General features: G+C 41.7%; 4 protein-coding genes across 9 annotated transcripts in view; 1 reads left to right on the plus strand and 3 right to left on the minus strand.

The window, feature by feature from the left end:
- Positions 1 to 5,542: 5,542 nt before the first annotated feature.
- Positions 5,543 to 107,378, minus strand: gpr158a (G protein-coupled receptor 158a). The gene is made up of 11 exons (XM_021562794.2): positions 106,040 to 107,378; positions 86,252 to 86,357; positions 66,191 to 66,293; positions 62,888 to 63,114; positions 56,161 to 56,229; positions 32,584 to 32,693; positions 30,310 to 30,554; positions 15,388 to 15,526; positions 11,830 to 11,935; positions 11,590 to 11,736; positions 5,543 to 10,607 (listed from the first exon to the last, which is right to left on the minus strand). The coding sequence occupies exons 1-11, from the start codon at positions 106,930 to 106,932 to the stop codon at positions 8,730 to 8,732; spliced, it is 4,023 nt and encodes a 1,340-aa protein (XP_021418469.1). The 5' UTR covers positions 106,933 to 107,378; the 3' UTR covers positions 5,543 to 8,729.
- A 2,399-nt stretch (positions 107,379 to 109,777) lies between these two features.
- On the minus strand, positions 109,778 to 120,118 carry LOC118938948 (patched domain-containing protein 3-like). The gene is made up of 5 exons (XM_036945612.1): positions 119,396 to 120,118; positions 114,534 to 114,655; positions 114,260 to 114,405; positions 112,553 to 114,146; positions 109,778 to 109,907 (listed from the first exon to the last, which is right to left on the minus strand). The coding sequence occupies exons 1-5, from the start codon at positions 120,116 to 120,118 to the stop codon at positions 109,778 to 109,780; spliced, it is 2,715 nt and encodes a 904-aa protein (XP_036801507.1).
- A 17,577-nt stretch (positions 120,119 to 137,695) lies between these two features.
- On the minus strand, positions 137,696 to 143,029 carry LOC110489852 (threonine synthase-like 1). Of its 3 annotated transcripts, none has more exons than XM_021562796.2 (3): positions 142,903 to 143,029; positions 139,491 to 140,936; positions 137,696 to 139,208 (listed from the first exon to the last, which is right to left on the minus strand). In XM_021562796.2, exons 2-3 carry the CDS (start codon positions 140,910 to 140,912, stop codon positions 138,396 to 138,398), a joined length of 2,235 nt encoding a protein of 744 aa, XP_021418471.2. In that variant the 5' UTR covers positions 140,913 to 140,936; positions 142,903 to 143,029; the 3' UTR covers positions 137,696 to 138,395. The 3 variants fall into 3 exon arrangements, with proteins under 3 accessions (XP_021418471.2, XP_036800013.1, XP_021418470.2); XM_036944118.1 differs by lacking the exon at positions 142,903 to 143,029 and adding an exon at positions 142,684 to 142,821; XM_021562795.2 differs by lacking the exon at positions 142,903 to 143,029 and adding an exon at positions 142,271 to 142,409.
- The window catches only part of prtfdc1a (phosphoribosyl transferase domain containing 1a), a 13,689-nt gene continuing 12,439 nt past the window's right edge, over positions 142,930 to 144,179 (plus strand). For 3 of the 4 annotated variants that reach the window (XM_021562797.2, XM_021562799.2, XM_036944119.1), the window contains exons 1-2: positions 142,930 to 143,030; positions 143,215 to 143,268. The gene's annotated coding sequence lies outside the window, so the exon portion shown is untranslated. The other variant, XM_021562798.2, reaches the window with a different exon arrangement.

The raw sequence follows: 144,179 nt of genomic DNA on the forward strand, positions 1-144,179 counted from the left end.
GGTGGAGGCACTTAGAAGAGCAGAGGCAGCCGGAGAGAGGAGCTGGCGATACGAGGGAACACGGTTGGCAAGGAAGCCCGAGAGTCAGCCCCCAAAATTTCTTGGGGGGGTGCACACAGGGAGTATGGCAAAGCCAGGTAGGAGACCTGCACCAACTTCCTGTGCTTACCCGGGGGGCTGTAGAGACCGGTTAGGCACTGTGTTATGCTGTGGAGCGCACGGTGTCTCCAGTGCGGGTGCATATCCCGTTGCGGTACATACCAGCTCCTCGTATCGGTCGGGCTAGAGTGGGCATCGAGCCAAGTGTCATGAAGCCGGCGCTACGCACCTGGTCTCCAGTGCGTCTCCTTGGGCCGGCTTACATGGCAACAGCCTTGCGCACGGTGTCCCCGGTTTGCCTGCATAGCCTGCCAGTGCGGCGAGGTGGAATAACCCACACTGGCAGGGCGACCGGGAGCATTCAACCAGGTAAGGTTGGGCAGGCTCGGTGCTCAAGAGCTCCAGTGCGCCTGCACGGTCCGGTCTATCCATTACCACCTCCACGCACCAGCCCTCCGGTGGCAGCTCCCCGCACCAGGCTTCCCGTGCGTGTCCTCGGCCCAGTACCACCAGTGCCAGCACCACGCACCAGGCCTACAGTGCGCTTCGCCTGTCCAGCGCTGCCAGAGCCTTCCTCCTCTCCAGCGCTGCCGGAGTCTCCCGCTTGTCCAGCGCTGCCGGAGTCTCCCGCCTGTCCGGCGCTGCCAGAGTCTCCCACCTGCCCGGCGCTGCCAGAGTCTCCCGCCTGTCATGAGTCGCCAGAGTCTCCCGCCTGTCATGAGCCGCCAGAGTCTCCCGCCTGTCATGTGCCGCCAGAGTCTCCCGTCTGTCATGTGCCGCCAGAGTCTCCCGTCTGTCATGAGCCGCCAGAGTCTCCCGTCTGTCATGAGCCGCCAGAGTCTCCCGTCTGTCATGAGCCGCCAGAGTCTCCCGTCTGTCATGAGCCGCCAGAGTCTCCCGTCTGTCATGAGCCGCCAGAGTCTCCCGTCTGTCATGAGCCGCCAGAGTCGCCAGTCAGCATGGAGCAGCCAGAGTCGCCAGTCAGCATGGAGCAGCCAGAGTCGCCAGTCAGCAAGGAGCAGCCAGAGTCGCCAGTCAGCATGGAGCAGCCAGAGCAGCCAGTCTGCCAGGACCCGCCAGTGCCGCCAGTCTGCCAGGATCCGCCAGAGCCGCCAGTCTGCCAGGATCCGCCAGAGCAGCCAGTCAGCCAGGATCCGCCATTCAGCCAGGATCCGCCATTCAGCCAGGATCCGCCAGTCAGCCAGGATCTGCCAGAGCCGCCAGTCAACCAGGATCAGCCAGAGCCACCAGTCAACCAGGATCAGCCAGAGCCGTCAACCTGCCTAAGCTTCCTCTCAGTCCTGAGCTTCCTCTCAGTCCTGAGCTACCCCTCAGTCTTGAGCTACCCCTCAGTCTTTAGCTACCCCTCAGTCCCGAGCTACCCCTCAGTCCCGAGCTACCCCTCAGTCCCGAGCTATCCCTCAGTCCCGAGCTACCTCAGTCCCGAGCTGTCCCTCAGTCCAGAGCTGCCCCTCAGTCCAGTGGGGCCCTTTGTTAGGGTTACTAGGCCAAGGTCGGCGGCGAGGGTCGCCAATCTAAGGACGCGGCGTAAGCGGTCTAAGACTATGTTGGAGTGGGGTCCACGTCCCGCGCCAGAGCCGCCCACCCAGACCCTCCCCCATGGGTTTAGGTGTGCGGCCGGGAGTCCGCACCTTTGGGGGGGGGGGGGGGGGGGGTACTGTCACGCCCTGGCCTTAGTATTTTGTGTTTTCTTTATTATTTTGGTCAGGCCAGGGTGTGACATGGGTATTTATGTGGTGTGTTTTTTCTAGGGTTTTTTTGTAGGTTATGGGCTTGTGGTTTAGTGAAGTAGTCTAGGTAAGTCTATGGTTGCCTAGAGTGGTTCTCAATCAGAGGCAGGTGTTTATCGTTGTCTCTGATTGGGAACCATATTTAGGCAGCCATATTCTTTGAGTGTTTCGTGGGTCTCTGGGTCTCTTGAGTGTTCCTGTCTCTGTGTTTGTTGCACCAGATAGGGCTGTTTCGGTTTTTCACGGTTCTTGTTTTTTTTTTATATTGTTCATTTATCATCTTCATTAAAGATGTATAAAGATAACCACGCTGCGTTTTGGTCCTCCTCTCCTTCGACAGAAGAAAACCGTAACAACCACACCGGTTTGCACTCCTATCAGCTAAAAACAAGAATGAGCTGCTCCAGTGGGCACGAGATCACCAAAACTGGAGGACTGGAAAAACATAGCCTGGTCCGACGAATCCCACTTCCTGTTGCGTCATGCTGATGGCAGAGTCAGGATTTGATGTAAGCAGCATGAGTCAATGGCCCCATCAGGCTAGGTGTCAACGGTACAGGCTGGTGGTGTAATGGTGTAGGGATTTTTTTCCTGGCACACGTTAGGTCCCTTGATACCAATTGAGCAATGTTCCAATGCCCCAAAGAATTACGACTGTTCTGGAGGCAAAGAGGTCCGACCCAGTACTGGATGGGTGTACCTAATAAACTGTCCACTGAGTGTATGTATGTATAGTCAATCTGCATTATGTCCACATAACTGGTGGCGCAGCAGGCACTTCAGCTACCTAGCAACCAAGAGATTGTGAGTTTAAATCCCAAGAAAGGTTCAGTCCCAAGTTATCATGGGGATATTGACACAATGTTCTGAAAACATTCTAGGGGATTAACTGGGAATTTGATAAAAACTTGCAAGGAACCATCTGTTTAAGCTGAAGTAATATCAATGATGCATTTTAAAGTAAAATATTCTCAATGACATTAGACATTTGGGTTTTCACGTGGTCAAATGTTGTCACGTGTAGTTTCATCGTACCATGTTAACATTTTACACACGCAAACACGCACACACATACTAGACAGGTATAATCACGTCACAAACAGTTGCCTAAGAACTGTTGTCGTGCAGTAGAAGGTTTACTGTAGTAAGCAATAGTGATGAATTTCATTGGGAAAAGATTCAACATAATATCATAAGTATAATATACAAACCTGCTTATATACAGATTATGATGCATCTCAGATTAATCCAGCAGATTGATTCAACCTACTCAAACAGTATAATTTAATGCTGTTGAATTGAATGTGAATTCCATGACATTTACCTCTATTGACCTTTTTTGGATCATTCTTTATAGGCCTAATCAATTGCAATAACACTTTGCCATTCCGTCACAGAAACACAACACTGAACATTCATTTTTTTCACAACATACAGTAGAATGAATAACCTCGAAGACGACCTATAAGATATTGATAAGAGAAAACCAATAACGTCTACTAGTCACAGGTCATTTCTCATAGTTTACTATTTCTTCAACCAATATTTCAACATTTGAGATCCCTGTAGTCAAGTAGTAAAACCCCTTCATTGGACAGGCAGGCACACATAGTGCTCTTGAAAACAGAAAATCAATCCTAAAATGGTTTCTTTATATTCTTTCAGGGTGCGTTTAGGTTACATTATAGCTCATCATATTTTCAGATTGACAGGGAGGGGAAGCGCAACTAGGTCTTTAGTCTCTTAATACTCTGGCACTAAAACTCCAGCCTACTGATTGATGCTATGAACCTACGGTGAATGGTTCTCAGGAACCTGGACATTTAAATCGAGGCCTTGGGATTCTGAGCTCTAGTCAATCTATTGTTGGGTTTGACTTTATATATATATATATATATATATATATATATATATATATTTTTTTTTTTAAGGGGTTTGACTTGATGGGTTTGCATTGATCGGCTCTAGACAATCCATTGAGGGGGTTTTGACTGATGTTTGGCTATTTTTCTCCTTAATTGTTAAAAGAGAAAAGCATAGTGGCTTGACAGTGAAGCGATTGCTTTCATTTCGGTCAGTACAAAGTAATTTGAAATACACACATTCGAGACTGGAAATTCAAATTGCTGTTAGCCTGGGCATTGGGCAGTAGTACACTTGATAGATTTCAAGCTACTGTAAGAGGTATAATCCAGCCAGAATGTGATGTCATCTTATCCTGCTCTCTCTTTCTGCAGGGGAACTATTGATCTCGGTATAAAGCCCTGTTTATACATGGTCCTAACATGTGTCGTTTGTCCTGATCTTGCATACATTTATATTGTGCCCACATTTTTAGACAGGTGTAGGTATTCAAAAGACATATTTTGATTTGATTTTGATCAGATCTTCCTGCCCACAACTAAAGGTAGTCAGGCACACAAGTGTGGACGGATCTGGACAGTGAAACCATTTAAATCATCATTATTCCACCCTGTAAAATCCTTGACAGTTTGCACTATTGTTCATTAATTATGTGTGAAATAATTGACTTGCGGCATCAATATGTGTGATAATAAATATTATTTTGAAAGAATATATGTCAAATAACTTGCATACAGGGAGGGACCAGCAAATCTGGTCACATTGAGGACACATCAGACATATAAGAAACACATTTTAATACAATGTGTAGACATGTCTGAAAATGTGTGCACAATCAGAATCTGGACAAGATCAGGACACAGGACACATAATAGAACCAGGTATAAATAAGGCCCTAAAAGACCACAACATCCTATAAAAGCATTGCAGGAAAGCAGCCAGGACATGCATACGAATATCCTAAAGTGGTTATGGTGCACAATGCTTTTAAAGGGATGCATTTCTCAAAGTCAGGATTCAGAGACAGTAAAGTAACCTGAGACAGGGAGGGAAAATTACTGGCCCGGCACAATGCGCCCTGGGAGTGTCCGGTGTCCATCTTAGACTGGAGCCACTGCTAGTGTATTGTATGCACACAATGGTGGTGGGAGGAAAAAGGCTGAGATACTGTAATTATCAAATCCCAGTGTGGCTTCATCATCATACTGTGTGGGGATTTAGCTGAAATAGGTTCTGTGGATGCTTTGAAGATGGAGCACCTGTTGAAATATTTTGAGAGCTATTGAGAATGTGCGTATAAACTCAAGAATTTGCTTATATTCATCTCTAACACATTTAAATTATGGCAGCCACCTGTTCAGTCTTAAGAATTAAGCATGCTTCACTCACATTATACAGTTGACAAGTAGGCTATGCCTAATTAGGATCTCCACTCAATTTCTCTAACACAAGTTAAATGCATAATTACATTAACTCAGTATAAAATGGCAGGACATAAGGAACTCTTGGTATGTTTGTTTTCCTCTGGTTTCTTTTCACCCCAGAGACTCCCAATTGGAGATTTTGAATGTCAGTTATTTCACTTCTACACCTTGTTATCTTTGACAAGATTTTGTCATTCAAGATAGGTAAAGGACACACTGAGGGCAAAACAAATTGTTTGAAAAATGTCCTTGTTTAGTTGAGAAATACCTTGACGTTTTCTTTTCAGTCTCCTATTATTCCATCAGAAAATATGGCTTTAGCCTAAGTAAGCTATCAACAGATACACGTATAGCCTACGATATCCGACGATTCTTACCTGTGAAACACCAATCACACAGTTGAGTTTCATATAAATATTTATTGCAGAGGAGGTATTTTTTATGTACATGCTATCACAATATAACACAATATAAATCTACCAAATATTCCCATATACGGATGCTATACGCTTGTCATAGAGCAATAAGTATAACAAGCACATAATACAGTGGGTAATGGTACAGTATCACTCACTAAACAACTTGTAACAGTCCATAAAAGATACCGTTTTTTTTTTTTGTTCTATCAAGGGCAGTGAAACATTGGTCCTACGAATTTATTGATATCATGCAGAAGCCACGAGAGCAATAGTTACAACGTTACAGCACTGAGTAGTAGTAGTAGTAGTGTTTCCCAATCAGTGACTTGGTTTGGTCACAAGAGAAGTCAGGTTAAATCAAACAAGCTTGCGAATGGAAATCGCCCATGGTTAAAAAGTAAAATCATGAGATCGAAGAATAGTAACAGGACACAATATTCATGTTGAAAAGGTTACAGGTAACAATGGGTCTTTAGTCATCATTATGTTCAAGAAGCGAAGTATGTAGGACGTACTATACATACAATGACCATTTCCAGAGAGACTGACAAAATAGACACAGATTGATACACTTTTGTTACAAATCCATGAGCTGATTCGACTGCCACAAGGTACTGATACACATATCATTGAAGGTTCTGTGTATCTAATGTGACTGTTAAGACCTGTGTGATGTTAATTTTTGTTATTGGTACTTAACAGCACTTTCACGCCATTTGAGAGGTATGAAGACACCCAATTATGAATGGTATAAAACATATATTTTTTAGCTTCGAGAGTTGTTTGTAGTGATCTTACAGTGGCTGAAATGACCAGGTATCATATGCTCAAGAGCCAATGGGTTCATCTTATCAGTGTTTGAGGGGATACTGTTGGCTAGGGGCAGGCTAGGTCCCTGGGATTGTCTGAAGTTGACATTTAAGAGCAGATATCACAATGTATGTGATGGTTGATACGTCTAGTTCATAAATATCATCGAGGTCCATCAAACCATTACAATCAAACTAGGCAGGGTGACATTTCCTTTCAGACACTATTCCAGCTGCCCATTAAGCAAAGCCTGTGACAAATCTCAATCTCATGCTCTAAGGCTGATAGTCTGGGTTTGACATATTTCAGACATGGCCCCATGAGGTCAGTGGTAGATATAATTCTCTGTAGAGGGAGACAGAAAGAAGACGTAACATCTAAATCATGTTTTATAGAGTCTGGATGTGGAGTGGATATATTATGATATACTGTACCTGTTTGGTTGTTAAACAAAATCAAGTGAAATATTATAAAGAGATCATAAAAGCATAAAAAATATTGTTTGAGAATTATTTTGTTTTGAAAACAAGTTAAATCTAATTGTTTGAGTGTTAAGTTACTAAGCAAAAATAAGATAATGTAATAATTTGAATGAAGCCGAAATTTGATTACCTAATCACATGATCACATGTACAGGCATCATACCCTACAGTAATCCATGCCAACTGTAACAAACAACTATGATAGCTGTACAGGAATCATTACCAATGACAACATTCAACTCAGTCCAAAATTCCATCTAATTTATGAGTACACTGTTACATTATTGTTATATTGATGTATTATTCCCATTACATTACCTTTCATCAGATGTCGCTAAGAACCAGAATGGTTAATAAACTACAATAAATTATTATTGTGATGTAGCTATTTTGTAACTCAGATATTCTTCTAAACGTTCATCTTTAATTGATGCTTGAAAGCAAAATTTTTTTTTTGCTTGCTCAAAGAATTGAAGCTTTTGGAAACGTTAGACATAAAGTGTGAATAAGGAATAATACTTTTGAATATGAATAATGAAAACCTGGTGTGAATTTATTCTGCCAAGAATTTGTAGAGACAGTGTTAAGCAAAAGTCCTAAGACAATAAAACGAGCATTATACTTTAAACACTAGAAATATACTGTATGTATAAAAATGCTAAAACGATCACAAACACAGGTATATGTTCTATCCAGAAAGAGGAACAATTCGACACACATTAATGCCATAATGCCTCTCCCCATTGTATCATTTCAACTCTCAATGTGCTTTTGGGAATGCAAAAGCTTAAAAGGATGAGCTAATGCTTTTCTAAAAGTGGAAAAAAAAACATGCTGAAGTATTAATAACATAAATTCATTATTATTTGCTTCAGTTGACAAACCGTTTGGATCCCACCCCTCTCGTTACCTCACTGTGCATGCTGTTCATATAATACACCTTCACAGAACAATCCCTGTTCCACTCAGGACTTTACACAGACTGAAAGAAGACAGTTCTATTTAGTTAGGCACATACAGTAAAACATTTCTGCAGACTTGGAAGCATTAGACATTGCTGAGAACTAAAGGAAATCTAAAAACTCAGCAATTTAAACATGGATGTACATGTGGTGGCTTGTAGAACCGTGAGGCTGAATAAAGTATGTGATGAAAAACATTTTCCCTAAGGTTTTCGCCTAAAGTGCTATAACCTGATTTCCTCACTAGCAGCGCCTTGTTCTGGGCACACAAAAGTTATTAAGTTGTTTGTCATGACACGATTCTTGTGAGTTCTTCCACTATTTTGTTAAAGATGTTCCCTATATCTTTGGCATTCTATTATTTGTTCAACAAGCCACTCTGACTTTAAACATAGACATGGTAGTTCATGCTCAACAACTAGTACATTTCAGTTAATAAAACCTGCAGGAGAACATCTATTTACATAATATCGATTAACCTTGTTTTCTAAGTGTGCCATGTTAGTGTGTGGAGGGCTTTTTATGACCGATTAAAAGAAGACACGTGTTTTTTTTAAATGCAAATGTCCACTGAAATGTCCACTCATAAAGAATATGAGAAATGTCTATTCAACATTGCCCATAAAGGGAATTGGAAGTTGCATAATTGTACGACTAAGATTTATCATTCAGAATACTCTGTAAGAATCTGGAATGCTTAATATGATTTTGTTGCTTTGTTTTCGTAAGTTTATACATTTTCACACAAGAAAAGACAAAACAGGGGAAAATATTGGAAAGGAAGGCAACTTGTGCAACTTGATATTTTCGTCGAAGTCACCATATTCATAGTAAAAGTCTATATTTGAGGAATCTAAAGTGGAAAACAATGTATACAACAACAACTACATTTCCAGTTGTCCATAAATGTTGATTTATGTCAGGCCTTTTTCCCTGCAGTACTGTCGTCAAAGTCCCAAGGACATACATCAGCCTTTTTCCCGCCACTTACAACCCCCCCTTTGGGATTTGGATTACTCTGTTTCGCTGCAGAAGTACCCTTGTCTGTTCCTTTTTTCTCTGATGCATCCTCATAATCCCACGGACAGACTTCAACCGGCTTCCCTTTAACTGCTCCAACATTTGCACTTTTCCGTTTTTCTACCATTGGCACTTCCTGACTACTCTCTACGTCCCAAGGGCACACCTCCGTCATTTTGGATTGGCTCATATGTTTCTCTGTGGATTTACTTTTGTCCTTGGCTTTCGCTCTAAAGTTGTCATCGTCAGTGTATTGTGCCTTCTCTTTCTCCTTCTCAAAAGTTCTTGTGAAAGGTGTGCCCTTCTTTTTGAAGGGGAATTCCTTTGTTTTGGAAACTGTAGTAGGACTAGGAGTTTTCTCAGAATTCGCTGGGGTGTCATAATCCCAGGGACAGACGTCAACCTTTGTAACCGGCTGGAGGAGAGAGCTGCCTGGTAATTTGCAGAGTGGTTCTGACAGAGCACCTTTCCCTTTGCTCTCCACTAGAGTAGTGCACTTGTTGTGCCGAGTCTTGTCAGGTGAACAAGCTACCTCAGCTATCTTGACAGGCTCCTCTTCAAAGACCCAAGGGCATACGTCAACCTTCTTTTTAGAGCTCTCTGCTGCAGGTGGAGGCTGGCTAGACTGGATATTCTTAGCAGGTTGAGGAACCTGACTGGATGATTGCGGCTTGGATCCCTCCACTGGGGCTTTGCTCTCAACTCCATCCTCCCAAGGGCATATGTCTGCTCGCTGGATGTCTTTAGAATGCCGGGAGCTTGTGGAGGACTGGTCACTACCTTTCTGCTTTTGCTGTTGGGGCTTGACCCCCTTGGTTCCATTTCCATGGACTGTGGTCGTTTCCTCGGGTGCTATGGAGACATGCTTCTGGACCTTGTTCTCAGAAGGTGTTGGCAGGTCCTCTACTTCCCAAGGACACACCTCTGTGAGGTCTTGTATTTCCTTGGCCTTCGATGGGTCGGAGCAGATGGATGGCTGGCTGCCACTCACCTGCTGCTTCATGATCCCAGTTTTCGCTGCAGTCTGCTTGTACTCCACCGACTGGCTACCTATCATGTGAGGATAGCAATCGTCTTCTGATTCTGGACTTCCCTTGGTTTCTTTAGTGTTCTGTTGGAACTTCTTGCTGCTGTCTTCAACAGTCTGTGTCTTCCCTCCTGTCAAGCCCAAGGTCTTCTCTTTGGCGCTGGCGATGACGCTCAGTGACTTCTGTAGCATGGACGTTCTTGGGTGGATGGGCTTCTTGTCTTGTGTCAGGTTATGAGCACTGGCCGACTTGCAGACCAAGGGAACGTTCTCAGTCAATTCGCTCACAGCATCTATCTTCTCATTAGACTTCTTCTTGACCAGCTTTTTGCCCATCAGGGTGTCCATAAGGGATCCTTCAGTGGTCATAACCTCCATCTTGTCAGTAGCAGAGCTGCTGGAGTCCTCGCTCTGGTCGCGGACATGGTCGTAGCTACTGTGCGACTTCTTCAGGGTGAAGACCTTGCTCTTCAAGGACTCCTCTTTGGCAGGCTTCCCCGGATGAGAGGGGTCGAAGGGGTTCTTCCTCAAGACGCAGATGCTGTTGCGATTGCTCCCATGATCGACCCCTTCCTTGTCTTCACGGCTGCACTGCCGGTGTACTGTCTCTGGGATCTCCGTAATGCGTCTCATCAAGGAACGACCCAGTCCCTTCTTGGAGCTGCGCTTCTTCTGTAGGTGAGGGTTGTTGGCCAACATCTTCTTCCTCTTGTAGATCTCCAACTGGGAGTACAGTTTCTTCAACTCCTCCTGGACATTTATGGAAAACACAAAATGACAAGAATAAGACAAAAAAATAGAGCTATTAAAATGAATTAATATGACTAAAAGTGATCTGGGCCCGGTTTCCCGATAGCGTTGCAGTGTTTTAAGTGTTTTAACGATGCATCAATTGAATACAGAACATGCACATTTGAATTTGAAACATGAACAGTGCTTAAACTACGGACAGTGCTTCAACGATGTACTACAGGGTATAACATGCTCTTTGACATAAATAAAAAAACTGGTTTTGGACAGTATTAAAGATGCAATAGGCAGAAATCGCTCCGCCATTTCCTGGTTGCTAAAATTGTAATAGTTAATCTAATTTCAGTGTGAAAAAAACAAGCAGTCATTGTATGGAGAATCATTATACCATCTAAACGGCTGTGAAACATATTTTCCATAACCATTTTTTCCCCAGCTGTTTAAAGTTGGTGTACAAAACCGAAAGATGCAAAAATTCAACCTAAGCATGGGTAGCATAGAAATGGCGCGCATATAATAGATATACCGCTTCTTAGACTTGGTTTCAATGCGAATGACAGATCTATAACTCAACTTCTATGTGCATTTGGTCGGGCCGCCAAAAAAGGTTACATATTGCCGCTTTAAATAAGGAAACTGGAGTGTGCTTTATTGTTAGGTCTTTGAGCATTGGTCTTGAATTTAATGTATTGACTGCTCTCTCAAGCAGGATTTTAGGAGATCTTATCTCTCACTCTGATAAATAGACTTGGACAATGTGCTCAAGTCTTTGGCAAGAAAATTCTTCAACTCTAATAAACAAACGGAAACCTCTGCTCCCGCTGATACGTTTTCCCCAAAGACTGTTGCTAGACATTACATCTGCAAAATCTTTATTTTTGCCACAGTCAAAGGACAAGGATTCAAAACGTACTGTATCAACAAGGTTATGCAATTGAATGAGAGAATTTATTTAAAAAAATGGAAAGGGAAAGTTGCTCACCCGGATGTCCTCCGGATCCAGACTGTGTTCGCTCCAGGCTGATGTTATGCTGCTGTTGAGGTAAGATCCAGAGCGACCCATGTCCAATTCATCCTCATAGGCCTCAGAGGCAATATCATCTCTCATGTGAGTACCATGAAGCAGAAACTGTAGTCGACAAAAGAGAGTGCAATGACTTAGTTTGATTTGGTTTCGATGTATAATAGCAAAGCAATGCTATGCTCAGAATGAGAGGTTTACCTTGGGGACAATCATTAGCCCCAGAGTGACAGTTACAGTCAGGTGGGTGTGAGCAAACCATAGTAGCAGCATCCAGTCTGGGTGGAGCTCAGGTGCAAGAGTAAACCTGTACAGAGAGAAAGAGAGAAAGAGAGAGAGAGAAAGAGAACAAGAAAGACAGAAACAGAGAGAGAAATAGAGAGAAAGAGAGAGAAATGTAGAAATAGAGAGCAAGAGAAAGAGAGAAAGAGAGAAAGAGAACAAGAGCGAAACAGAGAGAGAAAGAGAGAGAAAGAGAGAGAAGTGTAGAAATAGAGAGCAAGAGAAAGAGAGCGAGAGAAAGTGAAATAGCAAGAGAGAACGAGAGAAAGAATGAGAGAGAGAGAAAGATAACGAAAAAGAAGGAGAAAGAGAAAAAGAGTGCGAGAAAGAGAAATAGCGAGAGAGAATGATAGACAGGGAGAGAGAATGAGAGAGAGAGAAAGATAAAGAGAGGGTGAATTAGTAAGTGAGAGAGAGAGAACGACACAGAGAGAGAGAGAGAGAGAGAGAGAGAGAGAGAGAGAGGAAAAGAGAGAGATGGCAAGCAAAAAAAAGTTTTTTTAATTTAGTGTGAAAATGTAGAAAAACACAACTGTAATAAAAAACACATTACAAGACATACAGTAGGACCCGGTTCTATATTTAGCAGAGGTTGTGTTGGGTTACAGATGAGATTCCCATTTGAATAATGCTATGCAGAGTCATTAATCATAGAGCTCATTGAGAAATCCACAGAGGGCTGGCATCTGCCTCACTGACAGTTTGCAGAGAAGAAATTGGGCCTGTTAGCTACAGTACACAATGTCACCGTTAGCATGTTTTTATTCAATAGCTGATCTATACATGTAATATTTAATAGATTGTGGCAGGCAGTGTTATTTCTTTCTAACTGTAAACCTAACACGTAACCAAAAATTAATTGGCAGGAACATTATAGCGTGACAGACAAAACTGCTGATTCTAAGCATCACACTAAACACATAATGCATGTTGCAGAATTTAAGTGAATGACAGTGGTTTTTGTGTACTGTATCAATAAGAAATGTATTTTTGCGCTGCAGCAAACCTCTCAGACGCAGGCAGTGTGAGAGACATAGACAGGATAGAAGATGTTCATTTTAAACCAAACTCTGTCTGGGCGTGAACATATTTCATTTCACTGCTTGGAGTGGTTTATCCATGCTGATTACTGCCTCAGTAATCCATTTCCCATCAGGGAGATTGTCTTCACCTTGGATTGTTACAGTATAGGACACTGATTCGCTCTGATTTAGAAGAAGCAGCTTGATAACTTCCCACTGGGCACACACTGGTTGAATCAACGTTGTTTCCATGAAATTTCAATGAAACGACGTGGAACCAACATTGAATAGAGCTTGAGTTTATGTCTGTGCCCAGTGGGTTCCTTGCTGAACTGTATTAAAAAAGTCACTTTGAGGCAGCAACAACATTGATTATACATCCACTGCACATCTATTTTCGACTGACGATCAAGGAGAAAACATACTAACAGTTTCCAGAGTGAACAAAATGTAATTGTGGAATAGTGCTTTAATTACAGTAGCTACAGTGTTGTAATTCAGCTTGGTCTCATTAGTACATAGTACATGTAAATCCGGGATACTGAAATGAGTATGATACTGTATGTTAAATTTGGTATGGTTACATAAGACAGAAGGTTACTACTTAAGGCAAAAACTAAAACTAAAACTTTTAAACTACTTAGCATGTTAGAAAATCCTTCCATTTCCCCTAACCTTAACCCTTTTAGCTAACCTTCACCTACCCCTAGTCTTAAACATTTAACCAAACTCCTAACCTGAACCCTAATCCCTAACCTAGCTAGCCCGCTAGCTAACATTAGCATTAGCCGCCTAGCTAACGTTAGCGTTAGCCACCTAGCTAACATTAGCCACAACAAATTTGAATTCGTAACGTTTTTCAAATTTGTAACATATGGTACATTTAGCAAAGTAGTAATGTATTGTACATTTAGCAAATTCGTAACATATCATACGAATGGATGAATGGATATCCACAAGTTAATACAAATCATACAAATCATACCAAATGTAACATATCATACTAAATGGAGTGTCTCGGAATAATAGAATAATACCAAATGCTCTGAGACCAGGTAGAGTGATTAGGAGGCATGTCCTGTCACACAGTAATTTAACCACTTGAAAGCCTACATCCCAGTAAATGGCATCCAGCAGGCTCATTAATTGGCAGGAGTTAGTGAATGGTTATTTCATGTACAGTTAAAGTAGTGGTAGCTAAAAACCATGAGGGGAGGCTAAGGCTAAGGTCTAGAGAGAATGGGTGGTACATTTTGGTGGTACATTTTCAAGAGTGTTTCCCAAAACACCTCATTAAGAAAACATTCAATAAAATCATCGGTAGAGCTTAGAGTAAATTTGTGGATTATGAAATAATCACAAATAATGATCTGAACACTTAGAACAGAGAGTTCGCTAATTGCCCCTACAGATGCTACAGGACGTCTCCTTGACTTAACTGGTCACAGTGGGACCACATGCAGGTTCTATGAGTAACAGCCATAGATTGTGTTAGCTCTAACAAGCGCATGCGATACTCCCTGGTGACAAGCTCTCGGCATTTCCCAAACAGACAAGACACATTTTTGCATTTACGTTGGGCCTCGTCTTGCTTTTAGCTGCTGAAACCATCCCAACGCCATAACAGAAGTCGAACGCCGCCATAAACATTCAAATTTCCAGCTAATACAGGTAGCCTAGCTCTTAGAGTGTTGGGCCAGCAACTGAAAGGTCACTAGTTTAAATCCTTGAGCTGACAAGGTGAAAAATATGTTGATGTGCCCTTGAGCAATGCACTTAACCCTAATTGTTTCAGGGTTGCCGTTGATAATGGCTGACATTGACCCCACTCTCCAAGGGTGTCTCAGGGGGAGTTTGGATATGCAAAAAACACATTTCCACAGGACAACTATAACAGACCGATTAAAAGGTAAAACGTCCATGCCTTCCCATCCTATCTGTAATTTCTGTTAACGTCTAACTGAAATGATGCTGCCAATAGCTCTGATTATCTATGGTGTGTCAAAACATAAATCATGTTGACGTGCCTAATGACTGAATAATCTGATGTAGCTGAGCTCTCAATAAGTAGGATTCCAACTGGGAATGGGTTTGGTGGTGTCAGCTGAAACGGTGCAACATCTAATTTAGGATGTCTAGTACTTGATACATAGGCTACACGGAAAGCAGAGGGCATATTCATAGTCTTGGATACAATAACAAAACTCCCCCTTGAAACGCATCGAGATACTAAACTTGTGGCGCATTGAATATCGTGGCAAATTGGTGGAAAGCAATAGGCAAGCCAACAGTGAGTGACAAGAAAGTGTCGGATTATTTACATATAAAACATATTAAAGTCCATGATGTGTAATATTCAATGCATATACTTATCTCTAAATATAGCTAAATATTACAAAAATATATACACATCCATACTGTCATATCTCTCCCCTCCACAGGTTGGGATCTTTACCTAATAACATGGAAGATGGCAGACAGGACGAGCTCGTTGTGGAGGGCGATGGCCATGTAACGGGGCTCGTGGAAGGCTGACGGCACCGTCCTCACAGTGTAACACAGATACACTCCCCACAGCAGGAACAGGAACTCCGCTGTGTGACAAACATGAAGAAGGACATAGAGAACTTCAACCCAATGGGAGCTACATAGCTACTGTAGGAAAGGCATTAAAGTGTAAATCGGCAGTAGCAATAATAACAAAGCCCGCTCCCCGCTCCTGTTTCGGTAAAAAGCGGAGTTATGGAGCTGGAGAAATGTAACCACAGTCAAATTCATAGATAGAGCTGTGGATGTGAGGACTGACATCCATGATATGAAAATTAAAGTTTTTGCATTTTTGGACTTTTTTTATATAGTGTTTGTTTATATGTACTTTGTTTACAGACATTGGAGCGAAACAAGCTTATAATTTGAGCTCTGATGGGATACGACAGTTAACTAAACTCATGAGACATTGATAAGGTATATTCTTCAAAATGTAGCAACTGCTGATTGTCCCTTTAAAAACAGATAGATTGAATACTTGATATATACCCAGGGGGAAAGACATTAGAGTAACAACAAGCAATACATACAAAGCCTGTGCATCATGCTTGGAATGCAAAGGAATGGGAGGTTTCACCCTTAAATGCTCCCCTCCTCACCTTAGCAGTATAACTATCAACATCGACCACCCATGCACTCCACAGATGACTGATTTCATGGACTCAGGGCAACATAGATTGTCTAACACTGGCATGTTGAAAAATGACATGTTCAATAAATGTAATGAAAATGCAAACCTGCTCCTACTGGCTGTATTCTCTAGACACTCCATGACTTGTCCAAGGTTTTATAAATCTTCCCCAACCCCCCTTGTTTTCTGGGTGTAGCTTAGCCGGCTTGACAGCAATAAACGTCTGCCGTTTCCATGAATAGTTGTCACGATTATTTTAACATTCACGTTGCTTGTCTGCATGAATGGAAGTGCTCCAAGGTCTGACAGAGGCCTACAGTATGTGCCTTACACAGCAGGATAAACACTATTGAGTGCCATAGCTCACTCAAAATGCCATTTGTTATGTTTATCTAAGGACTAAGATCCATCAAGAGCTCTGACAGGCTGTAATCTACCATTGCCCTGAGTAGATATTTAGGTCTACATCAATAAACAACAACACAAAATGGCCGCCCTGTGTGTCCTACTGTATAGTTGAGTCGTTCCGCGGAAATGGGTAGCGTAACTCACCTTATTTGAACATTCTGTCATAACGAGCACATGTTCAACTTAATAAGTCAAATAAAACAATGACTATAGTAAGTGTCTAATAAGTGCCAAATAAAGTCACAGGGTTGACCGTAACAGGGTTGATGATTTAATCTTAAATCTGCCGTGAATCCCCTTGTTATAGAGGGAATGCAAGCTTGTTGTGTGCAACAGGGAGGGGCAATTGAATGTACAGCTTCACAAACAAATGTATGTGTTAAAACATTTCTAGTCTGTCGATCTATGGGTAACAGGGTTGATGTGTTATGCTCGGCCCACTCAGTTTTTCACCACAAAAGACAAGAAAATGTCCATAAAAGAGTTGAATCAGCTCACCTGCTTTTAGATTATGCTTTGACTATTACAGTGTCTTCATAAAGCATTCCCACCCCTTAACTTTTTCCACATTTTGTTATGTTACAAGGTGAGATTAAAATGGATTGAATTGTCTTATTTTTTTGTCTACAATATACATAAAGTACTCTCTAATGTCAAAGTGGAAGAACATTTTGAACATTTGTAAAAAAAATATATATATATATATATATATATACATATACACTACCGTTCAAAAGTTTGGGGTCACTTAGAAATGTCCTTGTTTTTGAAAGAAAAGCTTATTTTTTTGTCCATTAAAAAAACATAAAATTGATCAGAAATACAGTGTAGACATTGTTAAAGCTGTAAATGACTATTGTAGCTGGAAACGGCTGATTTTTAATGGAATATCTACATCTGCGTACAGAGGCCCATTATCAGCAACCATCACTCCTGTGTTCCAATGGCACGTTGTGTTAGCTAATCCAAGTTTATCATTTAAAAAGGCTAATTGATCATTAGAAAACTATTTTGCAATTATGTTAGCACAGCTGAAAACTGTTGCTCTGATTAAAGAAGCAATACAACTGGCCTTCTTTCGACTAGTTGAGTATCTAGAGCATCAGCATTTGTGGGTTCGATTACAGGCTCAAAATGGCCAGAAACAAAGAACTTTCTTTTGAAACTCGTCAGTCTATTCTTGTTCTGAGAAATTAAGGCTATTCCATGCGAGAAATTACCAAGAAACGGAAGAGCTCATACAACTCTGTGTACTACTCCCTTCACAGAACAAACTGGCTCTAACTAGAATAGAAAGAGGAGTGGGAGGCCCCGGTGCACAACTGTGCAAGAGGACAAGTACATTAGAGTGTCTAGTTTGAGAAACAGATGCCTCACAAGTCCTCAACTGGCAGCTTCATTAAATATTACCAGCAAACACCAGTCTCAACGTCAACAGTAAAGAGGCGACTCCGGGATGCTGGCCTTCTAGGCAGAGTTGCAAAGAAAAAGCCATATCTCAGACTGGCCAATAAAAAAAAAGATTAAGATGGACAAAAGAACAAGGCCACTGGACAGAGGAACTCTGCCTAGAAGGCCAGCATCCCGGAGTCGCCTGTTCACTGTTGTCGTTGAGACTATAAAATAACACACTAATATATCTTGAATACATAAGTATTCAACCCACTGAGTTAATACATGTTAGAATCACCTTTGGCAGTGATTACAGCTATGAGTCTTTCTGCGTAAGTCTAAGGGCTTTGCACACCTGGATTGTGCAATATTTGCACATTATTTTTTTAAACATTCTTCAAGCTCTGTCAAGTTCCTCTGGTCAAAAATAATATCCCATATGCCCCAGGGCAGTCATTGGGGACATTGCCTTGTGTAGGGCGCTGTCTTTCAGATGGGATATTAAACGGGTGTTCTGACTCTGTGGTCACTAAAGATCCCATGGCACTTATCGTAAGAGGGGGTGTTAACCCCGGTGACCTGGCTAAATTCCCCACTCTGGCCCTCATTCCATCGGGGCCAACTTATCGTCCCCAGCTTCCAATTGGCTCATTCATCCCCCTCCTCTCCCCTGTAACTATTCCCCTCTTCGTTGCTGTAAAGGAGAATATGTTCACAGTCAATTTACCTGGTAAAATAAGAGTAAAATAAAAAAAATAGTTGGTTGTTGATCATTTCTAGACACCGTTTTCATGTCCTGCCAAGCCGATTTAAGTCAAAACTTTAACTAGGCCACCCAGGAACATCCAATGTCGTCTTGGTAAGGAACTGCAGTGTATATTTGGCCTTTTGTTTAAGGTTATTGTCATGCTGAAATGTGAATTTGTCTCCCAATGTCTGTTGGAAAGCAGACTGAACCAGGTTTTTCTTTAGGATTTTGCTGTATTTAGCTCTATTCTGTTTTCTCCCCCAGACAAACTCCCTAGTTCTTGCCATTGACAAGCATACTCATAAAAGCATACCCATAACATGATGCAGCCACCACCATGCTTGAAAATATGAAGAGGGGTACTTACTCAGTGATATGTTGTGTTGGATTTGCCCAAAACATAATGCTTTGTATTCGAGATGTAAAGTACATTTCTTTGCCAAGTTTTTTGCAGTTTTACTTCAGTGCCTTATTGCACACAGAACATATGTTTTGCAATATTTTATTCCATACAAGCTATTTTTATTTTCACTCTTTTGTTTATGGTTAGTATCGTGGAGTAACTTCAATGTTGTTGATCCATCCTCAGCTTTCTCTTATCACAGCCATTAAACTCTGTCACTGTTTTAAAGTCACCATTTGGATCATGGTGAAATCCCTGAGATGTTTCCTTCCTCTCCGGCAACTGAGGAAGGATGCCTGTATCTTTGTAGTGACTGGGTGTATTCATAAACCACCCAAAGTGTAATTAATAACTTCACCATGCTCAAAGGGATATTCAATGTCAGTATTTTTTTTTACCCATCTACTACTAGGTGCCCATCTTTGTAAGGTATTGGAAAAACTCCCTGGTCATTGAATTTGTGTTTGAAATTCACTGCTTGACTGAGGGACCTTACAGCTAATTGTATGTTGGAAATTAAGCCTTTAACACAACAAAATGTGGGAAAAGTCAAGGGGTGGGAATACTTTCTGAAGGCAATGTAGATGTAAATCAAATTGTATTTGTCACATGCGCCGAATACAACACCTCACTGTGAAATGCTTACAAGACCAACAATGCAGTTCGAGAAAGAGTGTTATTAATAAAACATTAACTAAATAAACTAAGGTAAAAAAAATAATAATTGAATCAATCAAAAAAGAACACAAGAAATGTACATAACAATAACGAGGCTTTATTCAGGGGGTACAGGTAGGGAGGCAATGTGCGGGGGTACAGGTTAGTCTAGGTCATTTGTAAAGTGACTATGCGCGCGGGGGGGGGGGGGGGGGGGGGGGTGTTCAAGGTAAATAGTGTGGTTGGCAATTTGATTAGATGTTCAGCAGTCTTATAGCTTGGAGGTAGAAGCTGCTAAGGAGTCTTTTGGTCCAAGACTTGACAATCCAGTACCACTTGCTGTGCGGTAGCAGAGAGACCATTTTTGGGCCTTCCTATGACACCACCTAGTATATATGGCCTAGATGTCAGGAAGCTTGGCCCCAATGATGTACTGGGCTGTACGCACTACCCTCTGTAGTACCTTCAAGTCAAAGGCCAATGTAATCAATGGCTAATGTCAAATCAAATAACATTTCATTAGTCACATGCGCCGAATACAACAGTGAAATGCTTACTTATGAGCCCCTAACCAACAATGCAGTTTCAAAAAAATATGAATAAGAGTAAGAAATAAAAGTAACAAGTAATAAAAGAGATTAAAGATGCCAAGCTTATAGAGCTTATAGAGACAGGTGAGTGTACCAGATATAAGTCATCAGACATGTCATCAGAGAGCGCAACAGAACATTGTACTGTCTACACTCGGTTTGTTGTTTATATTAAAACGTTTTCGTTAAATCGATTTGAATCCAAACAACATTTTTGTTGCTAAGGATTCCACGACGCGGTTAGCCTTTACGGCTGGGACTGCAAGTTTGTCTTCTTTTTTTTGCGTGGATTCTGCAAGTGCTAGCTGGCTGTACTACAGACACCTGTCATCGCTGTGGGAAAGACTCATTGTTATCTTTTAGTAAAACAACTGGTTGCAGTAAAGAGCCAACCTGGATACTAAGGAGATCCTGAGGGAAACAGCTTTACGCTATGGAGGAACAACATACTCCATCATGGAAAGATCCGACCACCTCACAAAATAACTTTAACCCAACAAAAAAAAGAAAAACAGATTAATCTACAGACACAGACAATTTACTTACCATTGAGGTAGAGGCTAGAGCTCTGGCTGGAATCCATGCAACACTGGAAAAGTTGTGTGAGGAGGTAGCGGGGTTGAGGGGGAGTTTGGAGTTCAGCCAAAGTGAAATTCTCATCCTCCAAAGAGAAAACAAGACACTCAAGCCAAGGTAAAAATCCACGATCCCAACATGGATTGTCTACTCAGGGTAAACAGGGACACTCACAAGTCGTAGCATTCGTGAAAATCTAATTTATTCTGAGATTCCTGAGGACGCATCCAATAATCCAGAGGGCGAGATCAAGAGAATTCATGCAATCCGCCTTGAAACTCCCTATCGAGCCTGTAAACAAGGTGGCTTTCCACCGAGTACACAGACTTGGAGCTCGGAGCGACAAGACCAAGGGTCCCAGACCGATCATCACAAAATCTGAACACTACCAACAAAAGGAGCTGATCAAAAGCAGGGGAAGGGAGCTTAAAGGGACCAAATTCGGTCCCAATGATCAATTTCCAAGGGAGATAAACAAACATCGTAAGAGACTGTATCTGGTACAAAGATAACAAAGGGAGAATGGTAGGCATGCCTTTATCATTATGGACAAACTCTTTATAGATGGACAGCTATTCCGAGACAGCTCCATGACACCGTGGCTGTACTAAATTCTATAGGGACTTCAGGTTACAAAAAAAAGAAGGCATGGGAACTGTAAAAATATCTGAGAATTATGAAGTGGATATGAGCACACACATACTCAATTACATGCTTGCTTACACATGCGCATTTATACATACACACACACACCTGACTCCACTCTCTTCTCTCACTCTCTCTTTCTCTCTTTTCTTTTCTCTTCTCTCCCTCTCTATTGTCGAGAACTGTTTTATAGTTTAATGTGTTTATTGTTTGTCTGTATTTTTGATGTACTTGTCTACAAGTTTATATATGTTTACAACAAGCAAGGGGAAGATATCAGAATAGGGGCATTGGGGAATAATAACATATTGTACGGAATACATTTGTACTGTAGTGAAGCCATCTGTAGAGCAATGCAAGGTCTCTTTCATGATCATGTGAAACGTCAATTGCTATGGAAATGCTGGGATGTGTTTTTCAATTATGTTAAAGGTAATTATGATGCAACTATGATGGTGATACGGTATGGATTACAATTATCATCATGAATATTAAGGCTATATGCACTACATGTTACACACATAGACACTCAACCATGCAGAGTTATTATTTATTTGGACATCACACATTATAGTCTTACTCTTAAACAGACATCGTACACACTCACTATATCACATCCAATATCATACACATCAACCTACTCAGATTTGCTACACACATAATATCTTTAAATTTTCCAACATCTGTGGCATTGGCTCACAGGCAAACAGGCAAGGGAATAAAACAAATATTGCTAGAACCTATTTCTTGAATTCTAAATATCATACATTTGAAAGCTCTAGTTTTGACCTTCATAATACCTCTTATGGCAGTAACTTTACAAGCAGTAATTGTGGTAAATAAGACTGGATTTTATTTCTAAATACCTGGGGTTTTTTTTAAATTCCGTTAGTTGTCTTATAAAATGGGTAAAAAAATTATGTATAGCAACCCCAGGAGTTAAATAGTAAATAACGGCTACTTCTCAGAGAGTTTTGTATTGTCAAGAGGAGTTAAACAAGGGTGTCTGCTGTCACCATATCTATTCTTTATGGCCACTGAAATGCTAGGTATTATAATCAGATCCAATAACAACATTAGAGAATTAGAAATCCAAGGCTTAAAAACAAAGGTGTCAATGTATGCCGATGACTCAAGTTTTATATTAAGCCCACAAGCTAGATCCCTGCAATGTCTCATTGAAGATCTAGATAACTTTTCTGTATTCTCTGGACGAAAACCTAATTATGATAAGTGTACAATTTTACGTATTGGATCCTTAAAAAATACAACTTTTACATTACCCTGCAGTTTACCTATAAAATGGGCTGATGGTGAAGTAGACATACTCAGTATTCATGTCACAAAATATATAAATAAGCTCTCAACAATGAATTTTAATAGAAAACTTGTAAAAATAGACTAGATCCTGAAATCATGGAGAGGTAAATACCTGTCTATTTATGGAAAAATTGGCATGATTAACTACTTAGTCACATCTCAGTTTACTCACTTACTTAAGGCGCTGCTTACTCCTGATGATTCGCTTATCAAATCATATGAGACAAAATAAAACGTGCCTATCTATATAATGAATATGAATTGGGTGGGTTGAGATTATTAAATATAAAAGCACTAAACCTCTCTCTAAAAGCTTCACTCATACAAATGTTTTATTTGAACCCTAAATGGTTCTCAAGTAGATTACTAAGAAAAGCTCATCCATTGTTTAAAATGTGCCTTTTTGCCTTTGTGCAGATTGCCATGTCTCATTTTAGATTAATTGAAAATTATACTTTTTTTAAAGTATCTCTCTTTTTCAAACAAGCATTGCAAAGCTGGCTACAATTTCAATTTCATCCCCCTGAAAAGGTAGAACAAATATTACAACAAATATTATGGCTGAACTCAAATGTGCTGGTTGATAAAATACCTGTATTTAAGGGAAAGATGCTTGAAAAGGCTATTTTGTTCATATATTGTAAATTGGAATGGTAGAGTTATGTCTTTCATGGAGTTATCAGAATTGTACGGAAAGGTCTGCTCAACCCAAGAGTACAACCAATTGATTACAGCATTACCCCAAAAATGGAGGAGGCAGGTGGCAGCGTGAGGAGGTAGGGAACTGGTCTGTCTGCCCAATATAAAGGATCAAAACTGGCAGAGGGATAAAAATAGCATAAATAGGAAAGTATTCCAGTTTCATTTGAGGACCAGGATGTTGACAACTGTGCCATACAGATTGCAAAATAGTTGGGAAGATATTTGTGATGAACTGATTCCATGGTAGAGGGTGTATGAGTTGATATATAAAACAACGCAAGATTCAACACTTTACTATATATATATATAATTCTTGCCACCAACAAAATGTTGAATATTTGGGCCATAAAATCATCAAAGCTCTGCAGATTTCGTTGTGAGGATACAGAATCAATAGACCATTTATTTTGGTATTGCCCTCAGGTAGCCTGTTTCTGGTCTCAGGTTCAGGAATGGCTGAAAATGCATTTCATTGATCTAAAATTGACCCTAGAAATAGTACTGTTAGGAGATCTGGAGAGACAATTACTAATATACTAATACTCTTAGTAAAAGTATTTATCTTCGAATTGATTATATTTGATTAGATAGATTGAAATTGTACGTTAAACATCACAGCATAGTTGAAAGATTTGTGTTGCGTAGAAACCCGAAGTGGGTGGTCAGGAGAGATAGATGAGATGGGCTGAGGGAAGCTGAGGGTTGGTATGTGGAATTTGAGACAAGTGGGAGTGGAGTTGCTGTGAGGGAGATGATGGTCAAAGGTAAAAGTCAAAAGTAAGTCAAAATTAAACATTATAAAAAGTACATTTGAATGACACTAAGTGGCATTGTTTTTACAACTAATGCCGATTTGACTGAGGTTGACTCCGTGCAGATGCGTATACACACACTCTCATTCAAATAAACACATACAAGAACACACACATACATGTAATAGTGCCAGACATGCACACACACATATACAGTTGGCATTGCTTTTATGATTTTAGTTGTCCTTGATGTCCTTTGTTTAAATGTTTTTCTTTCTTTTCTGCATTGTTGTTTGCTGTTTTCTTCTGTCATTCTCTTGGTTGTTGGTGCATTGGGGGGTTCTTGGGGGTGGGGAATGGAATTCATTGTATTTGATATTTTTCTTCCTGGGGGGGACTGTGGGAGGGGTCTCGGATGGTTGAGGGACAGCTATTGGAAAACTGTGGGGGAGGATCTTGGAGCGTTCGGGTTCACGTTTTTTGGCCTGGTGGTAGATAGGTCAACAGCACATTGACCCTGAATGTTTCTTTGTGTCGCTGTGAATGGGAATCTGTTGGATGACTGGTATGATGTAGTTTTTGAGCGGCTTCACTGCAAGTATATTGTATGTTTCGAATACTCAATAAATATATATTATTTTTTTAATAAAAAAAAACTAATAAAAGAGCAGCAGTAAAATAACAATAGCGAGTCTATATACAAGGGGGTACCGGTACAGAGTCAATGTGCAGAGGCACCGGATAGTCAAAGTAATTGAAGTAATATGTACATGTAGGTAGAGTTACTAAAGTGACTATGCATAGATGATAACAACAGAGAGTAGCAGCGGTGTGAAAAGAGAGGTGGGGGGGACAATGCAAATAGTCTGGGTAGCCATTTGATTAAATGCTCAGGAGTCTTATGGCTTGGGGGTAGAAGCTGTACCTCTTGGACCAAGACTGCGCTCTGGTACCGCTTGCAGAATAGTCTATGCTTAAAGTGGCTGGAGTCTTTGACAATTTTTAGGGCCTTCCTCTGACACCGCCTAGTATAGAGGTCCTGGATGGTAGGAAGCTTTGCCCCAGTAATGTACTGGAATGTACGCACTGCCCTCTGTTGTGCCTTGCGGTCGGAGACCGGACAGTTGAAATACCAGGCAGTGATGCAACCAGTCAGGATGCTCTCGATGGTGGAGCTGTAGAACCTTTTGAGGATCTGAGGACCCATGCCAAATCTTTTCAGTTTCCTGAATGACTCTCTTGGTGTGCTTGGACCATGTTAGTTTGTTGGTGATGTGGACACCATGGAACTTGAAGATCTCAACCTGCTCCACTCCAGCCCCGTCGATGAGAATGGGCGTGTGCCCGATCCTCATTTTCCTGTAGTCCACAATCATCTTGTCTTGATCACGTTGAGGGAGAGGTTGTAGTCATGGCACCAGACAGCCAGGTCTCTGACCTCCTCCCTATAGGCTGTCTCGTCATTGTCGGTGATCAGGCCTACCACTGTTGTGTCATTGGCAAACTTAATGATGGTGTTGGAGTCGTGCCTGGCCGTGCAGTCATGAGTGAACAGGGAATACAGGAGGGGACTGAGCACACACCCCTGAGGGGCCCCTGTGTTGAGGATCAGCGTGGCGGATGTGTTGTTCCCTTACCACCTGTGGACGGCCCGTCAGGGAGTCCAGGATCCAGTTGCAGAGGGAGGTGTTTAGTCACAGGGTCCTTAGCTTATTGATAAGCTTTGATTGCACTATGGTGTTGAATGCTGAGATGTAGTTAATGAATAGCATTCTCACATAGGTGTCACTTTTGTCCAGGTGGAAAAGGGCAGTGTGGTGTGCAATAGAGATTGCACCATCTGTGGATCTGTTAGGGCGGTATGCAAATTGTAGTGTGTCAAGTGTTTCTGGGATAATGGTGTTGATGTGGGCCATGACCAGCCTTTCAAAGCACTTCATTGCTACAGACAAGAGTGCTACTGTTCAGTAGTCGTTTAGGTACATTACCTTAGTGTTCTTGGGCACAGGGACTATGATGGCCTGCTCAAAACATGTTGGTATTACAGACTCGGTCAGGGAGAGGTTGAAAATGTCAGTGAAGACACTTGCCAGTAGGTCAGCGCATGCTCGCAGTACACGTCCTGGTAATCCATCTGGCCCTGCAGCCTTGTGAATGTTGACCTGTTTAAAGGTCTTACTCACATCGGTTGCAGAGAGCGTGATCACACAGTCTTCCGGAACAGCTGGTGCTCTTATGCATGTTTTGGTGTTTTTTTGCCTCGAAGCAAGCATAGAAGTAGTTTAGCTCGTCTGGTAGGCTCGTGTCACTGGGCAACTCTCGGGTGTGCTTCCCCTTGTAGTCTGTAATGGCTTGCAAGCCCTGCCACAGCCGATGAGCGTCAGAGCCGGTGTAGTACAATTCGATCTTAGTCCTGTATTCATGCTTTGCCTGTTTGATGGTTCGTCTGATGGAGTATCGGGATTTCTTATAGGCTTCGGGTTAGAGTCTCACACCTTGAAAGCGGCAGCTCTAGCCTTTAGCTCAGTGTGGATGTTATCTGTAATCCATGGTTTCTGGTTGGGGTATGTACTTGTGGTCACTGTGGGGATGATGTCATCAATGCACTTATTGATGAAGCCAATGGCTGATGTGGTGTACTCCTCAATGCCATTGGAGGAATCCCGGAACATATTCCAGTCTGTGCTAGCAAAACAGTCCTGTAGATTAGCAACTGTTTCATCTGACCACTTTTTTATTGATCGAGTCACTCGTGCTTCCTGCTTTTATTTTTGCTTGTAAGAATTATGGTCAGATTTGCCAAATGGAGGGATGAGGGAGAGCTTTGTATGTGTCTCTGTGTGTGGAGTAAAGGTGGTCCAGAGATTTTTTCCCTCTGGTTGCACATTAAACATCCTGATAGAAATTTGGTAAGATGGATTTAAGTTTCCGTGCACTAAAGTCCCCGGACACTAGGAGCGCCGCCTCTGGATGAGCGTTTTCCTGTTTGCTTATGGCAGAATACAGCTCATTGAGTGCAGTCTTTGTGCCAGCATCTGTCTGTGGTGGTATGTAAACAGCTACGAAAAATACAGATGAAAACTCTCTAGGTAGATCATGTGGTCTACAGCTTATCATGAGATACTCTACCTCAGGCGAGCAAAACTTAGAGAATTCCTTAGATATTGTGCACTAGTTGTTATTTACAAAAATACATAGTCCACCGCCCCTTGTCGTACCAGACGCCTCTGTTCTATCCTGCCAATACGGCGTATAACCAGCTGTCGTCGTTCTGCCACGACTCCGTGAAGCATAAGATATTAATGTTGGTAGTTTAATATTCCACATCAGTCATCGATTTTATTTTCCAAATATTGCACGTTTGCTAGCAGAATGGAAGGAAGTGGGGGTTTAATCGATCGCCTACGAATTCTCAGAAGGCAGCCCGCCCTCCGTCCCCTTTTTCTCCGCCTGTTCTTCACGCAACGGTGGGGATCTGGGCCTGTTACTGGGAAAGCAGTATGTCATTCACGTCGGGCTCGTCGGACTTGTTAAAGGGAAAAAATTATTATGTCAGTTTGTGGCGAGTAATCGCAGTTCTGACGTCCATAAGTTATTTTCAGTCTTAAGAGACGATAGCAGCAACATTATGTACAAAATAACTTTAAAAAAAAGGAAGTTACAAACAACGCAAAGTAACAAACAAAAAACACAATTGGTTAGGAATACGTCAAGCGTCAGCCTTCTTCTCCAGCACCATCTTGTAGTGTCAGCCTTCTTCTCCGGCGCCATCTTGTAATGTTCAATGCTTCTTTTGAATAATAATAAAACAAATAGTTTCACCACATTAAAACAAGAGTTCAGTTCACTTCACAAGGTTGACCTTAAATTAGGGACATGTTATTGTTTTTTTCTCCATTAAAATGAATCGCATGAAATAAATAATAATCTTCAGAAATCACTTTGTGAAAGCAACAAAATAACTAGGGCTTTACAATGATGATGAAAACTTTGAGAAATGTTAGGGTTAAATGGGTTCAAATCTTACTAGAAGTCACGGAGGGTACACAGAGATACATTTCAAAATGCTGCGTTTTGGCACTTTAGCAAGTCTTTATTTACAGTATATCTCTATTTAATACAACAGGCTTTTAAAATTCAATATTGGTGCACATTTTCTATTTAAAACATCAAACCTTCTAATTGAGGAATTTAACAGTTTTTCTTGAAAATTTGTGTTGTGCTGTATTTTACTTCTTTTATGTTGTATTTGATTTTTCATTTTGTCTTATTAAATTTGATATGCAGGACTCCCTTGTGAAAGAGCCCTGCTCTCAGTGGTGACACACTGCTTGAATAAAGGTGAAATAAAATAAAATAAAGGGGCTCATTTAGTGGAACGACCCAGTTGCTCATACACAGCTTAGTGAGTCAAATATAGCTGGACTTTGAAAACAACGCTGTGTTCCATCCTCCAGTTTTTCCCCTCTTGAACACAAAGATGTTTGGCTTCAACACAGCGTGTAATGGTTGCCCTGGGCTACACCTGTTCCACAAATGCAAAGCAGGGCCAGCGTTCTGTTTCCCTGGACCTTGGAGCATTACTTGGACCTTAGTCAGCATATGCTTAAAACAAGTCTGCTTTTCACTCTCAATTTGGGCTGACTTGCAGGATATCTAAGGAGAGTTAATGTCTGTTGTGGGAGCACAAATAAGGGTGTAGGCCAGGGATTCCCAAACTTTTTTGGCACGCTACCCCACTTTGATATTTAAAAAAAATTGCAACCTCACCATATAAAAAATAGTGATGTTATACGTTTTTAATTGGGGCTATAACAGTCTATAACAGCCTATAACAGCCTATAACAGTCTATAACAGTCTATAACAGTCTATTACAAATCAGTCTGGTGTGAGTATGGTTTGAATTGACTGAAATGCATCAGAAAGGTATTGGGAAGTTCAGAAGATCATCAGGCAATAGTCTTGTATTACTGTATATTCTGTGTAGAATTCCCCCCCCCCCCCCCCCCCCCCCCCCCCCCGTCTGATTTAGTGCCTGGTCTTGTACGCTCTGTACTAATGAGTCCTGTGTGGCTTGAGGGTTATCAGAAGACACATCCTGAGAGTCTTATCTTTCAGTGATGGGGTCATCACTGAAAGATGGGTTGGACAATCCTTTTCTCATCAATCAACTTGAAAAAACGTATAGTTAAAAACTGGAAATCAACCAATCCTGCAACGTTAACACAATGGGAAGATTAAATGCTTTATTATCTAAGTGCGTGGGCGATGGAGAGGAACAAAATGGTGCAGTTTGAGGCCATGTGGTAGAGAGTGATACGGGTGCTGGAGACTGTATGTTGTCATTTGTATGTTTATGTTTTGTATTATATATATTTTTTTATTAATCGAATCGAGCAAAATCTAATAAAGTCAGACAAAAATTGAATAAAATTAAATAAAATTTGCCTTCATGACTTCCTCCATGACTCACCTTCTGAATACAAAAAAAAATGCATGTTCAAAAGATAGAGCCACATTTGTAGCAAGGAAACCAAAACCGCTCTGTTTATTACAACCACATCTAGCGGCTGCTGGACGTTACTGATGTGACTTCGGTTCAATGAACCAAGTGCAATTTTCCCCAAAACAACGTGTTCATATAAAATATGTATGTGTTTTCTCTCTCTCTCTCTCTCCCACCCACCCACCCACCCTCTCTCTCTCTCTCTCTCTCTCTCTCTCTCTCTCTCTCTCTCTCCCTCTGACCGCTCTGTCTCACTCTAAGTGGGGATCTTCACACATTTAAGCCATAAAATACATGATTGGCCCTCGTATCTTTAACAGGAGGCAGTAAGATTACTATGTTTCTGTCTCAGTTGGTGAGAGAAAGGTGCTGGCAATTCCCGCAAGCATCACATACAAAAAATGCACTCACTTGCAGAGTTTGCTAAGTGGCATATATTATTATTGCCAACACAAAAGAGGTTTCCAGGTCAAATAAAGAATTTTAAAATGTCACTTACCGACGGCCATCATGTAGTCCCAGCGATCTAGCAGGCACATGCTGAACTGGAGGCCGTCTGGGTCGGGGGTGTAGCCCACCTCGATGAGGGCCAGGTTCCTGTCCAGGTTCTGGCAGACGGCCGAGGTCCAGGCCACCAGGAACCAGCAGACGATGAGCAGGATAATGGCCAGGAGACGCAGCACCCGCCAACTGGTCATGTAGGGGATCCTTTGGGCCGTTCGCGACAGGAACACCTTCAGGACCCTGGGGAAATGGGACAGCTCAACGTCAAGACATACAAGGAAAGGTGCTGCTGTGAGGCTGCTTGTTGATTTTATTGTTGTGGTTTTATTGTCATCGTCATCTATGAATTACGATAACATTCGTCATTATAGTCACTATCATCATTCTCATTAGCATCATCATGCAATGATTTCAATGTAATGATGTAATAGTGGCATTGCTACATCTCTTAATTCCCTTCCCTTTCCTCAAATGAACACCCATGGGGGCCATCAGAGACAGAGAGGTCCTGTAGAGTGTTTAACATCAGCCCCATCCTCATTATTAGCCCCTAATCTTCCAGACACATTGATGAAGTGTCCTGTGCATCCCCCCCTTTATGAGCTCCTCTCAAAAATGGATCTGTGCAATGTGCTCAACTTCCTCCACGACTCACCTTCCGATTACTCTCGCCCAAATTCATCTCCCCTCGCCATAATTAAGAGCTTCCTTAGGTATTTTTGCCACCTTCACCTGCTGAGAACACTGGTGCTGTCGCCATTTCCGATCACGCTCCTGTATCTCTTTAAAAGACATCTGCCCCATGTCTCATTATCAACTGTTCACAGGGGCTCACCCTCCACCTCTCTTCCTCTAGACCCCTCCCTCTCTCCCACGGCTAGCTTTGACTAAGGGGTTTCCCTCTTTCTACCAGCATTACTCCCTCTATTTGTTTTCTGCCTCCTGGCCTGTCTCAGCCATTCGATAAAATGTAATAAATTGAGACCATTTGGGCCAAAGTGCTCTCTGTTTTTTTCTCCCCTCACTTCCTCCCACACTTTAACTGGGCAAACTCCCAGTCTCGCTTAACGAGGTAGTGAATTTTTTTCTAAAGTGTGGCCTGATGAACAAGCCAAGAAACACCACTAGCTGCTCCCCGTACTTTATAAGGGCTCTTACTTTCAGGAAGGAATTAGACATCATCCGACCTATAATTGCTTTTATTAAAGAGTATCACAGTGGGTCAATAGGGATGAACTGGCTTGTTTAACGCGGTTTAAACAAATGTAGGTGGCTTGTGGATAACACAAGAGATTACACTGTAAATGTGAATGAACTTACAAAACTTAATACAGACTTGAAGTGCCAGAGCACATATTCCATTAAATGACTGTAAATGACTGTAATTGTATGTGCCAGACTTTGTCTCATCTGCAGTGAAATATCTTTTTAGTCCAGGAGTAGGTTTAATCTACTGTAGGTCCAGGAAACCAGCCCTTGGAGTATATCCTTTCCATTGTTTTCCCTTTCCTTTAGTTCATTACCATTGCGGATGAGACAGTCTTTGAAAGCAGGCAGAATGGCCCTTACAGCATTCCATTTGATTCATGTTCAGAGTAAACCAGATCCTTGAGTAACACCCTGAACTCTAAAGCTGGCAGAACACAGGCAGGATGTGATTGGCTATGTTCAACCTTTGCTTCTTTCTTCCAGTACACAATCAACTACAGTAGAATCCTTCCCTTCGCCTCTCAGTGCACATCTTTCTCTGGTGTTCCCAGGACATTGGTATTGGGTTGTCCCTGTCAAATAGGACAGCCCCAGTCACCTAGAGAGGGATGTGACATTTAATAACATGGATTATCTAGAAACTGCCAGTGAATCACTGCCAGTGAAAAAAAAATGGAGAAAAAAAATCATAAATAAACAGGGTGATTCATTGGCAGTTTCTAGATAGCCATGTTACTGTGTGTGTGTGTGTGTGTGTGTGTGTGTGTGTGTGTGTGTGTGTGTGTGTGTGTGTGTGTGTGTGTGTGTGTGTGTGTGTGTGTGTGTGTGTGCGCGTGCGTGCGTGCGTGTGCGTGTGTAGAATATACTCTGTTACACATGTGCGTGCATGAGTGTTTTCCACTGCATGCAACCCTGTACAAAGCCATCAATCAAGTACTTTCCAGAGTCCCTTTCTTGGGACATGACTCTCATCCTAAAGTAATTACTCAGCAGGTAGCAATATAACATCATTTATCCCATACCTGGTTAATAGTAATGCTTAAACATGGTAAAAGAGTACCTGTAGAGCTTTAGGGTCACTGTCCCATAGACTGTGGTGAATCCCAACAGGCGAACCCATCTCAACAAGATACAGCGGAATACACTGGGCTGGAAATACAGAATAACCACCTGCATGCAAACAGAGAGAGAGAACATAAGTGTAAATTACAATCATTTCTGTTTATGTGATTATGCTGCTATGGTGTCCATATTAGTACAGTCACATAAAATAAAATCATACCAAATGGTATTGGTAACAAATCTTGTCGTCCTTGACCTTTAAAGGATGAGAGGACTGCTAAATAACACAAACCTTATTTTCCATGTACTGTACGGGATAGTTTGCAATATGCCAAAATAAGTTCCTGGAAAACCCCTGCTGTTCCTGTTATGCTTTTGAATGTTAATGTGGCCATAGGTCAAATAAACACAGAGTGAAGTGGTGAGACATGGCCTACATTCAACTTCTAAGGGGGACTTTTAAAGTATATTCGTGTAATCTCAATTGTGTCCATTCAAGCAACAAGCCAACAGTTCACCTTCTGTATGAAGTGCCTTCAGAAAATATTCATACCCTTTGACTCATTTCACATTTTATTTTACAGCCTGAATTCACAATTGATTAAATGTGGGTTTTATCTCACCCATCTACACACAATACCCCATAATGATAATGTGAAAGCAGGTTTTTATAGACATTTTAGCGAATTCTTTTTGACGAATTAAATCCAGAAATATCTCATTGACATAAGTGTTCACACCACTGAGTCAATACTTTGTAGAAGCACCTTTGGCGGTGATTACAGCTGTACAGCAGAGTCTTTTTGGGGTAAGCGCTTTGCACATCTGGATTGTACAATATTTGCCCATTTTTCTTCAAGCGCTGGCTGTCAAGTTGATTGTTGATCATGGCTAGACAGCCATTTTCAAGTGTTGCCATAGATTTTCTAGACGATTTAAGTCAACTGCAACTAGGCCACTTAGGAACATCAATGTTGACTTGGTAAGCAACTCCAGTGCATATTTGGCATGGTGTTTTAGGCTATAGTCCTGCTGACTATGTGTGAAGAAGAAGAAGAAGAAGCCGGATGTGGAGGTCATGGGCTGGCATGGTTACGTACTACCAAATCCCCTAAAATTACGCGGGAGGCGGCTTATGGTAGAGAAATGAACATTCAATTATCTGGCAACAGCTCTAGTGGACATTCCTGCAGTCAGCATGCCAACACAACTGGAGACATCTGTGGCATTGTGACAAAACTGCACATTTTAGAGTGGTCATTTATATTCCCCAGCACAAGGTGCACCTGTGTAATGATCATGGTGTTTAAACAGCTTCTTGATATGCCACACCTGTCAGGTGGATGGATTATCTTGGCAGAGGAGAAATGCTCACTAACAGGGATGTAAACAAATTTGTGCGCAACATTTGAGAGGAAGAAGCATTTTCTGCATGTGGAACATTTCTGAGATCTTTATTTCACCTCATGAAACATGGGACCAACACTTGACATGTTGCCTTTATATTTTTTGTTCAGTGTATGTAAAGTTTGTACAGTGGGGTTTGAAATTATTGACACCCTTGATAAAGATATGCAATAATGACTATAAAATAAATCATTCAAATACTGAGCTATGTTGTGTGAAAAAAAGGGAAATTATAATATCTTATACTAATACAATTGCTCAGAGAAAGAGATTTTGTTGAACAAGTAATACTTTTTTTCTCAAAAAGGTAGGGGCCAAAGGGATGCAAATTATTGACACCCCTAAAGATTCTGATAAATAAAGTAGTCAAAAGTTTAGTATTTGGTCCCATATTCCTAGCATGCAATAACTACATCAAGCTTGTGACTCTATAAACTTGTTGGATGTATTTGCAGTTTGTTTTGGTTGCGTTTCAGATTATTTTGTGCCCAATAGAAAATGATGGACTCCAAAATGTATTGTGTCATTTTGGAGTCACTAAATAAGAATATAATAAGAATTGAATATGTTTCTAAACACTTCTAGATTAATGTAGATGCTACCATTATTGCAGATAATCTTGAATGAATCGTGAATAATGACGAGTGAAAAGGTTACAGAGGGTCAAAGATCATACCCCAAAGACAAGGGGAGGTTAGCATGTCTTGGCGGTATGATCTTTGACCCTCTGTAACTTTTTCACTCATCATTATTCACGATTCATTCATGATTCATTCAGGATTACAATTGTGTTAGTATCAAATATTAGAATTTCCCTCAAAAGCGTTGCATACAATATAGCTTTATATTATTTATAATATATTATTTCATCTTTATCAAGGGTGTCAATCATTTCGGACCCCACTGTATGTATGTATGGCGGGATGGACACACATACGCACATACACAAACTCATCGACACCCTCCAAAACAAGGCAGTGGGCACCAGACGAGGGGCTGTAATTGAAAAAGAGGCACAGCTGTGCCTTGGCCTCCTGCGGACCTCTACGAGCATCTGCTGTCGGGAGTCTTCCTGGTTTAGCCCTTAGTAGTGTGTGAACGGGGGAAATGCTCACTCTGTATAATCCAATAAAGCCTGTATGCTCACTGCCAATGTGAGTCCATCGGATTGATTAGCTAAAACTGCTTCCGTGTAGATTAATTACATCTCGGCCGTGTTTGAAGTACTGACTGTTTGGTCATAATTGAGTGCAATGATGGTTAGGAGAGGAAATGAGAGGAGAGGAGAGGAGAGAGTGAGACAGACAGAGAGAGTGAGACAAATAGAGAGAGTGAGACAGACAGACATACAGAGTGAGAAAGAGAGAGAGAGGGAGAGAGAGAGAGAGAGAGAGTCAATACTTTGTAGAAGCACCTTTGGCGGTGATTACAGCTGTGAGTCTTTTTGGGTAAGTCTCTATGAGCTTTGCACAACTCGAATGTACAATATTTGCCCATGAGAGAGTGAGAGAGAGGGAAAGAGAGAGAGTGAAAGAGAGAGAGAGAGCGAGAGAGAGAGAGAGAGGGGGGAGAGAACTGGTACTGAGTAAATACCATTGGTTGTTGATGTATCAGGAAAAGTATGGGGTGTTGTAGTCAAAGTTGAATGTTCTGTAGGGGTTCTATTGCGTTGTTAATTTCCTAGGTGAGAAAAAGTGTCTAACCATCGCCCCAGTATAGGTCATCTGGCCATAGCCCTAGACAGTATGTCTGTATGACTCTATCCCCAAACAGACACAGTATGTTACCCCAGACACTTGTCTGATGCCCAGTCCCAACACTCTATACTGTGTGCAGGCTGGTCACACCAAGTCATTCAAAGTGGAAATATAGGTCATATATGGTTGTGACGTTGATCAATGAGATTTCAACCTTTATTTGCTGACTCAAAAAATTCCAATGGGAAAACAATGTCATATTTTTGGTCTAGTTGTCATCTAAATGTGTATCACTGCGCTTTCAACCATTTAAAAGCAAAGCAAAGTTCAAATATATTTTGTATTCATACAACAACTTAATGTGTTATCACTGTGCTTCATCTAACAGTGTAACCAAATGACCTGGATTGCAGTTGAGATTACATAAAAAGTACATGGTGCGAGTGATTAAGGCCTTTTCTGCTCAGATTATTATAGCAATTGTGAAGATCTCCACAGATCTGCGACCTTTGCATGCAATCTTGAACATGCACATTTTCTATGATTACATAAGAAGACGTTTATAGTTACTGTAGGCTAACCTCCAAATGTGGCAATATATGTGTTACTCATTTTAAGGTTAAATAAATACTGTTACATTAGTTTGTAAAAAATTTACTTTATTTACTGAGTTGTGTTTGGTTTGTCAACACAGTCCAATATCAACATTTGAAGGAGATGTATTTTTTGTGACACTGATTACGTCTGGCTTTAATTCCAGTTTGTCTACAAATTAATAATTGATATGTTGGATTCACGTCTCCATCTCAACCGAGAATCAAAGTAAAGAACGGGACTAAATCAAATCAAACTTTAAGTTAAGTGCATTTAGTCCTATTCTTTAACTTACATTTTTGTGGTTGAGATGGGGACGCGAATCCAACAAAACAATTGTACTTTTTTCAAATCCAACGTCTTTCCCACATCAAAATTGGTTGAGAAATTACATTGGAACAACATTGATTCAACCAGTTTGCGCCTAGTTGTGTTTTCATGAGTGCATGAGGTTTAAGCTTCCTGCACTTTGGTACCATTTGAACTGTCTCTCTGTTCTTCAGTGTCCTAAATGCATATCTACAGTATGGATGTATTGGAAGTCTTTCTGTACAAGCATCATTTATTATGACTCTCTTTAAAGACGTTTATAACTAAACTTAATTTACTGCCCAGTAATCACAAATCAATCATACGAAAACCACGAATCATCGCAACAACAACCAAAATTGCCCTTTAGACAAGGAAAGCGGTCTTTCGTCTATGTTAGCTATAAGCCCCGGAAACCCACTGAAATAATGCCCAGCCTAGCAGACAACAGAAAAAAACACTGATGATTGTCCAAAAAACATCCAGAACCTAAAAGCGAGAAAATAAACATTTGAAGCGACATAATTATCTGTGCATTGCAGATGTGGGATAGTTCATGTTAATCCGATTAGCAGAGGCATTAATATTTCCCCCCAGGCAGAGAAGCAGTAGGCTAGTGAAGCTGCACGCAGGCATAGTAACCTTTGTGCTCACTAGGTTTGAGTCAGTCAGAGGACAGAGAAGGAACCCACTGGAGATGGATGAGTCCCACATCATCAGCAGCAGCTCAGAAGCAGAACGACAACACTGAGCAGACTGAACTGAATTAAACTGGCTAACAACACACAGAACAAAGTAGACTGGCTTGAACCAAAACCTCCACGCCACTAAGTGGGACAACGTTAACTACAGTTACTCTTCCTGAAATATACCTGCTTTGATTGAAGCAATGCGAAGTTGGCCACTTCCTTTAGTTGAAAAAGTCCTTTGGGGACCAGTCTTGTAATTACAGAGCTCCAGGCTCTTAAATTGAACTGTCTTAGTGTTGATGGGGGATAAATCTGTTACATATCGGGATATTATTTTTGACGATAAATCGTAATGTATCGTTTTGACAATATCTCAATATTATTTTGGCGCTCGTTGGCTGTGCCTGCACCAAAACTGCAGTATTTTTCCTTCATAGCTTATTTTTCCATCTTATTTTAAATAGGGAGCCAATTTGTTTGAGACTCCCGCCCATGGCCGGGAATGAACCCGGGTCTGTTGTTTTCAGCCATTTTATTTCCATGACTGATCAAAACCTGTTCTCATGGCTCTCACTTGTCCCTCTGCAGCAATATGTTTGGAACATCAAATCGCAATAGATTCACTCGTATCCAATCGTTATACATATAGAATCATGAGAATCTTGTTTTTATTATTTCCCCATCTTGTCTCATCCCTGCAACTCCCCAACGGGCTCAGGAGAGGCGAAGGTGGAGTCATGCATCCTCCGAAACATGAACCACCTAACCGTGCTCCTTAACACCCACCAGCTTAAACCAGAAGCACCAATGGGTTGGAGGAAAGACCGTTCAACTGGCGACAGCCTTCAGGCACCCGACCCTCCACAAGGAGTCTCTAGGGCGCAATGAGCCAAGTAAAGCCCCCCAGCCAAACCCTACCCTAACCCGGATGACACTGGGCCAATTGTGCACCGTCCCTATGGGATTCCCAGCCGCGGCCGGTTGTGGCACAGCCCAGGAATGAACCCAGGTCTGTGGTAACTCCTCTAGCACTGCAATGCACTGTGCCGCTCGGGAGGCCCGAATTGTGAGATCGTAATACATATCATACATATCAAATCGGCACAAGGATTGTGATAAGATCGTCTCGCTAGGTCCCTGGAAATTCACAGGCCTATGTGTTAGTGTCTGCTTTTTTTCTATTCCTTCTTAACTATGACGTGACTATGTTACCGTATATTTAAATTGCACTGGTAACTCAATATTTATACAACAAACAAACCAATGTCACTCCAAATCTAGTCCTGGGAATACACAAAGACCGCAAATAAAGTTGTGCCATTTGGTCTCAAGTCCCACTTTCCCCAAATGCAAGTGATAGAAGAGAATGAGAGAGAAGAGAGAAGAGAGAAGGAGCGAGGAGAGAAGGATCGAGGCAGGCACTGAGCAACTTGCTGACGCATGCCCAGGTCCATTGGGAATTAACAAGGCACAAGAGGTCACATGATTTGTAAAATGCACCATGGGAAAACACAGATCATGACACCCTTTTAGATAAACTGCATAAATACCCAGTGAATTCGTGATGACGTGATGTGGCTGTATAAGGTTTGCCTCTGCAGGATGCCACAACTGACACTGAACCGACTTTACTCGTACACTGTAATAGTATTCATGATTTTATCAATGATTTACCTTTTTTTTTAAAGCAATGTGATGATGACTACTGTGGCCATGTTGACCCAAATGCTTCCCAAGGTTGTGTCAAGTTGGCTGGATGTCCTTTGGGTTGTGGACCATTCCTGATACATACGGGAAACTGTTGAGTGTGAAAAACCCAGTAGTGTTGCAGTTCTTGACACAAACCGGTGCGCCTGGCACTTACTACTATACCCCGTTCAAAGACACTTAAATCTTTTGTCTTACCCATTCACCCTCTGAATGGCACACATACACAATCCATGTCTCAATTGTCTCAAGGCTTAAAAAATAATTGTTCATAGTTACTCATGCAAGAGAATTTTACAAGGCTCTAATTTCCTATTCCAAAACAATGAGAGGAGATGACTTGGCCGAAACACAAGGTCCAAAATGTCTCCCTCCTGGATTCTCCACTCTACTCTGTAGCTACGTCTCAGATATCCAATATGATATCCTCTACCCCCCACACATCTCTCTCTCTTACCATCGCCATGCACTGCTACCTACTTACCTACACACACACACACACACACACACACACACACACACACACACCAAAACGCAAGCATGCACACACACACACATACACAAACACACACAATTTCCTATTCAGCAGAGAGCCATTAGGCTAGCAACACACTGTTGAACTGCACTTTCTTCAGACTGCATCAGTTCTGGGAAAAAGGAAAGCCCTGATGCTTTGACAAGTGGGTGTTAATTCCAGTATGCATAAAGAGGAGGACAATTCCTCTCCCTTCCTCTGTTTTAAAACCTTCTATTAATAATCAATGCTGAGTGCTCGGAACCTTGGACTCCGCTCTGGGGGAAGAGGGAGGGGATCGGGTGTTGTTTGTGTGTGGGAGATGTGTATGGGTGGGGGGAGGGGTAGTCTACCTTATACTTTTCTAACAGACATCAATATCCTGGAGAGCATTATCAACACACACTCATCTCTAGAATGTCTACCGTGACTATCAAGGCTCCATTTACAGTATAGGGCGATTCCATGCCAGCGTGGTCCAGTAATATTATGGGTATCTCAGATTGTTCTGGAAATTCTCAAATAGAATTCTCTCATTACGAAACAGGATGTTTGACATGGTTTTTACGTTTGTGTCACAATTTTTTGGGGGGAGAAGACCATGATTAAAGTGGCCATATTAGGCCCTTTTTAGACCTATACATGCCTTCTGTAAGACCTGATGATCTGTGAAGCGTACATGATACAGACACCATCTTCGTGTCATTATACTCCCTTTAGGGTGCTCTAACATATGGAGTAGGTCTAGATTCTGAAATGCTATTTTTTCACATTAATTTTATTCAACAATAAAAATATTCATATCTCAAAAGTACCCTTTTTTAATAATTTTTTTAATTGAACCTTTATTTAACTAGGCAAGTCAGTTAAGAACAAATTATCATTTACAATGACGGTCTAGGAACAGTGGGTTAACTGCCTTGTTCAGGAGCAGAACGGCAGACTTTTACCATTGCAGTTCAGGGATTCAATCTAGCAACCTTTCGGTTACCGGCCCAACGCTCTAACCACTAGGCTACCTGCCGCCCCTGGATTTTGTAAATGTTTTTGACGTATTGTTTTAAACAATATACTCTATAAGTGCATCACATTTCCAGAGTGGGCTCTTTGCTACTTTTCAAGTTCTGAAACATGTTATGAGCACCACCAACACAGTGGATGGGAAGATGGATTTAAAGGAAACTCTCTGCTGGTGATTTTCTGAATGTGTATTCTTAAAGGAAGGCTGTGATTGTTACGACAAAATGGTGCAAAAGTAGCAGAGAGCCCGCTCTGGAAATGTGACATGTTTTGAAGAGTATGTTTTTTCAAACAACATGTCTCAAAATAATCAGAATCAAAAAGTGGACGTTTTGAGATATTCATATTTATAAGTATAATGACACCAAGTTGTTTTCTGTATCGTATGGTTCACAGATCATAGGGTCTTACTGGAGGCATGTATAGGTTTGTGGTTTGCGATACAAATGTAAAAAGCATATCTAACATCCTTCCCTCCCAATTACATTTCTATGTGAGAATTGCCAGAACAATCGGAGATAACAAAATATTTTCGGGCCTTCCTGGGGTGGAATCTCCCATAAGCTATGATGATGACTACTCATTGACCACCTACATGTATGATAGGATACATAGTTTGTTCTCATAATTACTCTCATAGTATTTTCTTAGAAGTTCTTATTGTGATTTCACCATTTATATATTTTTAAGCACTTATCTACCTTAAGTCTGTCCCTAGAGCACTACTTGTTCTTCTTTCTACAGAACACAATAAGAGCATGGGTGGAGTAGAGAACCTGTCAGTAAGTGTTTGAACACAGACACAAGTGGAGACAGGGATGAGTTTGATAATAACACTTTTGTCAATCAACACAGTCTGAAAGAGCCCACAACTTTCACTTAACGTGCTAGACATCGACATACGCTAGCTTCGCCCCATTAAACCACCTCAGTTTGTTGCTCAAACGTTGTTCAAGGCAATATAAGCTCGGCAGAGGGAAGTAGAGAGAGAGGCAGCGAGTGAGATGACATAGTGAGAGGAAGAGAGAGAGAGAGAAAGAAAAAAAGAAAGAAAGAAAGAAAGAAAGGAGAGAGAAAGATCATAATGCACCATGCATGAATCATGCTCTCATTCCAGTGTTAATGACCACCTTTCCTGAATGAACACTCCTATTGTTGCTCATCACTGCATCATAGTACTGGGATCTCAAAACCAGCGTTTGTCAGTTGAAAGCGTAGTTAGAATGCATTCATATCTTTCTATTCCAGCGGGAGTGATTTGGTTTTTTGCACCCGTGTACATTAGCTGGGATTCTTTGACTGCTGTGCTTCCTTCACAAAGGCCTGTGGGTCTTGAGAACGTCATTGTGCTACAGTACAGTAGAGAGCCCTGCTGACGAGCTGACTGTGTCAGATTGTACAACTCGAGGCTTGATACAAATGGATAAACAAACGTATTGATGGCAATAAGTCTATAATGCTGACTTTACTGTTGTTGGCCTCCCAAATCCACTCGCTTTTCTCAGCATCCCAGTCACAAAGGTGGGAATGAACAGACTAAGACAACTCTATAGAATGAAGCTCATTCAAACACCCATAACGCTCATCATTGCCAGCTTGTGTCTTAGAAGAGTCTGCCCCTATTGACACAAGTGACGTCGTGCAGCCACAAAGCCGTGGCATAACTGCCATCATGGGTGTTGTTGCTCAAATCAAATATCTAAGTTTATTGGTCACCTACATATTTTAGCAGATGTTTTAGCAGGTGAAGCAAAATGCTTATGTAACTGGCTCCTAGCAATGCAGTGAATGTCAAACAATACACAATAACAAAACAATAAAAATGTCTAAACAAATCCAATTTTAGCAAAATCTCTTATCCAGAGCAACTTACAGGAGCAATTAGGGTTAAGTGCCTTGCTCAAGGGCACACAAACAGATTTTTCACCTAGTCGGCAAGGGGATTTAAATCAGCAACATTTCGGTAACTGGCCCAATGTGCTTAGGCTACCTGTCGTCCCAATTAACCACCAACTAGCGCTGTAACAGTAATCCAAATGCACCAGGGTAGTTCCCGTCAACTCATTTCTCTCAGTAGTCTATTGAGTAGGACTGTTCCATGTTGTTTTTTAACAGCAACGTGTGAAACCCTGGGTTTGTCCCAAATGACACCATATGTCCTACGAAGTGCACTACTTTTGACCAGGGCCATATTGTACTATGTAGGGAATTTGGTGCCCTTTAGGAGTTAGCCGTGCTACAGTGGGAGGTGAGGAGGGAGCTATTGACCACATGAGACACTGAGATAGAGTTCTGAGATCACAACAACATAGCCTTTGACCACCAGAGAATGGGCCGCTAATAGTTTATCGAATCCCATTGTGACAAAAAGGGGGGGTGGGACTTTTTGGCAGGGGGACACTATTTGGCATGACAGGCCTTTATGTAATTGACTTATAGTCTGTAGACTATAAACATGTAAATGAGATGGAGAGGTGGTATTGATAGATGCTTGGAGGGGGGTGAGTACCTGAGGGATCGATCCCCCACATGGACCCCTTCCTTCCTGTCAAGGTCAGGACGTGTGGCCCCGGGTATTGATCTCCCGTCAGCTATTTGATTCCACTGTTATTTAGTTAGATAAAACAACTGAACTGTGTGTGTGTGTGTGTGTGTGTGTGTGTGTGTGTGTGTGTGTGTGTGTGTGTGTGTGTGTGTGTGTGTGTGTGTGTGTGTGTGTGTGTGTGTGTGTGTGTGTGTGTGTGTGTGTGCGTGCATGTGTGCATGTGTGTTGGGGGGGTTGTGTGTGTTTGTGTTTTTTTTATGTGTTTCCCACAAGAGATTGCAGGTGTGATTACTGACTGCGACCATCTCTTAATTTATTCAACTACTGTATGTAATGTCAATACATTTCCAATGAAGTTCCGCTTCATCGGTGAACCACTCCAAAAAGCTAATATTTTCATTCAATCTCAACCACTGGTAACTAACCGTTGAACCCCTGAAGGATTTCCTGTGTCACAAAGGTCAAATGCCAATAACCTCATCACCATAATACTAACAGTATTAAAACCTTATCAGGTGCTTATCTGAGACCCCCTTAGAATGCTTGCATCCCACCCCCACTTATGTAGTAGGTACAGTGCCTTTGGAAAGTATTCAGACTCCTTGACTTTTTCCACATTCTGTTACGCTACAGTCGTATTATAAAATGGATTAAATAAATAAAAAATCCTCAGTAATCTACACACATTTTTTTTTTTAAATACCTTATTTAGTGTTCAGACCCTTTGTTATGAGACTCGAAATTGAGCTCAGGTGAATCCTGCTTCCATTGATCATCCTTGAGATGTTTCTACAGCTTGATTGGTGTGCACCTGTGGTAAATTCAATTGATTGGACATGATTTGGAAAGACCTGTCTATATTAGGTCCCACAGTTGACAAAAAAAACATTTTTGCTTTGTCATTATGGGGTATTATGTGACGGGGTATAGAGTGATGAGGAAAATGTTTTATTTAATACATTTTAGAATAAGGCTGTACCGTAACAAAATGTGGAAAAAGTCAAAGGGTCTGAATACTTTCGAATGCGCTGTATGTGACTGTATACAAGGTTTGAAATTATTATGCTTCAGTCAAATATTATATCTGTTTGGGCAGTCTACAAATTATGTGTAATTATGTTCCATCCCCCTGACCATCTGTTCAAGAAACAATTGTCCCTTTGACCTCTTATTCACCTTTCCCGCATACACTAGTAACCCTATAGTAAATTGTCTGGCATAGAAATACAACAAATAGAACTGCCGCCTGTTCTTTATTCTGCATGGTAGCTTGATTTGAATGAATACGATAAAATACAATGCACTCCATAAAGGATACTGGGAAATACACAGAAGTCCAGTTCTGGAGTTGTGACCTGAGCTCGAAAACAATCTTTTGGTATTTTTTAAAATTAGTCCTCTGTTGAAACAAACAGTCTCAAAGTGTTTTGCATGTCAGCAGTCAAGGTTTCAAGATATTGGACTTTCAGCACGCAAAGTGTCACCAGTGACACTTTCCTTATTTTTTCCTCCTACAGAGTAGTATCCTAACTTTCAGTTGAAAGGGAGCATGTCTGTAGGGAGCCAGGCAGTGCTTGAAATCAAATCTACACCCAAAAAAATGAAATTTCATAAGCTTCAAATCGCACCTTGGTTCAGTTGCTTTGACTGCCTGTCTCCCCTGCAAGCTTATGACATTTCACGAGTGTGAGTTTTGGTTGAGAAGATTGAATTCAGCCAAGGCAGTGCGTGATGGTGTGTGGTGCCAATAAACAGAAATGGCTAAGGGTCTGAGTGACTGGGTTTACTCAGGTTCACATGGGCGAAAAAGGGAAAAAATCCTCCAGATGGAAGTAATATTGTGGGCTACAATTTGTCTCCACTCTAACATTTTTGTATTGGTTGCATTCAAGACCATATCATTTTTATTGAGCTCAGGTTATCAGTGTCAGAGTAGCATAGCATTTTCGGTCATTTTTGCCTTATTAAAACAAATTTTGGTCATTTATCGAGTCATGTAATGTGACAGAATTGCAAGAAATGCATTTATAAAAATAAAATTTTCCTCCTAAAAAAAATAACAATCCTGAATGTGTACAAATCCTAGAAACGCCTCTGGTTGCCAGAATGTTGCTAGAACATTGCCAGAACCATGCTCCAACCAGCAGACATTAACTAGTGCAAGACGGTTCACTATGTGGGGCATTCCAATCTTCTCATACAACGATAACTGTCAACATGTGTTGGGCCTGAGGCAACAAAAAAAAGAACAAATCCCTATGAGCTATTTAACATGTCTGTCTGTTTCCATCTGAGAAGGAGATAATGTGAGACTGAAGCCTCAGGAAAGTATCATGTCATTACACCCCTTCCCCTGCTTTGACATGCCCACTGCCATTCCATCCATCCATCTCTCTCAATCCTCTCATTTCTGGTCATCATCTCATTCCCCTCCTCTGTCTCATCATCTCGTTCCTCTCCTCTGTCTATTCCACTCTAATCGAGTAAATTCCTTAAAGGGAGAGAGGGGTGGGAGGTGGGGTTGGTATGGGATAGGGGCAATGAATCTGTTTTGATATGAAAGCTGACAGCTACTCCCCAATGATATGATATGAGAGGGCCCAGTGGCTATGGGCGAGGTAATGGTTTCTCCCCCTCGTCCCCCTGAGGTTGGCCTTGTGTAAATTACATCCAACTTGGCCTCCCACAATACCTTCTCCTTTTCACCACTATTTCCTGTGAGATATTCCCTCTCAATGAGACATGGGACATATTGGACTGTTTGTGTGAGTATGTGCCGCATTTTACAGTGTGCATACAGGATGTTAATCTGTACATTTTGATATGTGTCACCAACACAGAAGTCCCCAAGTTACTCAGAACTCAGAACTCAGAAAGCTGTGCACACTTCACATGTTGTCACATTACTGTCCGAGAGGTGAAAACTCAACTCAACACTCCACATTAGGAAATCAGCAGATGCATTTTAAACAACCGCCCTGTATGGCCTCACTGAATATGAAAACTACGCTCAGGAAGAAGAGGAACGAATAGCGAGGGTTGAAAGATGGCGACTAAAGATAGCGCCGGAGAACAAGGCTGACGTCTTACGTATTCCTAACCAATTGTGTTTTTTTCGTTCGTTTCTTTGCGTTGTTTGCAACTTATTTTGTAACTTCTTTTGTACATAATGTTGCTGCTACCGTCTCTTATGACTGAAAATAACTTCTGGACATCAGAACTGCGATTACTCACCACGGACTGGCAGATTCCGTTAACGAGTTCGACATGAATGATATACTGCAGGCCCAGATCCCCGTCATTTGCGTGAAGAGAAGGTGGAGAAAAAGGTGCTGGAGGGCGGACTGCTTTCTGAGAATTCATAGATGATCGAATAAACCCCCACTTCCTTCCATTCTGCAAGCAAACGTGCAATCTTTGGATAAAATCGATGACCTACGTGGAAGATTAAACTACCAACGGGACATTCAAAACTGTAATATCTTATGCTTCACTGAGTCGTGGCTGAACGACAACATTATCAACATACTGCTGGCTGGTTATAAGCTGTATTGGCAGGATAGAACAGCAGTGTCTGGTAACACAAGAGGTGGTGGACTATGTATTTTTGTAAATAACAACTGGTGCATGATATCTAAGGAAGTCTCAAGGTTTTGCACGCCCGAGGTAGAGTATCTCATGATAAGCTATAGACCCCACTATCTACCTAGATAATTTTTCTGTATTTTTAGTAGCTGTCTACATACCACCACAGACTGATGCTGGCACTGAGACAGCATTGAATGAGCTGTATTCCGCTATAAGCAAACAAGAAAATACTCACCCAGAGGCGGCACTCCTAGTAGCCGGGGACTTTAATGCAGGGAAACTTATATCCGTTTTACCAAATTTCTATCAGCATGTTAAATGTGCAACCAGAGGAAAAAAACACTGGACCACCTTTACTCCACACACAGATACACATACAAAGCTCTCCCTCACCCTCCATTTGGCAAATCTGACCATAAATCTATACTCCTAATTCCTGCTTACAAGCAAAAATAAAAGCAGGAAGCTCCAGTGATGTGATCAATAAAAAGTGGTCAGATGAAGCAGATGCTAAGCTACAGGACTGTTTTGCTAGCACAGACTGAAATATGTTCCAGGATTCCTCCAGTGGCATTGAGGACTACACCACATCAGTCATTGGCTTCATTAATAAGTACGAAACTAAAACAAGAGGCTCCCACGCTGAGGTCTGTCCAACGCTGGTCCGACTAAGCTGACTCCACACTCCAAGACTGCTTCCATCACGTGGACTGGGACATGTTTCGTATTGCGTCAGATAACAATATTGACGAATACGCTGATTCGGTGTGCGAGTTCATTAGAACGTGCGTTGAAGATGTCGTTCCCATAGCAACGATTAAAACATTCCCTAACCAGAAACCGTGGATTGATGGCAGCATTCGCGTGAAACTGAAAGCGCGAACCACTGCTTTTAATCAGGGCAAGGTGACTGGTAACATGACCGAATACAAACAGTGCAGCTATTCCCTCCGCAAGGCTGTCAAACAAGCTAAGCGTCAGTACAGAGACAAAGTAGAATCTCAATTCAACGGCTCAGACACAAGAGGCATGTGGCAGGGTCTACAGTCAATCACGGACTACAGGAAGAAATCCAGCCCAGTCACGGACCAGGATGTCCTGCTCCCAGGCAGACTAAATCACTTTTTTGCCCGCTTTGAGGACAATACAGTGCCACTGACACGGCCTGCAACGAAAACTTGCGGTCTCTCCTTCACTGCAGCCGAGGTGAGTAAGACATTTAAACGTGTTAACCCTCGCAAGGCTGCAGGCCCAGACGGCATCCCCAGCCGCGCCCTCAGAGCATGCGCAGACCAGCTGGCCGGTGTGTTTACGGACATATTCAATCAATCCCTATACCAGTCTGCTGTTCCCACATGCTTCAAGAGGGCCACCATTGTTCCTGTTCCCAAGAAAGCTTAGGTAACTGAGCTAAACGACTACCGCCCCGTAGCACTCACTTCCGTCATCATGAAGTGCTTTGAGAGACTAGTCAAGGACCATATCACCTACACCCTAGACCCACTCCAATTTGCTTACCGCCCAAATAGGTCCACAGACGATGCAATCTCAACCACACTGCACACTGCCCTAACCCATCTGGACAAGAGGAATACCTATGTGAGAATGCTGTTCATCGACTACAGCTCAGCATTCAACACCATAGTACCCTCCAAGCTCGTCATCAAGCTCGAGACCCTGGGTCTCGACCCCGCCCTGTGCAACTGGGTACTGGACTTCCTGACGGGCCGCCCCCAGGTGGTGAGGGTAGGCAACAACATCTCCACCCCGCTGATCCTCAACACTGGGGCCCCACAAGGGTGCGTTCTGAGCCCTCTCCTGTACTCCCTGTTCACCCACACCTGCGTGGCCACGCACGCCTCCAACTCAATCATCAAGTTTGCGGACGACACAACAGTGGTAGGCTTGATTACCAACAACGACAAGACGGCCTACAGGGAGGAGGTGAGGGCCCTCGGAGTGTGGTGTCAGGAAAATAACCTCACACTCAACGTCAACAAAACTAAGGAGATGATTGTGGACTTCAGGAAACAGCAGAGGGAACACCCCCCTATCCACATCGATGGAACAGTAGTGGAGAGGGTAGCAAGTTTTAAGTTCCTCGGCATACACATCACAGACAAACTGAATTGGTCCACTCACACAGACAGCATCGTGAAGAAGGCGCAGCAGCGCCTCTTCAACCTCAGGAGGCTGAAGAAATTCGGTTTGTCACCAAAAGCACTCACAAACTTCTACAGATGCACAATCGAGAGCATCCTGGCGGGCTGTATCACCGCCTGGTACGGCAACTGCTCCGCCCACAACCGTAAGGCTCTCCAGAGGGTAGTGAGGTCTGCACAACGCATCACCGGGGGCAAACTACCTGCCCTCCAGGACACCTACACCACCCGATGTTACAGGAAGGCCATAAAGATCATCAAGGACATCAACCACCCAAGACACTGCCTGTTCACCCCGCTATCATCCAGAAGGCGAGGTCAGTACAGGTGCATCAAAGCTGGGACCGAGAGACTGAAAAACAGCTTCTATCTCAAGGCCATCAGACTGTTAAACATCCACCACTAACATTGAGTGGCTGCTGCCAACACACTGACACTGACACTGACTCAACTCCAGCCACTTTAATAGTGGGAATTGATGGGAAATGATGTAAATATATCACTAGCCACTTTAAACAATGCTACCTTATATAATGTTACTTATCCTACATTATTCATCTCATATGCATACGTATATACTGTACTCTATATCATCGACTGCATCCTTATGTAATACATGTATCACTAGCCACTTTAACTATGCCACTTTGTTTACATACTCACCTCATGTATATACTGTACTCGATACCATCTACTGTATCCTGCCTATGCTGCTCTGTACCATCACTCATTCATATATCCTTATGTACATATTCTTTATCCCCTTACACTGTGTATAAGACAGTAGTTTTGGAATTGTTAGTTAGATTACTTGTTGGTTATTACTGCATTGTCGGAACTAGAAGCACAAGCATTTCGCTACACTCGCATTAACATCTGCTAACCATGTGTATGTGACAAATAACATTTGATTTGATTTGATTTGATTTGAAGTGCATCGATGACATCATCCCCACAGTGACCGTATGTACATACCACAACCAGAAGCCATGGATTACAGGCAACATCCATACTGAGCTAAAGGCTAGAGCTGCCACTTTCAAGGAGCGGGAATCTAACCCGGAAGCTTATAAGGAATCCCGTTATGCCCTCCGACGAACCACCAAATTGGTAAACGTCAATACAGGACTAAGATCGTATCGTACTACATCGGCACTAACACTCGTCAGATGTGGCAGGGCTTGCAAACCATTACAGACTACAAAGGAAAGCACAGAACTTCCCAGTGACACGAGCCTACCAGACAAGCTACACTACTTCTATGCTCGCTTCGAGGCAAAAAAACACTAAAACATGCATGAGAGCACCAGCTGTTCCGGAAGACTATGTGATCACGCTCTCCGCAGCCGATGTGAGTAAGACCTTTAAACAGGTCAACATTCACAAGGCTGCAGGACCAGACGGATTACAAGAACGTGTACTGCAAGCATGTGCTGACCAACTTTCAAGTGTCTTCACTGACATTTTCAACCTCTCCCTGTCCAAGTCTGTAATACCAACATGTTTTAAGCAGAGCACCATAGTCCCTGTGCCCAAGAACACTAAGGTAACCTGCCTAAATGACTACCTGCTTTGAAAGGCTGGTCATGGCTCACATCAACACCATTATCCCACAAAACATAGACCCACTCCAATTTGCATACCGCCCTAACAGATCCACGACTCCAACATCATCATTAAGTTTGCCGATGACACAATGATGGTAGTTCTGATCACAGACAACGACGAGAAAGCCTACAGTGCCTTGCGAAAGTATTCGGCCCCCTTGAACTTTGCGACCTTTTGCCACATTTCAGGCTTCAAACATAAAGATATAAAACTGTATTTTTTTGTGAAGAATCAACAACAAGTGGGACACAATCATGAAGTGGAACGACATTTATTGGATATTTCAAACTTTTTTAACAAATCAAAAACTGAAAAATTGGGCGTGCAAAATTCTTCAGCCCCCTTAAGTTAATACTTTGTAGCGCCACCTTTTGCTGCGATTACAGATGTAAGTCGCTTTGGGTATGTCTCTATCAGTTTTGCACATCGAGAGACTGAATTTTTTTCCCATTCCTCCTTGCAAAACAGCTCGAGCTCAGTGAGGTTGGATGGAGAGCATTTGTGAACAGCAGTTTTCAGTTCTTTCCACAGATTCTCGATTGGATTCAGGTCTGGACTTTGACTTGGCCATTCTAACACCTGGATATGTTTATTTTTTAACCATTCCATTGTAGATTTTGCTTTATGTTTTGGATCATTGTCTTGTTGGAAGACAAATCTCCGTCCCAATCTCAGGTCTTTTGCAGACTCCATCAGGTTTTTTTCCAGAATGGTCCTGTATTTGGCTCCATCCATCTTCCCATCAATTTTAACCATCTTCCCTGTCCCTGCTGAAGAAAAGCAGGCCCAAACCATGATGCTGCCACCACCATGTTTGACAGTGGGGATGGTGTGTTCAGCTGTGTTGCTTTTACGCCAAACATAACGTTTTGCATTGTTGCCAAAAAGTTCAATTTTGGTTTAATCTGACCAGAGCACCTTCTTCCACATGTTTGGTGTGTCTCCCAGGTGGCTTGTGGCAAACTTTAACCGACACTTTTTATGGATATCTTTAAGAAAATGCTTTCTTCTTGCCACTCTTCCATAAAGGCCAGATTTGTGCAATATACGACTGATTGTTGTCCTATGGACAACCTCCCACCTCAGCTGTAGATCTCTGCAGTTCATCCAGAGTGATCATGGGCCTCTTGGCTGCATCTCTGATCAGTCTTCTCCTTGTATGAGCTGAAAGTTTAGAGGGACGGCCAGGTCTTGGTAGATTTGCAGTGGTCTGATACTCCATTTCAATATTATCGCTTGCACAGTGCTCCTTGGGATGTTTAAAGCTTGGGAAATCTTTTTGTATCCAAATCCGGCTTTAAACTTCTTCACAACAGTATCTCGGACCTGCCTGGTGTGTTCCTTGTTCTTCATGATGCTCTCTGCGCTTTTAACGGACCTCTGAGACTATCACAGTGCAGGTGCATTTATACGGAGACTTGATTACACACAGGTGGATCGTATTTATCATCATTAGTCATTTAGGTCAACATTGGATCATTCAGAGATCCTCACTGAACTTCTGGAGAGAGTTTGCTGCACTGAAAGTAAAGGGGCTGAATAATTTTGCACGCCCAATTTTTCAGTTTTTGATTTGTTAAAAAAGTTAGAAATATCCAATAAATGTCGTTCCACTTCATGATTGTGTCCCACTTGTTGTTGATTCTTCACAAAAAAATACAGTTTTATATCTTTATGTTTGAAGCCTGAAATGTGGCAAAAGGTCGCAAAGTTCAAGGGGGCCGAATACTTTCGCAAGGCACTGTATAGGGAGGAGGTCAGAGACCTGGTCGTGTGGTGCCAGGACAACAACTTCTTCCTCAATGTGATCAAGACAAAGGAGATGATTGTGGACTACAGGAAAAAGAGGACAGAGCACGCTCCCATTCTCATCAATGGGGCTGTGGTGGAGCAGGTTGAGAGCTTCAAGTTCCCTGGTATCCACATCACCAACAAACTAACATGGTCCAAGCACATCAAGACAGTCGTGAAGAGGGCACGACAAAACCTATTCCCCCTCAGGATACTGAAAAGATTTGGCATGGGTCCTCATATCCTCAAAAGGTTCTACAGCTGCACCATCGAGAGCATCCTGACTGGTTACATCACTGCCTGGTATGGCAACTGCTCGGCCTCTGACCGCAAAGCACTACAGATGGTAGTGTGTACTGCCCAGTACATCACTGGGGTCAAGCTTCCTGCCATCCAGGACCTCTATACCAGGCGGTGTCAGAGGAAGGCCCTAAAAATTGTCAAAGATTCCAACCACCCTAGTCATAGATGTACGGCAAGCGGTACCGGAGCTCCAAGTCTAGGTCCAAGAGGCTTCTAAACAGCTTCTACCCCCAAGCCGTTAGTCTCCTGAACATCTAAGACTATTTGCATTGTCCCACCCCCCACCCTCTTTTACACCGCAGCTATTCTCTGTTCTTGTCATCTTTGCATAGTCACTTTAGTAACTCTACCTACATGTACATATTACCTCAACTATCAGGTGCCTCCGCACATTGACTCTGTACCGGTACCCCCCTGTATATAGTCTCACTATTGTTATTTTACTGCTGCTCATTAATTACTTGTTACTTTTATTTCTTATTCTTATCCATATTTTTTTTAAACTGCATTGTTGGTTAGGGGCTCGTAAGTAAGTATTTCATTGTAAGGTCTACACCAGTTGTATTCGACGCATGTGACTAATACAATTTGATTTGATTTTGATTTGATTTGACTGGTCGACCTAAGTCAATGTACTGTGTTTGTCCAACCCTCTTTCATGCTCTTCCATCTATGTTCAATCTCACTCTCTTAAGTTCCTCTTTCTCTGTAAACACACCAAGCACCCCAATTGCACAAGTTTATCTAACCCCTAACGTTCTACTCAGAGAGCATCTGTGGGTTTTGGATGAGCCCTACGCCTCAGCACTTTTGCAGGGAAGCAGGGAAGCAGGGAGGCACACGATCTGGCGGTGGGGGTGGGCGGGGGGGCTCCAAAACCCGCCACTTCACCCTCCACCCACAACAGATCCACTTAAGGCAGATTGAAAGTGTCGGAGCAGCTGGGATAGGAAGCAGGAAGGGGGCAGGCGATGCCAGGCGGGCTGTGTTTCATGGCCTGACAGGTCAGGATGCATTATCCCTCAGACATACTGTTTCTCATTAGCCCCCTGATGTGCTGTGACGCTATGTCTGTCTGCCCTGCACTACATGGGGACTGGGGAAGGCCTGAGATGGAGGAGGAGTGGAGAGACGCAAGCAGACAGGTGGAGGAGGAGGAGAAGGAGGGTGGGGTGGAGTGTGTGTGTGTGTGTGTGTGTATGAGAGAGAGAGAGAGAGAGAGAGAGAGAGAGAGAGAGAGAGAGAGAGAGGGGGAGAGAGGGGGAGAGAGGGAGAGAGAGTATATGCATGCGTGAGTGTGTGTACATGTTTGTGAGTGTATGTGTGTGAAGCAACAGGAAGGCAGCAGAGTAAAAGCCCAGAGTCTCTGATGGGGTACCCAGGCGGGGGGAGAGGGAAAGACGGGGGGTCTCAGTGGCAGCCTGCGCTAGCACACACACAGATGGGCTGGGAGAGGGAGCAGCACAAAACACTGTGGGGGAGGAGAAGACAGGAAACGAAAGAAAGAGAGATGGAGCTACCAACAGTGAATAAAGGGAGGAGAGAATTGTGAGTGAGTGAATGAGTGAGCGAGAATCCCACAAATGATTCTATCTGAATATATGCCCCCTTGATTGAGAAACTTGGTGGCATTTTGAAAATGATGAGAAATAGCAATCCAAACTGTCACTTTACTCCAATCTCAGGCTTTCGAGCCACCTGAATAAGAGAAAAAGACATAGCCGGAAAGCTAATGCACAGATCACACAAGTTATGTGTCTGTTCCCTCCTTTCTCATCTCCACACAGCCAAACATAAATAGCCAGCATTGGCACTCCCGTAATTTCCTTTCTCTCCTTTTTTCCGCTCGCTCCCTGTCTCTCCTCCTGCCTTATTCTGGGCAGGGACTGAAGTTATTGCATGTGACACACTGAGGAGAAGGGGGGAAAGGGGGGGAAATTGCATTACTCCAAAGAACGGAATGCCAAGAGAGCGCTGGGATGAGATGCATCTCCTTGCTCCTTAATAACACTGGAATTATTTAAAATAGAAGCAGCAGCAGCGGTGGAATACTTCTGAATCTATATTTAGATTGGGAGTGATGCGACTCGCCCTAGCAGGCAGGAAGGAAGGCTCATGTGAGATTCACAAAGGAGACATGCAAAGGGATCAGGCTGGAGATCAATATAGCGTGCTGCGTAGACAATGGACTCGAGCAGAAAGGAACCATTTTCATATAAAGGGACTGAAAGACAGCATATCAAAATGAGACAAGGAGGTCTTGTGGTGACTTGGATTTCAATACATAAAATATGGGTATAAATAATTTCCTCAGCCTTCCAATATGTTCAGTCTTCAATTGGGATGGCTCATTTTGATAATGGAAGATGTTTTCCAAAATGGTGTTACATAAGAATTGTGGTCCATTCCATTTCAATGGAAACAAAAGACATGGAGCAATTTTTCAACCACAGTTTTCAATGAATTTGTTGTTGTAATTTCCATTTTTTAATTTCCATCTGAGAAATGCCCACTTCCTGCTCGTTCACCAATCCTCCAACAGGACTGACGTTGTCCATCCAATCACAGACGACCCCAACCCCATCCAACCAACCCCTGCTTTTGCTCCCTATTTCATTGCAATTTCAAAGATGATTACTTTCCTTGTCACTGGCTAATTGCATTGATTAGCGAGCTGCTCTAAATCAGTTCACTTTAATTTACCCTTCGTGGCTATGCTAAGCCCATAGCTCGCTGCGATCACCACTAAATTGCAATCACCCAGAGGCCCGGGGCACCACTGACTAAGACATAACAATACATCTGCGTAAATCAATGTTATGTGGAGACGCCCTGAGGCTCGGTCATCTGTGGAAATAATCGGACGCTTCAAATAGAAACTCTGGTTATTTGGTTATTTTCATCTGCCTCTAAATTGTATCGTTTGCTCTTAATGATACGTAATCTAGTATAGTTGATCGTTTCTCTGAGTTTCTACAATTAGAATGGTATAACATCTGTTATGAGTGATGTAACATGTGTCAAATAAGGTTCTAGGCCGTTAATGTCAACCATCCTTATTGTGAAGAAATGTGTTAGCAAATGTAATGTAATTGAATAGGAGACTTGCTAAGGTCTGAATAGGTGCTGCACACATTTAACATGAGTGGCTGGTCAACAGATGGTATATTTCACAGGTTGCTGGGTTCATTGGGCAGATTAGCAGCATACAGCTAGCAGGAGGTCAGAGGAGAGCCCCGGGATGTTTGTCTCCGCCAAACAAAGAAACACTGTTTAACTCTACTCTGTAGAAACCCTCCAAAACAAGGCACTGTGATTTATGAACGGTTTTCTATGAACTGACCAAGTCAACTTTCCATGGCAGCCTTCATGCCGCATTAGTCTTGTCAAAAAAAAGTTGTTTTTGTGTGTTGTTGAATTAATATATGGTCTGGATCAAAGGTTAAACTGAATGGCAACTTTTTGTCACATACTAACTTTGTCCTAAACTTTTAAATAATAAGGGCAGAGGCCAATCATACTATAGATAGTAAATAACCCCCCTCCTACACACACACACACACACACACACACACACACACACACACACACACACACACACACACACACACACACACACACACACACACACAGTGACTCACCGGAAAGTAGAGAAGCAGTGCTCCAGTCAGGATGGCCTCCAATAGAACTACCCCAGAGGCTCTGATACTCTGGAACACAGGAAACAGAAACAACATTTAATAAAAGTTTAATTTGAATAATGCTAAAACTCTACATATTAGTAAGAGCCAAGACGACCTGAATGAAGCCTACTTTCATAGCTACAGTGCCTTGCGAAAGTATTCGGCCCCCTTGAACTTTGCGACCTTTTGCCACATTTCAGGCTTCAAACATAAAGATATAAAACTGTATTTTTTTGTGAAGAATCAACACCAAGTGAGACACAATCATGAAGTGGAACGACATTTATTGGATATTTCAAACTTTTTTAACAAATCAAAAACTGAAAAATTGGGCGTGCAAAATTATTCAGCCCCTTTACTTTCAGTGCAGCAAACTCTCTCCAGAAGTTCAGTGAGGATCTCTGAATGATCCAATGTTGACCTAAATGACTAATGATGATAAATACAATCCACCTGTGTGTAATCAAGTCTCCGTATAAATGCACCTGCACTGTGATAGTCTCAGAGGTCCGTTAAAAGCGCAGAGAGCATCATGAAGAACAAGGAACACACCAGGCAGGTCCGAGATACTGTTGTGAAGAAGTTTAAAGCCGGATTTGGATACAAAAAGATTTCCCAAGCTTTAAACATCCCAACGATAATATTGAAATGGAAGGAGTATCAGACCACTGCAAATCTACCAAGACCTGGCCGTCCCTCTAAACTTTCAGTTTATACAAGGAGAAGACTGATCAGAGATGCAGCCAAGAGGCCCATGATCACTCTGGATGAACTGCAGAGATCTACAGCTGAGGTGGGAGACTCTGTCCATAGGACAACAATCAGTCGTATATTGCACAAATCTGGCCTTTATGGAAGAGTGGCAAGAAGAAAGTCATTTCTTAAAGATATCCATAAAAAGTGTTGGATAAAGTTTGCCACAAGCCACCTGGGAGACACACCAAACATGTGGAAGAAGGTGCTCTGGTCAGATGAAACCAAAATTGAACTTTTTGGCAACAATGCAAAACGTTATGTTTGGCGTAAAAGCAACACAGCTCATCACCCTGAACACACCATCCCCACTGTCAAACATGGTGGTGGCAGCATCATGGTTTGGGCCTGCTTTTCTTCAGCAGGGACAGGGAAGATGGTTCAAATTGATGGGAAGATGGATGGAGCCAAATACAGGACCATTCTGGAAGAAAACCTGATGGAGTCTGCAAAAGACCTGAGACTGGGACTGAGATTTGTCTTCCAACAAGACAATGATCCAAAACATAAAGCAAAATCTACAATGGAATGGTTCAAAAATAAACATATCCAGGTGTTAGAATGGCCAAGTCAAAGTCCAGACCTGAATCCAATCGAGAATCTGTGGAAAGAACTGAAAACTGCTGTTCACAAATGCTCTCCATCCAACCTCACTGAGCTCGAGCTGTTTTGCAAGGAGGAATGGGAAAAAATTTCAGTCTCTCGATGTGCAAAACTGATAGAGACATACCCCAAGCGACTTACAGCTGTAATCGCAGCAAAAGGTGGCGCTACAAAGTATTAACTTAAGGGGGCTGAATAATTTTGCACGCCCAATTTTTCAGTTTTTGATTTGTTAAAAAAGTTTGAAATATCCAATAATTGTCGTTCCACTTCATGATTGTGTCCCACTTGTTGTTGATTATTCACAAAAAAATACAGTTTTATATCTTTATGTTTGAAGCCTGAAATGTGGCAAAAGGTCGCAAAGTTCAAGGGGGCCGAATACTTTCGCAAGGCACTGTACTTTATTGAGGACAAATGTACTCACTATGACTGTGATATGTGGTTGTCTCACCTAGCTACTGTACCTTAAGGTGAATGGGCTTATTTTAAGTCGCTCAATAAGAGTGTCTGCTAAATGACTAAAATGTCAATGTACTAGTGCATTCATAAACAAACAAAATAAATAACAGCTGTATCCTAAGCCTTATCAAAACTCATCAAATAAATATTTGCCCCACAGAACTAGAACATTCTACGTTTTTCTATGGTTTTCCATTTCATGGATATTTCCAGGCTCCTCTTACAGTACATCAGACATTCAGCCATGCATTCTTTTACAGTAAACGGTGCTTGAGGATGCTTTCAAGGGGCAATGGACAGCTGTGCCATTGGTTTGCAAACATACAGTATAAGTGCCTATACACAGCTTACTGCTCTTGAACCTTGAGCAAATGATAGTGCTGCTACCACGCATAGAGTGGCAACAGAAGTAAAGTCCCTTTTGGAGGATAAATGATGATTACATACAGGGACATTCAATATGACATACCTCCAAATTCTAGAAGTTGTATTCGTGAGAAAAGACATTGTTCGTCTCAGCCCTATTAGAGCAAACTCATCCCAAGGTGTGTGTGATCCAGTAAGGAGATGTTCTCCTGTCAGTGAATCTGTCAACCTACATCCTAATCCAGAGATTTCTCACGCTCAAGACAAAGTCCTAAATGAAGCCAATTAATTGACAGAACCCAACTGAGGGCTTAGGTGTTGTGCTCCACTCCAGAAAGCTAATGCGATTATAGAGCCAAAAGTTCCACAGCCGAAAGTTCACCAGGCTATGAATAAGGAACTGGTTCAGGACTATACGGCTCTACTATATAAAGTAAATGTCATGTTGTAGAAGTAGAACAGCGAAGTTGCCTTTAATACTGTCAAATCTAAGTAATGGCCTTGCCATATTTTGCCAGTATCAAACCAAATCAAATGTTATTCATCACATGCGCCAAATACAACAGGTATTACAGTGAATACCTACTTACAGTAAAATGCCTACTTACGAGCCCCTAACGAACAACGCAGTTAAAAAATATATATGGATGAGAATAAGAAATAAAAGTAGCAAGTAAAGCAGCAGCAGTAAAACAATAATAGTGAGACTATATACAGGGGGGTACCGGTACAGAGTCAATGTGCAGGGGCACCGAATAGTTGAGGTAATATATACATGTAGGTGGAGTTATTAAAATGACTATGCATAGACGATAACAGCAGAGAGTAGCAGCTGTGTAAAAGAGGGGGGGGGGGGGGGGGGGCAATCCAAATATTCTGGGAGGCCATTTGATTAGATGTTCAGGAGTCTTATGGCTTGGGGGAAGAAGCTGTTTAGAAGCCTCTTGGACTTGGAGCTCCGGTACCGTTTGCCGTGCGGTAGCAGAGAGAACAGTCTATGACTAGGGTGGCTGGAGTCTTTGACAATTTTTAGGGCCTTCCTCTGACACCACCTGGTATAGAGATCCTGGATGGCAGGAAGCTTGGCCCCAGTGATGTACTGGGCCATTTGCACTACTCTCTGTAGTGCCTTGCAGTCGGAGGCTGAGCAGTTGCCATACCAGGCAGTGATGCAACCAGTCAGGATGCTCTTGATGGTGCAGCTGTAGAACCTTTTGAGGATCTGAGGACCCATGCCAAATCTTTTCAGTCTCCTGAGGGGGAATGGGTTTTGTCGTGCCCTCTTCACGACTGTCTTGGTGTGTTTGGACCATGTTAGTTTGTTAGTGATGTGGTGGAGCTCTCAACCTGCCCCACCACAGCCCTGTCGATGAGAATGGAGGCGTGCTCTGTTCTCTTTTTCCTGTAGTCCACAACCATCTCCTTTCTCTTGATCACGTTGAGGGAGAGGTTGTTGTCCTGGCACCACACGGCCAGGTCTCTGACCTCCTTCCTATAGGCTGTCTCGTTGTTGTCTGTGATCAGAACTACCATCATTGTGTCATCGGCAAACTTACTGATGATGTTGGAGTCGTGCCTGGCTGTCATGAGTGAACAGGGAGTACAGGAGGGGACTGAGCACGCACCCCTGAGGGGCCCCTATGTTGAGGATGAGGTTGTTACCTACCCTTACCACCTGGGGGCGGCCCGTCAGGATGTCCAGGATCCAGTTGCAGAGGGAGGTGTTTAGTCCCAGGGTCCTTAGCTTATTGATGAGCTTTGAGGGCACTATGATGTTGAATGCTGAGCTGTAGTCAATGAATAGCATTCTCACATAGGTGTTCCTTTTGTCCAGGTGAGAAAGGGCAGTGTGGAGTGCAATAGAGATTGCATCATCTGTGTATCTGTTGGGGCGGTATGCAAATTGGAGTGGGTCTAGGGTTTCTGGGATAATGGTGTTGTTGTGAGCCATGACCAGCCTTTCGAAGCACTTCATGGCTACTGACGTGTGTGCTACGAGTCGGTAGTTGTATGGGCAGGTTATTTTAGTGTTCTTGGGCACAAGCACTATGGTGGCCTGCTCAAAATATGTTGGTTTACAGACTCGGACAGGGAGAGGTTGAAAATGTCAGTGAAGACACTTGCCAGTTGGTCATCGCATGCTCGCAGTACACGTCCTGGTAATCCGTCTCTCAACTGTGCTTCCCTTTGTAGTCTGTAATGGTTTGCAAGCCCTGCCACATCCATCAAGCGTCAGAGCTGGTGTAGTACAATTCGATCTTAGTCCTTTATTGAAGCTTTGCATGTTTGATGGTTCGTTGGAGGGCATAGCGGAATTTCTTAAAAGGTTCCAGGTTAGAGTCCCGCTCCTTGAAAGCGGCAGCTCTAGCCTTTAGCTCAGTGCGGATGTTGCCTGTAATCCATGGTTTCTGGTTGTGGTATGTACATACGGTCACTGTGGGGATGATGTCATCGATGCACTTATTGATGAAGACAATGACTGATGTGGTGTACGCCTTAATGCCATCGGAGAAATCCCGGAACATATTCCAGTCTATGCTAGCAAAACAGTCCTGTAGTTTAGCATCTGCTTCATCTGACCACTTTTTATTCATCTAGTCACTGGTGCTTCCTGCTTTAATTTTTGCTTGTAAGCAGGAATCAGGAGGATAGGTTTATGGTCAGATTTGCCAAATGGAGGGCGAGGGAGAGCTTTGTATGTGTATCTGTGTGTGGAGTAAAGGTGGTCCAGTGTTTTTTCCCTCTGGTTGCACATTTAACTTGATAGAAATTTGATAGAAGTTTCCCTGCATTAAAGTCCCAGGCTACTAGGAGAGCCACCTCTGTGTGAGCATTTTCTTGTTTGCTTATGGCGGAATACAGCTCATTCAAAGCTGTAAAAGCCATAGCTGCTAAAGCCATAGCTTAATGCCAGGCTCTGACTGTGGTGGTATGTAGACAGCTACGAAAAATACAGATGAAAACTCTCTACGTAGGTAGTGTGGTCTACAGTATACACATTCTTGAAGATTCCATATCCATGGCAAGGAGGTTTCTTAAAGTTTTTACTTGTATCAAAGAATATCACTGTACCCAAGATTATTTTATCTCAGAGATGTTATTATTTTACTGTAAGAAGCCTGGGGGATTTGGAGAGTGTGTGGGCATTGGAGAAGCTAGGCAGATCTATTTATAAGCCTATAGCATCGAGGACAGCCATGGAGAAACTAAATCTTGTTAAGAGAAATCAGATCCCTCCACGTACCAACTCAGTGGCCTTGTGGTTAGAGTGTCTGCCCTGAGATTGAACGGTTTGGAGTTCGATCCCTAGTCAAGTCATACCAAAGACTAAAAATGGGTCATAATGCCTTGGCACTCAGCATTAAGGAGATGGATCGGCCCAACGAAAGTCTAGCATCCTGTCCAGGGGGTGTACTTGTACAAGCTGCCTCATGCTAAAAAAAAATATGTAATAGGCTCCTGCACTTTAGGCTGCTCTGACAAGGCTTACTTACCAGTGAGGCCTAGACTAAACCCTTGTCTTAGACTCAACATAGTTATTATCATCTACCTAAGGTATACAGCACTGTTCTCAATTTCATTGTACTAACATTCTCCCTTCATAACATATGCTGAACATCAGGGACCATATTCTTAAAGCTTGCTGATCTGGGATCAGTTTTCCCTTTAAGATCATAATGAATAAGATAATGTAGACAGGGTGGCCCTGTTCCTAGATCAGCACTCCTACTCTGAAACATCTTGTGGATAGAAGCCCAGCTCTATAGTGAACTCCAAAACGTTGTAGCTAAGATCATCTCATAGAGTCTAAGAGTGAGACATTTGGTTGGCAAGGGGCGAACGCTGATCTTAGTGCCACGAATGTCTTGGAAAACTCACTCCAGTTCAGTTGAAACTAAAGATACAACTTTTGAACTGGTGCAAATGCCAACTAAATTTGCCAATCGGCATTAAAGCTTAGAGTTGGAACCTTAATTCTGCCATCAATGTGCCAAACTGTACCAGATTGTGTGTGCCCAATGAATCATGTATAATCAGATAGAGTCAATTATTATTTGTGCTGCTCTGAACTGTCAGAAGAGGTATCCCCATGAATAATACACTTGTTGAACGTTCCTGAGCTACCCATGGCCATATGGTCGAAACACATCCAATCTATATAGTAAAATATACAGCAAATATCATTCTGTTCAAAAAGTACAGTACAGTGTGTGCCCTGTTCTCATTCAGGTTCAAGAACAAAAAAAGGAAAGGATAAGATAGACCCAGTCATCCATTTATGAATAAAACAATGTAGGCTAATAGGATAGAATAACATGTATCAAGTCATCCATTAACTAATACATCAACATAGATGATGAATTAGGATGGAAAATAACATGAATAACATGTATTAAGTCATGAACTATATATCAATATATCATAAATCAATGTAATAGATGATGAATAGTGATTATGATCAATGTAGATGGGGATGAATGACGGCTGAATAGTGCCTCACCTTGTTCCTGCGGAAGTGGTAGATGATCACCATGCTGACAAAGTCCACCAGCATACACAGGACCTGGAAGGAGAGTACGGCCATGCGCAGGGCGCTGTCGCTTCGAGCAACACAGGGCGTGTCATCCTTGCAGTAGGCACAGCCCTCCTGACAGGGCAGGCAGTCGCTGGACGACCCCTCGGCCAGGTTAGGACCCCCGTTTGAAGCTTTTCCCTTTCTGCCCCAACCTGTGACAGAAAGATTTCTTAAAGATTTTTTACCTGGGTCATAAAAACAATTTCCAATAAAATGGCACTTCAACACTCAACTAAATTAGGTACTTTGTAGTACTTTATGGTAGCTTTATTTGGTAAATTACTTAGTGCTATTCTTCTGCTCCTTTGTTGCAATTAGAGGGAGCCAGGCTCCTCATGTCAACGTAACCTTTCACCCTGTTCAAGTGGCTCTCCTTAAACGTGTTAAACATAGGCCCTTCTCTCTGATTATGGCTGCTCCTCCTGTGGTTTCCTGTAGGTCTCTACGTGGGTGTTCGAACACCATCTGTGCCAGGCCTCTATATCTCTAATATCTTCTCTGGCTTCGGCATCATCACCATCATCATCATCATTATCATCATATCATCTCACCTCCATTTATTGGAATTTCACAGCTATTTTTAAGATAAGACCCATCATGTGCATAAATTGCACCCTATTCGCTACATTGTGCACTACTTTTGACCAGATCCCGGGCCCTGGTCTAAAGTAGTGCACTCTAAAGGAATAGGGTGCCATTGATTAACTTCCACATCTTCGATCATTGATGACATCATTTTCAGTATGTAAAAAAGGATTTATGTTGTGTACCATTGTATATAACAAGGAGGGGTGGCATACTGTTTGTTGTAATAGAGTGTTTATGTCAGCAGTACATACACCTACACCTAACATTGCTAAAGCCATAGCTAAGTAACGGACACTTTAAACGTCGCTGAATGTTTGATTGGCTGTATGAATGAGGGCATAGAAGCTCATCTTGTTTAAAATGTTGAATTCAAATTGAGTCTGAATGACTCACTCTGCTCTTGTGTTAAAGGTCCAATGCAGCCGTTTTTATCTCAATATCAAATCATTTCTGGGTAATAATTAAATACCTTGCTGAGACTGTTTTCAATTATAATGGTCAAAAATAAACAAAAATAGCTTCTTAGCAAAGAGCAATTTCTCAAGAAAGAATATTGCTAGGACTGTCTGGGAGTGGTCTGAGTGAGAAGGGGAACACTGAAAACTAGCTGTTATTGACAGAGAGGTTTGGAACTCTCTTTCTTATTGGTCCCCAGGCAGGTCAAAACTCCATCTGAACCAAAACATGAAGAAATTTGAGGGGGTTTTCAAACAGCATTTACACTAAAAAGGCATTATCATAATTTTCGCAATTAGTATTATTATTATTATAGTATTAAAATATGATTCCAACCTCATAGTACGGAAATATATATATATAAAACACAGGAAATCAAGTTTTTGACTGCACTGGGCCTTTAAGTAAACAGCCTTTTTAAAATGATGACAGTATCCTCTGTAAAAACAAAAATAGGTGCAGTGAAATGTGTTGTTTTACAGGGTCAGCCATAGCAGTACGGTGCTGGCTCAGGTCTTCGAACCAGCAACCTTTCGGTTAATGACCCGACGCTCTAAACGCTAGACTACCTGCCACCCTATGATAGAGTGAACGCCTGGAGGATGAAACCTAAGCTCTCTCTGGTGTCTGTACTGCACCTAAACATCAAAGCATATGTGTGAACATGAAAAGTCAACACAGTTTCTCTGGTTCAACGATTGGCATATCATACCAGGATTCCGCAGAGAATACTCATGGCTAAAGCACAGAGAAATGTGCAAGGCTCACATTATTTCTAAATGGACAAATTCTGGGGACATGAGAAAGGCTGGTGGGCTCAGATAATTGTCTCAAGAGGGGTGTCGATGGAGAGAGCGAGAAACCCTTTAGTGATGCCAGTTTGGCAGCGATATTGGGTAAAAATCCAACCAGTTCTACCATTTACTGGGACTTTGCTCTTAACCAAAGACTATTTTAGAACTCTATGACTCTGCACATCCTTGATCTCCTGAAAATACCTACTTATCTCCCATTGGTTTGATGGTATGACTCATAGCTGTTTCTCATTTGGCTCATTGCTTCTCCTGTGGACTCAGTTTCTCACAGTCTGAAAGCGAGCCTAACTTCATTGGAAGCTAAAGCTATAGAAATGTAAGGAATCGAAAAGGAAAGGTGAACAGTGGCGGTTTCCTCTACAAAGAGTGTTGAGGATGGAGAATGTTCACTTTGAGATTAAGACAACAGTTGTTATTGGCCCGGTGGTGGGCAAGACTGCTGAAGAACGTGTCTGTAAGGCACGTGCCTCTGTTTGCTCTAATCAAATTAACCCCCCCCCCCCACACACACACACACACACACACGCCTATGCCCATAAACGCACATCTACGTACACACGCACAGACACATCTACCCCTCTCTGAACGAGAGAGAGCTTAACTTCGTGGTGGGAGCTCTTGCATATGCAAAAAGGGACGAGTGTGGGTAAGGATGGAGGGATGAAGAGAGAGAGGGAGGGATGGCGGGGGGGGGGACTGATGCAGACACAGAGAGACGTGCAGAGGTCCGGGTGGGATGAGAGGAGACTGAGGGAGAGAGCTGGGAGGAGAACACAGGAGTGTGAGTGGGCTTGAAGCCCGACCAACCGAATACCACAGGGGCTTCATGTCTGCAAGGGCCTATTCTAATTAACATACAAAGGAGGGAAGGAAGAAGGGTCACAAAATGACGATTCCACTGTATCTTGTTCCTTAAATAAAGGATTATAAAGGACCACATGGTGCCAACACCAGGCGAGGTTTAAGATAATGTCGTCATAACAACGGTAATGTCGTCGTAAACAACGGTAATGTCGTAAACAACGGTAATGTCGTCATAGCAACGGTTATGCTAATGCTACTAACACTACTTAACATGCCGTGAGAGAGTGTTCAAAGGGTCAGACAGCTACATCTGCTAAATTCCTCTTCCCGATTAGGAGCCATCATATGCGACTGGAAGGAACAACAGAAAGAAGAAGAACTGGAATACATTTGCATGGTCAACACATCACCGACTTGCAGCTGTTACAAATGAGGATCATATTTTGTCAGAGTTTTTGAGGACCATGATTTGCCTTCAGTCCTCACCATGCTCCCATCCCAAGTGATGTCACACATCTCAGAGCATGTTTGTAACATGTTGGTAAATATCCGTAATGTTACTTACTTTTGAAGCCATTGACCGCCACTCTGTTGGGGTGGTAGAAGCCTGTCTTGCACTGGCATTTGTATTTGTCCAGCACAAACCCATGGCCTCGGATAGACATGCACTGTGGATAGAAAAAAGGACAATACAGTATTTGGCATCTACTGTAGGTACAGGTGTCAATATATGTTGAATAAAATGGACAATATATGGATTTACTATACAGTATATGTGTTCATCTTGAGAAGCAGTTGCTCTCAATGGCAATTCTATTTACATTTAAAAAACATATGTCAAAGAATCACACTCAATTCTCTCAGCAATTAACCAATGAAAACACTTACAACAGTGAGCACAAACCTCCAAAGCCTCGTCTTAATCAATGAACATAATGGGAAAACCAGTGAAATGCTCCATATTAAATTAGGCGAGGCTGTTTCATTTGATTGAGCTGATAGGAAACAGAGAGAGGCCTGTTAGAGAGAGCTCCAGAGGAGCGTCAAGGGGCATCCTTGGCAGACTTTTCGCGGCATTTGCCAAATTACAAGATGTAATTAATATCTAAATTAAGAACAGGCGTATTTGCAAGGATTAAAAGAGAACTATTAATTCTATGTCTCGGGGGACCTGATTCCATCTTCCATTCCGCTTCTAAAACATCTGGGTCACAGTGAGACAAAATTGTATTTTCTTTTAAGAGTACCGTCTGATTTTCAAACTGAAACAAGATTTTATTTTCTCAGCCCAGATTATTAATATAACTTCAGTTGAGAATCCCAGGATAACAACAGGGACTCAGACTAAGTATTGGACTCCACCAGACACTTAACATGATGTGAAGTGTTGAAGTGTTGGTGACCTGTGGTTCAAGACCGATGGCAGTGGCACCGTCTACTCTAAATGAAGCAGCAGCTATTGTGACTGGACTTTGCATTAAGAGGTCGCTATTTCTGGCTCTCTCAAGGAGCTCTGAGCCGGGGCCATCTGCATTTACAAATCTGAAAACAGTCAACCAGGCCCTTAGACAAATCCTTTGAGACTCTCCTTCCCGACCATCTGCAATCGCAAGGTAATTACAGAGTTACCGCTCAATAGACGCTCTTCTCAGACAAAGCACTGATGTCACCAAGCCACCTAAATCAGCACTACACAGTTTTTTTAAACAGAAGTATTCAGCAGTATGGTGGCATAGTAGTCCTTAATTCAAGGCCTGTCCGAGATATTTAGTTTATTTTTAAATGAACCTTTATTTAACTAGGCAAATCAGTTAAGAACAAATTCATATTTACAATGACAGCCTACCAGGGAACAGTGGGTTAACTGCCTTATTCAGGGGCAGAACAACAGGTTTTACCCTGTCAGCTCTGGGACTCAATCCAGCAACCTTTCAGTTACTGGCCCAATGCTCTAACCACTAGGCAACCTGCCATCCCAGCTGGCTATCTGCTGCCCCAGGAATATGTTGTCAGAAGTGGGATGTGCATTCAAATAAAATTTGCCATATAGGGTACAATGAGATTCGCTTTAGATGGCGTCAAATCCTAACTTCATTGCAGCGGCATACCCAGTTTGATCTCAGGCCTACCCAAAAAATGTTCCAGAAATTATTCAATAGAAATTGTGTTATAATGCATTACATTTTTAAAAGAAAAAAATGTGAGATTTATTTTCTATGGGTAATTTTATTATAATGTAACAAAGAAATAGCCCGCAGCAATCAAGTTTGCTTCCGACTATTGGTTACATTTTAAATAAATTCATACCGTGGTTTCCCTCAACAACCTGCCAACGTCACATGGCTAAACTTTGTAGCGCATTAGCTAGCAAGTTCTACAATGCTAGCTTACTCAAATTTAGTCACCAGCTAAGGTCATTTAGTAGTTCTAGCAATGGCAAACCAAATGTCGATCGCTAGGTTTTTCAAAAAAGGAAAAGGAGTGAGGAGAAGGAGTGTGTGCCAGAAAATAATTTGGATCAATACACCGATAGCTTCCAGAAGGAGACATTAACAGGTGGCGCCATGATAGAAACAACCGCAATCGCCATCACAACCACCAATGCCACGTCGAGCCAGGCATGCTTGCCTACCCCACGGCCTCCTCTCATTCTTGATGCTTTGGGCGGGGGTGAACCTGCAGTAGGTCCACCGACAGATTTGTCTGCTGTTTATGAACAAGCCTGTCAACCAAAGCTAGCAAATTTCCCTTCAAGTATGATAAATGGCAAATCACGCTGCTTCTCTTCAAGTTGGTATGACCAGTTAGTGTGGATTGAGTATAGTAAAGCAAAATATGCAATTTATTGTACATTTTGTAGGCACTTTCCTGAGGCAAATGTCGAATTCAGATTTATGACAAAGAATGACTCAGAAATACAAAACAGGCTTAATGTTCTACCTCGCAATGCCACGCTTATGAGCCCCGAAATTCAGAACAAGATGCTGGAGTGTGCAGCAAGACTGTTACTGTGGAGGATAAAATATGAAGGTCATTCTGCGCCTTCCACGTATTTTGCCATTACTAGCAGATTAATATAAAGATCAATCTAAATGAGAACTTATTGCTGTGTGCATCTGATACATTCATGCTGGACTGATTAAAGAAAGAGCTGTTGGTTTTATGGAAACCGCTGATTTGTCTGCACAAGGAATGTCTCGGAAAATACTAGAAGTGTTGCAACCCCTGGAGTTGGATCCCACTCTGTGTGTGTGTTTTTGTTTTGATGGTGCATCAGTCATGTCAGGGAACAGAGGAGGGGTACATGTCCTACTAAAGCAAACATTTAAGCAAGCAGTATATGTGCATTGCAACTTCCACCATCTGAATTCGGGTTCTGTGCACCGCAGCAAAAGTGTCTGGACACGTCAGGACTTTTTTACAGACGGTAAATCAGCCACATTCATACCCACATTTATGAGTGGATCCCACAGACATGCTGGATTCATAGGAAGTACAGAAAGAGTTGCATCCTGATAGACCATGTATCGAGCTAGAAAGATCCACGGGTGTACGGTGGAGTTCAAAACCGGTGTCAGTGGGTAAAGAGCTGTTACTGATAGATGTCATTTTAGAGGTTCTTTCAGGGTTTTCAGAGGCTTGTGGACAAGCCAAATTAGAAGCCGATGCCCTCTTACAACAAATCCAGAACAACAAGTGTTTATTCCTTATTCCTGTTACAAAGCTCTACATTATCTGTGACGGACTGGATTGGTTTAATTGAAATCCTCAAACGCAGGTTTTCTACGTTCAGAGATAACTCAGGAGGAGAATTCGATAAGGTTCTCAAGCTAACTGAAGAGATGATGATTAAGCATGATATTAGTAAATGGGATGTGAGTGCATCACGGCAGCGAAAACTGCCTGTAAAATGTGCAGACAAGTGTAGTCACAACTTCATTAGGGAAAACAACAATATACTAGACAGACAGATTTCAATAAAACACATACGGGATCATGCGAGCGGCAGACTCCTTTTCCAAGGAATCCCAAACCTGCAGCCTTAAAGAGCAGCTGAAGACCACATGCATTCTGCAGTATCAATTGAGAATGCTGAAAAGTAACATGGGAAAGAGTGATTTTTCCTCTATAATGAGTGTACTTGACAGCTGCCCTGATGATATTTTCCCTAATATAAACTCTCTGTTAAGGATCATTGACACACATAAGGTACCATTTTATCGTACTACTGCCCGTCGTAGTATAAATTGTAACATCAAACATAGGCTTGTAAACCCATTGAGATTAAAGTGCGTCTGAAGATGAGTTTTGTGTTGTTGGCAAGTTGGTAACTGGTCTAAAGTTACTGTCTTATTTTAATATGCTGGGATAGGTAATTATTTGTAAATGTAACGAGGTTGATCCAAGTACTATGCACTAGTATAAAATGATTGTATTCCGAAAATAATATATGGTGCAATCGCTAAATAAATAAAATAAATAAGTATAAAAAATGCCTATCCAAATTTTTCTAGGCCTATCCAAAAAATATATATATGCCTACGCCCCTGCTTCAGTGACATTTAACTTGCCATGAAAATCTGTGGAAAACTCCATCCAGCAGATCTTGTTTACAATCGGATGCAAATATGCTGTTGGGGAAGAGGGCTCCGCCCCTCTTCCTCAGAGTGTGCCAGAGAATCCTATAACTGGCTCAGTCTGAAATTACATTAAATACTTTTTCTGAAAATGAATGATGCTGCTGAGGTTTTTCATTGATACAGCATATTTCAAATTCCATAGAATAGGATAGTGTAGCACAGTTCCTCCTGAATCTTTGCCATCTCTTTTAGTATTAGTCCTCTGAATTCCCCACTCAGCGGGCATCTTCTCAGACATTCAGTAAGGTCAACTGGGACCACCATGCTTCCAAACCCTATGAATCATTAAGAATGTGTGTTGGCCTGCTGAACTTTGCTCACCCTGCTTCACAAAGCGGCCAACAGTGAACAACTCCAGGACAACACGCTACTATAGTGTCATGCAGCTCTCTCTCTCTCTCTCTGTTGCCTTTAGAACAGAGAACATGTTTTATTTTCTGTGAGCTATGGGAGGACTGGCGATCCTTTTTCTGGAGTATCGCAGGCAGGTCAGATTTTTTTACGTGTCATGTTCAGTGGTGTGTATCCATGAAGGCCAACGGAAGCCAGCCCCCCCCCCCCCCCCTCCTGTATCTCACAGGAGAAAGCATCCGAATGAGCGAAACATCACCCCCCTGTCTCTCTACGTGTAGGCCATCTATCTGATGCTGTCTGGTCCAAACAAGTATGAAGTTCTTGTCGTCCATAGCATTAAAGGCATGGGAAGCCAGTGAGCACATGGCCTCCCTTGACAAGACAAATATACAAAATTAGCCAATCAGCATTGAACTAAACTGAGCGAGCTCAACTATGAATGGTCCTGGCGGAATAAAAAAAAGTGTCAAAGGAAGCCTGCTTGGATTTGGCATCTCTCCTATCAAGTTGCTTGAGAGCACACATCATTAACAGAAACAACTTGAATTGTTGCATCTCGTTGTGTTGTTCTCCTCCAGTGGCTAGCTAGCTAGTTAAAATTGGCCCCTAAATTAGCCATGGATGGGAGAGACGAATTTGGACGGTTTTACTTAATTCTCTGTACTGGCCAATGATTATAACGGTGGTTCTGATTATTTGAATTAATGGTTAGATCAGAACAAATATTCAATATGTACAGTAGCTAGATGTAGAAGGCTAATGTTAACTAGCTAAAGTTGCCCGTGAATGGAAGATGGGCCAGTGAGCAAATTTTTTGCCAGGTAGCCTAGGACAACAAAAAATAAAAGCATGTACTGTATGACAGAGTGACAAACCATTTTGTCAACATGAAAGAGAGGAGGACGGCATTGGCGTTTCTCTACAAGTAGGGTGAGTCAACATGTTTTTCTACTTGCACGAACACATACACACGCGCGCAAACAGAAATCAGAACCATGGACAGCCACATCATATTCAGCTTATGTTGATTGGACCAAATTGTTTTTGGTATCTTTCAGTTGTCACTGCGTTAGACTAAGCAGAGGTGATTTGATGATGATGAAATGTTGAAGTTGAAATGGTGCTGTAATAGTGGCGGTAGCTCCTGTTTTCTTTGCGACTTGTGGTAACTCTCTGTGGTTCCAAATAAATTGTTGTTTAGTGGACCGAAAATGTCAAAAACATTAACTTGCTTAACCATGCCAGGTCATGTCTGTTACATGCAATATGCGTTGTGGACTTCATCGGACAGAAACAAAGTTGTGTTAAAATGTATTCTGCAGCTGTCTTCTTATTGTCATGGCCTTTAGGCATATATATCACAGTCGCAAGGCATATGAATTAACAGCAAATAATGCAATAATCCCAACACACACGATTTTACCCATGCACTGCTGCTGGGTCATGTTTGGGTTTTGACCTGAGAGCACAGGTAGGTGAGATTCTTCCGGAAATCACTGACATGGATCAATTAGCTCAGTTGATTAAGTGAAATGTCTTGTTGCAGATATTTTCCTGCCAATTGAGAATATACCTTTGTGCAGCTTGGTTTGAAATGCAAGTCATCCCCAATTCTCCATCTGACAGAACAAACAGCTGTTGAAATCTGCTCTGTGTGTAGGGAAGGAAGGGAAGGTGGGGCGTAGTGGACCTGTCTGCCACTTTCAATACAGTCCCTTTGCATTAGCTTGGGAAATGAAAAGTGTGTGTGTGTGTGTGTGTGCACGCGTGTGTAAAAGTGTGAGGGGCCGGGAATAGTCACAGCACTCCCCCACCACTCTGACTAGGTGATTGATGCGGGCTGGGCCCGGAGTGTGCTGAACGGCGAAGGAGGCCAGACGGAGCCGCCTGCTTCCCAGCTACCTGCCATCCGTCACATGTGATCTCAGCAACATCGGCCCATCGGCCAAGCCAGGAGTGGGATTACCTCCAATGGGCCGTAAAATGGTCCGTTTGGACAAGATACATAAACCTTTCCACACAGGGATAAGGAGCTTTAGAAGCACAAGTGACAGACAGTTGGATGCTAGGTATTATATGGCACAGTATATGGATGCATACTGATATGTATTCTGTCAAACATTCTGTCATACATTCTGTCATACAGTATCATTATAATGATATCAGTTTCTGACCATCTGTTTCCACCTTGCACTGGCGGATGTACAGAGATTCCTACAGTATACAATGTATTTCTACTATCAATCATAAAAGGAAAGGTGTGATGCAGTGGTTGCCGTAGGTCTTCCTACGAGCACAACTGCTCTTTGTTTACAACACAGCTGTGGCAGCTGTCAATCACCCACTCTCTGGCACGCTAATTGCCATGGTGACATGTGTGTGACCGGGAGCGAGAGCCTTTTTATTGGAGAGCGTCATGCTGTCACGCCAGAGGGGGGCCGTCGGTACCAAGAGCCTATGACAGGGTAGCTATAGGAGTCAGAAATAAATGGTGGACACACAGGCTCCAGTACAAACACATTATACAATAAGTATTGCCTGCAGGAAAACTTGCACATTTGGTTCAGGGTATATGGCTCCACAAATATACTGTAGAGCTGGGACGATAAACAGAAAATTTTTGACACCAGCCACTTATCGAGGGCATTTTACTAATATAGATAATCACAGTAAGTAGCTTATACTAGAGAAAGGTTTGAAATTAAATAAGTCTGCTAATATGGGCACAAACACACAAACACACACACACACAAACACACACACACTTTCACATAACATATAAGAGGGTCTCCTCATTCACCGCTCTCTGACATGAATGGGGGGGGGGGGGGGGGCAAACATATTGCGATTGGGCTAATTGATACAGAAGCCTTCCCATTTCCACCTGCTCAGTAGGTACACTGCTCGATCATTAGACCTTTACCCATAAACCCCTTCTCTTTGAATTAAGCCCACACTCCTCCGGCCAAACACAGCACCTCATCAACTCTCTAATAGGTCTGGATGTGGACTGAGTGATCCCTCCAAGTCTTAATGCAAAGCACAGAGGAACAAAAGCTCATCATACAGTGGTTACTGCTGAGGAATGTATACGGTATGTATAGCATGGTATTTTGGGAGGAGTTAAAGGGAACTTTCAAAAATGTTCAACTTCACATTCATCATCTCCAGCACCACCCCAACATGTGAAAATGGTGCGTTTCAATGTTTTGTCATAAAAAAGGTAGAGGAAGATGAGTGTTTCCAATGACATCCTCAACTGATGAAATCACACCGATGATGTCATTGGAAACACCTATTTTACTCTATATCTTCTACTACAAAACCTAGACACGCAAAATGTTCACATATGTTGATGTTGGGGTGGTGCTGGAGTTGATGAATATGAGGTTTCAATATTTTGAATGTTCCCTTTAAGGTAAAGAGGGGCTGTGGGAGTTATCATGGCAAATGAGAGTGATTGTGGACCCCCATATAGTAGACATTCAAAGTAACACTGATAATGATCTTCATAGTGATAACCGCTATGATGTCCTGTCATAAACCATTCGGCTCGCTATGGCTACACCAATGACAAGGTGACGTTTCCAGATTTTACTTATCCCATAGTTTTCACGAGATACTGAAATAAGACCCAGCATGCTATAACCTTCATACATGTAGCATTTTCAGGAGGTGCATGGATTTCTATGACATTTAAAAATGCAACATTTGCAGGCATGATGTCGAAGTGTGTGTGTGTGTGCGTGCGTGCGTACGTGCGTACGTGTGTGTGAGAATCTGTGTGCGTGTGTGTGTGTGTGTGTGTGTGTGCGTGTGTGTGTGCATGCGTGCGTACGTGTGTGTGAGAATCTGTGTGCGTGTGTGTGTGTGTGTGTGTGTGAGAATCTGTGTGTGTGTGTGTGTGTGTGTGTGTGTGTGTGTGTGTGTGCGTGTGTGCATGCGTGCGTACGTGTGTGTGAGAATCTGTGTGCGTGTGTGAGAGAGAGTCTGTGTGTGTTTGTGCTTCAGCTAAGATGCCAGCTCAGTACGTGTGAAGGCTCAGGGGGAATAAGAGGATATTAAGCCAGTGCATGTTTTGTTTGACAGAAGAGAAAAACAACAGTTTTGTGAGAATTGCTAAACATAGCACCATCTTGACACCACACGTATTCTCATTAGACACATTCAGATAGACACAAACACACAGAATCACACACACACACCTTTGAGCAGTCTGGTCTGCAAAAGGCAATGCCCTGGGTGATGTCCAATGGCCAGCCTCTAAACGGTATTGAGATAAACACTGAGACCAAACACTGAGCTAAACAGCCTACCAGGCAGGGACTGTGGCGACTAGCACAGACAGCTTGTGACATATTGCTCTGATCATACACACATATCAACAACACGCGTGCACACACACTCCTAAAACGTACAGTTGGCGTACACACTCTGATAAGCATAGGGGCAAGGAGAGCAGAGATGAGGAGAGCATAGGCAGAGGATGGACACCCACTCTCAGCCTTTTTGACAGGCCCATAACAGCCCCAGGGGGGAGAAGGCCTAAATAGCTTCATGGCTGATATAATAAAGCTCAGGCCCATCCTAATCATGCAGTGTGGTGAGATACTGATCTGTCCTCCACTGATCTGACCCATTGCCTCTTATTATAGTTACTTCTTTCCTTTCCTATGTGCTGTATTGCGATGACTTTTTGCTGAAGCCAACAGTGTACAGGTTCTTGTTCAGGTACATCAACGACTTGCATTTAATTACCAGCCGAGGTTTAAGATCAATTCCCATTCGTATTTAAACTCAAGAGCTCTGGACTTACAGTATCTGACAACCCTTCTGTCATCCCATACTTCCCTGACTGAATCTGTTTCCGTGCTGCTTTTGCTTTCTGTTTCATACACAGACATGGGAAACTAAAATGTGAAAGTATGCCTTGGGGCATGTGTATTAAAGTCTTCAAAGCATTTTCATGTAAATTCAGAGTTCCAACATTATCCACATGGCCAATTAACGGGACAGTGCTGAAGGAAGGCCCGTACAGACAAAGCCGGAGGCTACTGTTAAATCCACACGTGTTCTGTGATCTCTCCACGAACAGTATCACGGACAACAGCCCAAACTTTGCATTTGATGTTCTTAACTGGCTGGCCCTGTGGAGTTATGGCCATGGGAAATTAGATTTCTCAGCAGTGTCCACTTTGGACTTTGAGCTCTTCGAATACCATTGGGGTGCCATTACATTGCCTGGCTAATTCACACAATAAGGTCTGATACAAAAGTCTGGTTGCGTTAAAATGTTCCGAATTATTTTCTATCCCTTCCAACCCAAATCTCTCACACATGATACACCCCAAGTGTGTCAAAAAAGGCAGAGCAAATAATCAGTGTTGTATGCTTAATCCCAATCCCTTTGCTCAGTGTCACTGTCTGGCTCCTAATCAGTTGTACTGTAGATTGGGGGTGGGCGGAGGAGGAGTTCTCACCGAGAGGAGCAGGGGCCCTCATTCGTTGACATAGGGCCCTACTTGGGATGACACAATGTTTATAACGCCGGGGAAATCCCTCAAGGGAACAGGAGAATTTGCTATTTTTATCGAGCAATCTGGAACTAGGGCTGGAGATGAAAGAGTAAGCACCTTTTTTTTCCTCCGTGTAGAAGGAGAACCAAGGCGGAGAAGCTGTCACCGTTAATAACAGATAAATATGTTACTCACTGACGTTCTGCTAAAATATCACCTACTTTCCCAGGGCTGCATGGGGGAGTATATGCCTTCCAAATAAAAAAAGACAAAGTAACATATTTGAGAGAGCATAGTTAGACTAGAAAAACAGACAGATTTTCTTTATCTCAGTTGATCATTGATGACTGTGATTAGCATTTTCCTTTGAGTTGCTTGTGCGTGTGTTCAATTTTGATGCTTTGTTATTTATTTAGTGTTTACAGTAAGTGTTCATACATTGTCATTCAATGTTGTCCTATTCAGTGCTATATCCAACACATTCTATGTACATTATCTGGTGCAAAATGGCTAGCTTCAAGCATCCGAATCACAAGTTTGGCATCATGTAGGCCTATTTGTGTCACAGGAACCCATGGGATCTCAACATAATATTCCACTTCGTATTCAGAGAGCGCCAGCCTATCTCAAAGTGTCTTTGGCTGGCTTTTGTGGGAGCTGTCAGTGTAATTGCTAGATAATTGTGGAGAAAAGCTGTTTTCTCCTGCTCTTTGAAAGGTAATTTGTAGGTCTTGCCTGAAGACAAAGTCAACAAAAGCTTGATTAAATTGTTGATGTATTCAATAGTTTTTGCCATTGTCTGTGTTTGATGCTCATTTTCTGGAGGGCGCGGGTCCCATCACTCACTTATACTAATTCATCACTTGTTTGCTATTTCAGCATAATCAATTTTGCCTCAACTAAAGTGAAGTCCTTACCATACCCTTGTCGACCTCTAATTGGTTATCTCATTAAAAACACACTCAATTAGAGAGACAATGAATCCGATGTCCAATGATGCTACTCAACTAATCCTAATGCTAACACTGCAAAGCCCAACCCCTTCGAGCATGCTCAGTGTGTTTCAGAGCTCCCCTTTGAGTGGTCACCCAGACGAGATCCAAACAGCATAAGCCATGTTATTCTGACACCCATTTTGGCTGGGTCTGGTTGCTACACGTTGCTGGTGATCACACCAGATGAACTGTCCTGTGTTGACATGGAGATGGATCACTTCTTTTCACAGCTAGCAGTGTAAGGCAGGCCTCTGTCTCATGCTATTACACTGAGGCCATGAGGATGCATACAGCATCTCTCTATGTGAACTTGTGAAACAATGAAGCCAATAAGACATCATTGGTTACCACCACTAAACATTATCAATGATCAGGTACCTTGAATTTATAAGTGATTCTTCCCATAAATCCATTATAGCCTTCCTAAACATTCAATGGATAGATATCGCTAAAAGCCTGTGTATCCGTATCCATCCATATCCTTTTGTCATCTGTAGCCTGCCTATGAGTCTAAACAGCTTTTCAACACTGGAACTGCGGTGCCATCATACGTTTTCCCAAATGTATCACTGAGAAAGATTAATGGAGCAGACTGAGGCATGTTGGTTTCTCATTCCTCTTCATGGAGTTTGTGTTAGCTCAGGGCAGCAGGTCGCTGGAACACAGATTGCCTTATTAATTCAGAAGCATTAGGGGGACAGGGAACACCACAGCATGATAGAGATGACAGTGTGAGGCAATGATAACCTTGTGAACCAAGGTGAGAATTAACCAAAAAACACATTGAAAGAAAAGACCTGGCTTATTCACTCAGGAACGATAAAGTTGGTCGATAAAGTTGGTCGTGGCACACTGGGAAAACTAAGCGTGTCTCCCAATATGTTTACTACCATGCTGTACACCGTCATACTCTAAGCTCGATCTCTGATGACGTTCTCTTTCGCATGTTCATGTTAAGATGAGAGAGTGAAGAAAGCAAGACATTTTACACTTGAGAAGCATTCGCAGATTAAACAAGATAGCTACATAAAGCAAAAACAAAAGTTTAACTTCAGAATGATCAGCTAGCTGTCAATATGTCAATAATGTTAATCTAGCTAGCTAGCTATATGTCAATAATGTTAATCTAGCTAGCTAGCTATATGTCAATAATGTTAATCTAGCTATTCATTAACAAATCAAGATAAAATATTGAAGTCCGACAACATACTGTACATAAGATATGAGTGGGCAACTTTTCATTCCGAAGTTGGAGTTAATTTTCTCTCGCTTCATCTAAAAAAAACAGCCGCCATCGTTATGAATACATTTTGCATATTTTTTTACGTGGTTGCGTCATGTTACGTTAACAATCCTGGGAATATTTCAGTTGAAGCTTGCTTCGATGCTTGCTTCTTATTGTGTACAAATGGAGTTCACATCTGAGAACTGTTCTCCGTGCTCTGTTTGGACTCAGACCATTCCCCGCTCCAATTAGCGTGATCGAAGCACCGAGGTATGCATACTGAGAAACACTTGAAGTCTCTGTTACAATATCCACACTAGCATATGACCTGAATGAGGCAATGTGTTTCGACATTCAATGTGATATCCTAGTATGGACATGAGGATGTAGCCTGAGACTTTATGTTACAAGAACAGCACATATCAGAACTCAAGTTCCATGAAATACTAGGTTAACTCACTGCCAGGTTTGAGGTCAATTCCATTTAAATTCCAGTCAATTCAAAAAGTACACCAAATTCCAATTCCACATTTTCCTCATTGAAAAGCATTGAAAATTGTTTGATTTTGAATTTTAGTGTACTTTCCCAATTGACTGGAATTGAAATGGAATTGACCCCAACCCTGCTCACTGTTGCCTGTTGATTTGAGGCCGGCCAGTGCAGCCGAGCACTAGGTACGACCATTTCTCCACAGTCAGTCTCTGTGACTGAGAGCCTTGTGAAGCCTGCAGTCACTGTTATTCTGCTGGGTCAATCATTCAAGCTATGTGTCACCGCATCCACTGGGCTCCAGTAGCCAGTCCCTGAGGGCTTCACCACTTGTTCTGTGCAATAAGCTAAGTGATTGAGACATTCATCATCATCTTTATGTACTTGCATGAAAGGTGCCCCCGGTGCAAAGTTCAAGACTTTTGAAGAACACCGAAGCATACGAATGAAAGTGCCATTAGTGGGAGATGAGGAAAGAGGGGAAAAGGAAAATGTCAAGTATGACAGGTTCGACTCCTATTTGCTTCCCGATTGAAGGCCCATCTTGTTTGTAAATGTTTCTGCAGCGATAGCAAGAACATTATGGCTCACTAGTATGGCTGCAAACATTGTGTATCCATTAGAATATACACATGTATATATATATATATATATATATATATACCTGTCACCGTTGAATACATGCTGTATTTAATACGTTTCATATGCATTGAGTCTTTACAACATTACTGATACAGTTATATAGAGATCCAATCGGTCAAAGTAGCCTGGCTGTTAAGCTAATGGATGGTTGGTTCACAGCCTAGAATCCATGACCAAATTGATTGTCATATATTGTCCTTGACAGGCCAAGTAGCATTGGCATTGGCCTAAGCAGTCTGATTGATGCTTCCACCCCGTAGGCATAGGACTTCTTGTATTCAACGGTGATATACATTTATTTACAAATGTTAACTGAATATAGCTTGGTCACCACTTTTCCTAGTCTGGTGTACCAGCCGGTGACAGGTAGCTACAGATAAAGTTTGAGCAAGTTTGCTAAAGCAGGAAAAGAATCCTGCAGCAACAGGAAATGTGAATTATTATGTGGATTATAATTCATGGACATTTCTGAATGGATTGATACATTTTTCATAGGGGAAAATCAAGTCTGAAATTCCAAAGTGGAATCTACACATTCAGTAGTCTTTTTTAACCTCAAAGAAACGACAAGTTTTACATTTCCTGCATTGCAGGAGAGTTCTCCTGCTACAGGGTGATCAAATTAAGATCCTACATCTCTAATGCACCCTCTGGTAGAATGGAATGTAATTATTTGGAAAGGGTCCTCCTAAGGACCGCTACAAGCCGGAATGTTGAATAAAATTACATTTGAACTTACTTACTGGTTGTCTGGGTGTTGGTCCTTATGCTGCTTGAAATTTGAGACAATATATGCACAGGAAAGTATTTATAAACCAACTTTTAAAAACGCTGGTAGTGCGTTCAGATTTCTATCACCTGAAGTATGAGTAAAACGAGCTAGCTATCACTGGCTGGTCCGCCAGACTACCCTTTTCCCAATATTACTTCCTCATGCCTTGCTGTAATTGTCACTGCAAAGGAAAAGGTGCAACACTCGCTCACCTTCATCAGAGTTCTGTCCTTTTCATAATCAGACCATAAGCAGAAATGTAAGCCGGAAGAGGTAAAAAATAAAATCGAACATCTGACATTAACTCGGGTGGATCTCTGAATTCAGAATGTGCAGGATGATTGTACAAGGACACTTGGTGGATGCAAACATTTCCATTCAGATGTAAGCATGTTGATGTTGGAAGGAGAAGACAGTGTACTTGAACTGATCATCGTGGTTGTTTCCTGATTCTGAGAGGCCTCAGAGAAACTGTTCCTGAGCCACCATGCAGCGAAGCCCCTTTCATTACCACCACATCTCTTTGAAGACATTTATCTCCTTCATGACACATCTAAAAGACAGGCAAGGAGAAAAGGCTCACTAAATATGTACTTTTAGCAAACTTCACGATAGAGAACAAAACTCTGCATGCACGCACACACACAGACACACATACACAACCACTGATTATTGCAGATATTACAAAGGTAAAACATATTACGGCTTATGCAATCCACTGTATTTGTTTGGCAGTCAGTTATGTTACAAAACAGCTCCTTCAAATGCTCATTTTTTTCCCAGTTTACTTTACGTAAAGGTTGGCAAAAAAATGAAGATAGTGAAAATGATCAATAAGGACAAAAGCTGGATGAGTCAGTGGGAATAGATCGATTCAAACGGATATGGGGGTTGGATCTTAAAATAGCGATGTCTGGCAGAAAATAAACATTGGTTGTTGTTGTTGTCGGGTTGTTTCTGTTTCTTTGGGTCTTCTTTTTCAGACAGAGAGACAGACTGGGCCTCATTTTGTTTTTTTCTCTCTGTGATGAATCAGACATCCGTCTGTCTCCATCTCAGTTTGGGCTAGTTGCATGGTTGGCTGGCCAAACAGCAACTTGAACAGTGGGGTAAGATATGGGTGGGGTGCTGAATTAACCCTTTACATGGTCAAACATTCAATGAAGGGAAACAATCAATTCCACTGGCAATATTGTAGTATGAAAGAAGGAAAATAGCTAACAGAGAAATACCATTATTTGGATAGAGGGGGATACATTGATAATAATTGGGAAATAAGAGTTCAGTTGAAAAAGTACCCTTTGTCAAACAATCAATCAATAGCAAATATAGCTGCGAGCAGCAATGAATGGGGTTCACAGGATGATGGAAATCATTTTGTATGACAAAGCTAGTACTCTAGAATGTAGGGACTATCTTCCTTTATGTGCAATAATCTCTCAACACCATTTTGAAAAACAGAAATACCTTATTTACATAAGTATTCAGACCCTTTGCTATGAGATTTGAAATTGAGCTCAGTTGCATCCTGTTTCCATTTATCATCCTTGAGATATTTCTACAACTTGATTGAAGTCAACCTGTGGTAAATTAAATTGATTGGACATGATTTGGAAAGGCACACACCTGTCTATATAAGGCCCAGTTGACAGTGCATGTCAGAGCAAAATCCAAGCCATGGGATAGAAGGAAATGTCCTTAGAGCTCCGAGGCAAGATTGTGTCGGGGCACAGATCTAGGGGAAGGGTATCAAAACATTTCTGCAGCACTGAAGGTCCCCAGAACACAGTGGCCTTACATCATTCTGAAAGAAGTTTGGAATCACCAAGACCCTTCCTAGAGCCAAACTGAGCAATTGGGGGAAAGGGTCTTGGTCAGGGAGGTGAATAAGAACCTGATGTTCACTCTGACAGAGCTCCAGAGTTCCAATGTGGAGATGGGAGAACCTTCCAGAAGGACAACCATCTCTACAGCACTCCACCAATCAGGCCTTTATGGTAGTGTGGCCAGACGGAAGCCTCTCCTCAGTAAAAGGCACACAAAGGCCCGCTTGGAGTTTGCTAAAAGGCACACAAAGACTCTCAGACCATGAGAAACAAGTTTCTCTGGTCTGATAAAACCAAGATTGAACTCTTTGGCCTGAATGCCAAGCATCACGCCTGGAGGAAACCTGGCACCATAACTACGGTGAAGCATGGTGGTGGCAGCATCATGCTGTGGGGATGTTTTTCAGCGGCATGGACTGGGAGGATCAAGGGAAAGAAGAACAGAGCAAAGTAAAGAAAGATCCTTGATGAAAACCTGCTCCAGAGCACTCAGGACCTCAGACTGGGGTGAAGGTTCACCTTCCAACAGGACAATGACCCTAAGCACACAGCCAAGACAATGGAGGAGTGGCTATGGGACAAGTCTCTGAATGTCCTTGAGTGGCCCAACCAGAACCAGGACTTGAACCCAATTGAACATCTCTGGAGAGACCTGAAAATAGCTGAGCAGCGACGCTCCCCATCCAACTTGACAGAGCTTGAGACAATCTGCAGAGAGGAATGGTAGAAACACCCCAAATCCATGTGTGCTAAGCTTGTAGCATCATACCCAAGAAGACTCTAGACTGTAAACGCTGCAAAACGTGTTTCAACAAAGTACTGAGTAAAGGGTCTGAATACTTATGTAAATGTGATATATTTCAGTTTTTTATTCGTAAAAAATCAACAAAAATTTACAAAAAACTTTTTTTTCTTTGTCATTATGGGGTATTGTGTGTAGAATGATTAGGAAAAAAACTATTTAATTAATTTTAGAAGATGGCTGTAACATAACAAAATATGGAAAAGTCAAGGGGTCTGAATACTTTCCGAATGCACTGTATACATAATGTTTATATACCAAATTTCATGGCCCCATGTCCATCTGTTCAGCCCTTATAGTCCTGTATGGTGCCATCTAGTAGGGTAGCATGGCCGACTTTGAATGCAGCAACTAATCATTCTCAAATTCATTAGATGCTAGCGTTAGTGCAATGACTGGAAGTCTATGGGTACCCATAGAATTCCAGGCATTGTGCTAATGCTAGTTAGCATCGGTTCGCAAAACTACAGTACCTCGAACTTCCTTCATACTGGACACAGAGACATAAATCACGAAGTATCCCTTTTATCATGTCCCATTGAGGCCCATTGAGACCAATGTCCCTTTTTCGAAGGAGCCCTGCATTACAAGAGCACCAAGCAAGTACACATTAAAAGTTAGACACAAATACTTAATCTAAGACTGTGTTTTAAAAGACAATTTGTCATTGATCCAAATGCCCAGGTATCTATAAGAAAGGGCATGCTCCAAGTTATCCAGCAGGTTTAATTAAAATATATTTTCCCCAACATCATTATTTGTTGAATGTTTGTGATATTATGTCCTGATATGTTGAAATGCATATGAAATGTGTACGTACTAGCCATTGATATTGAAACTGGTGAAAAGGACTGATTGTTCATTTGTATTAATTGTTAATAGATTAAATACCTATTTAGGTGCTTTTTTGGATTATCACAGTGTTTACGGTTGGACTTTTAACCTGTTCATGTGAAAACGTGTTTTTGAACACTTCATATGTGATCACGTTTTCACATGTATAGCCTCATATTATCACGTTGCTTTTATCACATGTTATCACATTAACTTCACATGTACGATCACATAACAAAAATGGTTTTTGGAACACTTCACATGTGAAATTCGTGTTTTTTCCATAAGGGTAAGGCTGGAGTGTAAACTCAGCTGTGTGAAGAACTTATAAGAACTTATATGCACAATACCTAGTTTGAAGGTACTCTGTCTATTAAGTGTAACTGCTTGTAATCTTGAAAATCCATACAGTATGTCAGTGTTGTCAATGTCTTGTAAATGCTAATGGATCTAGCTCACCATCTATAAATAAATACCACCATTTGCACCTGAATCCTACCTGACTCCTGATTTGTCACACCCCCCTCTGACAAGACCTACACACCTCAAAACCCTTTTTATTTAGGGTAACAGTGTGATAGTTTCCGTGGAGGATTGTACAGTTTCTGTGTGAAACAGAAGCACGGTAATAAAACAAAAGTAGTCCTTGTTTTTTTTTATCAAATTACAGCACTGTTGAGCATGTCTTGATTACATTGCAGTCCAATGTGCTATTTATAGAGGTAGTCTCCATCACTAGAGAAGCCCCACTCTCCCCTCACCTCTACTTTACCTCATACTGTAGCACAATCCTATAGAAAAAGCAAGCTGTTTAGTGTAACAGATACATTGCTGACATCGACTCATGATGGCACTACAGTACGTTCAGATGAGTACAGCAGCTGCAGGCAGCAACACAAGGTCTGAGGATAGCGGTGAGTGTCTGTACTGGAGAAAAATACTGTACCGTCAAGGGTTTCTTTCATGCGGATTACTATCACATTCACAAAGCTGTCATATAGTTGTCAAGCTCCTATTACATACAGTATGCAAGGCCAGATATATTTCAGGGCCAAGGCCAGATATATTTCAGGGCCAAGGCCAGATATATTACAGGGCCAAGGCCAGACATATTTCAGGGCCAAGGCCAGATATATTACAGGGCCAAGGCCAGATATATTTCAGGGCCAAGGCCAGATATATTACAGGGCCAAGGCCAGATATATTTCAGGGCCAAGGCCAGATATATTACAGGGCCAAGGCCAGATATATTACAGGGCCAAGGCCAGATATATTTCAGGGTCATGGCCAGATAAATTACATGGCCAAGGCCAGATATATTACAGGGCCAAGGCCAGATATAGTACAGGGTCATGGCCAGATAAAGTACATGGCCAAGGCCAGACTGAACTGGGTTACTGTATCAACAAGCACAAAAAAATGACCGCATACAAACACAGAGAGAGAAAACAGTTGCACTAACACACATAGGCCTATTATTGAGTACACACACACACACACACACACACACACACACACACACACTCTGCCAGTCTCCTACTCCAGCCAACTGTCCATGGAGAGGTGGAAGTGCTCAGACAAAGAGACAAATGAATTATTCAAGGAGCTCCCTGCAATCCATTACATCACATGTATTATGAAGGAGTCTGATCTACAGTGCCTCTTAAAAATCTATCATTCCCAATGATGATCCTAAAACAGCAGGTTAAAGCATTTTGACCATCGACAAAAGACTAGCTGATAGCTACAAGAACCTATTAAGTACAGTAGGTACAAAAATATAATAGTAAAGGCAGTCAGTGTACCGTATTGTTGTAGTGTAAAATGAGAAATGTAATGATATGTTTCTGTACATGATCCAACTCTGGGATTATTGAATTTACTTAATAAAAATGTATGGCTGAAATGAGTAAGCCTCTACTAAAAAAATGGGACAAAATATAGCCAATCCAACAATACAGGCAACATAATGTGACTATCAAGTGCTGTGATACATGTACAACATCAATAAAATACAAGTATACTATCTGCCATTGATCAAGTGGTACAGTGATTCAGCATTTACCCATTCATGGCATTCAAGACATTGTAATGTGACTTGCCATAGGCCAGTGTACAGGTTTATGGAAGGTATGAATCATAAAACACATATACGCACACACACACACACACACACACACACACACACACACACACACACACACACACACACACACACACACACACACACACACACCCGAACACACACACAAACACACACACACACACACACGCACGCACGCACGCACGCACGCACGCACACACACACACACACACACACACACACACACACACACACACACACACACACACACACACACACACACACACACACACACACACACACACACACACATATACACATATACACACACCCGAACACACACACACACACACACACACACACACAAACACATCCACACACCCACACGCATACACGCACACACACTCAAAGCAATCAGTCAGTCATGCATCCATTAGACATAGCTACCTCCATAGTAGTCAGGTTGCATCGATGGGTCCCAGCAAACCAGCCGTCCGCAGAGCACTGGTCGATGTCAACATCCTGCAGATTGACGTCCACTCGAACCACACCCCTAAAATAGAGGATGAAACAATGATGTACTACCAAAGCCCGTTACAGACTATCTATCTGTTATAGGGTATATCTGAATGTACCTGTCAATATACAGTACTAGTCAAAAGTTTGGACACATCTACTCATTCAAGGGTTTTTCTTTATTTTCACAATTTTCACTAATATGGAATCACGTAATAACCAAAAACAGTGTTAAACAAATCAAAATATATTTAGTAGCCACCCTTCGCCTTATTGACAGCTTTGCACACTCTTAGCATTCTCTCAACCAGATTAACCTGGAATGCTTTTCCAGAACTCTTCCAGGACTCTTGAAGGAGTTCCCACATATACTGAGCACTTGTTGGCTGCTTTTCCTACACTCTGCGGTCAAACTCATCTCAAACCATCTCAATTGGGTTTGGTCGGGTGATTGTGGAGGCCATGTCATCTGATGCAGCACTCCTCTCTCCTTGGTCAAATTGCCCTTACACAGCCCGGAGGTGTGTTTTGGGTCATTGTCCTGTTGAAAAACAAATGATAGTCCCACCAATAGCAAACCAGATGGGATTGCGTATCGCTGCATAATGGTGCCGACAGAGAGTGCTGCCGTGCTTCTAGCTCTTAGGAAACTTTGCAGTATTTTGTTTTTTTATGGTTATTTCTTACATTATTAGCCCAGAATATTTTTTGTGTTATTTCATACAGCCGGGAAGAACTTTTGGATATCAGAGCAGTGGTAACTCACCAGCACTACCAGCATTACGACCAGGAATACAACTTTCCCGAATCGTATCCTTGTTCGTACCCCCCAGGGCAATTGAACTGATTCCAGAGGCTGAATCAAAACAGCGCCGGCAGAGGAGAGGTACCTGGAGTGGTCTTCTAGTCCAACTTAGGAGGCGCACACACCACCCACCGCTTCCGAGTATATTACTCGCCAATTATTTTCAGGATAATAAAGTTGATGAGCTCAGGGCAAGGATTTCTTTCCAGAGAGACATCAGGGATTGTAACATACTCTGTTTCACGGAAACATGGCTCTCTCGGGATATACTGTCTGTGTCCGTCCAGCCAGTTAGGTTCTCACTTCATCGCGGAGATAGTATAAATATAAATATCTCTCTCTCTGTTTCATGATTAATGATTCATGGTGTGATTGTGATAACATACAGGAACTCAAGTCCTTTAGTTCACCCAACCTAGAATACCTCACAATTAAATGCTGACTGTATTACCTCCTGAGATAATTATCTTCGGTTATAGTCACATATATGTATATCCCCCCTCAAGCCGATACCACGACGGCTCTCAAAAAACTTCACTGGACTTTATGCAAAATGGAAACCACATATCCTGAGAACGCATTTATCATAGCTTGGAATTTTAACAAAGCAAATTTGAACACTGTGGTACTTGCGCTGCTAAAACACTCAACCACTGCTACTCCAACTTCTGGGATGCCTACAAGGCCCTCCACCGCCCTCCTTTCGGGAAATCTGATCATGACTCCATTTTGCTCCTCCCTTCCTATAGGCAGAAACTCAAACAGGAAGTACCGGTGCTAAGGACTATTCAACGCTGGTCGGACCAATTGGAATCCACGCTTCAAGATTGTTTTGATCACGAGGACTGGGATATGTTCCGGGTAGCCTCTAAGAATAATATCTACGCGTATACTGATATGGCGACTGAGTTTATCAGGAACTGTGTAGGAGATGTTGTACCCACTGTGACTATTAAAACCTACCCAAACCAGAAACCGTGGATAGATGGAAGCATACGTGCAAAACTTAAAGTGCGAACCATTGCATTCAACCATGGCAAGGTTACTGGGAACATGACAGAATACAAACAGTGTAGTTATTCCCTCCGTTAAGGTAATCAAACAGGTAAAACGTCAGTATAGAGACAAAGTGGAATCTCAATTCAATGGCTCAGACACAAAACGTATGTGGCAGGGTCTACAGACAATCACAGACTACAAAGGGAAAACCAGCCACGTCGCGGACACCGATGTCTTGCTTCCGGACAAGCTAAACACCTACTTCGCCTGCTTTGAGGACAACACAGTGCCACCGATGCGGCCCGCTACCAAGGACTGTGGGCTCTCCTTCTCCGTGGCCGACGTGATTAAGACATTGAAATGTGTTCACCCTCGCAAGGTGGCATCCCTAGCCGTGTCCCCAGAGGATGCCCGGACCAGCTGGCTGGAGTGTTTACGGACATATTCACTCTCTCCTTATCCCAGTCTACTGTCCCCACATGTTTCTAGATGTCCACCATTGTTCCTCTACCCAAGAAACAAGAAAGCAAAGGTTACTGAACTAAATTACTATCGCCCCGTAGCACTCACTTCTGTCATCATAAAGTGCTTCGAGAGACTAGTCAAGGATCATATCACCTCTACCTTACCTGACACACTAGACCTACTTCAATTTGCTTACCCCCCCAATAGATCCACAGACGATGCAATCGCCATCGCACTGTACACTGTTCTATACCATCTGGACAAGAGGAATACCTATGTAAGAATGCTGTTCATTGACTATAGCTCAGTATTCAACACCATAGTATCCTCCAAGCCCATCATTAAGCTTGCGGCCATGGGTCTGAACACCACCCTGTTCAATTCAGTCCTGGACTTCCTGACGGGCCGCCCCCAGGTGGTGAAGGTAGGAAAAAACACCTCCACTTTGCTGATACTCAACACTGGGGCCCCACAAGGATGCGTGCTCAGCCCGCTCCTGTACTCCCTGTTCATCCATGACTGCGTGGTCTTGCACGCCTCCAAACTAATCATCAAGTTTGCATACGACAGTAGTAGCCCTGACTACCAACAATGACGAGATAGAATCCAGGGAGGAGGTGAGGGTCCTGGAAGTGGGGTGCCAACCTCAACCAAACAAAGGAGTGGATCTTGGTCTTCAGGAAACAACAGCAGGAGCATCCCCCTATCCATTTCGACGTACAGCGTTCAGCGTACATGTCTTTGACAAACTGAATTGGTCCCCCCACAAAGACAGCGTTGTGAAGAAGGCGCAGCAGCGCCTCTTCAACCTTAGGAGCCTGAAGAAATTTGGCTTGGCACCTAAAACCCTCACAAACCTTTACAGATGCACAATTGAGAGCATCCTGTTGGGCTGTATCACCGCCTGGTATGGCAACTGCACCGCCCGCAACAGCAGGGAGGTAGCTCTGCCCAACGCATCACCGGGGGCAAACTACCTGCCCTCCAGGACACCTACAGCACCCGATGTCACAGGAAGGCCGAAAAGATAATCAAGGACAACAACCACCCAAGCCACAGTTTGTTCACCCCGCTATCATCCAGAAGCCGAGGTCAGCACAGGTGCATCAAAGCTTGGACCGAGAGACTAAATAACAGCATCTATCTCAACAGCTTCCATCAGACTGTTAAATTCTGTTAAATAGCCATCACTAGCGCATTAGAGGTTGCTGCTCTATATACACAGACTTGGAATCACTGGCCACTCTAATAATGGAACACTAGTCACTTTAATAAAGTTTACAAATGTTGTATTACTCATCTCATGTGTATATACTGTATTCTATCACATTCTACTGTATCTAAGTCTATGCCGCTCTGATATTGCTCGCCCAATATTTATATATATATTCCATTCCTTTACATTAGATTTGTGTTTATTGTTGTGAAATTGTTAGATATTACTGTCAGATATTACTGCACTGTTAAAGCTAGAAACACAAGCATTTCGCTACACCCGCCATAACATCTGCTAAACATGCGTATGTGACAAATAAAATGTGATTTGATTTTTGGTAGCTAGTTAAGTGTGCCTTGAATGCTAAACAAATCACAGACAGTGTCAACAGCAAAACACCATCACACCTCCTCCTCCGTCCTTCAAGGTGGGAACCACACATGCAGAGATCATCTGTTCACCTACTTTGTGTCTCACAAAGGCACGACGGTTGGAACCAAACGTCAAATTTGGACTCATCAGACCAAAGGACAGATTTCCATCGTTCTAATGTCCATTTCCCGTGTTTCTTGGCCCAAGCAAGCCTCTTCTTCTTACCGGTGTTCTTTAGTAGTGGTGTCTTTGCAGTAATTCGTCCATGAAGGCCCTATTCACGAAGTCTCCTCTGAACAGTTTATGTCAAGATGTGTCTGTTACTTTAACTCTGTGAAGCATTCATCTGGGCTGGTAACTCTAATGAATCCTCTGCAGCAGAGATAACTCTGGGTCTTCCTTTCCTATGGTGGTCCTCATGAGAGCCAGTTTCATCATAGCGCTTGATGGTTTTTGAGACTGTACTTGAAGAAACTTCAGGTTCTTGAAATTTTCCGGATTGACTGACTTTCATGTCTTAAAGTAATGATGGACTGTCATTTCTCGTCTCTTATTTGAGCTGTTCTTGCCATAATATGGACTTGGTCTTTTACCAAATATGTCCATCTTCTGTATACCACCCCTACCTTGTCACAACACACCTGATTACCTCAAACACATTAAGGACAGAAATTCCACAAATTAACTTTTAACAAGGAACACCTGTTAATTGAAATGCATTCCAGGTGACTACCTCATGAAGCTGGTTAAGAGAATGCCAAGAGTGTGCGAAGCTGTCAAGGCAAAGGGTGGCTACTTTGAAGAATCTCAAATATAAAATATATTTTGATTTGTTTAACACTTTTTTGGGGTTACTACATTATTCCATATGTGTTATTTCATAGTTTTGACGTCTTCTCTATTATTTTACAATGTAGAAAATAGTACAAATAAATAAAAACCCTTGAATGAGTAGATCTGTCCAAATTTTTGACTGGTACTGTATCTATAAGAAAAACTTCCTCAACTAGTACTACAAAGTTAACACTACTTCTAATCTGTATAATTACGTATTTACACTAACCCTTGTAGGAGTTATTATTAGTAATTGGTACTAGACACGTTGCAGTATCATGCATAGAAATCATTGTACAATTATAGGAAACGCTTGGCTGGAGGCGAAACACTTAAAGAAAGGTTTATGAAGAAGTGAACCTGCTACTGAAAATGGAAAGGCAGGAGCTTGTGAGGCCCATATTTACATTTCACTGAACTGCAACAGCATTCTGTTCATCGACTGGCTGTAATCCCCTCTCGTACACACATGCATATGCACATACGAACACACACACACATGTATGTGCAACCAGAGACGCATGTGCGTGTGCACACACACTCACCACAAGGGTGGTATTTCCCCAGTTTCTTAGGTAGGTTACATTGACAGATGGGTTGTTTAGCAACAAAACTGATGCGTGCGCATCTTTAGGGCAAAACAACTGTCATCTCCAAAGGCTTATTGATTGAGAACATTTGAACTACATTTTGTCTCCAAATATTTACTGAAAACATAAATACATTTTCACAATAAGTACTTGTTGTCTTTCAAATACATTGTTACAGTTGTTGGTAAGCTAGCTAGTGAATTTGAGCCATATCAGTATAGGCCTGACACAAGTCAAAATACCTCAAAACAAGATATGGTATTAAGAACTAGCTGAAAACAAGCCAACTAAGAATCCACACATGGCAGCTTATTGTACGTGTTAGCTATCTGACTAGCTAGCTTTCTGACCATCCAGAATCATAAAACACACAGCCTTCTGCATCATCATCGTTGCGCACACATCATATTTGTGAAGTTGTCAGGCAACCCGTCACTGCAACCTGGACTCAGGGGTAGACCTAACATAGTAAATGTAAATTCGGGACACCACAATTACTATGATATGTTACATGTCTTGTGATATGTATTAATTTGTGGATGTCCATCATTCAATTCGTATGATATGTTACCCTAACCTCAACCCCTAACACCAACCCCTAGCCTTGCTAATGTTAGCCACCTAGCATTAGCCACCTAGCTTATGTTTTCCACAAAAAATTACAATTCGTATGATATGTTACCAATTGCATTTCATACAATATGTACGGAAACTGCACCGCCCACAACCGCAAGGCTCTCCACAGGGTGATGCGGTCTGCACAACACATCACCGGGGGCAAACTACCTGCCCTCCAGGACACCTACAGCACCCGATGTCACAGGAAGGCAAAAAATATCATCAAGAACAATAACCACCCGAGCCACTACCTGTTCACCCCACTTCCATCCAGAAAGCTAGGTCAGTACATGTGCATCAAAGCTGGGACAGAGAGATTGAAAAACAGCTTCTATCTCAAAGCCATCAGATTGTTAAACAGCCACCACTAGCACAGAGAGACGGCTGCCTCCCTACAAACTTGATATCATTGGCCACTGTAAAACATGGAACACTAGTCACTTTAATAGTGCCACTTTAAGAATGTTTATATACCTCACATTACTCATCTCATATGAACATAATGTATACTATATCCTTCACTATCTATTATTTACTATCTATTGCATCTTAGCCGCTCTGTTACTGCTCATCCATATATTTCAACGTATATATTCTTATTCCATTCCTTTACTAGATTGTGTGTATTAGGTTTTGTTGTGGAATTGTTTGATATTACCTGTTAGATACTGCTGCACTGTCGGATCTAGAAGAATAAGCATTTTGCTACACTCGCAATAACATCTGCTAACCATGTGTATGTGACCAATACACTTTGATTTGATTTGATGTTACGAATTTGCAAAACGTATGATATGTTACAAATTCAAGTTTGTTGTGGTAAATGTTAGCTAGGTGGCTAGGCTAGCAGTTAAGGTTAGGGTTAAGAGTTAGGTTTAGGGTCAATGTTAGGGTTAGGGGAAGGGTTAGCTAACACGGTAAGTAGTTGCAAAGTAGCTAAAAGTAGTAAATAGTTTCAAAGTTGCTAATTAGCTAAAATACTATAGTTGTCTGTGATGAGATTCAAACACACAACCTACGGGTTGCTAGACATTCACGTTATACATCTATCCATCCTTCCTTCCATCCATCCACCTCAACCAACCACTCTACTTTCTTTTTTGCCTTAAGTAGCCTTCTGTCTTATGTAACCATAGCAAACGTAACATAGCATACTAATTTGAGTGTCCCGGATTTAGCTTTACTATGTTACGTCTAGTCTATGAGACCAGGCTGGTCTATATGTAAGACAAAAAATGGACACCACTATCCATGTACCATTATCTTGTGATTTTTTGAACTGAGAAAAAAACGAACAAGGTCCCTACACCTGCAGATTTGTTGACAAGGCTTTACCGTGCTTATGATTTCTAATGTTTTTTTTTTGCCTCCAGTGCCATAGAATAATGCTCCTGTGCAATACACTTTTAGAAAAAAAAGGAGGACCCTTTGAATAACCATTTTTGGTTCCAGGTAGAATACTTTTGGTTCCAGGTAGAACCCTTTTGGGTTCCATGTCAAAGTCATTTACACAGGCGGTTCTACATGGAACCCAAAATAGTTTTAATTGGAAGCAAAAAAGGTTGTCCTACGGGAACAGCCTAATAACCCTTTTGTAACCCTTTTACCTAAGAGTGTATCAATTACAGAGAACAATTTCCAACCCAGCACTCATTCCTAATGACAAGTCATCCTTACACCTCCCTCCTCAACAGTAAGAGCTGAGGAAATGAGTATATTTTTCTCATTTGTGGTAATGAAGAGGAGCTTTCCAGTAGACTTCCAGTCATTGCGCTAACGCTAGATAGCAATGGGTTGGGAAACTACCTTCAACTTCCTTCAAACTGCACGCAGAGACATAAAAAGGGATTGATTGACAAAATCTCATACTGTCCCTTTAACATGGGAGAATCTCATGAAATAGTGTTTGACCCGTAGTTGGTTAGATCCATGAGGCTTATGAGGACGGTGGGTTCCGATGGCAGAGAGGATATAGGAGGTTGACTGCGCTATTCAGTCACAGTATGTTGCTATCTTTTCACCTTGTTTATTTTTACTCTAGGTGCAGCAGGTGTTTGCACCTGATTTACCTGCACCTGCTGTTGGCAACCTCACTGTGATTTGGAGAACAGCTTGGCACAAGCAGATACCGACAGAGATGAGAAAAGAAAAAAGGTGCAATTTCTCCGTCCTCCTATGATGCTACCAGCTGCTGCCAAAACTAGATACCGGTAAACGATATTTTGAAAATAATGCATTTCAATGTTCTGCCTCTGACACAATCATACAATCATTCAGTCTCAACTACCTAAAAAGTAATATTTGGATGTGTACATAAACTGATACTATGTACTAGGACATTAATATTACTCCTAGTACTTCTTCCAGTCACGTACACATGTGGCTATGAATGTTGCTGGTGAAGCACTTTATCCAGGTGCAAGTGAACTGGCTTATAGTGTACCCAGTGGACATAATGTGATGTGTGGACAAACACTCCCTACCTACAGTATGCCGTTATTTATAACTCTTGCTGCGACCTCGCCTGACCCACACCCCCAGCCAATGCTCAGTTAACAAGACATTGCTTTCCCACCAAACAAACAAAAAATATGTTCTGCCCTCTGGATCCTGTCTGCTCGTCACATCTTGTCCAAAATACCCTGAAAAGCTTCATTTGGCTTTTTTCTTCTGAATTCATCCATCTCTTTTGGAGCCTAAGCCAAATTCCCCAGGCAATTTTCAGCAGCCGAGCCAAAGCGTCCATATGGTACGCAAAAAGTCTCAAGCACGTGCAGTTTTCTGAAGCGTCCAAATGCCTAGAACCATGGCTCTATCCGACAGAGGCAGTGAATGAATAAAGACGACACCGTTGGAGTGCAATTTAATCTGGGCAGCCACAAGGAGCAGGCTCCAAAGGCATCATAGTGGTCATTGGGCCCTCAGGCACAAAGGCTGAAAGATCACAGGGAACAGGAAAGAGTCTTATCCCAGGAATCAGAGAGCTCTCTTTTTTTCTCCATCTCCATTCATTGCGGGTTCTAAAGAACAGTGGGAGAAAGGATGAGCATCGGACAGGGGGGGTTCCACTTCCTCTAATGGACCAGTCAGCCACAATGCCGTGCTAATATTGGCCTATGTATGCGAGCATATTGGAAATTTTATCAAAGCCTATTTGTTGACAGGGGAATTTATGACAGAATTTTTACGACAAAACATAGGTACAGCAGATCCCCTTATTGTATGGGACACTTTTAAATGTGCCTTTAGAGGCCATTCAATTCAGTACTCAGCTCTAAAACAAAAGCATTTTTTGTCAAAAGAGTCCATATTAACGAAGGAAATTGAAGGTCTAATAGAACAGATAGATAAAAATGGTACCATAGAGGCTCAGAATAAGTTAGAGGAAAAACTAAAAGAAATGCAGGAACTTGTTCAAGAAAGAAAGTATAATATATTATAAAAAATAAAACAAACTTGATGGAATATGGGGAAAAATGCACCAAATAATTTTTTAATCTTCAACATATAAATGCTACCAAACATAATTTACTGAAACTTGTCACCCATGATTCACCAAATTAGATATTGAAAGAGGAAGCAATTTGTTTTCGTTTCAGTCTCCTCCATCTCCTCTAACTGAAGCTAATTGTATGGATTTTTGTTCTATTAATAATGTAAAATTAACAGCTGTACAGAAAGACTCATGTGAAGGCAGAGGAGGAACTTCTTGATGCTATTAAAGCCAGGGCTGGATGGCATACCAGTTGAGGTATACCAAACTTTGATATACTCAGAGGACCATTACTGGCATGTTTAACCTCTCTGATGTAAATGGTAGATTATCAGACACTCAACAAGAAGGTCTGATTGAATTATTACTGAAGCAGGATACAAGTGGTAAATATAAAGATCCAGTCCATTTACAAAATTGGAGGCCCCTTACACTTCAGTGTTGTGATGCAAAAATGTCTTGCAAAATGTATAGCGCATAGAATTGAAAAGGTATTGTCAGATCATATTCATTCTAATCTGACACTTTTTTTTACATGGATGATTCATTGGAGATAATATAAGACAAGTACTGGAAACAATAGAACACTATGAACAATCTGGGAAACCAGGTCTGCTATTCATAACTGATTTTGAAAAAGCTTTCGATAAAGTACGACTGGAGTTTATACATCAATGCCTGGAATATTTCAATTTTGGAGAATCCCTAGGTGAATTTTTGTTAATAATGGCTACTTCCCAGAAAGTTTTAAACTGTGAAGAGGAGTAAAACAAGGTGGTCCACTATTGGCATTTCTATTTATTATGGCCATTGAAATGTTAGCTATTCAAATCAGATCCAACAATAATATCAAGGGATTAGAAACACAGGGCTTAAAAACAAAGGTGTCCTTGTACGCTGAAATCTTCTATTTGGATCCCTCCACAGCCTCATAGAGGATCTAGATACTTTTTCTAACCTCTCTGGATTACAACCAAATGATGATAAGTGTAACTATATTATTTATTGGATCACAAAAAAATGCAACTTTTACATTGCTGTGAAGTTTACCAGTAAAATGTTCTGAGGTGGACATACTCTGTATATATATTCCCGAAATAAATAAATTATCTCATTCCAATACATTTTTAAAGAAAGTTAGCAAAAATAGACAAGAACTTACTACCATGGAAAGAAAAATACCTGTCTATTTGTGGAAAAATCACCCTGACTCTTTAGTCATATCCCAGTTTACCTATTTCCATATGGTCTTGCCTACACCTAGCAAACAGTTATTTAAATTATACGATTAAAAAAATATTACATTTTATTTGGAATTATATAATGAATATGAATTCAGAGGGCAGAAATTATTGAATATTAAAGCATTAGACCTCTCACTAAAGGCTTCAGTCATGCAAAAGCTACACTTAAATTCGAACTGGTTCTCTAGCCAATTAATAAGAATGTCTCACCCCATGTTCAAGAATGGCCTTTTCCCCTTTATTCAGATTACAACCTGGCACTTTCAGTTGTTTGAAAAGGAAATATTCGCTATTTTTTAAACAAGCCATAGAAAGTTGGTTGCAATTTCAATTTAATCCACCAGAAAAGAAAAAAATATATAATAATTCAACAAATATTGTGGTTAATCTCAAATAGATAAAAAAAATGTTTTTAAAGTTATGTCACACATGCAGCTAACAAAACTAAATGTCTGCTCTACCCAAAGAGTACGGACCAAAAAAAGGACAACTGTGACATATAGTTTACAAAATAGTTGCGAAGACATTTTCGACGTACTGATTCCACGACACATGGTTTATGAACTGACCTGCACAACGATGCCAGATTTAAATTATTATACAAAATTCTTGCAACCAATAGAATGTTATATATATACATGGGGGAATACCACCTTCCCAGCTCTGCAGATTTTGCTGAGAGACAGAATCAATAGATTATTTATTTTGGTATTGTCCATATGTAGCTTGTTTTTGGTCACAGGTCCAGGAATGGCTGAAGAATTGCAACATTTACCTGGAGCTGACTCTGCAGATAGCACTACTGGGTGGTCTGAAAAGTCATAGTCAATCGATCAATAATATAAAAATACTTTTAGCAAAAATGTTTATTTTAAATGTTACAATCTGTAGAAATTATGAGAATTGAAAGGTTCAGAATTTTTGTAAAACATAGCACAGTTGAAAAATATACAGCAAATAGAAATCCAATATGGATGGTGTTAAGAGATAGATGGGGGGGGGGGGGGGGGGGGGGGGGTTGAATGGAGCTGAAGTTTGGGACTAATAACAACTAATAACAACAAGATAACTAATGTAAAACATACTGTGTCCGTTAAACGTATATACACTGTAGGTTCAAGACTTTTGTGAAATAAATAGATGGGAGAGGTTGAGGTTAGAGGAAGGACAGGAGTGAAAACAAACTAAATATAATTATTTTAAAATAGACTGTGCCCATAAAATGTATATAGTATGTATAAACTAGAAGTAGAATCCTAAGAGTTGTTGTTCACTTTACTCCAATTAGGGGATGGGTGGTAGGGTTAGAAAGTTTAAAAAATAAAACTTTTTTTTTTTAAAGATGTGTGTACATATTTACATATACCTTAGCCAAATACATTTAAACTCAGTTTTTCACAATTCCTGACATTTAATCCTAGTAAAAATTCCCTGTCTTAGGTCAGTTACAAGTCCAACGCTCTAACCACTAGGCTACCTGCCGGCCCAAACCGGCAGGTATGTGTACGTATGTATATGTATTGGCATATATTTTTTTGCAAATATATATTTACATACATTATATTTGCAAAACAATATATGGGGGATTGGATGGAAGATACAATCTGTCTGCAATATTAAAACTTATCTACCCCCTAAAGAAATATAATAATAATATTAGCCCACGTACTTTGAAGTCTCTTCCACATGTTTCAAAGTCAATATGCTAATACGTGCAGTGATTTGCAGAAATGCTGAGACCTAATGCTAAATGGAGTAGAATAGTCATCAAAAAGAAAGGAGGACCAAGGCACTCTTCATATAATTAATTAAAATGCCTTTATTTGTATGGCATGTTCTATGGAAACCGAGTTTAAAAACTCCAACGTGTTTCAGCTGCATGGCCTTCGTCAGAGAGTACAAAGATATGATAATACAATGTCTTCTTTTGAACAGCTTTTTTCAATCAACCCTGATTTGAAGAGGGAGTGGTTAAAGAATGCATTGGACAACACCTAGCAAGCAATGCTATACACGTTAAAAAGTGAAATACTGTAGATATGTTATCAAAAATTCAACTCAAGGCTAGAAGCATCAGAACCCCTAGAAGGGTAGTTCTAACCTTGAATATGACTGGGCCAAGTGCTACGAATAGGAGAGCCATCTATTTTATAGTCCACTAGATCACAGCAGACATGGACCACAACAGTCTAAACATAGCTGAGGGCAATAGAGCAAAATGTCCACTAGATGACAGCAAATGGACCTCTCACGACCCTACAGGACAGGTGAGAAATCCATATCTTCATTTAAACCAGGGTATTTAGTGGCCTGTAGTTTGTAAATCCAAAAACGTTCCCTTTGGGTTAGCTGTTTAAGATGACCCCCTTTTCTAATTGAGGCCAGAACATGATCAATACCCATAGCTTGAAGGGAGGCAGGGTTGCCATGGTGTAAGGACTTGTAGTGCCTTGACATGGGGTAGTCTTCATTGCCTAGCCGTATGGCGTACTTGTGGTCCACTAAGTGGTCTTGAAGGCGCCTCTTTGTCCGTCCAATGTAGAACACCTTGCACTGTTGACGTTCAAATTGGAGATGACATGATTGGTTTTGGGGGCAGAATAGTCATTCAGAATTGTCTTTAAAATCCTAAAGCCTATACTAACTAGAAAGACCAAGAGCAACAACAAAAAGTATGTTCTCCAATGGTCAAATGGTTTCCATTAGAGAACTATGTAGCCGGCTTTCAGTTTGGCTCAGCAGCTGACTGCTATCTGGACAGCTTGAATGCTACGGGACATCCCACTGTCCTCCAGAGTGGGAGCACAGTGAGGTGCCAATAGCATCTGCTGAGATGGTGGCCTTCCAGAAACAGCTAGTAAGGAAGCCCCAGTATGCCTCTAGCTAAGTGGAATAATATGCTAGTAAGCTGTGAAGATCAGAGAGGACAGAAAATGATCATTTTGACAGCCATACTCTCTGAGATCAGGGACTTCAAATTGCAACAAACACAAAACCTACCGTAATGTTGCAATAACGTTATGCCAGGGTAAATTATATGGTTTTACAGCGCTGTAGCAACGTTGTATTTGACGTGTGCAATGGCTAGCTAAAAATCCCTAGGATTGGCGTACATTTTCCATTGATGCCATGGGGACTCCACTGCTCAGTAAGGTTACTTGTCAATACTCTGTTGCCAATCAGGTAAATGTAAACAGTGAGTAAACGGCTGAGGCTCATTGGACACACAAAAACACGACTTCCCCTACATAGAGAGAGAAAGCAATTAATAATAACCATTTCATTAATAATAACCATCTCAGTGGTTTTATTAATGATAATCAAATCACCATCTGTTGTTGCATGACAGATCGCCTACAGGGATTTTAATCCTGTAATGTCTTTAGATTTATCCCCATGTAATCTTTTGCAGAGAGCTAGAGCTGTAATACAGTAGAGAAGGCCTAATGAGAGATGTGTTTGGGCTGGCTAGTTAGGGGTAAAGATACATGCTGTAAACAATATTGGGCATAATAAAGGATAAACAATTCAGCTATGGCCATGTCTCTGCATGTTTAGCTGAACTAAGAGTAATGGTGAGATTATCTTAAATTTGATCTTCTCAATACTATGGATACTTTCACTTTTCATTAATTTGATAAAGATGGGGGTATTGCTCAATCATCTCAATCATTTCTGGGTTACGGTCTAAAGAAAAGAGGGTTGATGTGAGGGTGTTTAAAGTGCAGTGCCGCTATGACAGAAAAGCGAGAGCACTCAAGAGAACGGCGTTCAGTGCTTTCTGTGACATTAAAGTCGCCATGGGCGTTCCGTCTGCTTTGATGACCGGCGACAGAACCCCGGTTGCGTTGCTTCATGGAGGCAGCAGAGGCGGAGTCCGGCCAGCGGCTAGCTGGTCACATGAGTCTCTGCTTGTCCTGTCAGGTTAATACATTTCCATCACATTGGAGACGTTTTCCCAGAGAAAATCGGACATTGTGATCATTCTTTGACATAATGCATAAGGTGTTGTGCTCTTCTGAAAGATATGATATATTTGGTTATATGTGGGCAAGCATGTGACTTGGGCTGGCTAAACAAATGACTTTTGGTCAGAGGAGCTTTGATTGAATACAACACATGAAGAAGTGACCATGTATGTTATGCCTGGCTTAGTGTACAGTCATCATGGCAGTGCCAAGATATTACCACTGCATACTGTATATAACTATATTAAATGGTTGTCCTTGTCCCATCTCTACACTCTCTACACTCCCCTCTCTACACAAAAGGTGCTATCCAGAACCTAAAAGGGTTCTTCGGCTGTCCCCATAGGAGAACCTTTGAAGAACCATTTTTGGTTCCAGACAGTACCTTTTACACAGAGGGTTCTACATGGAACCCAAAAACGGTTCTAACTGGATCCAAAAACGGGTTCTCCTATGGGGACAGCCGAAGAAGCCTTTTGGAACCCTTTTTTCCCAAGAGTGTACTCTACCTCATCCATTCTCTGACACTCATTTTCTAGTCTACAGTATAGTCAGTATGTTTAATATTGTAACTTCATAGAATATTTGTATCTTGAATAGAGTAATAAACGTGTAGGTAGTATATCGGTCATGATCCTTCTTGTTCTTTTCTTTGTATTACTACAGTAGTGTGCATAATGAATGGATTTGCAATCACATTAACAGAGTAGAGAATCTATGTTTTCATGGGGTCTTTTCAACTCAATGTCTATTCAAACTGATGTAATCGAGACACCGCATTGTGAAACTAGATGAACTAATGTATCCAACCGTGCAATCACGGCTTGAATATTGGCCTGTCAATATTCAAGGAAAGCTGTTCCTAGTACCTGTGATAATGTGCACAAATGAAAACAAATCTTATTTTAACGGACTCCAAATGTCAAGCAAATAGAGGTTAATCCCTTCATTACATGTTATCCTCTAACACTGAGTTCAGTTGCTTACTGGGAATAAAGGTGATAATTATATGGTCAAAAGGGAAGGACACTTTTCCTTGCTGGGTTCTTACCAGCTTGATCAGAATGTGAGTGTGAGCTCCCTTACAAAGAAAAACATGAAGAAATCCTGGTGTACCAGTCAAAATTTTGGACACACCTACTCACTTGGGGGCGGCTGGTAGCTTAGTGGTGAGAGCGTTGGGCCAGTAATTAAAAGGTTACTAGATCGAATCCCAGAGCTGATTAGATAAAAATCTGTTGTTCTGCCCTTGATCAAGGCAGTTAACCTAATGTTCCTAGGCCGTCATTGTAAATAAGAATTTGTTCTTAACTGACTTGCCTGGTTAAATACAAATCCAGGGTTTTTATTTATTTTTGACTATTTTCTACATTGTAGAATAATAGTGAAGACATCAAAACTATGAAATAACACATATGGAATCATCTAGTAACCAAAAAAGTATTAAACATATTTTATATTTGAGATTCTTCAAAGTAGCCACCCTTTGCCTTGATGACAGCTTTGCACACTCTTGGCATTCCCTCAACCAGCTTCACCTGGAATGCTTTTCCAACTGTCTTGAAGGAGTTCCCACATATGCTGAGCACTTGTTGGCTGCTTTTCCTTCACTCTGCGGTCCAACTCATCCCAATCCATCTCAATTGGGATGAGGTCGGGGGATTGTGGAGGCCAGGTCATCTGATGCAGCCCAAACTATGAAAAACACCCCCAGACCATTATTTCTCCTCAACCAAACTTTACAGTTGGCACTATGCATTTGGGCAGGTAGAGTTCTCCTGGCATCTGCCAAATCCAGATTTGTCCGTTGGACTGCCAGATGGTGAAGCATGATTCATCACTCCAGAGAACATGTTTCCACTGCTCAAGAGTCCAATGGCAGCGAGCTTTACACCACTCCAACCGACGCTTGGCATTGTGCATGGTAATCTTAGGCTTGTGTGCGGCTGCTCGGCCATGGAAACCCATTTCATGAAGCTCCCGAGAAAACAGTTATTGTGATGACGTTGCTTCCAGAGGCAATTTGGAACTTGGTAGTAAGTGTTGCAACCCAGGACAGACGATTTTGTTATTTTGTTATTGTTATGCGCTTCAGAGGTCCCGTTCTATGAGCTTGTGTGGCCTACCACTTCGCGGCTGAGCCGTTGTTGCTCCTAGACATTTCCACTTCCCAATTACAGCACTTAGAGTTGACTGGGGCACCTCTAGCAGAGCAGAAATTTGAAGAACTGACTTGTTGTAAAGGTGGCATCCTATGACAGTATCACATTGAAAGTCACTGAGCTCTTCAGTAAGGCCATTCTACTGCCAATGTTTGTCTATGGAGATGTCATGGCTGTGTGCTCGATTTTATGCACCTGTCAGCAATAGGTGTGGCTGAAATAGGAAAATCTACTAATTTGAAGGGGTGTTTAAGACATACATCTTTCACAACGTCCAGCTACATCTTGTCCATCTTGTCTGCCGATATCACCCTTGGGCATCTGTGGTGAAAGGTGGCAGAGCTAGTGCTGTGTTTGTCAGACCATGAGACATCCCGAAAATCGGTCTTGTTGCATAAAAGTCTGTAGCATCCAAACGGTTTCGCCTACAAAGCACCCGACTGAAAGCTGAGACTCTCAGGAACATGATGGGTTTCTCCGTTTTGCTCTAGGATGCCCAGAAATCTCACAAGACTCCTCTTCTGTCAACTTATTTCTGTAGTTTCCAAACAGTTTAGGCTACAAACTTATATGAATGGAAGTATATAAGGAGATCGCTTAGTGCCTAAAATAAGCGGATAAATACATGTAAAAATACACTACTTTCTCTCTCTCTCTCTCTTACACACACACTCGTCCCCGATGGGTGTACCTAAGGGCCAGAACTGTACAGATAGCATGTCTCTACACACTGTTCTAACTACACCCTGTGGCCTCCCTCTTGTCCCCTGTGGCAAATGTTGATGAATTGAGAGGATGTTCAAAGTGTGAGCTCACACACCTCCATGTGAGCAGGTTGATCTGCCACACACACATCCACACATGTTCATATAGACACACACTCATTCTACTGTACCAATCTACTGTACCGTATAGGGACAGATTAGTATGTGTTTGCACCACTATAAAGTTTGCTCAAATCTACTTTGAATAACTGTAGAAAGACATTAACTTATTCACAGTTTCCCTCTCCGTGTTGTGGGCAACAATTTTAACATGAGGCACAAATCTCAAATTCAGAACGAGTGCATTATTAGTAAAAACTAAAAGTAGCTGTTGAAGAATTAAAGGACTGGAATCAAGATGGCCCAGGGTTGTTGTTGAACATCTTTCATTATTAATTCATCATTGTATTGATTGCGTATTGATCTGGATAGGAGACTGAGAAGTGATGTCTGACGCAGTATATTAGCAAACATTTCCCCCTTTGTATCTGTGTATGGGGGAGGTAAGGGACAGAAAGGTTTTAAGAGAATATATACATACATATTTACTTTTAATCTAGTCTGAGATGAGGTAATTGGACATCACACAATTCAAAGAGAACGTGGAGGGAAAGGGGTCACAAAACAAAATGTTGACTAAGTAAAAACCTGATCAACCACATATCATCTTATAACCAGATAGGCCTATCCTCTGCGTTAAACAAAAGGTAACACAGCAGTCTTAATGGCTGAGCATATGACAGCATCCCAGCATGTTCTCATGTAGTTTGAAGGTGGGGGTAAGAAAAGACCAGACTGATACAAGCTGTTATTTAATAACTAATCATTGAGGTGAAACACAAATGTTTTATGTACGGATAGTGATTCGCAACAATGATTTTCAGAAGAGAATGTATAATGCTGACCGGTGAGACATTTCCGAAGTACCTGTGGGATCAATTGGATTGAAAAGATGCACCATTGATTGCTGTTGTTGTGGCCACTCCCCAAGGACCCGAGACAATACATAACATCCCCTATTTAACCAGTATGATGTTGTTAGTGAGTTTACAGGGTTGATGGGGTAAAAATGCATTGTAACATTCTTGTTGTACGTTGTTGTTACATTGAAGTAACATTGGTATCACAAATGGACATGATGCTGCATCTGCAATGAGGAAAGGGAAACTGAAGAGAAAATTAATTTGATTCCAAAGCTTAATGTAACCTAGCTATAGTAAGCCTTATACAATGTTCAGCACGATATGTCTCATTTGCAATCCATGCCTTTCCGTGAGCAACCCTGGTGTGTGTCAATTAAATATCAATTGAACGCAGTGCACACAACTATCTATCTGAATAAAAAATGTATCACGAAGATGTCGGTCAAAATTCTATTGAGCTTCACTTAGGCTAGGCTACCTATTCCACTGTTGTCGTAAACATGGCAATACCACACTTACAGGAGCCCTACTAGACAGTAGTGGTGGTAAACATATTGGAGCATGAATAATAGATAAAACACTCATATTCAAGAATATATATTTCAACATTCCTCGTTACAGCTGAGACGCAAACTGGCCACCCTGGAGCTTGCGTGTGACTGTCTCGCATTTCAATTGGATGCAGTTTACTCGAAATACCAGGATATTATGTTTATTATGCACATTTGAGTGATATGAAAATAGAAGGATTCCTTTTCGGATAAGGGAAAAGCACGCACCCAACACTGTATGAGTCGTAAAGGATATGTACGAGTTTGAAAAATTAATTAGCCAGAGGTTTCCATCGTTGCAACGGAATAACATCGGGAGTTATTTTTAGCATCATCCTCTGCACCTGCAGTGACGCTTTCCCAACGCGCGTTGTTAGACGAGAGAAGGAGCGACACCCGTTGGAAACAACGGCGGCGGTAGATAATTTGAAATGAATAATTAGCTTTCACGCCAAAGTACGGAGTACCAGTAGACCTACCACACCAACTGAAAAGTATTATATTGCGTTGGGCATTGGTGTGTTTTAAGAAAGGTGACTTAAACAAAGCAAGTATAGGCTACACAAAGACACCAGCATTCGGCTGCCTCACTACTTTACTCATGTGCCAAAAGTAACGTTACCTTACAGCAGCAGCATAGGCCTACTATTCTGGTATCTCCTGGGTGCAATGCTTATGAATAACGACTGAAACAACAGTAGTAGTTCAACCATACCTGAACTCTGGAGCCAGGTTGGGTTTGAGGCCATAGAAACCAGCTGATAGGGTCAAAAGCCACCGCGGGATGAAATTCCCGTGTTCACACTCCAGGTATGGTGCTGACCATTTGATATGGGATTTGTCAGGTATGAAACTCTCTCCTCTTTTCAGAGAAGCGTCAACTGATGTAATGTCTTGGCTCAACACCCTTTTGTGGAAGTGGGGCTTCTTCTTGTCTTTGATGTCGTGGTACCACTCTGTCTCGGCCGTTCTGTTTTTGAGGTGATGGTGGGCCGTGCTGGAGAGATCCTGGAGAACTATCTCGCCTCCTGCTCTCGTAGCTTGGAGAAAGACAGAGGGCCCTTGGGCAGACGACTCAGTGTTGAATATGACCACGGCCCTGTGGATCTTGGAGTCCCCCTCCAATATACTCCTGACCAGCGCGTGGTACCACTCAATGTCTCTTCGGAGACTCTGCTCCCTTGACCTGTTGGCTTGCAGTATCATGTTTAGGAAGTTAGTAGCGTGCATCACAGTGTCTAGCACGCTGTGCATGGTATAATGCGGGGCCGTATGAGACCTTCCTCGCAGAGCACTGAGCTCGTATCTCCGTGAGCAGTTGGCATGTTTTAAGGTAGTAGAATCCCCTGTGTGTAAAAATGCCGTAACGACCCGAGGAAGATGCTCCTCGATAGTCTGCGGCAAGACAGAGCGCTCTGTCGCGCCTTTTGGCAGATGAGACGCACGAAGATGTGCTTGTTGGTACTTGATATGAGTGTTGTAGATCGGCTGCTGTGCTCTGATATCTCGCTCGTGCACTGGCCACTCCACATGTCTATAATTTGATCCAATAACAAATCCCACTTGCAACAGTATTGATAAACGGAAAACAGCCATATCCCCAATCATTTTACAGATGTTTGGCTACTGGGTTGATGCTCAGCAAATGATTGCGTTGGGCACCATAGAGCGAGCCAATTTCTCAGTTACAAAATCTTTTTTTTCACCTGTAGATATTCACGCGAGTTCCACACTTGGCTCCTGAAAATAAGATAACTATTTTGAAATCTCTAATCAAATCCCTTATTTTTTCTCCAAACATATGTCACGTTTGGCTTGTTATTGTGTCTCCCGCTTGCAGCTGTTTTATCCTCTCTGATTCCGTTTGGTAAACCAATCTAAATAACATCCAACACGGGCTTGGGTGTTGCTTGGCGTCCTCCTTAGACTGTGATGTTTGTACACAGCCTGAATTGAAACGGGGAAAAAATCCTCAGATTTTTGGAAGCAGCGAGTCAGTACTTCACACTTGGGTGACAAACACACTCCGCCCTCTTCCGTCCACAACAAGCAGTAACTAAACCGTGGGGACATCGGGAACCATTCGTTCTTAAAGCCCGTCTCCTTCATTATCTTATAGGATTTCTAAAGTGCCCTTGATTCGCGTATGGCCGTTTCCTCTGTCAATCATTGCAATGGGAGCGCGGGTTAGGTGGAGCGGCGAAGGAGCTGTCCAGTGCTGAAAGCTGCGCTCGAGAAAAACAGGCAAGGAAAGGAGTCGCTCGCTCAGCAACCTGTGATCTCTCCCAGATTATGATTTTTAGAGGGAGACTTTCGGTTATTCTAATCTTTAATAACGTTCTAAAGATAGGTTCACATTATTTGGGGATTTTATTTATAAAGGTATTTTGTCGTAAAATACGCGGTGTTTATTTATTTAGGCTAAGTGTTATAAACGACGCTGTCCATAGGCTAGTCAACAGGGATAACAGCAGAATTGACTACACATTGAAAATGTAGATGTTGTAGGAAGAGTATATTGTCAGTTGTGGGTTAAGATTGTGCAGAGTCAATCTGTTGAGGCGCTAAAGCCTACTCTATAATAGGTGTAGGCTACAAATGGATTGATAATTAATGCTAAAAACATGCCACAGCGCAGATTACGTTGCTTTCGTCTTTATTAATAAATCCGTTAGTGACTACAGGCCTAGGAGGCAACCACAATGTAGGCTAAATACAAAACCATTCATCACAAATTGATTAGACACATTTGAATACATCTTGAATGATGTCACAATGGCTGAATTTACACAGGCTACCGAAATCTGATATTTTTTCCACTAATTGGTCTTTCGACCAATCACATCAGATATTTTCAAATCAGATCTTTTTCAGAACTGATGTGATTGGTCAAAAGACCAATTAGTGAAAAAAAGGATCAGAATTGGGCTGCCTGTAGACGCAGCCAAAGTAGGCTATATGGCATCGAAATTGTATTGTATCCTTTCTGCCTCGCAGACAAATATGGTCCAAGAAAAGGCGATGAGGGACCACCGGAAAATAGAACAGGCTGAATGTAAAACGTGTCAAGTTGTGAATCATGGTGCAATGAGTCATTGCAGCTGCACGACCGCTTAATCCGTTGGCTCATGTCTGTAAACAAGGTAATATCAAATAACAAACGACTTCATCTTTCTTTGGACTTGCGTCACTGGGTCATGTGGCACAAAAACAGATTTTTCTCGTTTTAGACATCCTAAATGAATTCTAGGGCGTGGCTTGAGTTGCACAAGTACACACTGTCATATTATGCAATGTCAGTTTCACTCGTCTTTATAAATGAAACAATATGTGAGACGCAATTTGCAGTGAAACACTGTCACACACACAATGGCCAACATTCTTACTCAATTCCATATCCAGTTTATATGGTAATGGATTTTGTACTACAATCAATGCATTCTGTGCCAATAGTAGTTGTTTCTGTGTGCCTAATATATACCTAGATTGTCTGAAGCCTATGCGGGAGCTGTGTGCCTAAATACAGGATGACGGGAGATGAAGTCAGGTTACTAGTAAAAAATAACGTTTCTCCAAGGACGTCAAGAAATGACGTGAGTCTGTGATATCTTGTTGGCCATAGGGTGTCACTATAACCCTCATAAATGTTTATGGGCATGAATATTTAAAGTACATTTTTCGCTTCATCAACAACATTCCTTACAACCAAGACCATCAATACAACAGTCAGGCATTCACAGCACATTTCCTGTCACCTTTGCATATTAGTCTTTTCACACCTTTTCAATGGGTCCCGCTATCCTCACAATCAATCAAGTTGTCAATCAAGCTATAACTTTCTAACCTCATGGGTGGTACAGTATTCTCAACAAGATAATAAATAAAGAAAACATTCAAAGAATGAAGCTATTTCTATGAATTTGCTAATGCACACCTTATTGATTCCAAACTAATCCGACTAATAGAATAGAATATGGACTCCAGTTCTACTTTAGACCTCTTGTGAGGCATAAAATGAGGTGAAGCGTGCCTTGAAGCCTGTTATATTATATCCTGCCAACAGCACCTTGCAAATTCAGGCGTGTATTCCCCCTACAATCTACTATAGACCTGTGCACCTTCCAATCAATAAACTCATCTAAAGTATTCTGTGGGTCCCTCATTTGTGTTATTCAAGTAAGCATCATTGAAAGATCATGGCTTCATTAACTCATGTGGACCCTCTATCTATCTCATTGCATGTCTTTCACCCCCCCCCCCCCCCCCCCCCCCCCCCCACACACACACACACCTCTATCTCCATCTCTCGCTTGCTCTATCTCTCTCCGCCCCCCCTCGCTCTCTCTCCACCCCATCCCTCCTTCCCTCTTTCTATCCATCCCCCTCTCAACCTCCCCCTCTACCTCTCTCTCTCTCTCCCCTATCTCTCTCTGGGGTGTAGGGGCATGTCAAGTCACGCTGTTTGGGCTGGAGGCATCTCATCCAGGGAGGAGGCTGAGGCTGGGGGAATATAGCCGTGACGGAGGGGAGGGAGGGTGTGTGACAGCTGGGTGCTGGGGTGCCTCCTGAGGACCACTAGGGAACTAAACCCAACATCCAAGACAGACTTATGGATCAGCAGAAGCAGGTGCACCCATTGTTATCAGCCACATCTCAAACCTCTGCTTTTCTAATATATTGGTTGAGGAATTGCATAAATTGTGTTTCAGTTCAAAATAACAACAGTATTCACGAGGGATGCAATGTAAATGGCACAGATAAGCAATTTGATACATAAGCAAACACATATCCTGATACATTCATTTTGAAAGAGGTCACCATTATGCCCTTATATTTAAGCAATCAGGCACCATAGGCAGTGGTGTATCATGAATACAGTCACAGGTAAATGGCATTGTTCTGCTCTGGGCCAGTTAACCCATTTACCTGTGACTTCATGATACAGCACTGCCTCGTGTGTCTTAATGCTTTTATAAAACTGTTACCATATTTAAAATGACAATTCAATAGATATTTTAATTAAACCGTTATTTTTGATAAGTAATTTCATACAATTTCATTCTTCCACCAAAGTATGTAGTCCGAACAAAAATCTGGTTGTAAATTATTTTGGTTCAACGACCTTAATTATTTTCACATAGTTACTATGCAAAAATAATACAATCCGTTCTCAACCAAATTGTTGCTATGCAGGCTGGACAGCTAATGTTTTTGTCTTTTGTCACTTGCTAGCTAACTAGCTAACTTTAGCTAACGGAGTCACTCAAACATTGAACCTGGAATGACAGTACACTAGCTGCATTTTCAATTGGCATTTACTTGGATATGTCCATGATAATGACGTTGATGCGTGATATCCACTGGCTCAGAAAAAGTTGTCTCGTCCTGTCTCTTCTGGGTACTGTTCACTCTGGACGGAAGTACAGAAGAGATCCAAAACCAAAAGTGAAACATTGTTTCCGAGGCTTATATTAACCCCCGCTGTGCCAAACTAAATGCTAGCCTGGAAGTAAGGGGAAATAATGTGCGAATTGGGATAAACACAAGAGAAAATTCGAACAGCAACATGAACATGATATTCTTATTGCGGAGCAGTGATACTTTTCAAATGGAACAGTTATCAGGCATATGTGTGTCTGTGGCGGCCTATACAGCACGGCTTGGAACGCTGCTCGTCCAATCACCATCCAGGATCCAAGCAACCAGTTTTATAACGGTAGCTATTAGAAATGATATACTGTGTGGTTCGAGCCCTGAATGCTGATTGGCTGAAAACCGTGGTGTACCGAATACCACGGTTATGACAAAACGTATACGGACTGCTCTAATTACGCTGGTAACCACGTTATAATAGCAATAAGGCGCCTCTGGGGTTTGTGATATATGGCCAATATACCGCATCGCGTAGTGCCTAAGAACAGCCCGTAGCCGTGGTATATTGGCCATATACCACACCTCATTGGGCCTTATTGCTTAAGTATGGTGTACATTTTCTAGACAGATTGCTCAATATCTTCACACCCAGACAATCAAATGTAAACCCTTTCAAATTATTTATTCTAGACAGACAAACTGAAGTTGTTTTTTTTAAGTCTCTTAAAAATACATGCCAGTGTTCAAAGTACACTATAATTTATCAGAGGACCTTAATGCAGAGTAATTGGCACTTTGAGAGACATTTAAGTCCAGATCTCTCTGACAGTTTAGAGATGGAAGTAATGTATTTAGCCATTTCTCCTGGAATTGAAAAAGCTGTAAGACTTGTATTGATAGGTAATTTAGCTGATTTAGTGATCTAAGACGTCAGGTAATTGTTGTAAATGTCACACCAGCCTTCACTTTGGCTCCCCCTCCTGTCCAGCTCAGGCGTTCGGCGTTGCCAGCCTTCTAGCTGCTGCCGAACCTACTGCTGGCAAACGCCCTTCATTACACACACCTGGTTCCAATCCCCACTCTATCACTGTATAATTACTCCCTCTGCCATTTGTCTTTGTCGGTCATTGCAAATTCTATTTGTTTTCCTGAGAAGAATCTCTCCTACTATTTCCTGAGTACTTTATATTTTGCATTTTGGGTTCGCCCTGTGCATTTTTGTTTATGAAGATATATTTTCAGTACAACAGTGTTTGGGTTTCGTCCTGCTTTGTTCTAGGGTGCTTAATAAATACAGTAGTTCTTAACCAGCGACTGCCTCCTGCCTACTCCTCTCTACACCAGTGACAGTAAAATAACCTTTTAAAGTGGAAATAAAAATGTCAACAACAACAAAAAATGCACGTTTCTTAGGATTTCTACTTGTGACACAATTGGATACCCATTGGATATCATTTAAACGGGGCATATGAAGCAACCTTTATTTGACATTTAGAAAAAGGACACAAGTCAACAGATACAAAGTACAAAATGAGTAGATTTTGTATACCATATTAAAAGGTGAAAAAAACATAGACAAACCAAAGAAATACAACTGTAAACAGCACCTTAATTGACACACATGGTCAATAATAACTTCAGTGACAGATCTATCAAAACTGTACAGTACATGAAGACGTCCTGGGCTAGTATCACCACACTGCCTCATGGGCAGTCAGGGTCTGTGGCCCAAATTGCGTGAGACAAATTGTTTTTGTTTTGTATTACACAAATGTGGGTTTTCTGTGTACATATTGTGTGTTTGTCATTGCAAAAATGATCGGTAACAAATATTTTGTTGTCACAGGCTACACACTTCTTGTCAAGCTTCATTTGAGGCATAACCCCACTCTTAAAATCTTTTTTCAGATCACCGTTTTGTTTTTCTGAGTTGGATGTGAATAAAGTTAGAAACACTGGGAGAAAAGTGATGCCATGAATGAGCCCAAAAAGCATTACCAAGCACATAATCTTAAAAAATGTCCTGAAAATATGATTCTTGGAAGCAGCCAAAACCACCACACCTAAAATGGTCGAACTAGCCCCTTGTACTATGGGATAGCCCAAAGTATAGAGAGCATCAACAACTCTTTCATTGACACTCGATTTTTTGCACGAGACAAAGGCGTAGGATATATGAGCAGAGAAGTCAACGGTGAAACCAATGCAGACAACAAGAATGATCATGGATATGGAGTCTAGATTGACGTCCCACAATGCCATGAAACCAGTGACGCCCACAATGACAGAGACGATAGAGAATGTCACCCACAGAGAACAGAGAGGGTTTGGAATCAGTAAAAGGGCGATAATCAACATGACTGCTGTCGTGACTCCAATATTCTGGAGGGTGCCACTCACTATAACAGCATACTGGTCATAGTAGATGAATGCCGGATGGTAAACCATCAATGGGACAACACTACAACCTTCTGCTGTTTCTTTAAGGCTGTTCACCATTTCAATTTCCATACTGGCATTGACTATATGAACAGTTTGGATGAAGAATCGAGAAGCATGGATAGCGTTACTGGTGAAGTTCACGTCTTGCTTAAAATCAGGGTACAAATTCAGAAATAAAAATAAATTTGCACTGAATACAATTTCATCATCAATGTTTAAATGTGTACTTTGTGCATAGCCTTCATAGTAATCTAGCCAGGATGTATACAAATCATCCGTAATAAATTGAAGCTTCTTGAAGTCATCCATGCAGGAGTGGAGTTCAGATCGTTTGTTCTTATCCCAATATGGAAATTTCTCACTGACAATTACCATGACATTAGGACCATAAGTAGAGAAGTATTGCCTGTCATTGTTATAATACGGAATAACATAAGAGTCATCAGCCGCCAAATCACGAAGATCAATTCCTTGCTGTATTTGAAAACACCCATAGATGCTTGCTGCCAAATACCCAGCATAAATAAAGATTACAATTACTTTGGTCCATGGTTTTGTCAGAAAAGGACCATAGTATTTCTTAAAGAAATGATTGATTGGTTGTTCTTTCTCTGTCCCAGTGGCTTTATCATAGTTCCCTCCCACACAACACATACTATACCCATTAGAACATTCTTTGGGATTCTCAGATGGGATCTTTATGCAAGTCAACCAGTGTCTGTTGCTTCTTTCTCTCCTCCCATTCAATGCCAGGAAAGCTCCAAAGAATGTGACATTGTAAATGTAGCAAAATATAATGGCAGTGCTTGTATACAGGCAGAAATATTGTACTGACAGAAAGTCAGACGTGAGTCCAATGTAAAACCCAAGGACGTCAGTCAAGGTGGTGATGGTTATAGACATGGCAGCTTCTTTGTAGGTGTGTGCCATGCGTTTCTCCACAGGGTCTTTGACATTGGTCTTTTGCCAGTTTGACACCATAATGAACATGTCATCGACACCAATTCCTGTAAAGTATACATGCTGTTGTCATCTAGTGAACAGAGTCAGTTGGAGCTTTGAAATGCATTTAACCTGACATTGAAAATTGACTTATTATTGACTCCATAAATGATCTTACCAAGTATAAGGAAAGGACAGTTTGCCACAGTAATGACAAAGGGAATTCCAATGTAAAACATCAATCCAAATGAGGACAGCACAGCCAGGCCAGCAGAGAGGACACCAATAGCAGCCACCCACACTTTGTTCCTCACATTGTCCAGCCTAAGACAAAATGGTTGTCATCCACAAACAACCAAATTTACTTGGAATGATCAACAGTTGAATAACAACTTACCATACTTTGACAGCGACTGGTCAATTTGGTCAACAACAACAACAAATCTGCTTACCTTAGGCAAGATATAACTGAGAAGGCGATGGCAAGGGCATATGTGGCTGAGAACAATGGAATCCCGTCTGTGGTGTGTTTTTCTATCTCCTCCTGCTTCGATTGTGATGTATAGTAAAACACCTACACAATGAAATGTTCCACGGAGAATCAACTGTTAAACAATATATATATATATATTTCAATATAGGGCCTACTTAAAATTCAATAATCCACAAGAGCAGTATCGTAACTGTGGTATAGAAGATTCCTCTGGTTTGTAAAGGACAAAAAATGTTATATTTCAAGTGCTGTAGCCATGCCACTACTGTACTTGGTAACACTTTACAATATGGTTACATACATTTGAATTGATTAATGTTTTAGCATGAGAAAATGATTAACAAATACATTGAAATAGCAATGTTCTGAAAATATCATCCATAGTTTATATTCTATTCAATTTGTCATTTGAATGAATTAATGTTTTAGCATGAGAAAATGATTAACAAATACATTGAAATAGCAATGTTCTGAAAATATCGTCCATAGTTTATATTCTATTCAATTTGTCATATACAGTGTCTTCAGGAAGTATTCAGAACCTTTGACTTTTCAAAATGTTGTTACGTTATAGCTTTATTCTAAAATTAATTAAATAAAACTAAATCCTTAGCAATCTATACACAATAACCCGAAATGACAAAGTGAAAACTGGTTTTTAGACATTTTTGCAAATGTAAAAAATATATATATATTAAAAATACAGGAAATACCGTATTTACATAAGTTTTCAGACTATTTGCTATGAGAATTGAAATTGTGCTCAGGTGCATAATGTTTCCATTGATCATCCTTGAGATGTTTCTACAACTTGATTGGAGTCCACCTGTGGTAAATTCAATTGATTAGACATGATTTAGAAAGGCACACAACTGTCTATAAAAGGTTCCACAGTTGACAATGCATGTCAGAGCAAAAACCAAGCCATGAGGTCAAAATAATTGACCGTAAAGCTCCAAGACAGGGTTGTGTCAAGGCACAGATCCGGGGAAGGGTACCTTTAATGTCTGCAGCATTGAAGGCCTCATTGAAGGATTCTAAATCTGTCCGCCCGGCCAAACTGAGCAATTGGGGGGAAAGGGCCTCGGTCAGGGAGGTGACCAAGAACCCGATGGTCACTCTAACAGAGCTCTAGAGTTCCTCTGTGGAGATGGGAGAACCTTCCAGAAGGACAACCATCTCTGTACCACTCCACTAATCAGGCCTTTATGGTAGAGTGGCCAGACGGAAGCCACTCCTCAGTAAAAGGCACGTGACATCCCGTTTGGAGTTTGCCAAAATGCACCTAAAGTACTCTGACCATGAGAAATAAGATTATCTGGTCTGAATGCCAAGTGTTATGTCTGCAGAAAACGTGGCACCATCCCTACGGTGAAGCATGGTGGTGGCAGCATCATTCTGTGGGGATGTTATTCAGCAGCAGGGACTGGGAGACTAGTCAGGATTGTGACAAAGATGAACGAAGCAAAGTACAGAAAGATCCTTGATGAAAACCTGCTCCAGAGTGCTCAGGACCTTAGACCGTGATGAAGATTCACCTTCCAACAGGACAATGACCCTAAGCACACAGCCAAGACCATGCAGGAGGGGCTTCGGGACAAGTCTCTGAATGTCCTTGAGTGGCCCAGCCAGAGCCTGGACTTGAACCTGATCGAACATCTCTGGAGAGACCTGAAAATAGCTGTGCAGATACTCTCCCCATCCAACCTTACAGAGGTTGAGAGGATCTGCAGAGAAGAATGGGAAAAACTCCCCAAATACATGTGTGCCAAGTTTGTAGCGTCATACCCAAGAAGACTCGAAGCTGTAGTCGATGCCAAAGGTGCTTCAATAAAGTACTGAGTAAAGGGTCTGAAAACTTATGCAAATGTGATATTTCAATCATGTTTTTATTATAAATTAGCAATAATGTCTGTTTTTGCTTTGTCTTTATGTGGTATTGTGTGTAGATTGATGAGATAACAATAACAATTTAATCAATTTTAGAATAGGGCTGTAACATTACAAAATGTGGAAAAAGTCAAAGGGTCTGACTAGTTTCTGAAGGTACTGTAGCTAGCTAGCTTGCTGCAGTTCTCCAGTCAATGTTTAGCAGCCTAGCAAAGTACATAGAGTTCTATATTTCAAGTGCTGTAGCCATGCCATTACTGAACATGTTAATGCTTAAAATAAGGTTACCGGTACATACAGTACCAGTCAAAAGTTTGGACACAACGACTCATTCCAGGTTTTTCTTTATTTTTTACTCATTTCTACATTATAAAATGCATTTTATATTTATATTTTATATGTATATATTGCAATGACGACAGCTTCGCACACTCTTGGTATTCTCTCAGCCAGCTTTATGAGGTAGTCACCTGAAATTCACTTCAATTAACAGGTGTGCCTTGTTAAAAGTTCATTTGTGGAATTACTTCATGCATTTGAGCCAATCAGTTGTGTTGTGACATGGTAGGGGTGGTATACAGCAGATCTTGGTAAAATACCAAGTCCATATTATGGCAAGAACAGCTCGAATAAGCAGAGAGAAATGACAGTTCCATGTTTTTTTCTGTAAAGGTGACTGCAAAATGCTTCTACACCTGCATTGCTTGCTGTTTGGGGTTTTAGGCTGGGTTTCTGTACAGCACTTTGTTACATCAGATGATGTAAGAAGGGCTTTATAAATGCATTTGATTGATTGATAATAGGTTTGGTTTGCTCCTAGAAGAAATCCGTCTAGGCGAAACGAATGTCTGTGCCTCCCATACTCCCATAAAGGCCTACGCCTGAAAAACGAGAAAAAAGCGGCCATGTTACTGTTTGTCCCTCTTGAGGCAAGGTAGCTACAATTTTGTCAGTACACCCGTCCTTAAAATATTATGTAATAATCTAAGATAAATAAATACATCTGTAATTCATTTAGACTTTTTTGCTGAGGAAATCTTAGTCGCGCAATTTTACATCTAACTACGATGTTTGGTGCAGTATTTCTCAAGTGAAAAAATGTGCATGACAACTAGTCGCATTTCATGCAATGACAACAAACACTTTATTGAAGAATTCCGTCCATAGTTCCCACTCCTTTTAACAGTAGTACTGTTGGCGAATCACCTATGAAGGGGCGTAGACTTCGGCTACTGAACCTTGACTTGACTCAGTAAAAACACCAACTAAAAAATAGAAGTGCTCAGGGACACTTGACATAAATCCTCTTGGGATTTGAAATTGCGACTGTTTGGTCTGGAATGCATTAGGGGGTTTCGCACTCTGGTGGGTTTCCGTTTACCCCCTTAGTTGGATTGTTTGAACGGGTGCGCATTCCGGAGCGCACTAAACAACACACCGTGGTTCGCTCAAACAGGGTGGTCTCGGTCATATTCAGTTCATACAATGGTTCGGTTAGCTGTAGGTGAGAATGCAGTCCGGACCAAACACAGAAAAAGAATCAGAAGCGCACATTATTATTGGTTGTTTGAATGGGAGCATTTTATTAAATACACGCAGCATCATAACTTGATATCTCTGAAACATTCAGTGAGTAGGAGCTCATTTATGAGCGCATCCGATGCAGATTAAGGGATATGGGGGCTATACCGGGATAAAGGCTACTGAATATAACCTATTCACCTTGCAGGGAGAGCGGCTTTTGCGCTCCCGCACTAGGTTGAAAGACCAGAGCGAAAGTAATATGAAGATTGTAAGACAAGTGATGCTTCATGATAATCATAAATTGATTTAATGTGATTATGTTTGTCCAATAAACAAACATATTGCATGAACACGTTGTTTTATTTAGGAATGTTTGTTCGTCTGACATTTTTGGGAATGTGAAACCAACCCGTTTAAAAATCACAAAAATACAATGTAACAAATAGTCAAACTCTGATTCGAACTATAGCTCAGAAAATGCCCTTAATGTCTCATTAGTGCCACCACTTGTTACTAAGAACATACATTCACCTGCCAGTTTGTTAGGTGCACCCATCTACGACCCCCCCTTTGCCTAAAAAACAACCTTTATTCTTCGGGGCATGGATTCTCGAAGTCGGAAACGTTCCACATCGATGTTGGTCCATGCTGATAGATGGCACTCTCCTCTTTTGTTCTCTATTGCTCCTCTATTGTTTCTCAAGCAAGGGGGAGGCCGATGACACCACAAATACCCATCAGACCTACTCCTTGATGTTTGCATCTATTTAAAAAAAAAAAAAATAATAACCCTTTTTGTGTGTGCACTTTCCTGTATTTATACTTGGGTTATAGTTTGTCAACAGTAAAAGTAAAACACATATTTAAATATTGCCCATGTTTTGTGAATCAAATTGATAATTGTTAGCTTTTAATGGTGCAAGTTGGTAGAGCATGGTGCTTGCAACGACAGGGTTATGGGTTTGTTTCCCATGGGGGACCAGTACATAAATCTTTGCACTCACTACAGTAAGTCACTCTGGATAAGAGCATCTGCTAAATACAAAATGATTAGTTAATGCTGATTAATGTAACCTTCTTGTGAAGTACTACACCAGTACTTTAAGCTTGTTTTCATGATAACACTTTTTTCCAATTTTCTGTAGTCATATTTGAGGAGTTACATGTAATCGGATTTATATAAAACTAACTGTAATCAGTTATGTTACCAGCAAAAATATTGTAATCAGATTACAGATACTTTTGAAAAAACTAGATGATTACTTCTTGGATTACTTTTAAATTCAGAAAGGATGTTTGCGGATTACATCTAGAAAGTAACCTAGCCAACCCTGTCCGTTGTAATGCTCTCGTAAGGTTGGCTAAAGCTATAGTACATATATGCTATTATTTCAATGACATACATACCTTAATATTTTCATTGTCTCTCTCATCTGATAGGATCCTTTGGAATTCTTTTAGCCATGCCTCAGCTCTGGTGGTGTGACTTTCCAAGAAGTAGAAAAGCTTTACAGCTTTGGCACTTTTGACTTCACTTTTGACATTTACTTGAACCCCACCTATTGCAGATCCCAGAAAGATTTGTCTTGATTTGTGTGTATATAGAGGGAAAGTCATGTTTGTCTGCTCAATTCTGCTTGCATTGAAGTCAATCATTTCTAAAATCTCATTTGACACACACTGTCCGTTTGTCTTTGCACATAAATGGCTGAACCTCAACTCCCTTTGGTCTACATCAACTGAGATATCTTTAACCTTATCGTTCACTTTGATAATGTTCTTCAAATGTTCTGTGCATAGAATACTTGATTTGTCATTGGATACCACGATGATTGATGCGTAATTCCCTTCTTCATAGAGCCTCTGGCTTGAGAACTCTGCGTCGTCATTTGGAAAGTTCTCTTTGACAAAGGCCCTAGCAATCTTTGAGGGTCCACTCCTCGGTGTAAATTGTCGTTCAATGTCATTATCCTCCCTGTCTTTCAGAAAATAAAACCCTCCTCCCAGAATTCCGGATACTATTAGAGTTATAACAAAAAACCAGACCGGGTAGGTGCCAACAATTCGTCCAAATTTCTCAAAGAGATTCGACAAGGGCTTCTCAATGCAGTCTGTACGTTGGCAGCCCATCCTATGACTTGAGCTTGTTCTTCATTCAGGTACAGTAGAAAGCTGAAGCTGCTGGTGGCCTTTCTATAACTTAGAGACTGGTTAAAGACTGACAGGCATATTTATTCATAAACTGTACTCCTACAGTACACCTGACCTTTCGGAAACAAGAAGGGTTGGGTTGTTTGCAAATTTAGATAAAAGAATAAAAGGCTTTAATAAAAATAATACAATTGTGGAAAGTCAAACAACTTCCCTAAACAAATAAGAAAACTATACAAATATCCCCCAAAGGAAGTTGATCATAGGGCTTGGGTTACTACAGGTTACACTTGAGAAAGAACACAACAGAGTCAATATTTTGGCAACGTAACCACAGAGATTACATGAACGTCAAATACATTATTTCACTTTTTTTGTATTTTATTTAACTTCTTTGATTAAAAAAAAGTCATCCAAAGGTTGTACTGGGAGTTTTCTTGAGGTACAATTGTGTAAGAAGTTCACAACTAAATATCAACTGATACCTATAACCTATTTAACATTAAATGGGTCATTTCACTGATTCATAGACTGTTCTCTCTGCTACCGCACGGCAAGCGGTACCGGAACGCCAAGTCTGGGACCAAAAGGCTCATAAATAGCTTCTATCCCCAAGCCATAAGACTGCTGAACAGTTCATCAAATGACTACCCTGACTATTTGCACTGACTCTCTGGCTTTATGCACACACACTGGACTCTACCCGCACACTCAGGCATACTACACTGACCCTCCAACACACACATACACACACACACACACTACATACGCTCACACACATAAAACACACACATGCATAGTGACACCGCACACTCACACACTTTCACACTCTTCACTGTTGCTACTCTGTTTATTATCTATCCTGATTGCCTAGTCACTTTTACCCGTACCTACATGTACATACTACCTCAAGCACCTCAACTACCTCGTACCCCTGCACATTGACTCGGTACCGGTATACTCTTTGTATATAGTCTTGTTATTGTTATTTTATTGTGTTACTTTGTATTATTTTTTAGCACATTTTTCTTGCTTTACATCACTGCATTGTTGAGAAAGGGCTCGTAAGTAAACTTTTCAAGATATAGTCTGTTGTATTCAGCTTATTTGTGTGTGTGGATTTGATTTGATTCGTTGCCTTTTGAGAATACAACCTGATTAAAAAAATATATAATTACATTCTGTCATAAAGAGCACATGTTCAACTTCATAAAAAACATGTTTTCCCATCTCAAGAGGTTTAGTTTTTTTTTTTTACTATAGTAAGTGGCTATTAAGTGCCTATTTAGGTCCTAAGGTAGAGCATGTAATGCCAAGGAGGTGGGTTTCATTCCTGGGACCACCCATACGTAAAATGTATGCACACATGACTGTAAGTCACTTTGGATAAAAGAGTTTGCTAAATGGCATATATTATTAAGTGCCAAATAAAGTAACAGGGTTGTTCATTTCATTTTAAGTAAGCCATGAATCCCCTCGTGACAGTGGGAATGGAAGCTGGTTGTATGCAACAGCCAGTTTGCTACAGCAGGAAAATAATCCCGCAGCAACAGGAAATGTGAATTATTATGTGGATTATAATTAATGGACTTTTGATACCATGTACATTTTTCATAACGGAAAATCAACCCTGAAAATTCAAAGTGGAATTTACAAACTTTATAAGCCTTTTTAATCCTCACTACAAGGTTATTTTGCGCAGAGAGGTTACTATAGGTCAGTGGTAGTCATTGCGTGGCCCGCAGGCAGCACGCGGCCGCATCCACATATCTATTGTTCTCTGGACGGCAGATAGAGGGCAGTATAGCGTAGCTGTTGAACAGAAAGGCCGAAATAGAACGTTTGCCGAAATAGAACGCAACTGCTCAGCTACAGCAACTGACACATATCAGTTTGCTACAAGCTCATTTTGCAGTCTGGTCGACATGGTTCGATTTAGTGTAAAAATAAAAAAAAAACGTAAATCTATTGACTATGAAAATGAGGGGGAAGAGCTGGAGAACAGCGTGACAGCTATGAACAAACAACCACCGGAGAACCAGGAAGATGTGGGGGAAATGCAGCTAGCTAACATAGCTAATGTGGCTCCGATGGCTAAGAGAAGGATACGGTCAATTCAAGAAGAACACAGAAAGTTCCAAGAGAAATGGACAGACAAGTATTTGTTTGTACTGCATGATGGGACTAGCTCACTTGGTCTCATTTGCCAGAAGGCAGTCAATTGTTTTAAACAGGCCAATTTAGCGTGACATTTGCAGTTACGCCATGCCCACTTTGACGAAACATATCCGCCACAAAGCAACCTCAGAAACAACAAAATAGCGCAACTCAAAGGACATCTCAAAGGACAACAACAAATGATAGACATATCTAGCACTGTTGCAGAGAAAATGACAGAGGTAACATATGATACTCGGAAGAAACAAGAAGGCCTTCACATACGCAGAGACTGTCAAAGAATGTTTTTTGGCCTCAGCCAAAATATTGTATGCTGATTTCACAAACAAGGAAGCTATTTTTAAGCAAATTAAGGGACTGTAACTCTCACACTCAACCATAACAAGACTCATAGAAGACATAGGCGAAGATCCATCTCTTCAGTGGGTCATATGATTGAGTGTAGTCTGGCCCAGGAGTGTGAAGGTGAACGGAAAGGCTCTGGAGCAACGAACCGCCCTTGCTGTCTCTGCCTGGCCGGTTCCCCTTTTTCCACTGGGATTCTATGCCTCTAACCCTATTACAGGGGCTGAGTCACTGGCTTACTAGGGCTCTTTCATACCGTCCCTAGGAGGGGTGCATCACTTGAGTGGGTTGAGTCACTGATGTGATCTTCCTGTCTGGGTTGGCGCCCCCCCTTGGGTTGTGCCGTGGCAGAGATCTTTGTGGGCTATACTCGGCCTTGTCTCAGGATGGTAAGTTGGTGGTTTAAGATATCCCTCTAGTGGTGTGGGGGCTGTGCTTCGGCAAAGTGGGTAGGGTTATATCCTTCCTGTTTGGCCTTGTCATCGGATGGGGCCACAGTGTCTCCTGACCCCTCCTGTCTCAGCCTCCAGTATTTATGCAGCAGTAGTTTGTGTCGGGGGGCTAGGGTCAGTTTGTTATATCTGGAGTACTTCTCCTGTCCTATCCGGTGTCCTGTGTGAATTTAAGTATGCTCTCTCTAATTCTCTCTTTCTTTCTCTCTCTCGGAGGACCAGAGCCCTAGGACCATGCCTCAGGACTACCTGACATGATGACTCCTTGCTGTCCCCAGTCCACCTGGCCGTGCTGCTGCTCCAGTTTCAACTGTTCTGCCTGTGATTATTATTATTTGACCATGCTGGTCATTTATGAACATTTGAACATCTTGGCCATGTTCTGTTATAATCTCCACCCGGCACAGCCAGAAGAGGACTGGCCACCCCTCATAGGGGCGGCAGGGTAGCCTAGTGGTTAGAGCGTTGGACTAGTAACCGGAAGGTTGTGAGTTCAAACCCCCGAGCTGACAAGGTACAAATCTGTCGTTCTGCCCCTGAACAGGCAGTTAACCCACTGTTCCCAGGCCGTCATTGAAAATAAGAATTTGTTCTTAACTGACTTGCCTGGTTAAATAAAGGTAAAATAAAAAAAATAAATAAATAAAATAGCCTGGTTCCTCTCTAGGTTTCTTCCTAGGTTTTGGCCTTTCTAGGGAGTTTTTCCTAGCCACCGTGCTTCCCTGCATTGCTTGCTGTTTGGGGTTTTAGGCTGGGTTTCTGTACAGCACTTTGAGATATCAGCTGATGTACGAAGGGCTATATAAATACATTTGATTTGATTTGACATCGGTAAGCAACAGATTCCTGACATATCCATGGCTCCTTGTTTTAGTATGGCGCTTGACGAAAGCACTGATGTAAGTGACATTGCCCAATTATGTGTTTGTGTCCACTTCCCTCAAAACGAGTCGTTCAGAGAGGAACCTTTATGTTTACCACCCCTTCAGGGGCAAACACGAGGAGAGGATATTCTGAAAGCCCTTGTTACATTTTCTGCCGATAATAATATTGACTGGTCAAATCTGGCATCTGTGTGCACTGACGGCGCCAACAACATCTCGAGAGAGAAAGAGAAGGGACTCATAGGCCTGATGAGAAACAATCCCGAATTTGTTACGTTTCATTGTATCATTCATCAGGAAGCACTTGTGGCTAAACTCAAAGACTGTGACTTATAGAACGTGATGAAACAAGTCGTGCACGTGGTGAACATTATTATTGAGAGGTCACTGAATATACCAGGCAGAATACGGTGACTTGATATTTCACATTGAGGTGAGATGGCTGTCTCGTGGCAGAGTTTTGAAAAGATTTCCTCTCTCTCCCTGAAATCCGTGAATTTGTTGCAAGTAAGTCGAAAGAGAAGCCAGAGCTGGATGATCCACAGTGGATATTAAAGCTGGCTTTTTTAACTGACATCACCTGCCACCTGAACACAGTGCATCTCCAGCTCCAAGGGAAAGCTACAACTCCAGGCAAAATGCTGCTTGTGGTCACAGTATTTCAAAATAAAATCCCCACACTGTTCATACCTGACAGACAGTTTGTTCATTTCCCAAAACTCAGAGCAGTCACCACATACAAGCCAGACATACTGCAACATTTTAGCTATGATGTATTTGTGCATGTGTTGGAAGAGTTGAAGTTGGAGTTTGAGTCAAGATTCAAGGATATAATGGAGTGCAAGGAGTTTTTCAACTTCATTGAGAACCCCTTTCATGTGCCAGTGTCATCTCTGACCCCAGTCATCACAGACCTCTGTCCTGACCGTGCTGGAATAGAGAGTGGAGCTGCAGGCAAATTACACATTGCAAAGTTAACTAAGAGCAGGTGTTACCCATTTCTGGAGCCTTGTGTCAGACACAAAGTATCCACTTCTGAAGCAGTGTGTGCAAAAGGTGATAACATTTTTTGTCAGCACTTATTCATGTGAAGCAACGTTTTCAACAATGAACATTGTGAAACAAAAACAGAGAAACAGACTGATCAATGCACACCTGGATTGCCTCACAAGGATAGCAGAAACAGACTATACATTTAGAATGAATTCAGCAAATATGAAGGTACAAACAGTCTAATATAGAATAAGATGCCATATATCAATACCTTCAACATGATCAAGTAGAAAATCCAACAGAACAAAGACCAGAAAGTCCAAAGCTCAGCCATGGCCATCCTCTGCGTATCTACCCTGCCTTGTGCCCACAACCACCCACACGTTTCAATTTCCAATTCCTTGGCATGGTCGAGTGCCAGTCTGAGGAAGACTGTTTTACACCTCTCAACCAGCCTGTCTCTATGTGGCAGTTAACCCTGTCAGTCACCTGTCAGTCACCTGTCAGTCAGGCAGACACCACGTTCACCGAGACAGAGCTCATATTGCATTTCACACAGATCCATCTCACAGTCATTGATTTCCCAGACTCCATATGAGAAATGGATTCTTCTTTCCCTCGCCACAAAGAGAGAGCGAGAGGACTGATCGCCCCTGGCCTCGTCGGGAGAGGTTGAGGTTAGATGGAATCCATTTTGATACCATTCTCAGTTGCCTGGCTATAATTTTGTTCATCGTTAATTGGAATGTTGCTATCATGGCTGTTGCTGAATGTGTCTGAATGATCCATGATGATTGTGTGTGTAGGTGTGCATTTACATGTGTCTGTGGGGTGTGTTTGTCTTTGTGTGGCCCTGTTTGTTTAAAGGTGCAGTTGTACTGTATGTCTGTAGGTTGGGCTTGCCATGTTCATATAAGCAGAAAGGGTGAGTAGAGCTACTCAAATGAAGGAAGGAAACAGGGATATTTTTCACCCAATGATCACTGGGAGCGTCCGGAAGATATACCGGAACAGTCACATAGCACATCTGAACATCTTGTTCACCTAAGGCTTCTCTACTAATTAGCAAAGACATTGATTCTCACCTGAAAATATCCCTTTGAAGTGGGTGGGAGAGAGAATTTGAGAGAGAGAGAGAGAGAGAGAAAGAGAGAGAATCCAGATCTAAATAAAGACTTAACAAGCCTTCTCCTCCAAAATATTATTTTCATAAACTAGTGATCATAGGAAGGTTAATGTCAGCAATTATTGTTATTTAGATTGTGGTGACATGTAGTTTATTTAGCCATCGTTCATTTAGACGTTGTTTGCCTACTGGAACAGTCTGGAATGACAAGAATTGGGACCTATCCTAGATCAGATAGAATCTGCAAACAGGATATGGCCGCAGTGACAGGATCACATACACACCAATATAGCCTATAAGGTCAAAAGGTCATCAATCCAAAAAGCATGAAGTATGGTCTTGGGCTCATTGTTGGCGGTCCTTCCACTGCATAATATTTGACGTCATTTGGAGCACTTAATAAAGTTGGTGACATTAAACCAAATAAAGTAAAGTAAAGTTTAATCTCCTGTGTATTTTCTGAAATTCCCGAGATAACAGAAGTGAGATTAAAAAAATGAGAGCAAGAAGTCCTTGTTTTTTTCCTCACTCTGCCAAGATGAGTAAGTCATCGTAACTCCTGGTGTCAAAGTCCCAGCTTTTTAATTACAAAGATAACACAGTTTAATAGATCTTCAAGGCCCTAACGAGTGATCAGAGTGGCTCTTTGAGTATGCCAAAGACTATTTTGATGGTGAACTTCCCTTTGAAGTGGAACTGATAGCAGTGTCTCATAAAACCCACATAATGATGAACCCCATCACCTTGAAGCTTCAAGTTCATATGTAGAATAATGTTGTGAAGAAACTTAATCTGTCTAAGTAAATTAAGTTAGTGACTGAAGTTACAGTGGGGTCTGAAACGATTGACACCATTGATGAAGATGAGCAGTACTACACAAATTGATTTAATTATTTATTTACTAACAAACTAAATAATAACACAGAATACACATACACACTTACATGAGATAAAAGTCCCTAGTGGACTGACAAGATATGACAGCTTGTTGCACATATGGAGAGGGAAGTGTCAATAAAAAGAGAGGGAAAGACAAAGAGAGTCAACTTATCGTTGTTACATTTGGAACCTACACTCAAAGGAATAGTAATACTTTGCACATGAACCACCACTCATTAGGATAAGAAGTGCAATATATATATATTTACGCATAGCTGTCCTTGATCGTCATCTATCTCTGTTGAACTCAATGACTCCTAGGGTGAAGTTGTCGATGGATGTTAGGCTCTGATTTGTCTCATTCGGTGTAAGGCTCGGCTTGTCCACCAGAGGTCACAATGTCCTTTGTAGAGCTTTTCTGGTAGTGGAGTGGTTGTTAGAAGAGATACTTCAGATGTACCAATGGTTGTCTTTGGGGATTCTCCTTCCCACCTTGTGTTTTTAGTCAAAGTTCTAGGACCACTTTAACATGCACAGCTGCAGACTGTGAATGTTTCTGGTCTCATAGGGGATTTTCTTCACTCGTGTTGAGGTTGAGAGCTTCAGAGTTTCTAACCATTTCAACGTGTAGACCACCGTCTCACGTCTTTTTGTATCAATGGTTGATTATTCAGGGTTCAGCTCCTGACCACTTTGCATGCCAGTAGTAAGCCGGCAATGTACGGGTCTCACCATTTTCAGCCGTGTAGCCACCACTCCACGCTGTCTGGTCTTTTAGTTTGAACCATTTTGTAACTCTCAGCTCACGCTGTATGTCGGCTGGTCTAATGTACATTTTGTTACCAAGGTTTTAATCCTTGGGTAAAAAGGGGCGTTCCATCACGCCGAAACAATGTCTGTGCTCACTTGGGCGTGGTTACTGACTGGCCACAAGTTTAAATGAAAAACAATTATCCTTTAGAAGGCTAAAATCACATTGCTATCTTCACAAATGTATTCTCATATTTAATCATATATTTTATACAACATTTAGGTCTAAACTTGATAAATAGGATGTGTACACTTGCAGTTGCTTTGTTATACCATCCTTAACTTCTTTGGGACTGGGGGGCGGTATTGAGTAGCTTGGACAAAAAGGTGCCCAGAGTAAACTGCCAGCTACACAGGCCCAAAAGCTAGAATATGCATATACAGTGCCTTGCGAAAGTATTCGGCCCCCTTGAACTTTGCAACCTTTTGCCACATTTCAGGCTTCAAACATAAAGATATAAAACTGTATTTTTTTGTGAAGAATCAACAACCAGTGGGACACAATCATGAAGTGGAACGACATTTATTGGATACTTCAAACTTTTTTAACAAATCAAAAACTGAAAAATTGGGCGTGCAAAATTATTCAGCCCCTTTACTTCCAGTGCAGCAAACTCTCTCCAGAAGTTCAGTGAGGATCTCTGAATGATCCAATGTTGACCTAAATGACTAATGATGATAAATACAATCCACCTGTGTGTAATCAAGTCTCCGTATAAATGCACCTGCACTGTGATAGTCTCAGAGGTCCGTTAAAAGCGCAGAGAGCATCATGAAGAACAAGGAACACACCAGGCAGGTCCGAGATACTGTTGTGAAGAAGTTTAAAGCCGGATTTGGATACAAAAAGATTTCCCAAGCTTTAAACATCCCAACGATAATATTGAAATGGAAGGAGTATCAGACCACTGAAAATCTACCAAGACCTGGCCGTCCCTCTAAACTTTCAGCTTATACAAGGAGAAGACTGATCAGAGATGCAGCCAAGAGGCCCATGATCACTCTGGATGAACTGCAGAGATCTACAGCTGAGGTGGGAGAATCTGTCCATAGGACAACAATCAGTCGTATATTGCACAAATCTGGCCTTTATGGAAGGGTGGCAAGAAGAAAGCCATTTATTAAAGATATCCATAAAAAGTGTTGTTTAACGTTTGCCACAAGCCACCTGGGAGACACACCAAACATGTGGAAGAAGGTGCTCTGGTCAGATGAAACCAAAATTGAACTTTTTGGCAACAATGCAAAACGTTATGTTTGGCATAAAAGCAACACAGCTGAACACACCATCCCCACTGTCAAACATGGTGGTGGCAGCATCATGGTTTGGGCCTGCTTTTCTTCAGCAGGGACAGGGAAGATGGTTAAAATTGATGGGAAGATGGATGGAGCCAAATACAGGACCATTCTGGAAGAAAACCTGATGGAGTCTGCAAAAGACCTGAGACTGGGACGGAGATTTGTCTTCCAACAAGACAATGATCCAAAACATAAAGCAAAATCTACAATGGAATGGTTCAAAAATAAACATATCCAGGTGTTAGAATGGCCAAGTCAAAGTCCAGACCTGAATCCAATCGAGAATCTGTGGAAAGAACTGAAAACTGCTGTTCACAAATGCTCTCCATCCAACCTCACTGAGCTCGAGCTGTTTTACAAGGAAGAATGGGAAAAATGTTCAGTCTCTCGATGTGCAAAACTGATAGAGACATACACCAAGCGACTTACAGCTGTAATCGCAGCAAAAGGTGGCGCTACAAAGTATTAACTTAAGGGGGCTGAATAATTTTGCACGCCCCATTTTTTAAAGTTTTTGATTTGTTAAAAAAGTTTGAAATATCCAATAAATGTCGTTCCACTTCATGATTGTGTCCCACTTGTTGTTGATTCTTCACAAAAAAATACAGTTTTATATCTTTATGTTTGAAGCCTGAAAAGTTCAAGGGGGCCGAATACTTTCGCAAGGCACTGTACCTATCCCAATCACAAATTGGTCAGGGATATAGTTGCATGGGATCATTTGGAACGGGGAAGTTATTTTCCAAGGGTCTGATAGCAACCAGAGGTGCCCTTGCAGTGGTAAAGTTATGTGTGGTATACTTATGTGTCATCCTATGAAGTGGATGTTATGTTGCACATCTCTATCTGATTTAATAAAATGTTGCCATACTAGTCTGATGAGACCATGCATGCAACAACAGGAAGTATTTTGCATTCACGTGCAAGTCGGAACTAGGAAACTCCTACATTTTCGACTCGCTAACAGGTTGTAGTTATACACTTGCTGTGTTCAATCAGTTAGCAGGTCGAAAACGTCTTCTAGTTCCGACTAGCATTTGAACACTGCAGTGCCTACACCAACCGAACATGATGGACAATGTTGATTGGCCAGTGGAATGATGTCTTCTTCTTGTCTGGTATAATGGCGTTCGCAACATTTGGATGTGTATTCCGCTATCTACTGTGCTGTTGGATAATAAAGATCCCAAAAAGGAAATAATGCGGGCTAAAACGATTCATATAAACTATCAAAAATACAATTAAACTAAATCTACCTGCTTTTTTAAAATCCAAAATTCTAATCAGATCCCTACACAGGCTCAGAAGGATCCTGTGATAGCGGGATATTTTCTGGCGACAGTGCTTCTGCTGATAAGTCTTGGAGCCCCAAAAACTACTCAGCTGCAGATATAATGATGTCCAGCTTCTTGGACACTTGTGCAGTACAATTAATATCTGTGGCTATGAAATCGATCTTCTTTACAATGAGGGTATCCTGATCACATGATTGCCGTAAAACATTTGCAGCTGGTTGCGGTGCATCCATAGCCATATCTTCTTCAGCATTGTGGTCTCTTGGCCCTTCAACTCTCTTCACTGCCTGCACATAGGAGATCTGCTGCACAGCCCTGATCCTTGACTCCTCAATCTCTTTCATCCTAATAGGGCACTCAAGGAAGTCCAAAATATGATCCCCACCACAGTTGAAACATTTTCCATTCACAGATTCAATAACATACTTCTCCTGTTTGCAAACATTTGACACGTGGCCATTATATATTTTGCAAACCCCATACTGTAGTGATTTGGATACAAATGCTTTCACCGCATACCTCACATATCCAAGCTTCACATGTGCAGGTAGTCTCCTCAAACAACAAGTGTCGATAGGCTTTTCTCCTTCTTTCCATTTACCATATGGGTCAGGCGACATGAACTGTCCACCCCAGGGATTTTCTGAATTGGGTACTCGTCATCTAGATCTAACGACACTCGAGATATACCTCCTGTCATGAATTTCTCTCCTTTGTGAGGATCAAAGGTGACAGATCAGCTGACAATGGCTGACAGATCGCCAGATGCCCCCTCTCTCCCACAGGAGAGGAGAAGGGGGATTTGGGCTGGTTTGATGACTTAACAGCCGGTCATAAATAGTTTGCAGAAACTCTGCCTCTGGCTCTCTAGTATGGGAAGACTGAAATCTCTTTGTTATAGAGAGACTTTTGCCACCAAAACCTTTTTCTCCAAGATAATGAACTTTGGTCTAAAGAATCATTCTGTCACGTTGTTTATTATTTTGTGATGTTATTAGCTTCTCTGGGATATGTGCGACGGTTGCGTCCCACCTCGCCAACAGCCAGTGAAATTGCAGGGCGCCACATTCAAAACAACAGAAATCCCATAATTAAAATTCCTCAAACATACAAGTATTTTACACCATTTTAAAGATGAACTTCTTGTAAATCCAGCCACAGTGTCCGATTTCAAATAGGCTTTACGGCGAAAGCACACCAAACGATTATGTTAGGTTAGCACCTAGTCACAGAAAACTATACAGCCATTTTCCAGCCAAGGAGAGGGCTCACAGAAATCAGAAATAGCGATTAAATGAATCCCTAACCTTTGATGATCTTCATCAGATGGCACTCACAGGACTTCATGTTACACAGTAAATGTGTGTTTTGTTCGATAAAATTAATCTTTATGTCCAAAAACTTCATTTGAAATGGGTGTGTTATGATCCGAAATGCATTGTCTCAAACAAACATCCAGTGAAAGTGCAGAGAGCCACATCAAATTACAGAAATACTCATAATAAACATTGATAAAAGTTACAAGTGTTAATGCATGGAAATATAGATAAACTTCTCCTTAATGCAACTGCTGTGTGTCAAGACTCCTACCGAAGATGGCTCCCCTTCCTGTTCGGGTGGCGCTTGGCGGTCGTCGTCACCGGCTGCCACTGATCCCTTTCTGTTTATTGGTTTCACCTGTTTTGTGTGTAGGCTGATTAGTCGGGCTATGTTAGCCAGTAGGCCCGCCTGCTCTTTGTGCGGGATTGTTTTGTGTTGCTACTGTGCACGTTTGAGGTTGACGTGTTTTCGTTTGTGGGCTTTTCTCCGGACTGTTTGAGTCCCCGGGTTTGGGGCATTTGTTTTGTGTGCGCCCTGTGTTTCGTGGGGTGGCTTATGTTCGCCCTGTGTGCAATTAAAAGCACTACCCTGTACTCTCTGCTTCCTGCGCCTGACTTCGCACCCACTACACCCAGAGCGTTACATTGTGTCAGATTTCAAAATGGCTTAATGGCAAAAGCACACCTTGCGATTATGTTAGGTCAGAGCTAGTCACAGTAAAACATCCAGCCATTTTCCAAAGAATGAGATGTGTCAGAAAAGTCAGAAATAGCATTATAAATATTCACTTACATTTGATGATCTTGATAAGAATGCACTCCCAGAAATCCCAGTTCCACAATAAATGTTTGTTTTGTTCGATAAAGTCCATCATTTATGTCCAAATACCTCCTTTTTGTTTGCACGTTTAGCCCAGTAATCCAAATGCATAATGCGCGATCACTTGTTCAGACGAATTGTCAAAAAAGTTATATTACAGTTCGTAGAAACATGTCAAACAATGTATAGAATCAATCTTTAGGATGTTTTTAACATAATTTTTCAATAATGTTCCAACCGGAGAATTCCTTTGTCTTTAGAAATGCAATGGAACGCAGCTACCTCTCACTGGTGCACGCGTGATCAGCTCATGGCACTCTGCCAGACCTCTGGCTCAAACAGCTCTCATTCTCTCCTCCTTCACAGTGGAAGCCTCAAATAAGGTTATAAAGACTGTTGACATCTAGTGGGAGCCTTAAGAAGTGCAATATGACCCCATAGACACTGAATATTTGATAGGCAATGACTTGAAAACCTACAAACCTCAGATTTCCGACTTCCTGGTTGGATTTTCGTCTCAGGTTTTGGCCTGCCATATGAGTTCTGTTATACTCACAGACATCATTCAATCAGTTTTAGAAACTTCAGATTGTTTTCTATCCAAATCTACTAATTACAGTGCCTTGCGAAAGTATTCGGCCCCCTTGAACTTTGTGACCTTTTGCCACATTTCAGGCTTCAAACATAAAGATATAAAACTGTATTTTTTTGTGAAGAATCAACAATAAGTGGGACACAATCACCTGGATATGTTTATTTTTGAACCATTCCATTGTAGATTTTGCTTTATGTTTTGGATCATTGTCTTGTTGGAAGACAAATCTCCGTCCCAGTCTCAGGTCTTTTGCAGACTCCCTCAGGTTTTCTTCCAGAATGGTCCTGTATTTGGCTCCATCCATCTTCCCATCAATTTTAACCATCTTCCCTGTCCCTGCTGAAGAAAAGCAGGCCCAAACCATGATGCTGCCACCACCATGTTCGACAGTGGGGATGGTGTGTTCAGGGTGATGAGCTGTGTTGCTTTTACGCCAAACATAACGTTTTGCATTGTTGCCAAAAAGTTCAATTTTGGTTTCATCTGACCAGAGCACCTTCTTCCACATGTTTGGTGTGTCTCCCAGATGGCTTGTGGCAAACTTTAAACAACACTTTTTATGGATATCTTTAAGAAATGGCTTTCTTCTTGCCACTCTTCCATAAAGGCCAGATTTGTGCAAAATACGACTGATTGTTGTCCTATGGACAGAGTCTCCCACCTCAGCTGTAGATCTCTGCAGTTCATCCAGAGTGATCATGGGCCTCTTGGCTGCATCTCTGATCAGTCTTCTCCTTGTATGAGCTGAAAGTTTAAAGGGAAGGCCAGGTCTTGGTAGATTTGCAGTGGTCTGATACTCCTTCCATTTCAATATTATCGCTTGCACAGTGCTCCTTGGGATGTTTAAAGCTTGGGAAATCTTTTTGTATCCAAATCCGGCTTTAAACTTCTTCACAACAGTATCTCGGACCTGCCTGGTGTGTTCCTTGTTCTTCATGATGCTCTCTGCGCTTTTAACGGACCTCTGAGACTATCACAGTGCAGGTGCATTTATACGGAGACTTGATTACACACAGGTGGATTGTATTTATCATCATTCGTCATTTAGGTCAACATTGGATCATTCAGAGATCCTCACTGAACTTCTGGAGAGAGTTTGCTGCACTGAAAGTAAAGGGGCTGAATAATTTTGCACGCCCAATTTTTCAGTTTTTGATTTGTTAAAAAAGTTTGAAATATCCAATAAATGTTGTTCCACTTCCACTAACTAGGTACTTGTTGTTGATTCTTCACAAAAAAATACAGTTTTATATCTTTATGTTTGAAGCCTGAAATGTGGCAAAAGGTTGCAAAGTTCAAGGGGGCCGAATCAAGGCACTGTATACGCCATTTAGGAAATAAAAGTTGTTTGTGATCGGATTGACGATCATCTTCTAAAGTTAGATTTGTAGCCCTCCATTTAGTATGATTTGTATGCTTGTCCATCATCCATTTTGTATGATATTGTAGCAATACTCGCTATATGAGCCACATTACAATTCCCGTTAAGTGGGTTAACCCTATTAGCGCGATGCGTAGGGTGTTTGCCTTTCATGCCAAAATCCCGAGTTCGCTTCCCTGTCCCACTGTTCGCTACGTTGGTATCCGAAGTGGGATGGCGGCCGTGGGGTCATCGGAACGCACTGCTCTGGATGTGTGAGGTTAGTCGTTACAATTCCCATTAAGTGGGTTAACCCTAACAGAAAGACAGCACAAACCATCATTCTGAAAGTCAACTTTGCATTTGCACTGTTCTTCAAGTAAATTACCGTTTGTAAAATGTTCTGTGGAAATTGTTAAAACTAGTCCTTGTGCATAGAGTTGTATGGTTTGTTTAACTTTACAATCATTGGTTTTTGTTTGGAATGCATTTTAAAAGAAGAATTATGAGTATCTACATCTTTCTGTTACTGTGGAATTGCCCAGTTACAAACATTTCTGACATTCACAGACAGTCAAAATGGCTTCCCCCATCCGGACACACCCACTCTCTCAAACCAAGGGTGAGTTCAGTTCGATTCATCGTTTGCTACGTTGCGTGAGTGTTTGTATTGAGTGAAACGTTTCCCCAAAACGGTGTGTCGATTCTTTATAACAGCCTTTGAGGTACGTTTGCTCCCGTTTGGTGGGTGTGGCGAGGTGTGGCCTGATCGATATTGATGTGACTGTTTAAAAATGCGAAACTCGTGCAGCACACACCATACAATCTCCCTCTGGGCCACCATAATCACACTGTTCTTCAACTGGTCATTTAGTACAGTACCATTTCCGTACAGCCTATACATCTCATTAATAACATTAAAAGAAGGAATAACACAAATGTATGAATAAAATATAACATATTTTTTGGGAGAACTGCTATCACAGAACCACAGCAATTCCCTCTCTCATTTCCTAACCTCTCTATCCTTTCTTTTCTTTTTTCCTCCCTCCTTCATGGCGAATGAGCAGCTTCCATTATGCCACAGGTCCACGTTAAGGAGATGGAAACAGGCTGGCACCTGCAATTATCCCTGCTCACCCAGCCGTGGGCCGTTAGGTGCTGAGGAACAGTTCTCTCTCTCTCTCAGACACAAACACACCTCCCCCACACCTTACACACCTGCCAAAGAGCCTGATTAATAAGACTGCAGCACTGTGTAGGTTTCTGTGTACACATGCATGCACACACACAAGGCGCACACAGGCACAGATGTAAACATGCATGTATCACCAACACATTTATTGCTATAGGCACATATAGTACGGTTACAAACACCCTTCAGTGCACACTAACACAAATACAGTGTGGATAGCTACAATGGCAAACTCACAAATAATGTGGACAGAGACACACACACACAGGTGCGCATTCACTTGGCACACAAACAGTCTAACCCATAATTTATCCTAATGTCCCCAGTCCCTTTCTCTCTATCTATCTCCCTCAGGCCCAATAACCCAGGTGCAGAAGCCTTTCATTGTGACAAGACAAATAGATCACCTTAAACCAGGCCCCTCCGTTCTCTCTCCATTTCTCACACATTCAAACACACACACACAGTTCTGTTGTGAAGACACAGTTGATGTGGGAGAATAACAGAACTCTACAGAGGGAACTTGCCAGATGTTTCCATACAACCTGCGTTGTGGCAAAATGTGGACATTTTAATTGGTTAGCCTCAGAATACGAATAAAGATTCAAGTACACAAAAAACAGACTAATTTTAACTATCATGCATCTGTGTAATGATAAGACAACGCAAGGCAAACTGCATTCGACGGCTGAATAAATGTAGACAAGGCAAAAAAACAAACAAGCTCTTCACTATTCTGCCAGAGAGACAGTGATCCAAACGAGAAGGCAAGCCGGAGAAGTGCTTCATCTAACGTGGCCTGAACCTCGGATCTATTTTAACAACTGCAGTCATAAGCAATCCTGGAGATCTATGAAACATATCTTTTCCCTCCCCCCTCCAGCTGCTGAGGCAGCACCTGCATGGATTTAAATGACTCCATTGATATCTACGGAGACGGATTCATTTCTGTCCTCTCTATCACCTTAGATGGAGAGAGGTAGGAGAAAGTCCCCCAGCATGAAATGATCATTCATTGCGTGTCGCCTTCCAGAATGGCGAACAGTTATATTTTAAGCTGGTCGAATGTTAGCAGCACAATGGGAGAGGATTTGAAGGCTTGAATAGTAGAAGAGTAAATTACATGTTCCATTCTATATTTTCAGATCATTTCCTGGTTCACTCCAAGGTTGAATACACATGCGTTGTTGGACCTAGGTTGACTTCTGATAATGAGGTCATACTGATACCATAGTTGACTTTGAAACCTTGAACATCATTCTAACTTATCTTCTATTAATCTTTTAGGTGTTTGGGGGAAAAAAAATACTGATGCCCTTCCTCATTCCATTTGTCTATATGGAACCTGAACAGGAAAAGCAAAGTCACTTCCTTGTGTGTCCCTATTGTTAATCCTCTTCATGTGTCATGTATCACAACCAATTTCGGCATGGGCCTGAAATGAACTACGGTAGAGACAAACGAAAGTACAAAATGACAGAAAAATAGGCTTAACATTTAAATACAAATGTAAATAGCTTTGAAACCTGACTCGTATTTCTTGGCTTGACAGCTAATGTACTAGTATGAAAGAGCTGAGGGATAGTGCAAACCGTAAAATGATTTTGTGCCGCAATAAAGGCCAGCGGTGTTAGTAGAAGCCTAGTTAATGAGTGTGTGGACATTGATAGGAGGTTCTCACTGCCTCTCCAACTTTCCCCAGCAATTACTGGACCATGAACCTCGTCGAGATTAATTAGCCAGGTTTTAATGTCACGAGGAGAGATCCGCCATTTTGCTTCAGCAGCACCTCAGCTATTCTCATCGCTTCTGTGGAAGTGGAGGATGAGGGTGGTTCTGGATACAATTACACTCATTCTCAGAGGGCAGTTTGGTTTGTTTACTAGAGAAATATATTTTCCCAGCAAAATTTGTATTTCTTATTTATGGATCACTCTGACTGATGTGTAACTGTTGTTCAGTGGATGAAGCTATACTCAAAAATCTTCATAATCAAAAGAGAATAATGACTTTACACAAACAAACATTTAATACCAACAGTCAGATGAATATCAACCCGAGTATGTCCTTCGTGTTGCTGAGGATTGTAATATGACAGTTACATAACATAGTATATACAAAAGGGAAATGAACATACATTTGTAATAAATAAATAAACAAGAGCAAATCAAATTGTATTTGTCGCATACACAGGTTTAGCAGATGCTATTGCGGGTGGTAGCGAAATGCTTGTAACCAACAGCACATCTGGGTTAAACCATACTGCATGACAAACATGAACAAGCATATTTAGTTCTATATATAGTTCTTCCTTTGGCACAAGGTAATGACTCCACAATTTAGTCTCATGTATTGGGCCGTTGGGGCTAGTTAGGAGAGTCTGAACCACGACTACATATTATGAAACCTGAGGGGACCTCTTGGCTGCATAGGAGCCATGTGGTAAATATCACCATCTAGTGGGTACAAAATATTTATGTTATGACATCTCCAGTTGCTGTAGAAACATCACCTAAACCCAAATTCTGTCAAATAAGGAGATATATTGCACAATTCAGACAAAAAAAAACAAACACATGAATTCATATGATTTATAAATTAATGGGCTGACTTTCATTTCAACTGCCCTCCTCAACACACTGAATGAAAATAAAAATGTACCACCCTACCCCAGAGTCTTTACCTGTTTGTTTATCTGAAAGAGACCTAAAGAACTTTCAAGAAAGAGTCTTGAATCATGGATTCCACCTCCTCCACTAACACACTGAAATCTGCTTGACACACTGTATGTTCTCCTCTACTGTTTTCCTTCAGGCACTGAAGCATGTTTTGGTGCATCCGAGGTGTGGACGCTACAGAGGCCAGCTCCCTCAGCTGGTCCACAGGATCTGAGGCGTTGTAATGAGTGTTCGGGCACCGCAGCGCTTTGAGGACAGTGGGGGCAAACTTCCCATGGTGCGCCGTGGAACAGATCACCACTGGACACCATGGGTCCTGTAGCCGGTCGGCAACCGCCTTAGCAACGGCGGTGTGTGTGTCCATCGCGTAACCAGTTTTGGTGTGAACATTTAGGATGGCAGCCAGACATTCCTCTTCAGAGCACCAGCCAGCCACCACCTCCTCTTGGATCTTTTGGAGCAATGACTCAGAGACTTTGAAGTACTGGTCTTTCTCTAAGCGCGTGAACAGATCTCTAACAAGACAGCCATCACCACCTGAGGTGTGGTAGAGAAATCTCTCCAGGTTGGAGGATTTGAGGATGTCTATGGCTGGGGAAAGCGAGGCAATGAGGGGCTGGTTTCGGAGATCACACACCCCTGTCGTAATAAAGTCAGAAACGATTCGGTTTTGGTTGGAAGCGCAGATTATTTTTCTTATCGGGATTCCCATTTGCTTAGCGTACAGGGCTGCCATGGCATTGCCAAAGTTACCGGTAGGGATGCATACATCGATGGGCTCTCCGAACTTGATAACCCCATCTTTGAAAAGATCTAGATATGCTGAGGCGTGATAGACCACCTGGGGAGAAACACGAGGTAAGGAAGTAATGCTACTTGAGCTGTACAACAACATACCAAGACATTAAGTAGCCTAGACTGAATTAAATAAATAAAAACAATTGTTTAGAATAGCTATATGTATTTAAGGTTCATTTAGAATGTATTCACCCCTACCCCTGTATATAATTAAGATGGGGTTGTTAATCCCCTATAATACAAATAAAAAATAACATACATCAAGCACATTTTCTGAGCCTTAAAAACACAAGTTCTACTGTGTCATCTAACAGCAGGACCTCACCTGTGGTAGCAGCCTTCCCCAATTAATGGAGTTAGCAGTGCTGAGGACAGTGCCATACTCCACAGCCAAATGCCCCGTCAGACCTGAATCCCCAAACATGGTCTTAATGGCCCTCTGGCAGAAGTCAAAGTCGGATAGGACACCGACAGACCTGGCGGTGCCCTCTTTGTAGGCTGTCAACTGTCGCTTCTGGATCTCACTCACTCCTTCCTCTGGGAAGAACACCAGCACGCCGACCCTCTGCCGGTCCAGGTCATGAAGGTTGCCGAACCCACTCAGCACTGCACTGCCGGTGTCACCGGATGTTGCCACAAGGATGAGGTAGTTGCACATTTGTGGGAGACAATAGGCGAAGAGCTGAGGCATCAACTGCAAGGCCAGGTCTTTAAACGAAGCAGTGGGGCCGTGGAAGAGCTCCTGCACAAACTGGTTATGAACTAGGTGTTTCACAGGTGCAATGGCCTCGCTGGCAAAGTTAACCCCGTAAGCTCTGAACACCATTCTTCTGAGATCGGTACCAGGGATGTCCATGGGGTGTATGCACTTTTCAAGCATGGCTAAGGCTCGTTCAGGATAGGACATTTCTGCTAATCTTAGCCATTCTCGTACGTCGAGCTTCGGAAAGCCTTTTTGGGGCACGTACAGTCCACCATCGGGAGCTAACCCCTCTAAAACAACGTCACTGAAGTATTTTGAATCACTAGATGATCCGTTCTCCCTCCTGGTTGACACAAAGGTCTCCGATTTCGAGTTCTGGTATCTCTCCACAGCCTGAAGCACCTTCTCTGCAATCTCCTCAACAGTATCTCCAGTCCCACAGAGCACTCTAGTGTCAAGCCATTTCTCATAAAACTGCTTCCTGTAGTGTAGAATCTGCCTGATGGGTACCCCAGCCTCCTGGCCCACAATCCTGTTCACTTTCATCCTGGAGAGCCTCTGTATGATGTCATCAGTGGCTACATCCAGATACACTACCAGTCCAGTGCGTTTGAGGTGCTGCATAGCCCCAGAGTGGAGTGGGTTGGATCCTGTTAGGGAGATGACACTACCAGAGGTGGATAATTTGCACAGAGCCCGACCCTCTTCTTCCAGGAAACGTTCCCCTCCGACCTCGGCCAGCTTGTCAGCCACCGGCATCTTCCATGTCACCTCCAGGATATGGTCGTCCACGTCAATGACAGGCACTCCCAGTCTATGAGCAACAACACGCCCCACAGAGGTTTTTCCTGCTCCAGGCAGACCCATTAGCAGGATGTTTCGGTCCTCTATCTGGGGTACAGTAGAGAGCCACGATCTGGATATCGGGAAAGGGCTTGTGCTTGTCCGCCATCTCACAGCTTTCAGAGCAAGCTGCCGTGTGTTGTTCAACACTCCCATCGCTATAAACATTTTCACCCTTTGACGGTAGGCTACTGGAAGCATTTTGATGTGGTTGTTATGTCAAATCTGTAAGACAGATAAGATGAGACTGATTGTACTGGGTTAATGACATCAAATAATAACAGGCAATATGTTCAGTGATGTAAGTTCCTTGTCAGGAGCTGTTGAAATGTAAAATGTATGTAGCTATTGTACATGTTGATAACAGTTACTAAGTTTAGCTGTCACTAAGTCACTTGACCAGTGTGAATAATCATTTACACATGTTCTATTGCCCTTTTCATAACAAAGTGCTTCAAAAGCCAAAACACAAACAAGCAATACATCATCATAAGTAGCCTAGCTACTGTATAGTTAGGCTACTCATGATTAACTATTGATTGACCCAACTATACAGTAGCTAGGCTACTCGTGATGATGCATTTGGTTGACCTAATTACTGTGTAGTTAGGTCAACCAACACATAACCATGAGTAGCCTAGCTACTGTATAGTTAGGTCAACCAATACAGGCCAAGTCTTTGAGTGCCAAAGGTGGAGAGGGACAGTTCATGGCTTGATCAGAGGATCATTTTTTTTTAAAGATGAATAGATCCTAGCTATCAAACTCTAGGCAGTATTCTGCCTTCTCCCTACAGTTCTCAGCTATAGTCCGTCACAGTGGACGCATCATAATACCCATAAAAACACAGAAATGGTTCCAATGGTTTTTCCGCCATTCATTTTACAAAGAAATTACAATGAATTGTGCGTTTGGTGTAGGCTTACCTTGTGACGTTTTGATAGCCGTGTAATTATTTATCGGGCAAGGTGCGTTTTATCAATGTATTAGCCTCAATTTACGCAAAGAAATGTGCATGGCTAATTATTGATAAAAGTTACCTTGTCCTAGAGCGATTTGCTCGGTTATCAAAACGTAAAGCCAGGGCAAGCCTAGATGAAACAGACCTTATATGAAGTAGTTCTAAAATAACTGATGGAAAAATGTATGTCGGATAAACAATTGGAACCATCTCTGGGTTTAATGACGCATACTGTGGTAGTCAATTAGCTTTGTCCATAAGAATAATCCCAATGCTGGGTTAAAGCTGCAATATTGAAGTTTTTGGGGGACACAACGAAACGAACATAGAAATAGATCTGTCAATTTTGGTTATGGAACAGATATTTCACAACAGTTTAGATGGTACAATGATACTCCACATTATACTAGCTTGTTGTCACAAACTGGAATTAGGAAAAACATTAGAATTTTAGCAACAACGAAATGGTTGAGCGATTTCTGCATAGTACATATTTAACGTTAAGAATCGTCAATAATCATCGCTTGTGACAAGGCTTTCGAAACAAAAAGCTTTCATCAGAGAGAAAGAATACTTCCAATGAAAAAGATACACTTACTGTAGCAATTTTGCACAGATCCATACAGCTATGGATGCCTGCCTCCATCCAACGAAACTACATTTCTACTACACTTCTGAGCATGCGATATAGCTAATTAGCACGTGGTGGCTCCTGTTTTCCGTAAACAAGCGCTGTAACATGGTGATATGGCCGTATGGGAACACAAACCACCCTACCAAGGGGTTTAATTTGGCCTTTTTTATGATTATTTCTCGCTTATGAAAGATAAGGTCCTTATGCTTCCAATACCGTACCGCAAGCGATGCGTGTTAATTCATCTTCAGATCGAGCGTCAGGTATCTTAACAAAACACCCCACTAAAGAAGCCGCCTTGGTCAAAAGACTTGTGTAATGTAATGGAACTGAGTCATGATCAAGGGCTAAATAGACCCGATAGGGTCAATACTTACATTTCTGTCTTCTAAAATAATGTTCTGTTTAACACATATCTTTGGAAATAATTTCGTTTACCCATATACTGTTTCTAGCTAGATAGGTTATTTACATAGCTACTGTACCTAGCTAGCTACAGCAACTTTTATATCATCAAGAGATTGCTTTCTGATATCATGCGTCACGCATGCATCAGTCGATAATGACTTTTAATATATTTTATACACTTGACCTACCTGGATGATATATTTTTTTTACAGTATCTTAGCTAGTAACGTTTAATTATTGGAGTAAAGCCAGAGCTGATGAAAGTAAACCAATCAGCCACGTTCAACTTAAGCTTCTCGTCAGCAACAACAAAAAGGTACTTCCGGGTCACGGAATTTCGGACATTTTCGAAATAAATGTCCCCCACGTAATAGTAGAAAAGTGTAAATTACCTGTATTATTAATTATACAGTATATTACATATGATTGTCTAAACATTAACAATGAATCATATTTAAGTGACATTTGCATTAAATGTATGTTTTAAAACATGTTCCTAGGTCAAAGAAATTAGGCTGGCCTTTTGCTCCACCCATTCCATTGGCGGCCACAATGTGAGTCACTCTATATGGAATACATATTGGTTTTTGAGCGAAAAATATTGTGGGTGCCACAGTAAGATTATTGTAGGGAATACTCAGTGGGGTCTGTAGAATGTATTATGGTGTCATTCAATTGCGCTCTGAATAATACGGAGTGTTGCTGGCCTTTTACCATTATTCATTGGCCACAACTCGAATCACTGTATATGGCATAGTTTTCGCATTGTCACACATTGGACGAGAAAAGTAAAGGGACAAACTGTATTTCCTAAGTACGGTGTTACATGTAAACAGGGAGAAGGAAAAACAGATAAAACGCAGATTGCATTCAAATCTTAGATGGAGGATTTTACCTCTCACTTTATCAGGAAACGTAGAAACAAGATGAATATTCTTCCCACACTGTGAACTACTAATAGCTAACAAATTAACTGTATAACGTTAGCTAGCTATGTAAACTTATTTGCATTGCACAAAGCCCATGGGCATATCTACTGTATCTAACGTTAGCTAGCTTAATATTTTTCTTAAACCTATGTTTCCGTGTGGGGGATTGGGAATGTGTGGGGATACTTTGTTGTCACAACCTGGACAGTGAAAAAGACTGCACCACTGTGCACTGGGCGTCTGACAGATTTTTGCACTCATGTCCTGAAATGATCTAGCTACTGTACTATATCTTCTCTTTTATTATTCCATTGTCAAGTTATATCAATGTTTAGGGCACAAGTTAAGCATGCGAAAAGTATGAATAAGGTTCCAAACAAGACAGGCGCCAACAAAAGTAGAAGTGGCCTCCAGAGAAATAACTGCTCGAGCACTCCAAGGAACCCAAATTTACCGAAAGTAAGCAATAGGGCGAGATTACATCTCAATATCACTTGAGGTCATTTCCTAAATCTAATTCGGTGTTTATATTTTTA

This window comes from Oncorhynchus mykiss, chromosome 15, assembly GCF_013265735.2.
Source record: "Oncorhynchus mykiss isolate Arlee chromosome 15, USDA_OmykA_1.1, whole genome shotgun sequence".
NCBI lineage: Eukaryota > Metazoa > Chordata > Actinopteri > Salmoniformes > Salmonidae > Oncorhynchus > Oncorhynchus mykiss.

What these genes read in the sequence shown, in the direction of transcription:
- gpr158a (XM_021562794.2), bottom strand. Translation starts at nt 106,932, where the DNA reads ATGATTGGGGATATGGCTGTTTTCCGTTTATCAATACTGTTGCAAGTG. An exon ending in GCAACCTGACTACTATGGAG is followed by an intron (nt 66,294 to 86,251) that starts GTAGCTATGTCT and finishes TTCTATCCACAG; the next exon opens with TGCATGTCTATCCGAGGCCA. An exon ending in GGCTAATGATTGTCCCCAAG is followed by an intron (nt 11,737 to 11,829) that starts GTAAACCTCTCA and finishes TGTCGACTACAG; the next exon opens with TTTCTGCTTCATGGTACTCA.
- LOC118938948 (XM_036945612.1), bottom strand. Translation starts at nt 120,118, where the DNA reads ATGGGCTGCCAACGTACAGACTGCATTGAGAAGCCCTTGTCGAATCTC. An exon ending in GAGACAATGAAAATATTAAG is followed by an intron (nt 114,656 to 119,395) that starts GTATGTATGTCA and finishes TTCATTGTGTAG; the next exon opens with GTGTTTTACTATACATCACA. An exon ending in TCAGTTATATCTTGCCTAAG is followed by an intron (nt 114,406 to 114,533) that starts GTAAGCAGATTT and finishes ATTTTGTCTTAG; the next exon opens with GCTGGACAATGTGAGGAACA.
- LOC110489852 (XM_021562796.2), bottom strand. Translation starts at nt 140,912, where the DNA reads ATGCTTCCAGTAGCCTACCGTCAAAGGGTGAAAATGTTTATAGCGATG. An exon ending in GGGGAAGGCTGCTACCACAG is followed by an intron (nt 139,209 to 139,490) that starts GTGAGGTCCTGC and finishes GTTTCTCCCCAG; the next exon opens with GTGGTCTATCACGCCTCAGC.